This window comes from Punica granatum, chromosome 4 (assembly GCF_007655135.1).
Source record: "Punica granatum isolate Tunisia-2019 chromosome 4, ASM765513v2, whole genome shotgun sequence".
NCBI lineage: Eukaryota > Viridiplantae > Streptophyta > Magnoliopsida > Myrtales > Lythraceae > Punica > Punica granatum.
In genome coordinates this window covers 8,894,476-9,033,148 of record NC_045130.1, presented here as the reverse complement: position 1 = coordinate 9,033,148, position 138,673 = coordinate 8,894,476, and the positions used below count along the sequence as shown (strand labels likewise).

General features: G+C 39.3%; 16 protein-coding genes, 1 non-coding gene and 1 pseudogene across 22 annotated transcripts; 12 read left to right on the top strand and 6 right to left on the bottom strand.

The window, feature by feature from the left end:
- The first annotated feature begins 5,920 nt into the window (after window positions 1-5,920).
- Window positions 5,921-7,270, top strand: LOC116203286 (protein P21-like). The gene is made up of 2 exons (XM_031534961.1): window positions 5,921-6,377; window positions 6,614-7,270. The coding sequence occupies exons 1-2, from the start codon at window positions 5,966-5,968 to the stop codon at window positions 6,982-6,984; spliced, it is 783 nt and encodes a 260-aa protein (XP_031390821.1). The 5' UTR covers window positions 5,921-5,965; the 3' UTR covers window positions 6,985-7,270.
- Window positions 7,271-12,545: 5,275 nt separating this feature from the next.
- LOC116202288 (elicitor-responsive protein 3) lies at window positions 12,546-14,938 on the top strand. The gene is made up of 5 exons (XM_031533792.1): window positions 12,546-12,954; window positions 13,698-13,763; window positions 14,057-14,183; window positions 14,316-14,430; window positions 14,530-14,938. Exons 1-5 carry the CDS (start codon window positions 12,888-12,890, stop codon window positions 14,593-14,595), a joined length of 441 nt encoding a protein of 146 aa, XP_031389652.1. The 5' UTR covers window positions 12,546-12,887; the 3' UTR covers window positions 14,596-14,938.
- A 5,446-nt stretch (window positions 14,939-20,384) lies between these two features.
- LOC116205329 (probable DEAD-box ATP-dependent RNA helicase 48) lies at window positions 20,385-24,897 on the top strand. Its single transcript, XM_031537901.1, has 10 exons — window positions 20,385-21,584; window positions 21,861-21,967; window positions 22,050-22,105; window positions 22,197-22,418; window positions 22,559-22,765; window positions 22,846-22,932; window positions 23,067-23,162; window positions 23,245-23,460; window positions 23,652-23,834; window positions 24,244-24,897. The coding sequence occupies exons 1-10, from the start codon at window positions 20,497-20,499 to the stop codon at window positions 24,472-24,474; spliced, it is 2,493 nt and encodes an 830-aa protein (XP_031393761.1). The 5' UTR covers window positions 20,385-20,496; the 3' UTR covers window positions 24,475-24,897.
- Window positions 24,898-25,614: 717 nt separating this feature from the next.
- LOC116203390 lies at window positions 25,615-28,354 on the top strand. The gene is made up of 7 exons (XM_031535086.1): window positions 25,615-25,624; window positions 25,685-25,770; window positions 25,895-26,029; window positions 26,474-26,608; window positions 26,708-26,761; window positions 27,783-27,917; window positions 28,250-28,354. Exons 1-7 carry the CDS (start codon window positions 25,615-25,617, stop codon window positions 28,352-28,354), a joined length of 660 nt encoding a protein of 219 aa, XP_031390946.1.
- A 3,416-nt stretch (window positions 28,355-31,770) lies between these two features.
- On the top strand, window positions 31,771-33,803 carry LOC116202560 (remorin-like). The gene is made up of 5 exons (XM_031534151.1): window positions 31,771-32,297; window positions 32,693-32,746; window positions 32,844-32,931; window positions 33,121-33,202; window positions 33,379-33,803. The coding sequence occupies exons 1-5, from the start codon at window positions 32,081-32,083 to the stop codon at window positions 33,577-33,579; spliced, it is 642 nt and encodes a 213-aa protein (XP_031390011.1). The 5' UTR covers window positions 31,771-32,080; the 3' UTR covers window positions 33,580-33,803.
- A 7,312-nt stretch (window positions 33,804-41,115) lies between these two features.
- Window positions 41,116-45,831, top strand: LOC116205638 (putative leucine-rich repeat-containing protein DDB_G0290503). Its single transcript, XM_031538270.1, has 8 exons — window positions 41,116-41,516; window positions 41,984-42,184; window positions 42,286-42,408; window positions 42,518-42,555; window positions 42,635-42,743; window positions 43,022-45,049; window positions 45,150-45,328; window positions 45,411-45,831. The coding sequence occupies exons 1-8, from the start codon at window positions 41,439-41,441 to the stop codon at window positions 45,613-45,615; spliced, it is 2,961 nt and encodes a 986-aa protein (XP_031394130.1). The 5' UTR covers window positions 41,116-41,438; the 3' UTR covers window positions 45,616-45,831.
- Window positions 45,832-46,107: 276 nt separating this feature from the next.
- LOC116205352 (20S-pre-rRNA D-site endonuclease nob1) lies at window positions 46,108-49,197 on the bottom strand. The gene is made up of 5 exons (XM_031537933.1): window positions 48,760-49,197; window positions 47,544-48,627; window positions 47,113-47,281; window positions 46,624-46,743; window positions 46,108-46,477 (listed from the first exon to the last, which is right to left on the bottom strand). The coding sequence occupies exons 1-5, from the start codon at window positions 49,097-49,099 to the stop codon at window positions 46,325-46,327; spliced, it is 1,866 nt and encodes a 621-aa protein (XP_031393793.1). The 5' UTR covers window positions 49,100-49,197; the 3' UTR covers window positions 46,108-46,324.
- A 2,176-nt stretch (window positions 49,198-51,373) lies between these two features.
- LOC116204463 (actin-depolymerizing factor 1-like) lies at window positions 51,374-52,623 on the bottom strand. Of its 2 annotated transcripts, XM_031536557.1 has the most exons (3): window positions 52,472-52,623; window positions 52,044-52,309; window positions 51,374-51,927 (listed from the first exon to the last, which is right to left on the bottom strand). In XM_031536557.1, exons 1-3 carry the CDS (start codon window positions 52,472-52,474, stop codon window positions 51,777-51,779), a joined length of 420 nt encoding a protein of 139 aa, XP_031392417.1. In that variant the 5' UTR covers window positions 52,475-52,623; the 3' UTR covers window positions 51,374-51,776. The 2 variants fall into 2 exon arrangements, with proteins under 2 accessions (XP_031392417.1, XP_031392415.1); XM_031536555.1 differs by lacking the exon at window positions 52,472-52,623 and having other exon boundaries at window positions 52,044-52,318.
- Window positions 52,624-54,116: 1,493 nt separating this feature from the next.
- On the bottom strand, window positions 54,117-56,664 carry LOC116204462 (oxalate--CoA ligase). Its single transcript, XM_031536554.1, has 4 exons — window positions 56,236-56,664; window positions 54,920-55,964; window positions 54,682-54,785; window positions 54,117-54,583 (listed from the first exon to the last, which is right to left on the bottom strand). The coding sequence occupies exons 1-4, from the start codon at window positions 56,434-56,436 to the stop codon at window positions 54,365-54,367; spliced, it is 1,569 nt and encodes a 522-aa protein (XP_031392414.1). The 5' UTR covers window positions 56,437-56,664; the 3' UTR covers window positions 54,117-54,364.
- Window positions 56,665-75,350: 18,686 nt separating this feature from the next.
- On the top strand, window positions 75,351-79,588 carry LOC116205203 (probable copper-transporting ATPase HMA5). The gene is made up of 6 exons (XM_031537715.1): window positions 75,351-75,795; window positions 76,194-77,591; window positions 77,706-77,960; window positions 78,070-78,192; window positions 78,290-78,769; window positions 79,001-79,588. The coding sequence occupies exons 1-6, from the start codon at window positions 75,496-75,498 to the stop codon at window positions 79,415-79,417; spliced, it is 2,973 nt and encodes a 990-aa protein (XP_031393575.1). The 5' UTR covers window positions 75,351-75,495; the 3' UTR covers window positions 79,418-79,588.
- Window positions 79,589-91,265: 11,677 nt separating this feature from the next.
- On the top strand, window positions 91,266-94,543 carry LOC116203361 (annotated as a pseudogene).
- Window positions 94,544-97,004: 2,461 nt separating this feature from the next.
- LOC116205294 (probable phospholipid hydroperoxide glutathione peroxidase) lies at window positions 97,005-98,770 on the top strand. The gene is made up of 6 exons (XM_031537851.1): window positions 97,005-97,317; window positions 97,453-97,529; window positions 97,711-97,772; window positions 97,925-98,043; window positions 98,263-98,430; window positions 98,523-98,770. The coding sequence occupies exons 1-6, from the start codon at window positions 97,060-97,062 to the stop codon at window positions 98,553-98,555; spliced, it is 717 nt and encodes a 238-aa protein (XP_031393711.1). The 5' UTR covers window positions 97,005-97,059; the 3' UTR covers window positions 98,556-98,770.
- A 50-nt stretch (window positions 98,771-98,820) lies between these two features.
- Window positions 98,821-101,697, bottom strand: LOC116205295 (putative pre-16S rRNA nuclease). The gene is made up of 7 exons (XM_031537852.1): window positions 101,238-101,697; window positions 100,431-100,579; window positions 100,168-100,225; window positions 99,887-99,958; window positions 99,713-99,808; window positions 99,467-99,556; window positions 98,821-99,390 (listed from the first exon to the last, which is right to left on the bottom strand). The coding sequence occupies exons 2-7, from the start codon at window positions 100,577-100,579 to the stop codon at window positions 99,340-99,342; spliced, it is 516 nt and encodes a 171-aa protein (XP_031393712.1). The 5' UTR covers window positions 101,238-101,697; the 3' UTR covers window positions 98,821-99,339.
- Window positions 101,698-109,546: 7,849 nt separating this feature from the next.
- Window positions 109,547-114,090, top strand: LOC116206105 (serine/threonine-protein kinase BSK7-like). Of its 3 annotated transcripts, none has more exons than XR_004156637.1 (12): window positions 109,547-109,874; window positions 109,985-110,049; window positions 110,387-110,592; window positions 110,674-110,894; window positions 111,233-111,368; window positions 111,530-111,663; window positions 111,764-111,869; window positions 112,297-112,382; window positions 112,479-112,667; window positions 112,751-112,903; window positions 112,995-113,116; window positions 113,399-113,612. XR_004156637.1 is itself a non-coding variant. In XM_031538877.1 (12 exons), exons 3-12 carry the CDS (start codon window positions 110,490-110,492, stop codon window positions 113,642-113,644), a joined length of 1,488 nt encoding a protein of 495 aa, XP_031394737.1. In that variant the 5' UTR covers window positions 109,570-109,874; window positions 109,985-110,049; window positions 110,387-110,489; the 3' UTR covers window positions 113,645-113,682. The 3 variants fall into 3 exon arrangements, 2 of the variants coding, with proteins under 2 accessions (XP_031394736.1, XP_031394737.1); XM_031538877.1 differs by having other exon boundaries at window positions 109,570-109,874; window positions 113,003-113,116; window positions 113,399-113,682; XM_031538876.1 differs by having other exon boundaries at window positions 109,559-109,874; window positions 112,297-112,667; window positions 113,003-113,116; window positions 113,399-114,090.
- A 4,225-nt stretch (window positions 114,091-118,315) lies between these two features.
- On the top strand, window positions 118,316-122,513 carry LOC116204906. Its single transcript, XM_031537272.1, has 8 exons — window positions 118,316-119,015; window positions 119,450-119,512; window positions 119,846-120,550; window positions 120,678-120,812; window positions 120,932-121,015; window positions 121,159-121,218; window positions 121,329-121,415; window positions 121,742-122,513. Exons 1-8 carry the CDS (start codon window positions 118,635-118,637, stop codon window positions 122,048-122,050), a joined length of 1,824 nt encoding a protein of 607 aa, XP_031393132.1. The 5' UTR covers window positions 118,316-118,634; the 3' UTR covers window positions 122,051-122,513.
- A 5,957-nt stretch (window positions 122,514-128,470) lies between these two features.
- LOC116203909 lies at window positions 128,471-132,726 on the top strand. 3 transcript variants are annotated; one of them, XM_031535884.1, is made up of 4 exons: window positions 128,471-128,699; window positions 128,779-128,963; window positions 129,671-131,429; window positions 131,942-132,726. In XM_031535884.1, the coding sequence occupies exons 3-4, from the start codon at window positions 129,687-129,689 to the stop codon at window positions 132,260-132,262; spliced, it is 2,064 nt and encodes a 687-aa protein (XP_031391744.1). In that variant the 5' UTR covers window positions 128,471-128,699; window positions 128,779-128,963; window positions 129,671-129,686; the 3' UTR covers window positions 132,263-132,726. The 3 variants fall into 3 exon arrangements, with proteins under 3 accessions (XP_031391744.1, XP_031391743.1, XP_031391745.1); XM_031535883.1 differs by having other exon boundaries at window positions 128,471-128,963; XM_031535885.1 differs by lacking the exons at window positions 128,471-128,699; window positions 128,779-128,963 and adding an exon at window positions 129,014-129,193.
- Window positions 132,727-132,957: 231 nt separating this feature from the next.
- TRNAD-GUC lies at window positions 132,958-133,029 on the bottom strand. Its single transcript has one exon. It is a non-coding gene; the product is annotated as a tRNA-Asp (tRNA).
- Window positions 133,030-133,362: 333 nt separating this feature from the next.
- Window positions 133,363-138,191, bottom strand: LOC116203908. Its single transcript, XM_031535882.1, has 10 exons — window positions 137,861-138,191; window positions 137,075-137,180; window positions 135,415-136,734; window positions 135,054-135,172; window positions 134,755-134,879; window positions 134,500-134,599; window positions 134,283-134,360; window positions 134,104-134,187; window positions 133,922-134,007; window positions 133,363-133,824 (listed from the first exon to the last, which is right to left on the bottom strand). Exons 3-10 carry the CDS (start codon window positions 136,670-136,672, stop codon window positions 133,611-133,613), a joined length of 2,064 nt encoding a protein of 687 aa, XP_031391742.1. The 5' UTR covers window positions 136,673-136,734; window positions 137,075-137,180; window positions 137,861-138,191; the 3' UTR covers window positions 133,363-133,610.
- Window positions 138,192-138,673: the final 482 nt, after the last annotated feature.

Genomic DNA, 138,673 nt, shown 5'->3' with positions numbered 1-138,673 from the left:
ATCTATGTTTTGTATTTATAGTCTTATGGTATATAAACTTGTTTATTATATAATGAAATCACATTCTTTTGCAGTATAATTTCGGGGCTCTATCAGCTCAAGCGTCGGAATCTGGTACGGCTATTAGTGATGATGAGCTGTATCGTCAGGTTGTTGGACCTGAGAGGCATGGTCGTACTAGGGGTTATGGGTTAGGTCCAACTCCGAGTAGTGTCTTTGGGACTACCCCTGGGCGCATTTAGCTTGCATCCCAACTTCGTGCGGCTAACACTCAAAACGTTGAGCTAAGATCAAAGATAGATAACCTGGAGAAGAAAATAGAAGATGATAGGAGGAAGATAGAGGAGAGGATGGAGGAGAAGATGATGGAGGAAAGAAGGATGATGGAGGAGAGGAAGAAAATGGAGGAAAAGATGGAGGAGGATCGAAGGAAGATGGATATGCTACTTGCTTTCGTTTGAGAAGATGAACCGGAAAGGAAATGCTTCAGTTGGAAAATGAATCGGCAAAGTTTTCCTTACCCTGTTCGCTTTGTTAGATGTCCATCTTAATCATCTAAATAAGCTGAGTGTTGGTTTTCTGTTAGTTTGAGGACTGGTTTCGCTGCATTGGTAAATAGCTCAGTGTTGATTTTTGCTGAAATCTTCATAGTAAAAACTGTTCTCTAGTTTTCTAAGTTCTTAAATCTTAGTAGTTTTTCTTAATGCTTAAAGTATGGCTTTTGATGAGTTCTGTTGGAAGTCCGTTTGCTTTTGCTTATTTGGAAAACGTTATTGCTTTTCTTTTAGTCTGAATTGCATTTATGTTCACATATTGTTATCTGTTAATTGAGTTTATACTTGTTTTTATTGCAACTGCGTTGATAGTCGACAGTGATTATTCTACGGTGATAATCGTGAAGTTATGCATTATTATGATGGGAATTTGATGTCAGGATGAAGACTTATCGAATCTACTTTTTTTTTTTTGGTGAATTATGAATCTACTTTAAGGATAATGTAAACCTCTATATTTTTTAAGCTGGTGAACTGTAGTTTGCAGTATTATTATTGTTTCAAGTATAATGAGATTCATATCACATTGTAAGACTTTTTTGTCGTAATGTATGGATATGGTTAAGGTTTGAAGTAATTTCTGTCTAATTAGATGCAACTACAGGTGTAATTTGGAACAATTACAGGCCATTGTGGTGTATTAAAAAATAATTCCGCTTTTGGTGGAGGCCATGGCTGCCAGTAAAACGGATGGTAACGGTTCATGTATCACGGATTTACTGAGGCTAAGCTGGCCCTCAGTAATAAATCAATAATTAGTGGGGATTGTGACCCCCCATAAAAAGCTATTTTTCTTGGGGGTCGGTACCGTGAGCAAAAACTTATAGTTACCGGGGATCGAATAACCGCCAGCTTTGCACGTGCTTTACTGGGGTCGAAACCGCTCGCTGACGCCCAGCTATACCTTTGCCGATGCGTTCTTTCCTGTCGACGTCTGGGGGTCGGACGGCCCTCGGTAAACGGCTGTCCCGGCGGTTTTTTATAGTTTTTCTGAGGGCCTTGATCCCCCGGAAAATATCAGTTTTCTTGTAGTGTTGTAACCAGAAATAAAAACAAGTTACCCTAACCAAATACATGTACTAATTAATGAGCTTGTTAGAGGTGATACGCTCATCCTATTTCGGCATTCGACTTTTGTATCAGGATTTGTTGTTTGTATGGAGGAATAGTTGTGTTATTGGAAGGAATCCTCGATTGAGGAAGTGTAAAGTGCACTTTATGTTCACAGTTCACTTTGCAATATCTCTGCCCCTTTTCATATATTTTGACTTTCTTCGAGTTTTATGCTTGAGAAAAACGTGACATGACAAACACTTAGTTAACCGGTAGATGTAAGCATTTACCTGTGGAATGAATATTTCAACTAAAAATATTCTCTTGCAGGAATGAAGAGGAGAAGCAACATGATTGAGAAGTAGATTTTGTTTTCTGCTTGCAGCGTTGCCGGTATTCTCATTTCATAATTTTTCAGTTAATAAAAGAATCATTCTCTAATATAGATGATAGCTATATCGAACTGTGACAACATATCTCATTGACTTTAATATAGATGTAGCCCCTTGTTTTTTTATTGATATATGTCTTATCAGCTCCAAATGCTGGTACAATTGAGTTTCATAGTGATAGTTGTAATTGGAATGAGATTCATCTCCCAATTTCTCTATGTGGATGAAGTTTGGTACACTATGAACGATTTTCACACCTAGGGACACCAATTGTTCATTTCTTTTATTTCCACTTCTAGGGTACATTGCACTCTTTGAAAGTACCCCTAGACTCTGTTTGCGAAATTATACTATCTACTTTTTCAATCAAAGGACGGCCCTCCTGACGTTGCTTGGCTCATTTCGTCTATTATTGACCTTCTATTGACTGTTAACATCTTATCCGACGGTCCTCTTTCTGCACCTATGTTAATGGTCTTCCATCTGTAGCCCTTACCAAGCCTTTCAAAAGTGATTAGTCGTGTTATTACACTCATATTTTCTTGCTATTCATTTAGTGAGTGATATAAACTTGGTCTAAATGTTGCGCTTCCTTAGTATGATGTACCTTCCCATTTAACTACCCCTCTGGGCACCTCTATGGCTTCCTCCTTGAACATGACTTCTTCATGCTCAGAGTCTACCCTGCTCTTCCATCACTCCTTGCACTCTCTAATTGTCCTTTTCCTAGACTTCATCTCTGTTGCTTCTCTTCTTTATGATCATCGTATCAATAGTTAATTCTCTTCTAACCTTCATCAGCATTTAAGTAAAACCTTAATATTCCTTCCCTCCCACTTCACACCTTGAGAAATTGTCCCCGATTACAAGCCTATATCTTGAGTGAAATATGCAGTTATTTTATGCCGTGTGTTATTAAAATAACACTTTGTAATCACCAATCATACTCAGTATTATTATATTTATGTGACATTTTTTTGATCAAACACTTTTGGGTTGCTCGAAGTAATGCCCTTGCATCATTTTCTGTTGTATCTGCATTTTATTTTGGAATTCAACTGCTAATTATAATCGTAGCATTTTCCCTTCTAATTGCATAGTTTGATCACAATCAATGGGGATAATAGATTTTTCTTTTTCCATTTCCAGTTAACGTACCTTATACCACGATAGTCCAATCATATGAAATTTAAGAAAACATTTTTCCTTGTTCCTTTAAATAGTGCATCCATATTATATACATTGGATACTAACCAACTCTTGCAACCTCGGAGACAACACAAATTGTTTTTCCTTTAAAATAATATTATTGCTCATATTACTTCTTGGACGATTAGTGGTAATATCCTTGTTTATGTCGTTCACACAATGATGTATTATAGGGAGATGTAAAGCTTATGTCGGCTCTACTTATTGGATCATAACTCCGCACTGTGCCTAAGGGAAAAATCATACCTTTTAATGTGACAAGGCACAGGAGGAGGTAATACTACGGGCATATGCAAAGATTTGTTAGAACCTATGGTCAGATAGATAGTAACAAGTTTCAAAAGGATTACCTACGAGATGATGGGTATCATTAATATTATTATCAAAGAGAATTTTTCTTTTCTTCATTGATGTTATTCTTCTGTTTTTGTAAGTTACAGTAGGTCCAAAAAGGTGTCTCAAAAAGGACAGATTTGTTGTTCGCTCATAGCACAATTATCATGTAACTAATAGGTCAGATCATTTTACATGTCTTGGAAGGTAATGATATATAACTAAAATGATATCATACTCCGGAAATGCAATACTTGCACATGCAATGCACGTGCTTTATCAACTGATACATATATAAAAGCAAACGATTTACTTATCTCTCATGCAATCACCTTCCAAAGATGAAATATCATGAAGTCACGTCATCTTTTACAAGCTCTCTTGTACAACCACATCGTCGTTTTAATTATATAAATATTATATAGTGAAATATTTGATATATATGAAATATATATATTAGAATCTAAAGATAACACAGTCTTGCATTACAAGAATATATATATATATATATATATATATATATATGCTTTGATATAATGAAATATATATTGTCATTTTTATATTGGCTTACATGTATAGTTGTTTGATATATTAACGTATATATAGTTGAAAACATATATTGGACGTTCACATAACAAGTTATATTCATTATATATTGGCAGCTATCGTTTACATCAAAACCTTTACTGTTATATTTCTGTTTGCAAAGATGCTTGATGTCTATGTGGACTATATATATATATATATATATATATATTGTATTGCATGCCCATCCAGCATCAATATTGTTCTTATATCAATTTGTTCGTTTCAAAATTTCTTCATCGGATTTTCTCTAACTTTATTATGATGTTTTACTTGGAGATTATCAATTTCTTTGGTTGATATATTTGTTCACATATTTTCATTCAATTTTTTTTTCACATATTTGCATGAAATTCTTTTGATTGATGTATTTGCTCACATATTTTAATTTTTTTTTTTTACATATTTCTAATATCTTAATTTCTTCCGATGAGTTTTAAATTTATGTATATATAAATAATATTTTTTGCACCAAAACAATTAAGATTTTTATTTTTATGGTCTCATACAATGCACGTGTATTCAACTAGTTTTATAATATTAGTGTACTTTCAATTTTTTTTATATTTGAATATGCTACTTTTATTTTTTAAAAGTTTTCTGAATAATCTTTAGTTTTTTTGTTTACTCTTCTGTGAATTTTTATAGAGTAGTTATATTTTTTAAGGATTTTTCATACTTTAATTTGTTAGTTTTTATGAATTTTTTGAAAATTTTTTTAAATAAGTTTTCTTTTTCAGTGGAGTGAAATAAGTTTTTAATTTGTTGTATTTGTGGAAAAGAAAAGGAAAGGATAGAAAGAGGAATTACATGTGTGTGCGCATATACATACAGGAAAAAACATAAGCCATTACTTTTTTATTAGGACCCTTGTCAGCTCTTTAATCAAAGATACATGAGATGGGAACAAGAAATGGAAACTGAGGACTTTCATCTTTACAAGATAGCGTACATTGAATCAGGTATGTCATAGTGTCACCTAATATTTTCGCATGTTTCTGGCTTAGCAAGGTGGGACACATTAATCAAGTCGGGGTCAATACCAAGAGAAATTACGTGAGAATTACGGAGAGAAATTAAGAACGGGACTTTTCTTTTCATACAATTATTATACCAGTCTTTGACCTAAAGTCATTGCGGCATGTCTGTTTTATTTTTATTTATTTATTTTTTAATCAGTATGAACAGACGCGAAATTATTCTCATATATGTAATACATGCGCGTATATGAAACATGATACAGTCGATATAACCGACATAGAATGTCCTCTATTACTCCACAGTCACGAAAGCACGACGTAATTGCACAGCCATTAAGCATTACAAATATTATCATGTGATGCCGACGAATCTTTCAGAGACCAAAATGACCGTAAACTCTATATATGACTCTCCTTCAACTAAATGAATGAAGTTTACTTTTGCCCGCAACTATATGAATGAAGTAAGTTCATCCATTTTTTTTTATTTTTTTTGGTTCATTGATTAATTTTCAGAAATATTTCAATACATCATGTTTTCATCATCTCCCACATCCCGTACTATTTGTCTCGGTCGGCCGGCCTTCGTGAAAGTCCCGTATGTAAATCCTAACAGAAGCATGTTAAATACTATCAGGTTTTAAAAATTCTGACGACTTCAATAACAGGAGTCGAGCAGTAAAATCACAGTAATTCCAAATTGGAAAATTCCTCGGGAAAGCAATTAGACTGATGGGGCCTCCTATATGGAAATTTCCAAATAAGTCAAGTCAATGCCGCCCCCCCTTCTATATAAATTTCCTGGCAATGGTTCACAAAACCACACAACAGAAAAAAAAATCTTCCAAACGGAACAAAAATGAGTCTATTCACAAATCTGTACATATCCTTCTTTCCTGTTTCTATAATTTTCCTGAACTCGGCCAATGCGGCCCGGTTTGGTGTCAGGAACAACTGCCCCTACACGGTTTGGGCCGCTGCAGTCCCGGGTGGCGGCAGGCGTCTCAACCAAGGTGAGATGTGGGCCCTGGATGTCCCTGCTGGCACAACCGGGGGTCGAATCTGGGCCCGAACCGGCTGCCAGTTCAACGCTTCCGGCATGGGCAGGTGTACGACCGGTGACTGTTGGGGACTCTTGCAGTGCCAGGATTACGGTACTCCGCCGAACACACTGGCCGAGTTTGCTCTCAGCCAGTTCAATAACATGGACTTCATCGACCTGTCACTTCTTGATGGATTCAACGTACCCATGGAGTTCAGCTCCACCTCCGGTGAGTAGAGACGATATATACATATATATATATATACACACACACATGTATATGTATTTATACAATGTCAACTGTTTGACATGATTATTAAACCACCTCTTGACATGGATATGCCGACTGAAGATTAAATCTCATGAAATACACCAGCTGCTTGCATTGTCTACCTTTCTTTACGATTACAAAAGAGTTACTCATGGCCAGATATAACGAAATAGAAATCTAAATAAATGGCACAGGTAATTCCTTTGGTGAGAATCAAACTTGGAATCTCTTAATTCCGGGACGAGAAAGTGTGTCAGTGGACCACGTCCCCTTTTTCAACTGCTTATCTACCTTAGATAGGTGCAACCAAGTGATCCGGTGCACTGCAGACATCGTCGGTCAGTGCCCGGACGAACTGAAGATCGATGGGGGTTGCAATGGCGCGTGCCGCGTGTTCAAGACAGACGAGTACTGCTGCAATTCCTCGGGCAGTTGCGGGCCCACCAACTACTCGAGATTTTTCAAGGACCGATGCCCCGATGCTTATAGCTATCCCAGAGATGACGCGAGCAGTACGTTCACTTGCCCCGGAGGCACTAATTACAAAGTTGTGTTCTGCCCTTGAAGACAACTCCGACCAAGTTAATCCGTAAAACTGAGGAATATGCATGGCCGTGTAGGTCACGGGGTACTTATCCGAGAAAACAACCGGTCAGTGGTATCTTTGGCCGAGTCCATGGGATGTAAGGAAAGGGTCAGAATTATCCAGGGAAAAAAAAAAGGAAAGGGACAGAATATATTTTCACCAAAAAAAGGTTGAGAATATATTCGGTAAACTCTATAATGGAACCTTAACTTGTGTTTCATAAAGAAATATTGATTTTAGCCATTAGATCCTATAAACTTTTAATCACATCCGTCCATTATTTACATATATTGCCCATAGGATTTTTGGTCCTTCAAATTTTCATTTTACAATTTTCGCCTATAGGACTATGTCATTATTCTCTAATATTTTGCCACATGTACCAATCATATTCCGCCACGTCATCCATCATCGCCACATCACCAAATCGGATCATAAAAATCGGTTTTTAAAGAAAACCAATCTAATATAAGCATGTTACTTCAACGACACGTCATCAATATTTAAGGTGAGTTTCAATTTATGAACGCGTCAGCGCCACGTAAATGACACGCCATCGACACGTAAGCGGCCATCCAATTTTATTGTATTTTACATATGTATTTGTGACGCCATTGAAACACCTATGGGCCAAAACATGGTGACCGCATCCCCCTTTTCAACTGCTTATCTACCTTAGATGGGTGCAACCGAGTGATCGGGTTCATCGGCCGGTGCCCGGACGAACTGAAGATCGATGGGGGTTGCAATGGCGCGTGCCGCGTGTTCAAGACGAACGAGTACTGCTGCAATTCCTCGGGCAGTTGCGGGCCCACCAACTACTCGAGATTTTTCAAGGACCGATGCCCCGATGCTTATAGCTATCCCAGAGATGACGCAACTAGTATGTTCACTTGCCCCGGAGGCACTAATTACAAAGTTGTGTTCTGCCCCTGAAGACCACTTCGACCTAGTTAATCCATAAAACTGAGGAATAAACATGGCCGTGTAGTCAAGGTCACGGGGTACTTATCCGAGAAAAACAACGGTCAGTGGTATCTTTGGCCAAGTCCATAAGATGTAAGGAAAGGGTCAGAATTATCCGGGGAAAAAAAAAAGAAAATCAAAGGGTCAGAATATATTTTCACCCAGAAAAGGTTGAGAATATACTCCATAAATTCTACAATGAAACCTTAACTTGTATTTCATGATGAAATATTAATTTTAGCCATTAGATCCTATAAACTTTTAATCACATCAGTCCATTGTTTACATATATTACCCATAGTATTTCTAATCTTTCAAATTTTCATTTTACAATTTTCGCCTACAACTATATCATTATTCTCAAATCTTTCCGCCACATGTACTAATCACATTCCACCACGTCACCCATTATTGCCGCATCACCAAATCGAAAAAAAGACAACAAGATGTCAACTTGTTATCAATGGAAAACAATTTATCGTTGCCAACCAGTTGACAAAAAGACGAAGATGAAGACGAAGACGAAGACGAAGATGAAGACAACAAACCTGCTACTCTTCCGTCCTCCACCTCATCCTCCTCAGAGAGACGAAGACACATATACCAAGTTAAAGAGAAAGAGGGAAGGAGCACTTAGTTGCCCTGATTTGTGAGCTGCTGAGCAACGTCGGAGAAGAGGAGCATTAGGTGGAATAGCCACTAAAGCGAGCTCAAGGCTGTAAAGAGATGGGGAGGAGCTACCAGGGTGAGCTTAGGGTTGTAAAAAGGAGCTACCAGGGCGAGCTCAGGGTTATAGGGAGGAGCCACTAGGGCGAGCTTTAGGGAGAGAAGCCACCAGCCGCTAGGAACCCCCATTACACCATATCATTGCACGCTGTCGATTTCTCCTCCCCTCCTGCGAACTAGCAGTCCCAAGCTCCCTCGATGACCATCCCGCTAGAGTCGCAGCTAGCCATGACGGGCGAGGCGTCTGAGAAGGATGAGACACAACTCTCCTCTTCTCGGTATTGATGGTATGTAGGAAGGTTGTAGCTCCGATAAACGGGGGTTGTCGGCGAAGCTTCCCTTTTTCGATCAAAAGTAGAGCAAATAAAAAGAGAGAGAAGAAGTATTAAGAGAGGATAGAAAGGAAGGGGAAAGTGAGAGAGATAAAGGGAAAAAAAGATTTGATTTGGTTTTTGGAAATTTGGTTAGGCGATGGGTGGGAACTTTTTGCCTAGGGTTTTATTTTTTTTAAAAAAAAATCAAGACTTTGGGTGATGCTTTTATGGGTCACCAAAAGTATCATTTGGACCGAAGCTTCCAAAAGCGTGGCCCAAGACACTCGGTGAAAGAACGCATTTTCATTACAATAGTTGCCTTCTAACAAGCTGCTAACAAGCTGTCAGATTGGTGATTTTTGAAAATTTTGATCAATTCACACGCTATTAGCTAGCTGGCAACAAGCTTATAGACTTGTGATTTGGTGAAATGAATCCCTTTCGCCCAATGGCAACTCCTTCCTCACCCATTGCCAGAGTACCATATGTGTTTGCTATATGATTTCATCCGACCAATATCTACTAGTAAAAGTACAACCAACAAATTCGAGTTTAATTTATAACATATATCAACAAAGTTATAAAGGGAAAGTATAGTCAAGTATGGGCACTCCAACTGAAAACAAAAAAAACACTTAAGTTAGCACATTGCACATATGTCATCATCCTCATCTTCTAAACGAACTTTTAATCCGTTTATATACAGACCTTGCAAGAAATTAATGTCCACCCAATCACATCTAAACATGGTCACTTAAAAATCACCGTAATAGTCCAAATCGAACATACTTGGACAACGTCGCATAATATGATTTGCCAGCAGCGAAAACCATAACACCACTTTTTTGAGCTTTATGAGACCTCTCCCGACTCATGGTATGGGAGCGGAAATCATTTATAATCAACGCACCAAAAGTAGATGTCGCATTATTAGGGTCTCGTACAAGAGTAATTACTTCACAACTTACTTGGAAACCTTTTTAGAACACGACGCTCATGTTAGAGGGATATGTATTATAGAATCTATCAGTCGGGTCATTTTGGTATATGAAGTATGTTGAGATTAATGTCTAATTAGTGAATGTTTGTTCTGCTTCTTTTTAAAGAAATATTGGTGAAAGAATGCATTTTCATTGCCAGCTACTTTCTGACAACAAGTTGATAGCTTATTGTCAATAACTGTCGACCCCTAAAAGGTGTCGGCATATGATTGCCTTGGACGATGCCTTCAAAAAGGTCTGCTCAAGAGTACATTGGGTGAAGCCCATAAGTGTCGCTCAAGGAACCACTTAGTCGACGCTAAAAAATGCGTCGGCAAAGATGGACCTTTGTCGACGCTTCAAAAAGAGTCGACCAAGGGTACCTTAATCGATGCTTCTAAGCGTTGCCCTAGGCACCCCTTAGCGGATGCTAAAAAAAGGAGTCGGCCAAAGGGGACCTTTGTCGACGGTTCTTAAAAGCGTCAGTGTAGAGCGACCTAGGCTGACACTTTGAAGCATTGCCTTTAGGTACTCTTATAAAAAAATATTGCAATGTTAAAATTTTTCCTAAGTTTCTCGGCGATGCTTTGCCAAGCGTGGCCTAAAGTTCATTCTGCAGAACTTTTGGCGACGTTTTGCTAAGCTTTGGCAAAAAAAAGTTCGCCAAAAGACCTTTTTCTCGTAGAATATAAAACTTCTCTTCGCATCCCTCTTTTTTTCCTCAATGCGTTCATGACATCCCTCCCTCCCATTCTAAACAAATTTAAAATAAGTTAATGAAAATTCACCAAAAAAATGAATATTCACCGAAAAATAGGTTAATGAAAAACCTTACAAGTCATTTGTAATAACACAAATAAATAGATTATCGAAAAAAATAACACAAATAATTAAAGGAAATAAAATACTGTTCATTTAATATATTCACACTACGCTCGAGTAGAATATTATTGGGATTCAGCAAATGGGTTTTGACCCTGTTTGTACCTTAATTGGTAATAAAAGGGTTTTACCAACGGTCATGGAAAGAGTTTAGAGATTTTTTGTTTAAATCCTATGAGGTTTGGGAGGATTTGGGAAAGGTTTGGTATTTGGCATCAAAACCCGTTCCAAACTCATTAAAATATCCACATTCATATGTTAATTTTACAAAATACCATTCAATAAGGATTCACGCATTAGTGATCACCCTCATCGTTGCTTCTTATGTTCTCTCCACCTTTCTCTCTATTCCCTCTACCTCCTTTGTCTTCTCTGCACTCACACGTCACTTTCATCATTTTCATTCTATTCCGGCCTCTTCCCGCCAATTAAGCACCGATCTTCTCAAGCTATCACACTATCACATAGTTACCCTTATGCTCTTGTTCTTCTATAATTGATATGAGTGCATTAATGTAAAGATGGATTTCCACCTAATTTAGGAGGAATGGTTTGAGATTTTTCCTATAAATTCTTGATGGGTTTGGAGGCGGATCCTTTTCAAAGAGTTTGGATTTGGGAATGATTCAGCCGTCCCAAACTCTGTCTATGAATATCCCTACGAGCGAGTGCACGTCATAATATTACTAATGAGATTGAGTTCTAATTATCAAATTACTTGATGATTTAAAAGACTTTCACTTTGCTAGTCAAGAATGAGACTCTTACCACGCTCAGTCTTCGACGAGACCTCTGATGATCGATGATCATAAGTGGTCTTTTGCTTCCATAGATTTGCTAATCATCCGGCGCCCATTATGGTCGTCTTATGGAAGAAAGCCGGAAATTTCCGTGAATGAGAAGTCGTCCTGGAAAAGTCTCCCCAATATCTCCCCAAATTGTCCTTAACAAAATAAAATTATAAATAAAAACTACAAGATAAAGAGCTAATCAATAATTCTATTTACATTTTCTAACCACCACCTCTACTTTTTCTCTCCACCTTCCTTCTCTCTCTCCATGGTTCTCCATACAAAAAGTACCCTGCTTAATCAACGATTTCAAGGGGTTCTGCAGTTATTTTCCCTGAATGAACGGGGTCTCCGTCGAGTTCTATAAATAGATAAAATTATTGATTGTGAGAATTTTATCTCTCAATAGGTAACCCGACTCGAATTGAATTAGTCAATCCATTAAACTTCCGAATAAAATAACATATATATATTAAACTTCCGAATAACATGATATATATATATATATATAATGTATTCAGCTTAGCTTCTTATTGATTCTTTTTTTCCCAACTTCCATTGAACTTATATCTCATTTTCCTCCATTAATGATCAATCAATATTATAATATTTTTTCAAATAGATTCGTAAACAAAACTATTTTGTATTAAAATAACTATAATTTCAAATTAAAAGTATATTTATTTTGCGCGTAACGCAGGTCACGTGCTAGTAATCCATATGGGCGTTTCATCTGCTTGTTATCCCTATCCTATTAATTTATGGGGCAACACCAATTGGCAATTGTATGGACTGACATGATAGCAGAAGAGGCAAAAGCCAAGACATGGGCCTGCCCCGTTGGGCCCACACCGCCCACGTGGTTCCTCCGTCCCGAGCTCCGCAAGAAAATCACAAAGGCCTCGTGCGAGCGAAGACGGCGGCCCGGAATCCTTGTCCGCGACTCCGCGTGATCCTGTCCGAAACCGGACCGGTTGCCCCGCGCTGGTCGTAACGGATTCCTCCATACATAAATAGCGTACAGCATTTCGCTTTTTGACATTCCGTCTCCCTCAGATCCTCCTCCTCCTCGTACAGCCGGGACAATCTTTCAGGGAGGATCCCCTCGCCCCCAAAAGATCATCCTTTTCTTCTGGGGTCGGTACCTTTCCCTTTTGATTCTCTGACTCTGCTGCACAAATCCACCCCAACCCCCCCCCCCCCCCAACAAAAAGAAACACATCATGGTTCAGGGAAAGCTCGAAGTTCTTCTCATCAGCGCTAAGGGTCTCGAGAACACAGATTTCCTCTGTAAGTTCGCCTCTCATTCCTATGACGCGTTGTCTATTTCTTTGCCGGTTCAGATGTCCTCAGGGACCAGGGTAATGGGGTTGACCTTCATTGAAATGATAGGTCCTGGAGTGTCCGTAGATATCGACTAGATTTTGCCATGAACAACTGTGGTGCTTTGTAGCTCAGAAATAATTCAGGGTAGTTTAGCCCGAATTGTTGTTCTCAGATCTAAAGCGAATGAATCTCAACTGTGGACCCAGTTCGTAATTGAATGGTTATTCGCTGATATCCTTTTGAGTCTCCGTTGAGGGGTGATCTGAGCAATGCAATAGATCACGTTTAACTTAGGCTCTGTTTTTTCGCCGTAGTCGTTTTTCAACAATGCGTGTTATGCTTTTGTTGACGGATCCCATCTTGGTCAGCTACCAAGGTCGGTCTCGGTTTTAATTTCTGGAAAATTGGTTTGTGCGTCCAAATTTGATCAAACGTTACTCATGCTGCCACCCTTAATATGGAAAATTCTTGTAATGAACTTGGAGTGGCTGATCTTGGCTGGTTTCGACCTTGCTAGCAGCGGTGGCCTTGCGTGAGCCACACAGAGGTCCATCCAAACATGAAAGGAAACACTTATGGAGGAGAATGGTTGCAATGTGACAGTTTTCCCTTGAGGAAACTACTATATGAAACAAATGGGGACTCATTTGTCAGGATTGATCATTAATGTGGTGCTCAATGCGGGTTTTATAACTTGATTGATACAGGTAACATGGACCCTTACGTCATTCTTACTTGCCGTACTCAGGAGAAGAAGAGCAGCATTGCATCAGGTGAGCTACACATTTAGCCTTTTTCATTAATGATCTTTATTCCCTTTTCATTTTGATCACGGGTGAGGAGGCATGAATTTTCATATCTAGCAATGCATTTTTCCATTAATGAAGCCTAACTTTAAGATTACACCTGTTGTTCATTGAGATCTAAAGAAAATCAAAGATGTAGTTTTCTTTCTGCAAATGAGCTCTAATTTGTAATCCTAACGATAAGTTGCTGAGAACTGAGGTCATTCACCATAATTGTTAAAAAATGTTCTTACAAAGTTTGCTGAAAATGTTTCATTCAGGGAAAGGGGCTGAACCCGAGTGGAACGAGACTTTCGTATTCACAGTATCTGGTAGTGTATCAGAACTGAACATGAAAATTATGGACAGCGACAGTGGCACATCCGATGATCTTGTTGGGGAAGCAACGTAAGTATTCTGTTCTTTTTCAAAGCCCTGTAGTTATATTAACATTTCAAGGTTTTATTAGCGAATTGAGACAGAATAAAAAGAGAGTTAAAACAACTTACTTCTTAGTGATTTAACATTTGCTCCTTCCAGCATACCTTTGGAGCCACTATTTGAGGAAGGAAGCCTCCCGGCTACATCCTACAATGTGGTCAAGAACGACGAGTTTTGCGGGGAGATCAGAGTCAGCCTCACCTTCACCCCGGAGGTAAGAGCTGTATAACTTGAGCTTTATATACTTTTATCTTTTATCTCAGGTGAAAATGAAGGTTATTCACGAACATATGCCCATGAAAATTTGAAATAGGAACGATATGACCGAGGTCTCCCGGAGGAGAGCTTTGGGGGATGGAAGCAGTCCTCATTCGAATAAGTCAGGGTCTACATCTGGAACATGATGAATAAGTATTTACTCCCTGGTGTTATCGGTTAATGTTGATTGATTTCAAATATCGAAGAGCAGGAAACTCGCAGAGGCTTGAGAATTTGATTTTTGTTTTTGGTGTGTATTTCGGGGGGGCCTTACTTGTGGTATTTTGTGATAATGCTACATCATAATCGAGTGTTCCATGTTTGTGGTCTCTGGTTTGTCATATGTTTTGGAGTTTGAGAATTTGATGATGTCTGCTTCCTGTCTTGCTACGAGTCACCTGTTACTTGTTTTTGTGGTTCCGATGGAAATATAGTTCTGGTCTGCGGCTCGTGGCTTTAATTTCTGACATGAAACTGAATAGTTTCTTGTACATCTCCGTATAGCTTTTGAAATGGAGAAACGAGAAAATTAACAATTCTCGCCATAGGTGATCCCCAAGATATGTTCACCTAGTAAAAAATAGATTGAATATTTCTAAGTAAATTGTCTTCTTCAATTCTCTATTATATACATCACTTAGAGAAACATTTTATTTTGTCTTTTGGTTTTTACTTCTCCACTGTATAAGGGCAGATCAACAAAATCAGATTCTTCTTTTTAAATTATTGATTTTGCATCAATTGTTTTCTAAAAAGGAAAAGTCATTGTTAATCTTGAAAAAGGCAAATGAAAATCATCGCAAATAAAATAAGAATAGTAGATTATATTAATATAATTACAGAAAGATATGTCGAGCATATTTCGTTATAGTCTTTGATCTGAAGAGATTCCCTGTATTTGATTATGTATCAGTTTTTCCTAATCTTATATGTTTATTACCAAGCATTAATTTATCTATTTATTAATCTATAATGTCTATTGTTAATTAACTCTTTTATTAATATTATTTTCTCATAATGATACCCAACAATAATTTTTTTAAAAAATTTTTGGCCAGACACAATAAATACTTTGTTGAATAATTGTTTCTTGATGTAATTTTACTTTGAAGAAATAGCATTTATATTGCAATTAGGAAATTTATTTTTCTTGCTTTCTAGACTCTCATGAAGAATTTTCCGTTTGAATATTGTAAAAAATTATTAGTAATTTTGAGAAGTAAATTAAGACAAGGAAAAGAAAAATGAAAATGAAATAAAAATAAATTTTAAAAAAAGTAAACGACCATTTATTTTTCTGGAAATTTTTTTAGTAGGATTTATTTTCTTTCTTTTGTTGAATGTCAGTTGATTGATCAATTGTCAGCTCTTGGACTGCAGACGTGGTACATTGCATCCTGACAGACTATGGCCTCTTCTATCTCTATCTCCTTCTCAAACTTTTCTCCGTAATATATAAAATGAAGATGCCAGTTAGCATTTATGCCATAATATTTTCATTATGCTAATTATATATTTAAAAAATTTCATTATGGGCCAGGGTTTCTATCTATTTTTTAATTAAATTATGATCTAATCCTTCCAAACTGCCTTTTGACCTCCTGCTTAGACAAATAGCACAAGGACAAATTAATGAGTTCATATAAGACATGATTAACATCAAGTAATAATCGACTTCTTAGTTCTTACATCATATTAGTATAATTTCATCTCAGTCATCGCTCTTCAAAGAAATGAAAATTTTTGTTGAGCAAGTACAACTGAAATTTACTAGGATTTCGATGGAATCAATAGTCTGATCGGCAAAAAAAAAAAAACTAATGAAATCTTTGATATACTCATCATTTATCCAAAAATAAGTTTTCTAAGTCTGAACTCTCAAAAGAGCCAAAATTATTGTTGAAGGGGCTCTTGCCTTTCGCATGTAGCAATGAAACAGTGGTTTTTGCTATTCATTTACGTGCTTTGACTTCTCTTCTTAAGCCTCTGCGGTCCCTTCCATTATTTATTACAGAATAATGCATTCCGTCGGTGCCTAAACCTTAAATAAATCAACCTATTTATATTTGCGATATATATATATATATATAATGTGTGTGTATATATATATATAATCTCTTAATTTATTGGACACAGTATTGTGAGCTTCCTATTCTCTCCCGTTCTCGTACGCCCCCCTATTCAAAAACTTTGGCAGGAGATGCACTTATTGGGAGAAGGTAATCTTTAATGCTTAATTTCGGAATTATGAGAGTAATGTTTTTTGCAGTTTTTTTTATTAAAAGATAGTGTAGCACAGTAGCGTACGTTTTCGCCTGACAACCAATAAGTTGTAGGTTCGACATCCAGTGGGATTATCAATGCATTTTTATAAGTTATTAGTATTTTTCTTGTATTAGACCCATGAATCTCATTTGTAACAAAAAAAAATTTCCTCACAAGTATTGTTTATCTCTTACACTATGTTTGGATGTTCTTTATTAAGGGGTCCAGGAGGTTATGCAAGGCTAAAGACGGGAATTTTATGGGGTTACAAATGAATTTTAAAACCCTTATTTGAATAGAGCTCATTAAGAAGTTTGGAGGGATGTGATTGGATTTTTTTTGATATTTTGAAATCGAATTGTCAAATTATTGTTATTTAATAAAAAGATGCACAAAAATCTCATAAACCTTCTGATTTAAAGCGTTTGAAATTATAATAATTGAAGAGGTTTAAAGGTGTTTGGAACCTTTCCAAAAAAGGTTATTGGAGGGGTCTAGACTCTACAATGCCTCCAAATTCCTCCCTCTTCAAAAACCACCGAAAACTCCTGTGTATCCCTCAATCCAAACAAAGCGTTGATGGTAATTAATTGACACGACAAAAAATAATAAAAAATGGATCCTTCGACCAAACTAATTGTCCGGCCCCTCGTCAAAATCTGTTCATTAAGATTTATTGGCCCGGAACGTTTCTGACGTAATCTCTACTTACATGTTTTCCAATAGTATCTACTGTACAAATACTGAAGAAAAGAGTACAGAGAAAATAATAATATTTCTGAAGCCAAAACTTCTGCATGGAATAATTGGAATAATGGAGCTTTGCTGATGGAGATGGTGATGACAGAATTCGGGATGGAGGGATGATTAGTTATGGAGAGGGTTCGGTCCCACAGGAACCACCTGTTGAGAAGCTCCGTAAACGGGGCCAAAGTCAGTCTTCCTGATCTCTTTCCGGGCACCAAAGCCAGGGTATTGGGAAAAGGACTTGCTGGCTGATGATGAACCATGAGAGAACACCCTGGAGGAGGATTCATGATCGGCTTGTTTGCTCGACTCTGTTCCGTGGATGACCCGACAACTAGAGAGCTGGATCATCAAGGCTAGCATGGTGAGCGCGAGCAGAACTGGTAACATGAGATTGTGTTTGTGTCTTCTCATATTTACACGAGCAGATGGCCAAGTGAGCGAAGAGAAGGAAGAAAGAGTTGAACTTTGAAGATTCGAATCAAAGTCACGCAAGAGAGTTCTTTATATACTTCCGGGTTGGGATGAAGAAGACAAAAGCTCATAATTTTTCTTTTTGAGAAAAAAAAATTATATATAGTTTTTGTGATTAGTACCAAACTATGTCCGAATAATATTATTTTCAGCCAATAAACTGTGAATCCACGTGGTCTCACCTAAAAAATCCATGATTGGTTACGCAAAAATGATCTGAAAAATTTATGTGTCTTGAAAAAGGTTTAATCACATCCAAAAGATCGAAAAACCGACCAGATCAGTTAAGTGAAAACAGATTAATTAATGCGTCTAATATATCAGCAGTTTATGTTGATCTGAAGATCTAATAATCTCAACTGTAGCAAATTGGCCATACAGAGTCGGGGCCTAATACAAAATCTCAAATGATCGGTTAGTAGCCATTCACCATTTCACCTGCCAGGTCCACCGAAAAAATCGAAAGTACGAGAATGAATTTCTTTTGGAGATTTGGATATAGGCCCAGCAAGTTCATCGACAGGATGGTCTGAGCAGACGGGAACGAATCCCGGGCACAAAACATTAAAGCAAGCTTGATTGGATGTCTGGATAGAGTCATACAAACAAGGACCGTGTTATCTCAAAGTTTATAGTTAAACCAATGGTGGACCGTAGCCAGCTAGGTTGTTACACTCTGCAAATTAATGACTTGCCTTGTGGTAGACGAAGAATCGAGCTCTATTGTCGCCGTAGAGAGTTGGATTCACCTGCCCAGAACCGAAAAAAGAAGATGTTAACAATGAAATGGATTCCATCATGGAACTGAATGTGAGTTCCTGGTAGACATGAGATGAATTGCTTGCTACTTTATCACGAATGACCAAATGTGTTACATAACTGCATCTATAGTACAATTTTCATAAGCGTGCATATCGTAATTTGACTAGTTGATGGACTTACTATCCACCCGACTTGTATGTAGTCAGGTCCATTCAGAACCTTCATTTGACCCGTGCTGTACTTGGAGAACTTGGCTTTTGGCCCTTCTATAGTGATATTCATTCCGCCTCCGTCGTACTTCTTGTTACCACTGAACTTCGTTCGAACAACAGCAACCTTCAAAACGTGGAGAAATCACTGCCTTTAAGTCTTCGGCTAAATGAAACTTTCCTGCATATAGTACATTCTATTTAACAAATAAGAAGAGCTTATATTATATATATATATATATATACACACACACTTACATGCACCCCGGGCCGATCCACGGTGTTTGGATCATAGTTGGAGGAAAAATAGGTTTGGCCATGGCTTCTGGCTCTGATTAGGTCGGCTTTGGTTGTTCTTCTAATGGGAACGGTTCAGTTAGGACAGTTTATGCCTTTTCAAGCCACATCCTTTCTTTCCAAAATTGATATATTGATGATAACTTACTTTTTCCTCTCTGTCCCTTGGGATAGGAAGAAGGCCTCATCTACGTTCATGCACGAAGAAAAGCATTAATCAAGGATGTTAGTTGCATTATATGAAGTTAACAGAAAAGATACAATCGGCACAAGAAGCAATGTTGTTGCTGTCGTTGCAATAGGAAATCGGAAACAGATGAACCTCGTAACGGAAAGCATGGTTCTGCAGCAGAGGATAGTCGAATGCAGGCTGCTCGTAGAAGTCCACGCAATCATACAGATCTCCATGCTCCGTCTGCATTCTATATATTAGATAGCATGTGCATGTCAGATATTGTTATCGTCGAGAATTCTAGGGAAGAATTTTGAGCTTCATTATGGTCAAATTAGAGACAAGCCAATGTGTACATAATAAAAGGATGAGCATGAACTATAGTATGAACGAAGCTTCTACTAGAACATACACTGGGAAACAATTGCCGACTCTAGACTGATGTGAGAGCCGTACTCATCAGCAGTACGTTTCGACTAATTCTTAAGAACAGAAGCATTATTTACCCAAATAGACTTCACCGCGGGTATATTGAGATGCCTCAATTCCTTCTGAAGACTATTGGCTTGTTTGGTTTCAAAGTGTGATTTTAAAATCACACTTTAACTTAATTCTATCCATAACAAAACAAAATAACTCATACAAAATCAAAAGGTGAATCCCATTTATACCACTATTTTTTCCACAACAAAACAAAATAATCCATACAAAGTCAAAGGGTGAGCTATATACATAACCATTTATACTACTCTTTTTCAAAATCAAAATCTAATTTTAAAATTATATTTTAAAACCAAACGCAACATATATTTCTTGATCACTCGTAATAATAGCAAAAAAAAAAAATCGATGGTGTTTTTCTCCTACATTAAGGTTTCATACCAAATTCTCAAATTAAGCATCAGCTTGGCCCAAATTAATGTTCTTTCCAGAGGTTTTCGGCCCAAATTATTAAAAAGACATGAAAATGAGGAAATTCCTTTTGAGTCCCCACCTTCCCTGCCAAAAGTTCTAATGCTGCTTCTTCTTCCCGCTTCCCTTAAACCCTAACTAAACCCTCTCGCCCACTTCACTCTGTCCACTCATTCAGCAGCAAATGTTCTCCTTTCTCCTCCGTGAACGTTCCAGAAGGCTCTACGACCTCCTAGAATGCTCCGGAACCGTCATCTTTGCCCGTTCCATGGGCGGCGGCCCGCGGACCTTTCCTGGTGGCCTCAACAAGTGGCAGTGGAAGCGCATGCACGAGAAGAGGGCCAAAGAGAAGGAGAAGAGGCTCCTCGCGCAGGAGAAGCAGCTCTATGAGGCGCGCATCCGGTCCGAGATCCGCGCGAGGCTCGCCGGAGGACCTGATCAAGTGGTCGACGACCCATCCTCCACCCACGGCCCGATGACCCCGAAGGACCACATCAAAGCCTTAGCCGATCGATTCATGAAGGAAGGGGCGGAGGATTTGTGGAACGAAGAAGATGGCCCGCTCAGACCTCCTCCTCCACCATCCACCTCGAGGTCCAATCGTCGGCCAGGATCGATTCAGTCGCCTATCGATCTGAGGAGATTGGTTTCTGATGCTGAGAGTAAATTCTCAAGCCATTCGAGTGGTATGAATTCTGTAGGAGGTAGTAGTAATTGCAATCACGTGAAGAGCAGGAATTACTCAGTGCAGACTAGGGTGAGATTTCGCAGAAATGAGAGCTCAGAGAGCGAATTGGATTCTAGTTTGAGTAATGATTCGCATGTTCGCAAGGGAAATTTCAAGTCTTTCAGTAATTCGAGGAACGTGAATGATAAGATGAATGGGAACTTTTTGAGGCCGAGAAAGAAGATGTACTTTAGGAATGATGACAGTTCTTCCAGTGATGATGATTCGGATTTCGACGCCGAGGATGATGTGGCTGGGCCGAGTGCAGGTGATTCGAGGTGGCCGAGGCTGAGTTTGGGCGGGGCAGAATCGGAGGAGGATGAGAAGGGAACAAGGGGAGGGATTGGTATGAGGAAATTAGGGAGCAGTGCTTCACTGGGGAAGTATGATATGAAGATCAAGAAAAGAGTGCCACTGCAGCACCTCGAGAAAGAGACTGATTTTCTGCAGGAGGTGGAGATGCTTAGGCACGAGCTGAATAGGAAGAAAATGGCTGAAAATCAAGGGGGAAACATCGAGGAGGATTCCCTTCTTACTCAGAAAAGGTGGAAAAGTATCCTTTCTTCTGTTGGTACAGTAATTCTTATTGCCTATGCTTTGGGGCGAATTTGTGTTCCGACTAGTATGGAAAATTAGCATATTGCTGAATCTTGAAAGATAAAAAAACCTATAAAGAACGAAGACGTTCTTCTCCGAAGCAGTTGTTATATATTGTGATTACATAAGCCCCAAGATTTCAAAATGTCTTCTTGTCCATGAGAATTACTGTCAGTGGCTAGAGCATGAAATTCTACCTAATTTGTGTGGTTCTGCTTCTTCAGATTTGACGAGTGCAATATCTCTCCGCTGACAAATAAGGCACTCGCTTTAGCTGGTTATAGACAAATGACCAGAGTGCAGGAGGCTGCACTCCCGGTTTGCCTTGAAGGTCTGTTTGCTGCTCTTACCTGACATTGTAACAGTTATGAATGTCAGTTGGATATTTCTCACTATTTAATGTTCTGTGGCAGGCAAGGATGCTTTGTTCAAAGCTAAAACCGGGACAGGCAAAAGTATAGCCTTTTTGGTAGGTTTTTTGTTCCGCAACCCTTTTGTTCTACCAAAAGTATTTGTTTTGCTGTTGAAATATAAAAGAGCTTTTGTTTAGACACCCACAGCTTCCTGCTATTGAAACAGTTTTAAAGGCAAGTGCCAACAGCAATCAACGGGTGCCCCCAATAGATGTGCTCATTCTTTGCCCTACAAGAGAGCTTGCTAGCCAATTAGCTGCAGAAGCCAAAGCTTTGCTGAAGTATCATGAAGGTATAGGCGTGCAAACTTTAGTTGGGGGTACACGCTTCAAAGTCGATCAAAAGCGCTTAGAATCTGATCCATGCCAGGTCTGACCTCATCATTCTCTGACTTGACAACTTTCTTGTTATGGAAATCACTTTGGTGTATATAAATGCATCGAGTAAAGTTATGAAGATCTGCTCACTGAACTCTGGAGCATAATGTTCTTCTTTTGGACTTTATGCAGATAATTGTTGCAACTCCTGGTCGGTTGTTGGATCATATTGAGAGTAAATCGGGTTTGTCTGTTCGTTTAATGGGTCTCAAGATTCTTATACTTGATGAAGCTGATCATTTATTGGACCTTGGGTTCCGTAAAGACATCGAGAAGATTGTTGATTCTCTGCCTCGTAAGAGGCAATCCTTGCTATTTTCTGCAACCATCCCAAAGGAGGTGAAACTTAGTGTTTGTTTCACAATGATAATCTCAAAGATCCATGAATCCTTTCTTACTATGTTCCATTCAAGTTGCAGGTACGAAGAATATCTCAGCTTGTTTTAAAAAGAGAACATGACTTCATTGATACAGTGGGTATAGGTTCTATAGAGACTCCTCTTAAGGTATCTTATTCATCTTAATCCAGCAAAGGTGTCTTTCATTGCATGTCTATAAACTGGTACATGAAAGACCACAATTTCAACTCTTTTATAATACGTAAAGCAGATGAGTGAATACCCAAGCTCTCTTCATGCAGGTCAAGCAGTCATGCCTAGTAGTTCCTCATGAACAGCATTTTCAAGTAATATTCCGCCTTCTTAAGGAGCACGTTCTACAAACACCTGATTACAAGGTAAATTGCTGGAAGTTTTTCTTATCTACTTGAATTAGGGGATACTTTTAATAAGTCGCTAAACATTTGGAATTATCTCCAGGTTATGGTCTTCTGCACAACTGGGATGGTGACATCCCTCTTATATATGCTTTTCCGAGAAATGAAAATGAATGTCAGGGAGATTCATTCGAGAAAGCCTCAAATCTTCCGGACCCGTATATCTGATGAATTTAGGGAATCAAAGAGACTGATTCTCGTCACTTCTGATGTTTCTTCACGTGGAATGAATTACCCTGATGTTACATTGGTCATTCAGGTATTGTAAAAACTCATAGTAATCAACTCTGTTGAGTTTGAAATTTAATCAGTTCACCTTATCCTTCATCACTATATCTATTCTGGCTGTTAAATATTGGAGTTGAAATTCGCATCTCCTTGTATTGCTAGAGTTGGTTGTCTTCGCTTCTGATCATTTCTCTGAATCAACCTGAATCCAATTCTTACCAGGTAGGCATTCCTTATGATCGCGAGCAATACATACATCGTCTTGGAAGAACTGGTCGGGAAGGGAAAGAGGGCGAAGGCATTCTGTTGCTTGCTCCATGGGAAGAGTATTTCCTTAATGAAATAAAAGACTTACCAATGGAGAAACTTCCATTACCTTCTTTGGATCCAGAGTCCAAACTCAAGGTACTCATTTGATCTCATACTTCTAATTGGCATGCAAACTTATTTGGTCTTCTGTATCTTTTCAGAAATTTTTGACAAATTTATATAGCTGGCCTTTGGTTCATGAAATCTGAGATCCCCAGGAGCCTGGAAACTCTCATCTCTGATGATATATGTAGTTTGAAAAGAAATTTCATTACGCGTGTTTAGTAACTTCTGGGATGGAATCTGATTCCCCAATTCAGAGGCAATTTGACCAAGGGTGTACTACTCTGAGAGTAATGTGAATAGTCCAGACAAAGTAAAGATGGACCTTCGTTTAATAGGAATCAGGCAAACAAATATCTCTTTAAACCTGTACATTCTGTACATCATATAGAATAGACTATGCCATTATATATAGAAACTTCTCTAATTTGCTCTCTTGCAGGTGGAAGATTCATTGTCGAAAGTAGACACTAGTGTCAAGGAAGCGGCATATCATGCTTGGCTTGGGTATTATAATTCGATCAGCGAAATTGGCCGAGACAAGACGACGCTAGTGGAGCTAGCCAAACGATTCAGCGACTCTATTGGATTACAGAATCCCCCTGCGCTCTTCAGGAAGACTGCCCTGAAAATGGGTCTCAAGGATATCCCTGGAATCAGAATCCGCAAGTAGACCTTAAAATTGGGTTTGGGTTTGCTTTGAATTCGTTTCCATCGGTAGATATTCAGTTTGCAACAGCTTGACGATGTTATCCGATTGAGTGATCAGACAAGTCAGCATCAGAGTACCGAGAGTCCTCTTCAGCCTGATGGGTCATCGCACTGTTGCCAAGTGATGAAGATATCCGCTCGGCTTTGGAAGAACTAATAAGAACCATTTTTCAGGAGGCTGCCACATGTAAAAAACGTAACTATTTTCCAACTTTTAGAGAAATTGGGAGGACTTATCTTTTGACCTTCTAAAGACTGGTTATTTGGTGGATGTAAAAGCTCATTCCGATATATGGAACTGAAACCAGTTAATCATGTGAAATAAGTTGTCACCGAGTAGTTAAGCCTGCGAACCTCATTTCGATGGGTAGATTGAAATTTTCTGCGAACGTCCTTTTCAGTTCTTATTTTCATGTTTTGTGCTTGCTCATCGGGCTGCATCTCAAATGCTGCGAGAAAAGTTACTCGTACACTGTTACGGTGTTCTGGAAAGGATTTATTATGGATTAAGTGCTTCTGCAGAAGCATAAAACTTAAAAGAGCGCACGCCGCACGCCGGAAAGGAACAAGAAGCTGGATAACTACCGGGGCAAGAACGAAGATAAAATGGAAATTTTCTGGTGGGAAATAACCACGGCATCTGATGAGTAATTTCTCTATTCTTCTTGATCGTGCCAGAGGGAATGACGATCAGATGACATGTTAAGGTTTCATTATACAATTGCCAATATCCACTAGGTTGGGACAAAGTGAAGCCCCGTCTCCTATTATTTATTACCTTTGTTTGAAGATCAGCTGTCATTAATGTTTCTCTTGATGATGTCCATATTTTCTGCCAAGTTTCTGCTCAGGAAACGAACTCCGAGAAAGTCCGATTGAATGAACCCGACTCCGAATTAATAGCTGTTAGAACTCTTCTAGTGCGACTGTTTATCATTGTGTTCAGGTAATTTTGTCACCCATTAATCTCTTGACACGTACTATTGGTGGCTCATAGAATGTGATCATCAGTTGAGCCTTGTACTTTCACTGTTTCACAGCAAGTCATTAAGCTTCATTAGGTGTGTTCTTTTTTACCTAGGTAGGTCGAGAACCCGATCTCATGGAGCTTGGTGCTGGACATTTCATCTTGCTACTGTTGATTTCTCTGATCATACTCCACAGATGAGCAGAAGGAAAGGTTTTAACAGAAGAGGAAGATCGAGAACTGGAGCAGCAACTTAAACGTCTAAACGAGCCGGCTGTTAAGACCATCCAGGTGAAAGACATGCTCGTTGAGTCCTTTGACTCCATTTTGTGTCTGATGCGGATCGGTTTTTTGGTCTAGAATTCAATCAGACAATCAAATATTAGTTTGTAGCATTGTTTCCGTTGGAGTGCAGACAGAACATGGGGACATATATGACTGCGTGGACTTCTACAAGCAACCCGCCTTTGACCATCCCCTTCTGAAGAACCACAGCTTTCATCTCGGGATCGGGCTGCAATTTGCTCTCACTACTATGTTGCAGAAATTGGCAAGGATCAATTAATTTACCATTTTTTATCTGATCAAGCTTAATTGATTCTCGTGCAGATGAAGCCCCGCTCATACCCAAAAAGGGCTAGAAATGAGGAGAATCAGATGACGGGAAATTGATTAGCTTGGGCCTAACTAGCTTGGACTGTCCATTTGGAACAGTTCCTATCAGAAGAGTCGCGAAAGTGGATCTCATACAGGCGAAGTTTTCGGATTCTTGGCTATTTGCATCGAAATATTTACCCTTCACTGCCGAGAGGCATGCCTTGGTGTAAGTTGTTGATCGCCCATCATTATCTGTAGGAATGAGACGGTAAAACAAGAATCCTAACATTTGATCGGAACTGGAGAGGAGTAAGGACTGCTCTGCTTTAGCAGTAAGCAGCAGGAGAACTTTGGTTCGACTAATTAAGGAAAACTCATCGTGCTTACGTACAGGTAGCGGTTGTTCGAACCAAGTTCGTTGCTGGAAAGAAGTATAGTCAGTGTAGAAATGCCACATGCCAATACCTCCCAATACAGTTCGGCCCGCATGGAGACTCGGAATGGCCTAGATTCTATTCAGGTCTGGTGGATGGTAAGTTCCTGCATTTTCCTCTGCAGATCACTACAAACATTTCTCCGAAACAATTGACATTTTTCTTTCTAATCATTAAATTTTATTAGACTTTGTCAGGCGAATCCAACTCTCTATGGGGATAACAGAACTCGAGGTTTAATCGGTCTCAAGGCAAGTATATTGCCGTGCTCTTACATACGTAGAGACATCGATCGAGCTGAACAAATTTTCTAAAGTTTCACATTTGCTTGTTGAGAAAAACAGACCATCGCATCTTCTTGCTACAACACCCTATGCCCGCGATCGTTCTTGTCACTGAACAGTACCCGATTGACAACAGGCCCTGTTTGGTTTTGGGGTGTTATTTTAGAATCACAATTCTAACTTAACTCTACCAATTACAAAATAAAATAACTCATACAAATTCAAAGAGTGGACCCCATTTATACTATTTTTTTCCACAACAAAACAACATAACTCATACAAAGTCAAAGGGTGGACCTCATTTATACCACTCTTTTTCAAAATCAAAATCTGATTTTAAAATCCTTCTATGAAACCAAACGCAACCTTAATTTTTTTCCCGATCTCCGAAGTTGGGGGAATTGCCTATGTATTTGATGTCCTCATTTACGGGATAAAGCACTCCATGCTGAAGAAGACTCACTTCTGTAAGGGCATGTTTGGTTGACCAGCAATGCTGATCCCTTCTGGATCTATTTTGCGAGGAATAACATTTTCCACGTTTGTTTGCGTTCGGCATGGGAATAGCAATTCCGAATGGGGCCTCTTATCCTCCATAGAGAGAGAATAGTAATGCCCCGCTCCCCCCTTCTCCATAGCAATTCCCATTGGAAATAGATAGCACAATAACTATCTTGCCCTTCTTAGCCGCTCCGCCACCGCCACCACTGCCGCTCTGCCCCTCCATCTCCACCGTCGCTACTGCCTCCCTAGCTCCATCTCCAACGACGGCTTCTATCATTACCAGCCAGTGTCAAGGTCACAAAACCAAACTCGACCTAGGAGAATGAGATCGGGATGGGATGCTTCGGCCATGAACCCAAAGCTCCCGATCTCCTTCAGATTTTGGCATTTTTTTTTATCTTCAGTGTGCTCATAATTAATCAATAATGGAGAGGCAAGACAACAGCTTCTTATTGATTAATTATGGTCTCAAGGTCATGGACAGATCTCGACCCAAGCTCGACAACCCAGCTCGGGGTTCACGAGCCCCCGCCTCGACGAACCCAAGGCTTGCGAAACCCAGGCTGGGTTCGCGAGCCCAACGCGAACCCAGCGTGGTGCTCGCGAGACCTGGGTGAAGGTGGCTTAGGAGCTCATGCTCGGGAGGTCGGAGCCATGTTCAAGTTGAAGAAGATGAACAGTACAATTTTCTTTTTTAAAAAAACATCTAATATATAATTTAAATATTGTAAAAATGGGTATTTATATCTTTTTATCGTGTATTCCTAGTTTTAGTCATTTTTCTATTCCGTCTAACAAAAAAAATGAATATTATCATAATTTCAATTATATTTCCTCTCAATTCTAATTCTTATCCATTTTATTCTACATTAATTCCATTTCAGCAAATCAATCGTACCATAAGTATAAAAATTAAACTTTATTGACTAATGGAAACTTTTCCTTGCTTAGGACAAGTTCAGCGAGAACTGGTGGCTCGAGCTCGGCCTAACTCACACGCAAGCCGAGTTCTGGCCGCAACAGACATTCACGGGGCTGAAGGACTTGGCTAACTAAATCGACTGGGGAGGGGAAGTCTTCAGCCTGTCGGACGTGCCATGTCCACCTAAGGTCCGCAGGGAGTACCTGATCGATGAGAGGGGCCATGACGCCTTCCTCAAGGACATCACAACAATCAATGAGGCCCAAGAGATCATCGAGTTACAGGTATTGTTTGAGGGTTTTATAACCCCGCAAGTGCACAGGTAATAACAGATAATATAAAGTAAGTATAGTATCGTTCCCATGATGGCTTGATCTAGAATTTTGTTAGCCTTCGAACTTATCACAGCCTAATTGAAGTCAAGTAAATTAAAATCGATTTTCAAAATATAAAACAAATTAAAGATAACCAAAAATTCAATTGGGAAGACAACCTAAAATTACAATTTTCTCCACACTTCGCCTCGATCTACTCTCTCTTTCCCTAATTCGATTAAGACCGAATCTACTAACCTCAATTTCTCAAGTATTTCCTAAGTATCTTCCGAATTGTTTAGGAAAAAATGTATAACTCAATCAATTCTCTATCTTCCTACTGGGGAATTGCAATTAAGCTAAACTCATTAAATTCCAACTTGAATTGGTTACCTAAGGTGTGTAAATATATTCTTATGTTACCCCTAATCAACTCGATTCCTCGAGATTGAACTTAGGCTACTCTATCCAAGTTCTAAAACCGAGATTCATTTTCTAAGTTCATTTAGATTAACAAATTATAACAACTGTTGATCAGACAATTGCAAGCCTTAGGTGAGAGAGAATAAATAGAATAAGATCAAAAATTCATTAGATCAAGAGAAAATAAACAAACTAACTACGTTTGGGTTCAATCGTAATTCTAGCATATGATATGAGTCCCATGGAATTAAAGAGCACATGAAAGAATTCAAAATAGACATCAAATTCAAGAAGAAATCAACAAAGGTTTGAAAGAAATAGATGTTGTCGTCAATTTTCAAGCCTTCGACTTCTTCCTCAAGTTTATCTTTACCTCCTAATGTCATCCACACACAACTCGTGTCCTAGCCTTGCCTTTTATAAAGGACAAAGACATCAAATTACCAAAAACTCACCTAAATCTGATTTCCTAATTCTTGAAATTCAGTTTCCTACCTTAAGCATCAAGGAATATATTTCCTAAAACCCAACAATATTAACCCAAATAAATCAAAATATCTTATTCTTTATTTTCTTCTAATATGCCCTGGACCCATGCAAAATATCAAGAAAGAGAAATTTTGGTCGGGTGAACAGATCAGGCACGGCCTAGGCCTCCAAATTCGTGGCCCGGACCCTATCGGATCAGTAAAACAGCTCACGCAATAAACTTCAACTTATCGTATCTTCCTTGTCCAAGCTCCAAATCACAAACCGTCTGAGCCACTGCGCTCCTAACTCGATAAGCTTTCTATCTATATGCAATTTGCATGAAAAGCTTGAGTTTAGACTAGCCAAAAATACCGAAAACTTAATTGCTACAAAAGATCAATTAATGAACTAACTCCGAAAATCACCTAAAAACAAATCAAAAACCAATAAAAACCCCTAAACCCTTTAAGAATGTAATGAAAAATGAACTAAAAACCTACTAAAACTAACCAAATTTTGATAAATTAACTCCAGTAATATTCATTAAAAGTGCCGAATAACTCTATTTTCATAGAGTTATCAGGTACTGAAGAGTTCGGGGTGAAGCAGTTCTCCTACGGGGCCCAGGATGCAGGATACCAAAGGGTTATGGACATGTGTTTTACGGGGGACCCAGAGGGGCCACCTGCTATTAATATTTCTCATTCCTGAGGTTTCACCCTAATGGAATATATTTATGTATCCAGCCCCATTTTGACCTTTGGTTCATGGGCTTCCGCCATAGAATATCTTATATAATTTTATATATATTCTCTCTCGTGTCATGATATATTAATTATAGTTTTTGTCCAATATGGAGGCTAATACTACTTGGTTTTGCACATAAAATTAATTAAAAGCTTACGAGTAAAGCTTAAGGTAATATCATGCTTAGCGAAATAATTAATTATCACTCTATAGCTCATCTAGATTGTAAATCACCAGCAAGGTGGGGCCCATGTAAAATCAAATAGATTAAGGTTTCGTATTTCATGTTATGTAATCAGAAGTTTCTCACATCATTTTTAGATAAGCAGAGAGCCACAACCTTTTCAATATTTATTCAAAATTATATTGTATACTAGTTTGCGATACCATGTATTGTGTAAATTTCTTTATAATGGTTATGTAGCTCTTAACCTCGACATTTCAAAAATATATATCTGAAGAAATTTATAGCATGATAAAATTTTCATTGACATTTGTATGCTCATTTACTTTTTCTTGTTGAAATTCTTAGCATCACTAACGTCACTATGCAAGATTTTCATTGAACTTCTCTGCACTTAGAATTTTAATATAATTTTTTCATCAACTGAGAGATAAAAATGGATTAAAAAGAAACTCCTCATGGGCTTAGTGAGTAATTATTACTTCACTTTTCTTCTGTTCTTGCTTTGCTGATAATTGCTCTACTTTCTTTGGGGGTTATCATCATTCTATAGTGTTTTTTCTTATCTGCACCACTTGATTTATTTGGAGGGGTAATTGAGCCCGACAAATCCAAATTCGAGCAGGATTGGTCTATTAAGGAATGAAATCTTTCTAATAATGATTTTTCTCAGTTTATAAGACTCAAACTCGGAAAAGATCCTGAACCACATACTTGCTATACTTAAGTGACCCTTAAAACATACTCAACATCCAAACAATATAGACATAAATATATACACAAAAAAAAGAAATAAGAACTTGGCTCTGATGTAGTAATTCTAAAAAAATTCCATTTCAGCAATTGACCTTATTTATTAGTTAATCGTCCGCAAAAATGCTACAAATGGATCAAGTTCATTAGCCCATTTTAGAGACTTACCATCCACAATATGATGCTCCCACACCACCCATACACTATCTAATTCAGCATCTTCTTGAAATAGAAAACCTTTACTAATCAATATAATTACCCCTCAGAATCTTCTTAAAATAATCAACAAATTGATCTCTTTCTCTTTTTTCTTCTCATCCATTTAAGAACTTGTAATGGTCAGAGTGACAAATGTTAAACTGCGGGCTGAAGACATCCTCTTTCCTCCTTTCTTGTTCCCCCCCCCCCCCCCGGTTCGATTACAAAAAACAGATACATCAGCTTAGTAAAGCGAAAGAAGAATAAAGAGGCACGCATCACTAATAAAAGTCGAATCTAGAATCTCAGGTAAGGGTATATAATATTGTAGTATGCCTCGTTTCTCGATGGTTCTTTCTCAAGAAAATCCAATTAAAATAAAATAAAATAAAATAAAAAGAGAAAAACTGGGAATAGAAAGAGCCCATCAGTTTCCACAATTTTCTTGTAACGTCGAACATTATTAGAGAGGCGAAAAATAAAAAGAAAAAGAGGAGTGTGAGGAAACGTATTGAACCTGTAAAGATTCTTTTTTTTTTTTGTATTATTTGGGTGAGGACCCCAAAGGATCTATTTCTACCTAACTCTGGCTGCCCACCAACAACATTTTAGGAGTTTCCGGCAAGATTCTGATCAAATATAATCATAGTTTAAGACAAGAAGTGGGATATGAAGGAGACAAAGCTTTTTGATTTGATTTTCTTTCTTTGGTGATACAAGCTGTGGGATTTGATTCCTTGTGATAGGTGGCTAAGTTGAAGGAGTTTGTGATGGAACAAGAGGTGGCAAAGAAGGCTGAATCTGAATCTTCTCAGACCCCACAAGAAGAAAAGTCTAAGGATGTCAACAATGGTAGTAGTAATAATAATGTTAATGGAAGTGATGACGATGATGCTGCTGCTGCTGCCAAGGAAGAAGATGTTGCAGCGGATGAGAAAGGTGCCATCCCTGTTGCTGAAGACAAGAAGAAGGCACCATCTGCTCCAAGTAATCTCTCATCCTCTCATTAACTATAGATCGACAAAATTTGCAGGTCGATCGGTGCCTTCGTAGCAAGTAAATTCAGTAGGAAGAACAAATTTGATATTCATGGTCTAGTTTTTGATAAGATCTTAAATTGTGCTCCGGGTTCCCATTTGGCCTGATGCAAAACGAGGTCATCAGAGAGTTTACTTGAATTCCCAGTGAAGATCAAAGCACAACGGGGTAGAAGACGTTAAATACGCATGTGATATCCTCTTGTACTTCCTGGAAGGAGTTATTTTTCATGAAATCTTCGATCATCAAATTTTTCATTCTGGACCAATACTTTCGTTTAAACGAATAAGAGACGTCTCAGCTGAAACTTCATACCCTGTTGTATGTTTTGTTTGCAATGACAGAGGTTGCATTTGCGGATCCTATAGAGAATTCTTCTGGACCTATGTTCGATAGAGGTAACAACTCGGGAAAGAATAATTCATGTACCTATCATTATTGTGCTTAGGTTCGATACATGAATCAATATCTTCTGATTCAATGTCAGTTTCTCAGATGCTGTTCTTGCTAGAGTTGTAACGGAGAAGAGATTGGCTCTGATCAAGGCATGGGAAGAAAGCGAGAAAAGCAAAGCAGAGAACAAGTAAAACAATCCCTCTCACGGCCTTATATAACCTGTGATCAGATCAATGCAAGGGTTTGCAAAACTTGCGGCATGAATTTTAGAGCTTTTGGTGTTTTTTTCGGCTTCTTTCTCTCTGCATTTCTTGGCTCTGTCTTTCGATGTCATGCTGGGTTTGCCCTTCCTTAATCGTCCTAAAATGTGATGAAGGGCGTACAAGAAACTCTCGGCAGTCGAAGCTTGGGAGAACAGCAAGAAAGCCACTGTCGAGGCAAAACTAAAGAAAATCGAGGTAGTTTTACAGTCGCTTTTCTTTAGCTCAATGATTCATGGTTACCTCTTTGGCAATGTTGTCGGTCGTAACATGACTAATGGTCATTATCATAAAGAACCGAGTCTGGAGATATTTCTCACTGCAACAGACTGCAACATATAATTTTATCACCGTTCAATGTGATCATCTTGTAGGAGAATCTGGAGAAGAAGAAGGCGGAGTATGCAGAGAGGATGAAGAACAAGATAGCAGACCTTCATAAGGCTGCGCAAGAGAAGCGTGCGACAGTCGAAGCCAAAAAGGGAGAGGACTTCATCAAGATAGAAGAGGAGGCCGCGAAATTCCGAGCAAAAGGTCATGTCCCAAAGAAGTTTTTCGGATGCTTTAGCAGTTGACATAGGAAAACAGAGTCTTCTCCCCCAAATTATCATCAAAACCTATTGCTATCTGGTGGTTGTGTACAAATTATGTGGGGCTTCTTGGCAGTGTGTCTAATTATATGGATACAGCACCGTCTATTGTTTCTTCGACGACTTCGGTCTTAGGGATCAAAGTGTTGTACAGAGGCCAATGGAAAGAATAAGTCGATACGATATTTATTTCCTTTTCATTTCCTTCATATATTCGACCAGAAAAAGGATCCGTCAGTGACAAGGATCTACCCATTCAGAATTAGAAGTGGGTCGTAATTCCTAACTTCACGTCTGGATAGAACTGTTCTTTCAAGGATTTTAATTATGCCTGCTTCCTTTCTGCTACCTTTCATTCCATTTCTGCTGTTATCGCAATGGTATGATTGGGTATGGCAGTGGGGATATGCCAAGTGATGGACTTCAGACCATCGCTGATGATAATAATGATTAAACATCAAATCATCGATAGTTACCATTTGTACGTTCAAAAGATAGTTTAAAAAAGATAGGATGTGTCACTGCCGGGGGTGCTGTCCCACGAGCCGGTCGACCTATCCGACCACATAATCTGAAAACTTTTGCCACAACATGGTTCCGAAGTCGGACATAATACTGAAGCACTTGTAAACAGACCCTATGTAGATGGACCCTGCACCACAACATCCAATATGGGCCTGCTAGATAATACTACAGGCCCGAATCGCCGACTTTTTCACGCGTCACACGGAGCAAAAAGAATAGTGGAAAAGTTAATCGGGAACCATCTTTCGCAGCCATTGCTCATCTAGGCATATGATAAATACATGCGTACCATCGATAATTCCTCAATCTTAGTGAATGAACTAGACGGGGTGGATCCGAGGTCAGGTTAGTTATTACAGTTGGCCCAGTAGCCATTACTTTTTCTCCTTTTCCTTTTCTTTTATTTCAGACAACATTTATTTCTTTCGCAGCTTTTGCAAAAGTTACACAATTCACGTACATATATTATTATAATTGGGCACCAACGAAGAAGAAGATCATGTCTCTTTTGCATCTAATTCTACTTGTCTCTGCTTTTCTGACCTTTTTTTCTTTTCCCCACAGATTAGGGAGAACCAAAAAAAAAAATCATATTTCTCACCTCGAAAATTCATGCGAAAATATATTAAGTTTGTCGTACTCAATCCTATGTGGAAATGAAAAGACAATAGATACATCGATTATTTTCTCGACTTAGCTTCTGTTTATTATAATTGTTATAGATTATATATTGTCGCAAAGATTGACAAAGTTCTCTTCGGGTTCAATCTAGTGAGTATCAATTTATTGTCCAGGAAGGGATTAGGACAATATTTAGCCCGGCTTATGCTAATACGTACCGTTACACCGAAACAAGTACACACGTACACCGGTACATATAGAAACAAAAAGTCACGGGTTTGGAATGGACCCTTTTTTAGCAGAACGGAACATTAAATGGGTCGACCCACCACCTTCACGGGCACTTTCCATTGTTTCTTCCTTCTCTTTGTCTAGGTGATTCTTTATGTTCTGCTCCTAGCTTGAGATTGGTGGGGATGGGAATTAGCTACAGCTCAGGTGGTCCATCATCGCACTCTACGCCAAGTTTAGCCTGCAGTCTCTTTGGCATGTCGAATAATAAACAGCCCAGCTCGATTCGCGACACGATACGAAATGGAGTGTGTCATGGCAGCAGTACACAAAGCTATAACAAGATCTTGTGCGTTTCTTGTAAACTGATTTATCACGCAATGAAATTGATGTATTTTAGTTGCTAACCTTTGCTTCTTGGAGTTTTAAGCGGAGAACATCCTATTGTGCATGCCCTGGCTATACAACTCGACTACGGATGACACTGTCGAATTATATGATTCTTGAAATATTATCCTCTGTTCCCTGCTATGCAATTGGGATTGGGATTTAGATTGGGATTGAGATCGAGTCATATGGCCGGCCGGCTTGGCTGGCTGGCTGGCTGGCTGGCTAGCAATTGCAAGACTTGTGATTGAAAATCACTCGATGCCCCCTAACGCACCTGGCATTTGCTGAAAGCAAAAGGCTTTTACTGTCCTTCCCACGTTTCTACCCAAATCAGGGAAGAAAGAGCGCTCATCATTGCTTGATGAAATTCCTCCAATCATCTTATTGTCGCGATTCCGATACTAAACGTGCTTACTAGGTAACTCCAGCTAGCTAGCGTTCCTTTTCGATGGGATCTCAGATAAAAATAGTAACGCTTTTGGAAACAGGGAATTTGATGTAGTGGCACGCGTTTTTTTTTATCTAAAATCTACAACTTCTGAGTTCAATTCTCATAAGTGGAATTTTTTAGTGCCATTTTGTTCCCTTTCTCATATCTTTTACCTCATGGACTTCCTTCGTAGCCGGACAGACAATGGAGAATTATTTGTGGATGTTAATGTTTGTGTATGTGTATGTGTGTGTAGATTTCTTGTCTCTTTCGTGAGCAAGTTTGGTGAGCTTTTTCACTTGAGACGGGACCATCCAAACTTCCGTTAGGATGGCATAATAGAAACAACATTAATTCATCATCCCATCCCAGTCCAGACCTATCTTATCTATCCATCCAAACATCAACATCTTCTGTGGTTCACATCTCACACTTTCTCTACTTTTGAAGAGATTGAGGCTTTCTTCCGATCGCTCGATGACTTGATAAATTATATGCAATGTTGTTTATCTATATGAGCCTCAAGTACCTAATTGTATACAAGATGCACGCGGACACAGAAAACGAACGATGATGTCAATTATTATCCGTGCATGCCGATATGAAACTTTTAGTACGGACATAATTCCCGTAATTCTCGACTGCGAATCGGAATACATAAAAATGAGGTAAAGGGCTTAACTGAACTGGTACGCTTTGACTCAATGGTCTATGAGGAAACGGGACGACTCACAGTTGCCGTCGCTAACCAATTAGCAGCTTTGAAGCCAAGTAAACCCTTGGATTCAAGCAAGCTCACCTGTCCCATTTCATGTCGGTTACCTTCGAATTTATTTATACGTATGATTCTTTTAATTTTTATTTATTTTCATTTAAAATTAAGAAATTATAGATTTTAATTAGTCAAGTATGAGAAAATCGAATCCCTTGATAAGAAGAGAGGATATATAAATACAATAGAACATAGAACAATGTAAATACCATAAGATGGACCGTTGCAATAACGAGATAAAATCACGGGTGTATAATTAGAGCATGATGAATATATATGGAGAAGTACATGCATGGACCAATACTCAATGCTAAGAGAAATAATGTCATGTCTTGAATTAACTCTGCAGTTCATATATATATATATATATATTTATTTATTTATTTATTTTTTCGTTGTGAATCCTTATATTCGAAAGCTCAATTGGACCCAGTATGAATTTTCTACATTCACAAATATTCGAACTCGATATTTTGTTTAAGCAGAACAAGTGCCGAATGCTTGAATCAATTCATATTGGTTGGAGTTGATATTTAATTCCTTTCTTGAAGAGGGGGGGAAAATTTGTCCCCACATTTTTCGTTTCCATTGAAACAAAAGTCAAATGTTTTGTTTTCCTTGTCTTTATTACTGTAAGTCATTGAATACTTTTTAAATTAGACAGGTGCCATAGAATTATATCAACTTAATCTATAATAAAAGACAAAGGATTATGCAATGTCTTTCAAGAAAAAGAAAAAGGACCATGTGAATTCTTGTGCTTAGATGATCATAAAATTATTTCTTTTTTCAATGATGCATGGTAGGAATTGGCCAAACTTCCCCTCTTTAATTCCTTGATAGTTCAAAACTTCGAATTTATCCAAAAAAAAAAAACCGATGGAGATCAGGAGCTTTTCATGGTTAAAATGTGATTATCACGATGCTAATCCTGATTATCAAGCAATCAATACAGATCATGTGGTTTCATTACCTGATTTCTGAATCACCTACATTAATTGATTTGCTCAGCATTGGTTGGGTTTGGCCTTGTCAATCAATTAATCATTAATTCACGATTGAAAATTGCATGCGCACTCTTGGTACTTTGCAGGAGCGGAAGATCTTCTTAGTATGACAATTAATCTTTCAACTGGATGCAAAATGACCTTAAAGTTAACAAAGATTCGATCCGATCCAATCCGATTTTGCATTGTAATTACCGATTAATTCGCATTTTTATATTAAAAGATCCAGGATCGAGTTTTTTTCCCCTCTTTTTTCCTCGTGATTTGGAGACAGCTATATAAGTTGTAATAATGAGTGGAAATTACTATTAATGGACCAAAAGGTGTCTGTTGGAAGAATTGAACGAACTTGCAGACTCGATGCGAATGAATGTGATTGTGGGGTCTTCCTTGCAGCTGCAAAGGACTCATTGACATCGAAAATGAAAGCGCAGGTAATTAAACGCACCACTTCAAAAGTATGCCTTCCCTTTTCATACCCATCCGATGAGGACCCAATTACGTACGGTTAATAATGAAGGTCGCTTGTGGAGGGGAGGAGACGCATTGAACGCGGGTTGATATGTAGAACAATTGCCTGCTATTCTCATAACAATATTTACATTCGGTGCTAATTGGTGTTTTAATTCCAAAAAAAATGTACATCTTTCTTTATGCATCCACATTCTCGATCCAACCCGATCCATTTCCTCTCCTCCAACATGTCCTAATTGTATAGCCAAACTAATTTCACTGTATTTTCACCTACGGATAAAATGTCTTCTACAGTCATATGGTGAAAAGACTGAACAAGAATTTCCCAAAAACATCTGAAAAGAAACAGCAAAAAGGTCACAGAACGAAATAAATTGAGTCTGAAAAATATCTCAAAAAGTCGATTTTATTTGGTGACTGATTCATGATTTTGTACATCGTAAATATCGATTTTATGGATATGCGAGCTACTCATTGTGGAAGGAATGGAACAAAAAAAAAACGAATAAAGTATCCGTCGTACAAAACATTCAATGTTAAGAATTGGAACGATAAGAAGAAAGAACTTCAGATAAGGTAGATCTTTTCATGTGTCCCTCAATTCAGATTACGAAAGATCGAAATGCTTCACAAGATCTCTTATTAACTTGGGAGAAATTTGAGAAAATCGCAAAAGTCTAAGCCCAAGTTTATGAACATGATTAAACAAACATGCAAGATCGAAATGCTTCATAAGATCTCTTATTAACTTGGGAGAAATTTGAGAAAATCGCAAAAGTCTAAGCCCAAGTTTATGAACATGATTAAACAAACATGCAAAAGTGGTCCTGTCGAATGAAACCGGCATTTATTTGTTTCCACCAAAAAGGAATTCGACTGTTCACCTCAAAAAATGGCCCCTCGGAAGCTTCCCCCAATCCGCCAATCTCTTCACCTTTTCATCAGGGAAAAAAAAAAGTATTCCTTGCAATTAAAGTGCAAACGAGACGAGACTATTCGTGAACCGTTTGGACTCGATTCAGTGAAAGTTTGAGTTCGGCTCGCTCTTATTAAGTTCGAGCTCACCAATTAAACCAGCCGAGTCGAGCTTAATGGTATTCGGTTCGTGAAACTCGCGAACTTAAACGAACTGTTATATTATTATTATTATTATTGATTTAAAATATTAATGTTAATCCTTTTATTGTCGAAACTCTAATAGTTTTTTCATATTATCAAGTGTAGTCTTTTAATTAAACTCTACGTGATTTGAATTTGAATATTATCAAGTTGTAATTTATATTTCTAAATTATATTTTGCATGAAATTATAGTTTTTATAATTTAGTTTATATTTTTTTCTCAAGCCTAAACGAGCCCGAACTCAAGTCTAAATTCGAGCCAAGCCCGAGCTCGAGCCCAACTTTTCTACTGAACTTGGTCCACTGGCCGAGCTTAAACGAGCCAAGTCAAGCCTTTGATTTGTCTGACGAGTCAAGCTCAAGTTCGTGCTTTCAGGCTCGATCAAGCTCAAGCCCAAGCCTGAGCCTAAGAAAAGTTTGACGAGCCCAAATTTGAACTTTTTTATATTTGGACTCGACTCTACTCGTTTACACCTCTACTCACAATCAAATCATCCTTCACTTTTAGCTTTAAGAAACCCCAAAAGAGAAAGGAAAAAGAAAAGAAAAAATTAAATAAATGAGATAGAGGAAATAATAATGTTTTAAGTGGTTCGTCGACTTTTTCCTCAAATAAAGTCCCAGTTGGAATCTTGGAAAAAGAGAAAATCTACGATTTTATTTGAGTAAATTGACAAATTGGTCATCCAGAGATATATATTACATCAAATCCAACTTCAAATTTTTTTTACATCAAATTGAACTTTGAGAGATTAAGTGTACATTAAATCCGACTTCAATAATTTTTTTTACATCAAAATGAACCTTGAGAGATTAAGTGTACATCAAATTGAACCTTGAGAGATTAAACATACATCAAATCCGACCTCAAGAAATTTTTTTACATTAAATTGAATCTTGAGAGATTATGTGTACATCAAATTCGACCTTCCATCAAAATGCCATCCAAAAATGGATGGAAAAATTCGATCTAGCATTCAACAGCTGTTGTGACATTGTTTGATTATTTTCTTTCTTTTTTTATTATTCATCATTTCTGTCTGGCTTAAAAAAAATATTTTCTATAGTTCCCTCACTTTTCAGTCGAAGGCGGGAAAAACTTTCTCCTCCCGGCGCGTCTTCCTCAATCGCTGATGCTCTCGACGTAGACTCACCAATTATTGTCACTGTAATCTCTCCAAGAGCACCGGCGATTAAGAAAGACGCACCGAGAGGAAGAATTTTTTTCCGCCTCTAACTGAAAAGTAAGGGGACTGTAAGGAAATACTTTTTTTAAACCAGACAGAAAATGGAGAATAATAAAAAAATGAAAGAAAACAATCAACAATGCCACGTCAGCTGTTGAATGCCAGATCAGATTTTTCCATTCATTTTTGGACGACATTCTGACGGAAGGTCGAATTTGAGGTACACTTAATCTCTAAAGGTTCAATTTGATGTAAAAAATTTCTTGAGGTCGGATTTGATATACATTTAATCTCTCAAGGTTCAATTTGATGTAAAAAATTTATTGAGGTCGGATTTGATGTACATTTAATCTCTCAAGGTTCAATTTAATGTACACTTAATCTCTCAATATTTAATTTGATGTAAAAAATTTCTCGAGGTCGGATTTGATGTATACTTAATCTCTGAAGATTCAATTTGATATATAAAATTTCTTGAAGTCAAACTTGATGTACACTTAATCTTTCAATATTCAATTTGATGTAAAAAAAATTTTGAGGTTAAATTTGATGTAACATGTATCTCTGGACGATCAATTCATCAATTTACTCAATTTTAGTTTTTAGTGGGCTATCCAATTTAGATTTAAAATAATCTTTCCGATGTCACTAGTAGGTGATGAGAGAGAAGGAAAAAGAAAAAGAAAAAGAAAAAGAGTGGGGACAGGAAATCAATCATCGTCAGCAGTCTGAAATGAAAGAGACTGTTACAGGGAACCACAACAGAGAGAGGAAAGCACCCGCAAATGAAAGCGAACCTCTTCCATTTCTGTTCTTCCATTTCACTCCTCCCTTCCTTCTCCTTCCCCGAGCTCAACCTCTCTCCTCTTCTTCTTCTTCTTCTTCTTCTTCCTCTTCATCTATATATTCTAAACACCTCGGCCTCGAACCGAGTTTAACTTCCCCGACATCGGCCAGCTCTGCATGTGCATTGCCTCTCCGGTTTGAGAAGATGGGTCGGAGAATGCTGGTATCCCGGTGGTTCTCGCCGGAGCTCCGGTGAAGTTCCGGCAACCGGAGGATATATTCCGGACGAAGGGAGGGAAGGATGTTCAAGCCCGGGAGATGGAGAGGGGAGAAGAACAGGGTGAAAGCTGTGTTCAAGCTGCGGTTTCATGCCACTCAGGTCAGGTCTTTTGAGCTCCCTCTTTTTATTTTTTAAGGGGAAAAAAAGTGAATTATGAAACTCCAAAATTGGAAATTTTCTTTTCTGGTGTAAGGGATTGATTCGCCTTGATGTACATTTGCCCCTAAGATCAACTTATGGAGGAAAGAAATGCTTTGCAATTGGAGGATCAGTCTTGTCTCTGTTTGCTTACGTAACCTTTATCTGGGTGTCATTTGCCCATTGAAGAAGACAATGTACCTAAGACTTTAGACCTTTATCATCCAAAAATGAAAATTTTCCTTTTTTTTTTTTATACTGTGAATGTCTGATGACTGACTACACAGAGCCTAGCCAGTGGCAGATGGATGTTTATCATTTTCTAAGATGTGAATTTTAGGGGAAACCGAATAAGCAAACAGACCAAAAAATCGATTGTTAATGCTGTTGTTTTGAGATGATGATCGGGTGGGTGAAATGGGGTTCAGGTGTCGGAGATCGGAGCAGAAGCGCTGGTGGTGTCAGTGGTCCCTGCTGATGCTGGAAAGCCACCTGTGAGATCAGACAAGGCGACCATTCTAGACGGCCGGTGTCAATGGGAAACTCCTATTTATGAGAGGGTGATATTCATTAGGGATCTTCGGACAGGAAAGATCAACCGGAGGATCTACCGTTTTGTTGTTTCCGCGGTAAGGGATGTTTGATCAACCTCGCGCGGTATATTTACAGTTGTGGATTTCGCATGTGAATAATGTTCGATCGAGATTGTGAGGGATTTGACGTGATGTAGGGCTCAGGAAGAGCTAATTCCGTTGGGGAAGGTTCGGTGGATTTTGCGGATTATGTGGAGGCAACAAAGGCTTCATCAGTTTCTTTCCCTTTGAAGAATTCCAACAGTAATGCTGTTTTACATGTTAGCCTTCTCTCTGTCTCTCAAAAATGCCTTTCCACTTGGTTGGTTTCTTCCTTTGTAAGACCTGTAGTTCATCATAATATTGGAATTCGGGACATTCACTTTTCAGGTATTAATCCAGAAGGTGGAAGAAAATGATGATCAGAGGTGAGGCAAGTCTCTTATTAGTTCTCTCTTTCAATTTCTCTCTTCTCATAGGATCTCTTTATGTGATTCTATTATGCAGTGCGGCAGAAGTATACGAAGATACGGACATTAAGTTCAAGGAAAGAAACTCCACGTCTCAATTGAGCAATGCAGAGAAAGACGAAAGCATAATGAGCAATTTCACTGAAGTACCTCTTCATTCCTTTGGCTTATTGAGCTCATAATTTCTGTTTGGTCTGGAAAACTGAGACAAATGATGCAGTATTCCAATTTTCTCTTTTAAGAGATATGAAAAACAAGCTAAAAGCTTTATAAGTCGCCTTTTCTGGAAAGGTTCGACAATAAAGCCCCTTTTAAAGTCCAAAGTGTTATTTTCCCTTATTTTCTTTGCTTCTTAGGATGAGGTAATTTAAGAAATAGAATCATGAGAACCATTTCCCATAATCATCTTATGGTTTCCTCCCAGAATGCAAAATCAAATGGCTATGGTATAGCATCAAGTGGGTCCGACCTTACGCTGTCTACAACCTCAGAGAGCAGCAGTTCGGGTCTAAACACTCCACGAGAAATGGGAACAAGACCTAGTAACATTGAACAACAAGATCCTGCTAGCTTTCTGTCCCTATTGAGTTATGCTTCTGTGCCTAAGTCACCGGTCGCAGAAGCAAATCCAAAGTCCTATGAAGACAATGGAAGATCGCAATGGGAATGGGCCTTTGACCAAAAGCACAAAACAGATGATATTGGTGAAAATCCCAACTCTGAGGTCAAAAGGCTGAGAGCAGAGCTATCCACTATGGCTCGAAAAATGGATGTTTCTGAAATGGAACTACAGACCATGCGGAGACAGATAATGAAGGAGAATAAAAGGGGACAGGAACTAATGAAAGAGGTTGAGGGGTTGAGGGAGGATAGAGATTTGCTCAAGGAGGAATGCCGAGTTCTCCGTGCTTTCAAGACCCGTTTCGAGGAGTCCAAGGCTAAGCATACTCTTTCTGAGGATGGCGGGGATTTGCGGGCTATTATTGAGGAAGTTAGGCAAGAAGTGAATTACGAGAAGGAGATGAATTTGAACCTTAAGCTTCAGCTTCAGAAGACGCAGGAATCAAATGAGGAGCTGATTCTTGCGGTGAGAGACCTGGATGAGATGTTGGAGCAGAAGAATCAGGAAATACTCGAACTCTCAAGCAGACTGGAGCTGCCCAAGAAGGATGAGGTTGACACAGATGAAGATCAGAAAGTGTTGGAAGAGCTCGTTTGGGAGCATAAAGTGGGCAAAGATTCAGACCCACAGGAGACAAATCTCGTAGAAGTTTACAAGGAATTGGAAGTATGCAGGAGAGAGAAGGAAGAGCTTGAGATGCAGATGGAGCAACTGGCTTTGGACTACGAGATTCTGAAGCAGGAGAATCACAAGATTATGCACAAATTAGAGCAGAGCGAACTTAAAGAACAGCTCAAAGCCCATTATGACTGCTCATCAGGTTTTGAACTCGAAACTCGAGTAGAGGTCTTGGAAAAGGATCTTGAGGAGAAGTCAAAGGAGTTTTCAGATTCTGTAGCTACGATTAATAAACTCAAGCTCCATGTGAGGAATCTTGAGGAGGAACTGGAGAGCAGGGAAAAGGAGTTCGAGGCCAACTTGGAGGAGATAGCTAGGGAGAGAATCGAACAAGAGAAAAGGGCTATTAGAGCGGAGACGGCCCTGAGGAAGATGCAATTGAGGAATGCCAATACTGCTGACAGGCTGCAGGAGGAATTCAGGAGGCTCTCCATGCAAATGACCTCAATGTTTGATGAGAATGAGAAGACAGCTATGAGAGCGATGAAAGAAGCGAGTGAACTAAGGAAGGAGAAGAGCGAGCTTGAAGAGTTGCTCGCAAAAACTGATGAGGAGATTCGATCAGTTAGGAAGAGTTGCGAGGAGAAAGTTGCGAGGCTTTCCAGTGAAATGGATGCAAAAGAGGATCAGGTTGAATCACTGAAAAATGAGATTTTGAAGCTAAGAGAAGAGAATGATCATCTTTCTGAGCAAGTGAAGCAGAACGAAGATCTGAGGGCAGATTTGGGAAGGTTGCAAGCTGAAATTACTGAAACAGAAGTTGTGATGAAGAGAGCAAGTGAGGAGAGGAACAAATTGTTCGAGAGGATTACTTTGTTGAAGGAAGAAAGTGAGGAGAAGGAAAAGATAATCCAGAGACTGGAATCAGAGTTGGAATCAGTTAAATCGGAGCTAAGCAACATGAAAGGATCGGTTTCAGAGCACGATTCAGAGAAAGAGAAATTAAGGAAACAAGTCTCGCAGTTAAAGAGTGACCTGCAGAAGAAAGAGGATGCAATCACGAGGAGTGAGAAAAAGAACACTGGCCGTTCGACTGTTTCAAATGGAATGAAAAGTCCTCTGAGGAATAACAGGTCTGCTGCTCCGGCTAGTCCTGGCCCTCCTGGGAATAAGGAGGTTTCGAGTCTGAAGGAGAAAATCAAATTGCTTGAGGTAAAGTTCAAAATATAAATATTTCCTTTAGTGGTTTCTGTCCCGTTGGCCGATACTGTTGTCAAGTAAATTATCAAGTTGACGTGGTTACACATTTCAGGGAAAGATAGCGTTGAAAGATGCTGAAGTAAAAGCCTCAACAAGCTCGGCCTCGGAAAAGGAAAAAGAAATGCAGAACAGGATTGAAGAATTTGAGAGAAGATTAGAAGAGCAGAATCAGATTCTTTCGAGCATAAAAGAACCTCAATTCCGAGAGGAATTTGATAATGTGATCCAGAGGTAAGTCTTCTACCAGTATTATGTTTTCTGTTCTTCTGACTAAGACCATTCACTGACTGGGCGTGCTCGTGGTGTTTCACAGAAACGGCGCAGGAGAAATCAGGAATGATCTTGAAGCCCTTTTTACTGAATCAGAGATGCTGAAAGGGAGGAACAAGTCGATGGAGACAGAACTCAAGGATCTCCAAGAAAGGTACTCCGAGATGAGCGTGAAGTTTGCAGAGGTCGAGGGTGAGAGACAGCAGCTCGTGATGGCTCTACGCAATATCAAGAACCCAAAGAGTTGATTATCATCATAATTTAGCTGTAAAAATTGTACTGTAACATACATTAACCACGTGTGTAAATACATTAAATCCCCAATTTCGACTCAGATTGCGTTTTTTCCGTTCTTTTATTAGACATTGTTGTGGTTCTTCGTGTAATCATAAGGGCTTGCTGTACATGTGCGAGGCACATTTTTCCCCATGGCATGATTGGTACTGTTCTTTTTGGTTCTTCAACTCTCTCTCTTGCAAAAAATCAGAACCAATTCCGTGTATTTGCCGATCTAAGGGCTTGTTTGGTTTGTGAATAAAATTTTAGAATCACAATTCTAACTTAATTATATTCACAACAAAACAAAATAACTCTTATAAATTCAAATGGTGGGATCCATTTATACTACTTTTTTCTACAACAAAACAAAATAATTAATACAAAATCAAATGGTGGATTTCATTTATACCACTCTTTCAAAATCAAAATCTGATTTTAAAATCCTACTATGAAACCAAACGCAGCATAAATAATCCGTATATTTCAAACCAAAACTGTGCTCAACATTGAGCAAACTGCCAATCCAACTGGAAGAAAAACAAGAAATACCTCGAAATATCAACATGTTCACATTGTAAAAATGCCTTTTAGGCTATGGCCTCACAGTAATATAGCCTTCAATAACAGGTAAATCATATCTTGGAATACTAACAAACAGAAAACTTCAGTAGCAAAGGCCTATTTTCGTTTTGAACGGGAGAAATGGTTGTCGTTGGGATTTCTCTTTCCGCTGAAAACAGCTAAGGCCCTCCTCACAGGAGGCTGAAAGGGAGCTCTCTTATCGGTATGGTGGAGGAATATGTCATCGGAAGAAAAGAAATCATCATCTCCCTGCGCATCATTAGGATATAAAGTATTGCCTGAGTTATAGTTGACAAAGAGAAATTACATGATTTTTGAATATTAGAGATGCAACGGTGCCAGGGAGTTTGTAAATGCAAAGGAATAACATAGAATTGGACTGAAAAGATCTTGACCTTCTTGTGTGCCTTCTTTTTGGTTTTAGGATAGAGATACTTCTGGGGCAGTTGGTCTTCACGCAGGATGAGATTCTTTGTAATTGCATCCCTTCCCCCTTGCGGTAATGGCAATGAAAACTGCGGGATTCATGGTCATAATGCACCCCATGGAATGGCAAGACAACAATTAAAATATAGTAGGAAAAACAAAAGTTTTATATGGTTCCAAATTTGAGCAAGCAGCAAGGCATGATAGCATGTTTGTCTATAAGAGACGAAGAAGCAGCTGATTGAAAGCATGAACAAATTGAGGTCTAGAGTAATTATAACAATTAAGAAAAGCATGAACAAATCAACCTATCCATCGTATTTAAAAAACAAATATATCCATCATATTAGCATTAATATAGATATGTGGAAGTGGAACAAAAGACATCATGGCACTGCAGGTTTATAGGTAGATGAGTGATCAAAGGGTCAAGGTTGCTGGCAATTGATGAAACTTACCTTTGTGCCCCGTAATCTAATGCGCGGCTGATGGGCAGCCATCACAATTCCGTTTTCATTAACAGTGACAGCTACCTTGCGCAAGGTCCCACCATTTCCACACTTGAGGCAGAATATTCTGCCAATCTCACCAGTCACGGTGTAGCAAGCATGGCATTTCAAAATCCATCTGAAAGTACAAAAAGCCAAATTATAAGGACATCAAATGAATTCAGTCATAAACTACACTATGATATAGTACTTATCCCATCGGCAAATTGAATAAGAATAAAGCTGCATCTCAGAGTCCCGCGAGATACAGAATAGGATAACTCCAAGATTCCACCAAGAGAAGATACGACAGCAACACAGAGTGTGTTTCTTCCCACCATGACTTAGGCAGGATACTAGAGAATAGAAAGTAACAAACATAGCAATTCAAAGATGCATACCTATGAAGCTGATGAATTTGCATACCACCAGGAGCTACCAAGCGTAAGCCCATCTGGAGGATGACATTTTGCATGGCAAAGTCACTGGTAACACAAGCCACACTAGACTCTGACAGCGATCTCAGCATCCAGCTCTGTTCACTACTCTCATCATCCAAGAGAGATACATCAACACTTCCGTTGGTCTGGCTCAAGTTTTCCAAATATTCGGATTGCTCGACGAGTGCATCAGCCTCATCCCCGTCAACACCAGAGGTTGCATTATCAGATAAAGAGGGAGCAGACGGGTCTTCCCCTTCTTGAAGAGCTGGCAATGATTCTTCCTCCAGCCTCATTTGTTTCAGGACTGAAGAGAGATCGTTATTGCAACTAGTATCCTTTGCGCTCTCCTCCGAAATCCCATCAGCACTATTCACTTCTTTGGGAGATTCTGAAACCTGCCCTTCGGGATACCCGGGAGCCTCAAACTGATGGTTTTCAGCGTCTTTCTCAGCATCCTGTTGACTTTCTTTCTCTGATAATGCATCGTAATATTCACGTCTACCCTTTCTTCTCAGATACCTTCTGTGAGTGCTTCGACTGACAGCAGGCATCCAATCACCAGCATTTGCTTCAAATTGCCCCTGCGATGCATCAATTCCATCAGCAACCATCTTCTTCCCTTCGATGTTCACCTCCTTCTTCTGTGGGGGATATCTCCTGGGCTTCCTCACATTGCCCTCAACATCCTCTTGATTCTCACCATCAACAGCCCCGGCTGAACCATCTAGAGAGTGCTCATCTTGAGGAATTACATTCAAATTCAAATCTTTCAAGGGGAGGATTCTCGAATTGAGATTCGATCCAACCCCAGCTTCATGCTCCAAGGCTTCCCACTCCTCCAAATTCGGCACATTTGAGCCCCACCCAGGCATTTCTTTCTCTGGAAGCCTCCTCACATTAACCGTCTGTACCGGAGGCGGGCAGTCCCTCAGATGCTTAGTGCCGTGAATTTGGGCCTCTAGTGTGTATGTCAGAGCAATGAGTTTTATATCAACTTCTGAAAGGGTCTGCAAATCACCGGTTGCCTTCGCAAACTTGATAACTATCAAGGCGCAAGAATATGGGTTAGATTCCTCCAGCTTGACATTTGGGATAGCAAAAATTTCAACTTTATCAATACTCCATGATCAAACAGCTAGCCCAAAGGCTGAAATGGCATTCCAATACGATTTACCTTTGCTCAGAGATTCGGGGGAGGGCTCCATGGTGTCGACGGTGAAAGGAACGAAGTCGAGGCGGCGGCGCGAGACAGGGTCCCGGACCTCTTCCATGACCTCCGGGATGGACACGAACCTGTCGGCAAGGCCGGAGAGCCGGTCCCCTCCCTCGATGATGGCGTTGGCGTCGATCACCGCGACCGCCACGCCCTTCGAGGACTTGCAGCTCTCCACGAAGATTTTCTCGGCCGAAGCGCCACCGTTCTGGTCCTTGGGCTTCGCCGGTGGCTGGCTCTTCACTACGTTGCTCCAGCATGATGCCGGGGGAACAGGAGGCTGAGCCGGTGCTTCGTCCATTGTTGAGCTCTCTATGGGAAAGATGCGGACACAGAGAGTAAAACCCTAGAGATTTTGGAAGGACTGTTGATTGGTCGAGATGCAGGGAGCACATCACCTGCGACGTCGTTTCCTCCCGGGAGAACCTCTTTTTTTTTTCCTCTCATTTTTTCGGGTTAATTTCAATGTGCACCCTATAGTTCGAGAGAATTCCCAAATTGCACCTTATAGTTTAATTTATCTCAAAATACTCCTAAACCGTCTTAATACGCTTCAAACTGCAAGCACCGTTCATATTTGGATGAGAAGTAAGTTCATGCGTGATTCACATGTACCTTAATCAAGGGCAATATTAGTATTGCCATCCATGGCTTACAGGTTTTCTTCGGCTTCACCTCAATTTTCTCGTTCTTTAGTTCTTCTTCATTATTGAACAGGAAAACAACAATGGAAAAGAAAATTTCAGAACCCTCAAGGCAACTTTTCCACTTGAACTGAAGCAGAGCCTCAAAAAGACTTCAAGTAAGGGACCCAGTGGGCATTGCTCATGGAGTTCCTCGAGGCCCAAGGAGTTTTTCCGTTTGTTTGAATCACAGGGCTCGATGACCCCTGGCCAGCTAGAGCCAAGAGGCAATGAGCCAGAGGCTTGCAGAGGTCACAGACAAGTGCAGTATCTCGTTCGAGTTTCAGAATGTCGAACTGTCAGGCTATGAGCTCTTAGATAATATTGCCCTGGTTTTAAAGTAATGAAGCTCGGATCATTTTCAGTCGTGCGAAATAAGTCGGGACCACAAGCCAATGAATATAGCACTGCTGAATGTATCGAGAAAAACCTGAGTAAGATAATAGGACATGCATTGAGGATGTATACAACGATATCCAGAAAGCATATTCAGGGACTAATCCATAGGTTGTAAGTGCATTTAGGTCAGAATGCCGTAGCCATGAAGGGCTATGGGACCTGCAACGAGCGGCTTCGACAATAAATCATCCTCCTGAACATTCATGTCCGTCAGTGTCTCAAAGTGAAGTGTCAAGAACTATGCACATTAGGAGAGACCATTCTGTACAGCCCGCTAATAGCCCACAGTTTTCTTCTATGGGTGGTTCTTCTTGGTGGAGATGGGCTGGGATATAGCCGTACTACAGCCTCTGGGACAAGTCCTATGCTGTTGTCATTATTCTATTTCTGGTAGTTAATTTAGTTGGGCAGCTGATATTTTTGCTTAGGTAAAAGTCTGAGGAAGAAAATTGATAATTAGGGGTTTAGATTGCTTGTCTATTAGGTAATGACAATTAGGAGCTCATGGAATTTGTGATATTCAATGATATTGATCGATATCGACATATATAGCACTTACATGCCATGATACTTAAGAGAAATCATATTGTGTATCATGGCAACTGATTTTTATATTAATAAATTATGAGCTGGCTCAGCTTAAAATACAGTTGAACTTTTCATATTTCTATCGCATCTCCTCTGTACTTCTAAAAAAGAAAACGATTTTTATACCGTCCGCCGCAATGTGGAAAACCAATTCTCCACAGGCGGATTCTCAAATTGCACCATGTGTCCCATCTAACTCCTAAACTAAATGTGTTAGTTCTTTAATTAATTTTATATTTTAACTAAAATGTATACTTTGCCATTATTTACAATACTAATTCAACCACAATTTGTTAAGGCAACTATCCCATACAATGTGTAAAGAATATATGAAAGTACTTTGTATATTGTCTTCTCTTGCACGTTCATCTTTTTTTCTTTTCACCATGGATTTGTGGTTCCCTATCAACTATAAATTCAAAGGATGAAAGCAGGGTGGTGTTCATTCTTTATTTTAGTTAAACTTTTCTTACGTTGATTTATATAGCCTTATAGTTACTGAAAAAAATATATCGTGTCTCTAATTAATCTTGTTGATCTCGCTTTTAACTTTTTAAATCCGTAATTTTTAGTGTAATTTAATTGATAATGCTAAATAAAAAGAAAAAAATTATAAAATGATACATGTAAATTTATTTTTTATTACTTATCCGAAAAAAATGAAAAACCATTTAGAACAGATAAATTCTCGAGCAATAATCTGCTTGTTTCTTCTTGATCTATGAAGATGATTTTTCCTTATAACAAAACCCATAATTTTTGCGAAGTCATTGTAGCACTTATGGGCCTCTTTTAGAGATTGAAACTCCATCCCGGTATTTGGCTCTACCCAAGTCTGGATCAATGATTACAATGTCATATTTATATACATGATCGAGAAATGTAATCATTATAAATCTCTAATGAAAAAACTGAAAGAAAATAAATACATTACTGACAACAGAAGATTTTTTTTTCTCCTTTTTAAGGTACAAAAGAAGTTACAAGTTGCCCAAGAAAATTTCCCCTAGTTGAAAAGGAGGGGTACTAAGTTACCAAACGTATGAATGAGACAACGATGCCACTACCACTACACCTCTTCAACTTCCATTTGATTACGCAACAATTTCTTGAGCTTGGAATAAGCTATGCATCAGCCCAATTCCAATCGAAGTCTTAAATTTAAAATGATGAATTTGAAATTTCTTTTTTCTTTTTAAAGGAAATTACATTTTGCAGTGGTCGAATTTGGACGAAACGATTAAATTAGGAAACATGACAAGGTGTGAAAGCCCCCCAGGATCGCGAGATCGATCAATGCTCCGCTTATTACATGGCACGCCCCTTTATTATGTCCATGCTCATTTCGCTGGGATCGGTTGCCTGCAGCTCGACTTGGATCCCATCCAATTCCCTCTTGAATCTGTCCTTGGAGCTGGCATACAACATTTTACTCCTTACTCTCGACGTATCTGGAGACCTGCAGACATAACCAAAAGGATTGCTTGATTTGTTACTCGGTTTTATCCGTTCCTTTGGCTGGTTTTATTTGAATCACGGGGGTGAATTGGAAGCGAATGCGATTCTCAGGACTACCATGCGATGAAGAAAATCTTGCTTTTCTGGCAGTTCTCTTCTGTTGTGAAATCATAATCGAAAACTGCGTAGCGGCACTCATTGGCGGGCAGGCTGGCGGCAAAATCTTCATAGCTCTCGTCGGTCTGGCCTAGCTTCTCGACGGCGACCTGTTGGATTTTCTCATCGATCTTGAACACTATGAACCTGAAGCTCCTCTTCGCTTTCAGCTCCAGAAACCTGAGCTTACAGTCATCATGTACGGCCATCCCCGATGCAGAGTTCGCCTGTTCCATAACAAAGAACCTGTACTCAACTCATGGAAATTGGGAAAGCATACGGAAGGAAAATCATATTCAACACTCCATGGTGTTAAACTCGAATAAAGTGCCACTGCGCTGAATCTAATGCACCAATAGGACCGTATACAGATAGTTCCAATGACGTACCATCTTGCCGCACCGAAAGGGAGAGGGAGGGGACCGTGGTGCAATGGAAGATGATAGGGGAGGTGGGGCAAGAGAGGCTCAATCCCAAGAGTAATCTTGGAGTAGAAAAAGGGGAGAGAGCTCCTTGAATTTTGGGCATACGAGAGGTTGGATTTTTGAGGGAGAAGCTAATTAAATGACGGGTTGGGAGGAATTTGAGGAGCAAATTGTCTCTGCCATTCATATTTTCTGTTGTCCAAAATTTTGAGTTATCTATTTTTGAATTGTTGAACATCGGGAGAAGTTGAAATGACCCAAAAAAAGGTTGTTTTGACCGTACCCCAACAGAAAGAGTGTTTCTGAGAAACATGTTCCTATGTATAATCTACGTATACTATATTATCAGCTCTAGTTATGTTTGGTTGAAAATCACAACCACATCATGGCTCTTCTTGTTTTCTCACTTTGGGGTTTAAGGATGATGATACTCTCTTGTTAAGTTTAACATGATGAATTGAAAAATCGAGATATGCTCGTAACCGTCCGCATTATCACTATTAGCACACAGTCATGCTGTGGCTTCTGTAAACCTTTTGTACTTAAAAGGACACCGACAATCTCCCAAATTATTGAATAGCCTGCCTAGTCCAGCAGGCCTAACCAATTGCAATTCCATGAACTCGTAAGCGTAATTTTACCAAGAAGACTTAAAAGCTCACAAGAATTCTCTTAGATATGCATACTATCAGAACCATATCAATTATCTTGGGATCAATAGACATTGTCCTCTGGCATCACAGGAAAATCAGGAGCTGATAAAAGTCGGAAAGATTGCCCAAGCTTGCTCTGGGTATTCAATAGGTCGCCCATCAGAATAACATCGACGTGCTTGTGCCTCCAATCTGTTTCATACGAACCGATCTTATGTTAATAGAAGCAAAAACCGCGTAACTGTCGTGACTCAGTTCACACCTGGGGGTGGCTCATGGTAGTTACAGTAGTATATGTAACAGCAAAGACAGTATGATCCGATCAGGAGCCTTTCAGTTGCTCTGTTCGGCAAAAATTATATTCCTGCACTCTGTTTAGTGTTTACCCTCTCTCGTGCAAGCAAGGATCTTAAGAAGACTAATTCACGAATTAATAAATTGACATAAGATCTGGACAGATGCAAGCTCGGGTGGAAAATAGTTTGTGTCTTGCGGGGGTGGCGAAAGGCCACCTGAAAACCACGCTCTCATGGCTTAAGAAATCCTACTCTACGTGCCTCTCCAAGTGGAAGCAGAAGCCGTCCTAACTGCCATCTCAACTGCTTGCCATCATGGGAGAGACGAGATTCCTATGGCGTCCGATGCCCTTGCTTGTCGTGAATTTGGGAGTTGGGATCCCATTATTTTCGATATTGTGAACTTGTTAGGACTCTCCTCTAACTGGGTTTGTACATGGATTAATCAAGATGACAATCCTGAAGCACATGTTAGGACGCTTAGTGCTTGATTTTGTCGGTCTCTGTATCTTCGAGAGTTAACCCCGAAACCATTTTAGGATGTGTCATGCATGTTGAACTAGTGTCTTGGATCTTGAATGAATTCCGGAGACATGGCCTTCGAATTTAAGCGTACTCCCGCAAGTTAAAGAAAGAACGAGCAAGAAACAGCAGATGAAATGGGGATAAAAGAGTTTAATACTAATGAATCCATTGATATTCCATTAATTGCGTATGTACACAAGAAATGAATGCGACCTTTTCGACATTACCCAGCTCTGTGAATGGAGCTGCTGGGCTCCCAACCCCTAGAGGAGGGACCAAATAACCCCCCTAACTAATACTTTCATAATTTCATTCAGCAGCAAGCACTTGGTGCTACATTCCTAGTCTTGGGGACCATGAGATGATTTGCCTTGATCTTGTGATTAAGCACCGAACTTCGGGACCTTGGCGGTGGAGATCTGAGTGAGGAAGTGCTCTGCCACGATCCTGCGCTGGATCTTCCCTGAAGCGGTCTTCGGGAGAGAGTCGGTGGTGAAGACCTTCTTCGGGACCTTGAAGGTCGCAAGGTTCTTCTTGCAGAACTCGATCACTTCTCCCTCTGATATCTTCACTTCTTCCCTTGGAATCACGGCACAGTTTATCTGCATTACAGGAGAACAGTAACAGGTCAGCAAGGCCAGCACACATAGAGTTAGCAGTGGACTGATGAACCAAAGGATTAGCTGTTCCATGGACGTACCTCTTCACCATATTTATCATCGGGAACTCCGAAGGCGACAGCTTGGGCAACATCAGGATGCGATATGAGCACAGCATCCACTTCAATTGGTGATATCTTCTCACCTGCAACCAAGTACCAAAACAATGATTAATTGTGCATACATCAACTATGTCTCAGATCACATAGAGCTCAAACACCAACTCAGCGTAATTAACTTGTAGAGTCCACAAAGAAGAAAAAGCAAAGGAGCTTATACCTCCACGGTTGATGAGCTCCTTAATACGACCAACCAAGTGCAAGTATCCATCAGAGTCCAAGTACCCAAGATCTCCGGTATGGAACCAACCGAATTGGAATGCCTGCTTGTTGGCCTCCGGGTTGTTCTTGTAACCCTTGGTCACGTTGGGTCCCCTGATACAAACCTCACCGCTGACACCCTCCTTCTGGATAACCCCATTCCCATCCAAGATCGCCATCTCCTGGCCCACAGGCTTTCCAACAGATCCGGGCTTGTGGGGGCCATCCTCCAGCAATGGGTTCGAAGCCATCAGATGGGATGCCTCTGTCATTGCATAGGCCTCAAGCACAGGAGCCCCAAAGCACTTCTCAAGCCGCTCGAGAATACTCGGGGCGAGGGATGCACTGCAGCTCCTTATAAACCTAAGCTCCGGGTATGAACGCTCGGGCTTGCTAAGGTGCCTGTCAAGGATGATCTGGTGGATCGTTGGGACCGCAGTGTACCATGTGGCACCATACTCTTTCATATCAGCCCAAAAAGTTGAGGCAGAAAACCGCCCTGCAGCGGGCAGGGCTACGGCAGCCCCAGCACCAAGGGAGCTGAGCAGCCCCGCCACCAGCCCATGGACATGGAACAGTGGGAGAACGACCACCGTCGAGTCCGTATGAGTGAGCTTATAAACCGACATAATGTTCTTCACTGATGAGGCCAGGTTCAGTTGAGTCAATGGCACACCCTTCGGGCGGCTTGTAGTGCCTGATGTGTGGAGGAACAGGGCAACATCATCGGGGTCATTGGTAATTTTCGAGACGGATTCGAGATTCGCCTCCGAGCTAGGCGAAAGGGAGATCTTAGAATTGGGAGAGGGGAGTGTGGCGGTCACATGGGGGATGTTGAGCTTGTAGGCGGCGGCTTGGGCGGAATCGTTGCCTCCCTGGGGCGTCAACAGGAGCTTCGACTCGGAGTCAGAGAGATAGAACTCGAACTCCTCCGCCGTATAGGCAGAGTTCAGTGGAGCGGCTGTGGCTCGACACCGGATTACTGCCAGGAACATGATCACAAACTGCACGAGGATTGAACATCGCTGATTAGATTATGTTCTACCAAACCAAATAATATATACTGATAATTAAATCGAACAGAACCATACTCAAATAAACTATGATTACTCTGACACGTGATGAGATGAACAGAAATTCCCCATCATGGAAAATTTGAAAAACCTCGGAGATATTATTAATGTTTCCCTCATCTGATCGCATGATCAGAACATGGGCAAACCAAAAACACAGTCTCAGCACATGGGATTAGGACGTAGAACCGCGCATACGTACCTCGACTGAGTTGGGGAAGGTGAGGGCGACAACGTCGCCGGGGCCGACGCCGGCGGCGACGAGGTGGGAGGCGGCGTGCTCGACGAGCTCATTCAGCCGGGCATGCGTAAAGTCGAACTTCCCGCACACAGAGATGGCTCTCCGCTCGGGAAACTCCGAGGCCGCCTTCTTCAACAAGCCTGTCAGTGTCACGCTCTCCATCTTCTTCCACAGAAGAATCAAACTTTTCCTCTTCTTCCGATTATTTCCCCCCCAGAAAACAGAAACCCAAAATCGAACCAAACGAATGAACGAATTTGATAGACTTGAAACCTCACTGGACTGGAGTGAATATATATAACCGATCGTAGCTCAGCTGATGGATGATAGCGATGATGACCGATATGAGAAATAGCAAGAAGCGGTGGAAATTTATAGGGCGAGAGCGGGATGGAGGCGGAGATTCCTGCAAGGAATGGGAAGAAGCAGCAGAGAAGGAGACGGAGGGAACGGGGAGTTTGTTCGGGGGAAGGTGGCAACTGGTGACGTCAGGAGAAGCCACGTGGCACCCTTGGCAGTGCTCTGAGTCCCTGCCCTCTTCTTTTCTGCTGTGTCGTCCTTTTTTTTTTAGGTAGATACTGTGTCGTCCTTTTTGTCTAAAACCTGATATCGATGAATCAAATTTGACGAAAGATAATTCAATCGAATCGAATTATTTTATTAAAAGATAAAATTTTTTTAATGTAAATTTTTTATATTCATAAAAATTTAAATTTAAAATTATATTTAATTAAAATAAATATCAAATCGTTTGAATTAATTCATTTTATTTTCTACTGTGTCGTCTTTGGTCTTGTGGACTCTACCCTCCGTCCCAAAGAATCTCTATCCCATTTCTGTCTCGAGCTAAGATTTAAAATTATATATTTTTTCATGGCATTTTCCTTTTTTTTTGCCCACTCAAAAAATTTAATAAATAAATATGTCTGTCATGCCCTTGTTATGGCTTCACATTTTTAATTTGTTTTTATTTTATCTATATTTATTTTATATTATATAATTAGTATTCATAGTCTTCTTACTTATCAGGAATTATGGATAGATAAAAAATTTAAAGATAAATCATGTGAAGCCATTTTTTTGAAACTTCTCCGAGGGTATCGAGCGAAAGTATAATATACTCAACCATATTCAGAAAAAATTATATATTATGTTCTTAAAAATATGTAGAAATCCTCTGTGCAAGAAATACAGGTAATTAAGTAACACCAATATATGGACAATGAATGTCATTTTAACATGTGCATATCTCCTAACATGGGATGTACAGATTATATAAGAAGCAAAAATGGAGAAGTTTTATCGTTATCTATCAGATGATATTATGTCTTTCATACTCCAAAAACTAATTTGTCTTCACACATCTATTTATTTTGGTAACGAAATCACAGTTTTAATGCATTTCGAATCTTTTATAAATAATGTTCGTCACAATTTACTAATTATGTGACGTCTCATGATTATCTATGATATGATTTAAAATTATAAGATCTTTCCTATATATATATTTATTTTTAAAATGTTATCTATTAGGTTAAGAAATCCTATATGATATGTTATCTTGATAATTGATAACGAGATTTTCGATAAATAAATAGATGAAAAAATCAACACATAAAAGGAGAATGCATTTCTAATTTGTCTTCTTGAAAGAACAAATTATCCGAATTCTCCAACAATGTGGCGTATAATTATTGTATTGATTTATTAAATCATTAAATCAACCACCAAAAATGAATTTCCAGTTAATTCCTTGCTCAATTATTAATGGGTTTGTGGCGGGTGAGATCTTTCCTGTCGGCAGCAGAAAATTATTTGTGTCCCACTTGCGGTCCACGTGGACATGGAACTGACGCCAGCTGGAGACGGCGGACGGATGGGCTTCCGGTCACTGGAAGGGATGTGGGGGCCCCACCGTCGAGCGGACGGACGATGTTGCTGAGCAGCAGGAGGACGGCTTGGTCGGTCACGACGTGTGTCAAAGGTACCTCCCCGCATGATTTCTTGCGTCATCATCTTTCAGAAAGTGGGGGAAAAAAGGATTTATTCCCAAAAATGAAATAAAAATAAAATAAAAGGACACAAATTCTATTAACAATACGGTGAAGATAATTGTGCTCCCCCGTTATAATCGAAGTTCATTTGCTTAGGAGGAAATATCATTGATGAAAGTTGAACTTAAACTAATATAGATAAGTTCAAGTGATTTGCCATTTATTTTTTTAAGCAAGTTTCAAGTACGAATTGAATGAAGATAGTTTTATCGTGATCCAATTCTACTCGAGTGTCTTTGATCTTCTGAGTATTAAGTTGTGCACGCTGAAAAAATAAAATAAAATTAAGAGATCTTTAAGGCATATTTACTTTTGGACAATTGTTCAACCTTTCACGAAATTTTTAAAAAAAGTAGAGAATTATAAAAAATATGTTTACGTATATAAAATTAAAATGATTTTTCTAATAAAAATTTCTTTTCCACTATCTAAATTTGTATATAGATTAGAAAAGGATCTTTCTTTAGTTCTTTAATTTTTCATTAGTCAATTCTTCTTTTTTTAATTTTTAATTTATAACTCTCCTTTCTAATTTTTTTTTCTTTTAATAAAAATATTATGAGAGACATTACTCTCGTAATTTCGAGATATCGAGCGTTAAATATTATTTCTCCTCTCAACAAGTGTGCTTTTTCGAAAACTTGCATTCTCCTTCTTATGAGAGTTGAAGCAACTTACCACTCAATCAACACTTTATTAATTTCTTTATTATCATCGTTTATTTCTACTAGATTTGAGAAAAGAATACTAACTTAATAAATGATTTACTACGAACTAAGATTTTTTAAATTTAACATTAGTAAATATATTTTTATTTTTTTACTGGAGAAATAAATTTAGAAAAGGGGAAGAAAAGTGAAAATTAATACTGAGCTGCTGATAAAAGCGATGAGAAGGCGACGACAAAGATAATCCACATTTGTGAATAGTAAACTAAATTTTTATTGACATCAGCATAAAGGTAATTAACATCACACATCACATATCACTTCAGATATGACATTCACACATCAATAACCCTACATATAAGGATGCACCCCTCGACACTCGCTTGAAGCCTACTCTTTCCCCTCTGGATTTGTTGACATAAATCAAGAGCGAAGATTAGAAGGAAGAGACTAGCCCAGAGCAGGACGCTCTCAACGTAGTTCATGAACTTGTGGGGTGGAGCTTGGCAAACATGGATGCAAATCAGCGCGCACATGGCGAGGGCTCCAGAAAAGTAGAGGCCGAATTTATACGGCTTATAGAGAAGGTTGCAAGTTGCGATAGCGGCCAGCTAGTCGGTGATCCTTGCGAAACCTCATAATGTATTCCAAAGGACCTTTTGGTTTTCTTATTGTCGCGGATTTTTCGTTGTTCGCCCAATATCTACCAGGGGTAAGAAGCAATGAATAGATCTTCTTCGTGCAAATCTTGAGGAGGTGCAACTGAGAAGACAATTGGTAGTACATCTGTGTAATGAATATGTATTTTCATTAGATGACTCAATCCATTCACAAAAAGAATGCAAATTAATACCGAGCCTTCAAGAATGAGCCGTATGATGACGTCGTAGAGGTGTTTTCCGTCATTATATCGGCACGCGCATTAAAAATGGCCTAACAAGAGCTTGATGATAAGTTAAAATACAACTTCAAGCCTAATGACATCAACAAGTTTTATGAGTTATAAAATACTACTTCAAGCTAACAACAACACGTACTATGCTGTACGCAGAAGAGCTATCCTAGATTTTAACCAGAAAGATAAAAAAAGGAATAAGAATACAAAATAGTTGTGTCATAAATATTAGGCTCTTCAGCGCGAATTTTTAAATATTTCATATCGTACAAAATCAATATGAGATATTCCCCTTTCATTTAATATGGACCGTTCGTTATATATAATATTTCTAAGTATTTTCATTATTTACTTTTCTATTTTCCACCCACAAACTTTCAACAATGTTGTTGAAATCCACTGACCCGTATGTGTTCGTATCAATATGTACCGAAACATCAAATGGTGTCATTCCATTTCAAAAGATTAAACTATAATGTCTCGAAAAGATTTTCCTCGATCATAACAAGAATGATTCATATAAAAAGAGAAGAGGAAACTTACCGCTTGGAGAATTTCTAAAACACAGGATTCTTTCAACTTCCAGGGAAGATCCTTAGCATGGCCTGCATGAAAACTATCAAAGTATGCCACCAAGAAGAAGCTTTAATGAGAAAGAATTGGCATTGCAAGTTTGGAGTAAAAATTCATCTGTTTCATTTCCTTGAAACGAATGTAACCATTTTTGTCCACATCAATAGTATCAAACTGATCCTTCAGATTGACCAGTTCATCTCCGTCAAGGATGCTTGCAAGTGCCTGAGAGGAGTAACAAAAGCTCATGTGCCTATGGGACATGTCTTTCCTTCGTTCTTCTACTAGTCATCCTTTTCTCAGTTCTCTTTTCTGATAATTCTCTCCGATATATAATTTATCTCATATATTTCATTATATATATTTGGTTCATCAATTTATCGTACATAGGTAGCTAAAAGGAAAACATATATATATATATATATATATATAAATGTTTATATGTATATATATGTTAATCAGGGGCAATAAGTGTTGTAATTACAAAGGGATGTCCCCATCTCAGGGCTCCTATTAATATGCTGGGCGAGTATAAGTTTGAGCCATGCAAGGACCGCTGCTTAGGCATGGGATAAGATTATGGCTATTGCAGCCTAGACGTCCAAACGTGCTGCTGCGGTGAGAATTAATAAATTAATTCTTGACATAGATAAATCATATATGTATGTTACAAAATCACCAATCACATCTTATATAATAAAGGGGTCAGATCGTGATATTTCGAGGATATTTATTAAATTAAAATTTATAAAAATGGATAGTCCAAATTAGATTGAAGGGGATTTGAGGGCCCAAATTAGTTCCATATGGTGTGAAAAAAATTCAAAATATGGACTGTAAAATTTGGTTAAATATTATGATATACGTGAGACAAGTTATTTAGAGCATCTGCAATGAGCGCCCAATTTCGGGGCCAGTTGTTTCCCACCCCCGAAATGGCCCTCTTGCTACGAGAGCCCTAGGCTCGCGGCACTGACCCACTGCATTAGGCCGGCGTCGAGCGCGACACGCTCCAATTGGAGCATGCTGCATGGCAGGCGTGGGAATCACGCTTGCCATCCCTTTTGCCCAGTTTAGTTTAGTTTTTTTTTTTTGAATGCTCTTTCAGCTGTTAATGATTAATTTTTTAAAATAATTACAATTTAAATTGCAAAATAAATATAAATATTAAATAATTGCAATTTTAAGTAAAATTGAAAAATTAAAATGCTTATTAATTAAGTAAATATACTAATAACGTAATAAATATGTAAGTATTTTTTGAAGAAAAAAATCAAATGAGTCGTACATGAGTGTCATAAAATGGGACTTGTATTGTAAAAGGAGTGTCAATTTTTTCCTTGGGTGTCACTTTGCTTACTTGGCCACTTGTGGGGCCCCAAAAAGGAGAATTGGCCCCCGAAATTGGCCATTGCACCGCAGATGGTCTTAAAGACAAAATATGCACGTACATGATATAATCCTTTTCTAATAATGTAGCTATTTAAATTTTCGGGCATATATAAGTTATAACTACAAGATAAAAGGCGTTATGGTGGTATCTACCTCAATAATCCCCAAGTCACCAAAAAAGATTGTGAATATTCTCTTAAATAAGCGCACGGGCTCAGATATATATATATATATATATATATATATGTATGTATATGTATATAAGCGATTGACTATTTACTGACTACTATATATTTTACACACCAAATTTTTTATAATTCATGCATGCTATTTGTGTAGATTTCACCACCATGATATATTAAAAGTAATATAGAAATCAAAGGTGAACACGATAAAATCATGGTACCTCTGGATATCATAACTTGCGATCAATGGATCACCAACATCCGTTTGTTGGGATAATATATCTACATAGTGAACAATTCTTATTGTATTTAACTTTAAGTTGCTTTACAGAAAACGAGAGGAGACACATGTACATGTACCCATATGCTTTCGCAATCAAAGTTTGTCATTAGTTCAAACTAGTGCAAGAGCCCAGCCCTGCCGGGACAATACCTACTGTTTTATCGTTATTTTACATGGTTGTAAAACTTGTGACTTTTTATTTTTACGATAAATTAATTTTGTCAAAGGATGTAAATATACATATATAATTATAAAATATTCTTTTCTGTGAAAGTTTAATTTTATTATTATATATTATATGGCAATCATTTCATTGGAAACATATATTGAATGTAAGTAGCTAATAATTGAAGAATTTTTCTATCAAATTGGTAAAAAAGAATAATATGTTACGAGTTTTTTTTCTTTTTTTAACAAACTGTTAAAGCAATTTTTAGAGTACAATATGAGAATAAAAGTATCAATAATAACTGTGATGATTAAAATGGTGTGGGTCAAACAATTAAGCCATTATTGAAAGGATAAAATTGTTCAAGTAGAAGAACAATTACGATGATATTTTCTAAAACATTTTGGAATATGAAAATAAAAAGGCCCTTTTAATATCACATGGTTCTCTCATAAAATAACTTGAATATCATAGGAACTTTACCATAAAAGATGATTAAGAAAATTATATATAGAGTCATTTATCGATTTAGACATACAAAATTCAATTACTCCTTATATAGGAAAAAGTGATATCAATAGTGAAAACTATACTAAAAAAAAGAATATGAAATATGTTGAATTTAAGAAGAGATTTAATATTTTCCTACTTTTATACAACTCTATATATACATAGTATGAAAGTTATCTAAGGTCCAGTAAATTATCTAATGATAACATTCAATTTGGTAGTTTTATTCATATTGAAAACATATGTGAAAATGAAAATAAAATAAAGAGACAAGGTATTTGATAATAAAAAGTAAGAAGATAAAAGAAAAGATTATTCTAACATGCAACAAATAAAAGAAAAAAAGAAAAAACTTCAAAAAAATCGTAAGGAAAAGGAAAAGTACAATAAAAATGAGAAAAATTGAACGGAGAGTTTCGAGCATAAGACAATAGACCCAATTAAACATGTTTCTCCCGCTACAGTATCAAAAAACTTATACTCAGCTCTCACTTAAAAAAAAAAAAATTAATTGCATTCAAGGTCTAAAAACTAAATGTAAGATTATGAAAAGTCTATTGTTGAGAAGCTTCTAAACCTATGAAACTGTTGGGAGCTCCTATTGCACAATATTAGGAAGTCAAAATTAAATACCTATAATATAAGAGTTGTTCTCGCTCTTCAGCTGCTATAATTAACAATGTGTCTCGTGCTTATTAGTCGGTAAGTCACCGATTTTAATTAGCTGAAGAATGTCTGTTTAATTGTATAGTCTGTTGGAGCATATGGAAACTACTCGCTATTAGGACAAGAAATTTTTTGAATTAAATATTCACTTTAGAAGGAGTGATTAATTAGTACAGTTTGATTTGGAAAGAGTTTAATGTAGTGGCATAAATGATCAATTGAGAATCATGAGATTTCGAATTCGATTCTCATTGGTAGAACTTTCGAAGTTCTCCATTTAGCTTTTGCTATTCTTATATTAGACTATAGACATTCTTTATAAACGAAAAATTAGCGCGTTTTGGTATCACTCTTGGCACGAAATTCAGAGATCCCATTCTCAATGGCAGAAATCCCTTGCTTATTTATTTTTCATTTCCGTGATTCATACTCCTATTCAGTCGTCCATGAGCTCATATCTATATCTATATCTATCTATATCTGTCTATATAATATATCTAAACCGAAAGCATTTCGGAATTTCTCACAAAGAGTACGTTCGTTTTTCATACTTTCGATTGTTTTTTTAAAAAAGAGAATAAATTAATGTAAATATAGATATTATTTAACCATGAAATAATAATAATAATAATAATAATAATAATAATAATAATAATAAATATCATAAAATAATAGTATAGTATAATATAATATAATTGTTATTGTTTCAATCTTATAGGTCGATTTATAAAATATTTATATAAGGTTATTACTTATAGAATTTGAATAAACTAATAATATTATGGATAAGATGCATTAATATAATGACATAATTATGATTTGTCAAAAAATACATAACGTATTTTTAACAGGGATATTTAATTATCAAAATTTTCATATGCTTTATAATGATTGTATTAAACTGAAGTAGAATTTAACTATGAAGCAAGTAATAAATGTTTTCCATCAAATATATATATTGTGTATGATTTTATTTATTAGTTTCCTGTGCATTGTACGGACAACCCTATTAGTGTGTGTATATATATATATATATATGGAGAAAATTAAAGATATTCACTTATGACTCACCACCCATAATACAATATTGTAAAGTGTGATCAATTAGCTAAGCAAGAATTAGGTTCCTCAAAGCATAAGTTAATTAGTTAATCACCATGGTGCTGTCTTTCCCCATTAGAGCGCTGGATGCTCTCGGCCAAAGAGAATTGGGAATTTGGTCTCTCTGTTTTGCCTTTTCTTTGTCGAAATTTTATAATAAAACTTTTTCGTTTCACTGTAATGGAAGATTCCCAAGCATACCATTGAATTGTTGCTTCCATGAAAATGTTTTCATTATTTGAAAAAAAAACTAAAAAAGTATAGTGCAGTAGCATATATTTTTATCAGGTAATCAAAATGTTTCAAGTTTGATACTCGTAATGGGACTATTTATATATCTTTATTAATTATTAAAATTTTTATTTCATTATATAAGACTCATAAGATCCTTTATAACTGAAAAGTCAACGGGATTATTTATATCCTTTTATTGACTACTTAAATTTTTATTTCATTATATAATACTCATAAGATCCTTTATAATCGAAAAGTACGCAATTTGTCTCTTCATTTTCAGTGCTTGACGCTCATTGCCCCCAACAGAAGTTCCGGCCCCAGGGCGACATGCTGCCGTGATTTTCTCTTCCATTCCGGAAAATAAAATATAAATGAATCATTAAGCAAATGAATAAGCAAAAACTTGGGGGGCAAAGTCTAACTTTTGTATGAAATGATGAGATATGATATAATTAGTAAATTGCAACTTAAGTGAATGGATCCTATGTGCGGTACGGGGAATCGAAACTCAATAAAATTGAAAGCACGTTACAGTCAAAGTCAAGTAAATGCCCAGGAGGAAGCTTGTCCCAAGTAGCCAATCGTTAAGGGCACTAGATCGTTTCATCAAAAAAAAAATTGTTGCACTTTCTCTCGTTTTCAATGGTCGGCCGCGGCGACGGTTAGAATTGATCCAGAGTTGCAAGAAATACTTTTGGTCAAAAGAAAATTAATTAAAAAATGGAGAATTGAAAAAAAAAATGGATTGAGTTCTACGTCCCTTCGACCATCCGCTTGTTTTAATTTAATTAATTAATCTCAATCTAATCGCTGTCTAACTGTCTAACCTAAGCCCTCCCCGTATTTGGTTTCTTTTCATTGCATGTATACTGGAGACAGTTTAGCTCCCAACGCCTGTCCTGTTCTCCATTGGGCCCCATCTCTAGTGCCTGTCTATCTTGGCTCATCATGTGTCATTAGCTTCCATTCATGTCCCAATCTAGTCTGTCCCAAGATGATCCTGAGCATTTGTCCGTCATGCCCCTAACACCATATAAATTCAAAGGGAAATGAAAAAACTACTGAGGATATTGTCAACATGCACCGATTTTTTTTTATCTTGATATTCGGTATCCGACTAATCAAGTTCGAGTCAGATCAGTCAATAATGGAGGTAAACCTCTCACGGCATGAATTTTCTCTATTTAAAAGACTAGAACGCTAAACAGTTTGAACCAACTCATGTTAGTGAATAAAATACATTTTTTGATGACATGGAATATGTACTTTGAAGGAGTACATCCTCAAATGGGATGACTAGTTAGGTAAAATAATAATCGCAAAAAAAAAAATATGTGCAAAGCGCGTGATAGATGACTAATTAGGATAAATTTTCGGTGATTTAATTTGGTTTCAATTGTATAGTCATACACGAACTTTATTTTGTTAATTCTAGCTATGTTCACTTTTTTAGTTTCGTTATTATGGTGGTCATATACTTAATACAATAAAATATAAACCATATAGCTAGTTCAAGGGATAATAGTTTTATCACGAGTATCGTATTCGAAACCTCTTTATATATATATATATATATATTTATGTATGTAAGTATATTAGAACAAATTGCTTGAGCTAACTTGAAACTTCATGAAGCTTAGCGAAAGTTCGTAGAATAGAAGCAATTGTGCGAGAAGTAAAATGATTGATTAATGCATGACATATTAAATAATGATTAAATAATAATAATAATTTATTTTTTGTGATATCTATGGATGAACCGTGGACGTCTGGGATGGCGTGTGAGGTCCACGCGTATTATATGGGACTTTGGGAGCTGATAAAAGGCTTCAACCCAACATGCAGGGAAAGGGCATATGATAGGACGAACCAACTCAAACCTGAACGCTGGACGCTGAACGTAAGCGCTTACGCACGGACACAAGTTTTTGTCCTTTCAGTGCTCAAAGGAAAAAAATGGATCCAAAACTCAACTTGGCCCTTTTAGTCTTTGCCAATTCCAATATATATCCTCATTCATTCACTCACTCACTCCCATCCCATTCATCATCCATCCATCAATCCATCCATACCCAATTAATCTGTCCTGATCTTCTTTCTAAGTATCCATTTAACCTGCCCCGGATCCTACCTTTTGCTCTTCCCGGCCTGGGTCGAAGTCCTCGCGCATCTTTTAGCGCTTGATGATTCTTAAGATGTACACGAAGATTGGTTCAGGATTTGGAGTTAAGGAAACCAAGTTTTTTGAGAGGGCAAATAAGGGGACAAATATAATAAATTTCATAAAAAATTAAATGGTAATACGTAAATATTCTTTTGAACGTTGAGAATCTAGGGAGGGCCAACTTCCCCCCTCAGCAACCTTAGATCCTCCATGTGTACGCTGACGGTTATTGTGTTCGGCACATGGGTGATCAGCTGGGACGAAAGAATCCTAGCGTAGTTTGCCATAAGAAATTGCCATAGGATAAAAGCACTGGAAGCAGTCGGATTTCGGATTCCTTTTGATCCCTTTCCTCCTCTGCCATGCCAAAGATGGACTAACCGTCGAACTAAAATCGAATGAGAATTTGATTTGCTTATTAACAATGGGATGACTCAAGTGCGTTTAGATTTAAAGTTAAGTTGAGTTGAGTTTTGGTTTTAATTGATTTGTAATTATTGTAGTGTTGAATTATGAGAAAAAATGTAAAAAAGTAATAAATAATTGAAAGAAAATAATGATTAAGTAATGATTGTGTTGTTGAATTGTGAAAAAGTAATAAATAGTTGAGAGAATTTAATATTAAAAATTAAATTGAATGGTTAAAAAAATTTTGAAAATGAAAAAAAAAGTAATGATTGTGATGTTAAATTGAATATAAGTGGAATTAAGTTGAGTTGAGTTAAAAAAATTTTAAAAAACAAGCACACGGAATTGAGTTGAGTCCTTCTAGGTGCCTCCTAATTATGGACAAAATCAATGCGAATTCTTCCTCTGGTCCGGTGGACTTGTTAGCCTTTTGAATTTGCACGTTTTTTCTGTTTGCTCCACCATTTCAACTTTTTGACTCAGAAGACAAAAAAAAAATAAAAAATAATACCTTTATAAATTAGAAAGCCGAAAAGAGGTGGAATGCTCAAAGTTTAACGATCAAGGGAAGTTCGACATACTTTGAGACAGACTTGGTCGTTGAGATTGTGACTAGATACTTGTGAGAATGTGGCCCCACTGATCAATACAAATGCCAGTTGATACACGAAATCGACTAGCTGTAGCTCTCGTACTACTGTTAGCCATATACCCTTCTCCGCCGAAAGCCGCTCGAAATTGCAACCATGAGACCGGATACATGAGTCCGATTAACTAGGTCAATTTCGGACACTAAGAAATATACGCACCATGTGATGATTGGAATAAATTTTTGAAAAGAATGGTCTTGAATGTCTAAACACATACTTTTGACCGAAAACTAATGTTCCATACAAAAAAGGGGCCGCTTTCATATTCACGATCGATTGACTGCTCGAGAATATTAATTTTAACCCTTCCAATCAATGTTTTCTCCCTTCTCAGAGGAAACACATTTTAAGCCGCTATGAGCAGACGATTCGACATGTCCCATCGAGCTGTTATGTTATTTGGCTTCTCCCTAAGCTAATTGTTGTTTGATTCCATTACAACTCTCGACAAATTTCAAATGGATCTGTCAAGGTCTAAACTTTTTTTGAAGTGTTCGGTTGGAGCCCATTGGGTTTTCACTGGACTTGTTCAATAAACAGGCCAATGCAATGGGGGTCCAAATCTTGGAGATCTTAAAGGCCGTCCCCATGCATATGATACATTTATTTTTATAGACGTCAGTTCAGGCAAACGAGCAACCGCAATGCTTGCTTGAAGCAAGGATTTAAGAAAAATTCTCTGCTTTGTAGCGTGAGATGGACCGGCTAGGAACCGTTAGTTCGCGCACTTCACATGAGCTCTGCCGATTGGTCGAAACAGGATCTGGCTCGTGCCCAAGAACAGGACCGACAAATTGACTATAGAAAAGCCCAGAATTGGGCCCATAAATATTTATATATATATATATATATATATATATATATATAATAACGATGAATTTTAGCTTGTTTGTACTAATGGCTACGGTAGTTATGGAGGGCTCCGAGATAACCCAACCTGTTCTCAATCCAAATGAACTTTTGCTGTCTTTTGGACATTGGGATAGGATGAGATCTATGACCGGGAATGGATGAAATTTCGAATATATCGTATTAGAGTTACTGCAATCATATGTTGGGATCATGTTAGGGCATATCAAAAAATAAGAACTAAGGTGGTGATTGGTCCGCCGATTTAAGATGATGGTAATGGACTTCTCCATTTTCTGTTAAATTTATTATTTTTTGAGTTTGTTATATTTTGAAGAATGTAAAGTCATTATTGATGTTCCTATTGATTCCAAGTAATTTTCTAATGTGCATATAAAGTAGTTATATGATGGAGGAAATATTGTGGAATACGTATAAGTTTGTTGATACTATTGACTTACTATTGTATTATTATGTACAAGTGATGCCACAATTTAAAATTTATATATGATGTTCAATTAGTTACTAAATGAACATATATATTTTAATGTTATAATGCATATTAGGCATATTTCTCATATCAATTATGATAATTATGTTATAGTGTATATCTTATGTTCCTAATAACAATAGTCGGTTTCATTATTTCAATGGCTCTAGTTCGTGCATATGCATTCGCCTTTTGTCTAGTTCAACTAAAACTTCATTATTAGGTAATTTTTTCTGTAGAGATTCTTAATCAAGCAATTGTGTTTTTTGTCTGCCAAAAATGTGGGAAAGGAATAGAAAATTCTACCTTTATATAGATAGTTCATATTGTACATACCTTGAATTATTTTGTGGCTTGTCTCCACTTTTTCACGGAGAGAATTCTTCTTGATAACGAAATTAAATCCCCATCTTCCTGCAAAAGAAATTGGTAATTTGGGGGGGGGGGGGGGGGGGGGGGGAGGTGGAGAGAGAGAGAGAGAGAGAGAGAGCGAGATGACCCTACTAATGCAAAGGGCAGAAACAACTAAATACATGCATAAAGTATTGACTGTGTAATTAATATTTTATTTTATGATAGAGTTCAAAAGCCCTTACTAATTTATGTATTATGTAATTCAATGTACTCTCATTCATGAGACGCACTCTGTTGAGGAATTTTAAGTGCATTTACTGACCCATTTTTTATGGGAATAATAATCTGGTCCTTTACATTTCTATGTGGAACTTAATCAATTTATAGTTTCTAATTACTTTTATTTCTTAGACAATTTTTTCTAAGAATTTAACAGAGTCATTGGTCGATTCCATAGGCAATTTTACTATATATACATATACATATACATATATATAGATAGATAGATAGATAGATCCAGCAGCGTTACAACTTATATTTGGTCAGACATTCAATTTCTCCTTCACACTATCAAGAATTCTTCTGATCAAATCCCAGAAGGGAATAATCAGTAGCTCGATTTTCTTGCATCTCTCTAGAACTAGATCCAATAAACATAGTGCGACCGTATGAGTTTCAATATAATCACATCCAGCCCTCCTTCCTTTAAATGTAAGGATCCATCAGCTTGACTGATTTCTAGTTTGCTCAATAAACTCCTCCGAATAGGAGTGATTGAACAAGTAGAGAAAAAACGGTCCCTTGATTCTATAGTTAAACTACGGAACTCGCAATTAAATTCTTGTATAATCTTCCTTTGCATCAAATCAAACATTTGTAGCTAATTGTCCTGCCAGATCAGCCAGTTGATAAAGGCGATCCTAGGCGCAAAGCCCTGGAACCATACAACCTTATTCCACCATGACCTCTTCTCGCCATGAGTAACTGACCGACAAAAGACATCAAAGCTTACGAAAAAAGAGCACTAATGCTGCCTTTTCGGAAAGAACCCTCAGGTCTCTCGTGTTGTAGTTACATGGAATGGCTAAGGCTCCTTAGAGCACATATATGCTTCCTTAGGCCGGAGCACCCCAGATCTATGAATAACTCCCGAGAACCTGGTTGGAACTTGGAAGGGCGATATAGAGATATTGGGAAAAGAACAAGAAACAATATAAATAGGGAAGGTTCCAAAGGAAAAACTAATCAACAACTTCATTCCACTCACTCCTCTCTCTCACTACTCTCTCTCTCTACATTCTCTCCATGAATTCTCTCTCTCGGAGAGATTCGAAACTCATCATACTAAGCGCATAATCAACTGAAAAACAAGGGATGGCGAATTCATTCGCTCGAAAAAGGTGACAAATGATATAGACGTATTGGGAAAAAAAAGGAAATTATCAGAAAATAACAAGTAAAACAATATAAATAGGGAAAGTTCCAAAAGAAAAACTAACAACTTCATTCCACTCATCCTCTCTCTCACTACTTTCTCCCTGAATTCTCTCTCTCGGTGAGATTCGAAACTCATCAAGTTCTCAAATTAGGTGCACCAAAACATGAACCTTTGGTTATAGGATCATAGTGTCAACTAAACATTCTGATTTTTTATTTTTTTTTGGTTATAAGGGAAGCTTATGGGTTTAATATATTTTGATAATAAGGGAAGTCTATGGGTTTAATATATTGAAATGGAAATCTTAAATATCTAACAAAGAGGCATGGTTAGTCCCACCTGAGTATTGAACCCGGGATCCCTTGGTCACCAGACGATGGTGTGCACCATTGCGCTACACTTTTTTTGATTAAATATCCTGATTATGATTTTATTTCATTGTTCTAGACTGGTAGGTTCCCTTATAACCGGAAAAAAATAAAAATAAAAAACCTGATTCACCATATTAACCCAATAAATAATTGCCTTTGCCCAAGAAAGTTAATTAGTCGATGGAGATCAATCCAGGGTATTGTATAAATTAATGCCCTGCACCAGATAATCGCGCAAACTAACCTTATCATACAGACGAGTCCCCGTGGTTATCGATTAACCGCTCTATCGAGTAATCTCTCTCTCTCTCTCTCTCTCAAGGTCTCTATGTTTCAGCCCTTTTAAGGTCGCTTCAAAGTTTCAAACAGCATCGTAGACGTAAACTCTTTTTCTGTCAAGTAATCCTCCTTAAAGATATAACGCCCAAGGCTTCTATCTTCGATGATTTTATTTTATCTGCTTCATGGGTGTTGCTTACTCTGCTTTGATCGATCTGCCTAAAATTCCAAATTCCTGACAGCTATGCTCAAAACTTCGATCCTCGCGTTAGGATTATAATGTGATCTTACTCAAGTCTTTGTGAATTATCAACGTCATAGTACATATCGGCTAGTTGGGTTTCGCAAATGCATTAATGCGTATACGTTTAAACTTTGTAGCATAATTATATCATTTTCTATTGACAAACTGTCCTAGCTGATCTAACGCATAAAAAAATTCATTGTTATTTATATATACATATCCGGACTTCGTACGTCAACGACTAAACTTCCAAGAAAATTTAAGAACAAAAAAAAACCAATTTACCACATAAATATTTATTTTCTAGAAAGAAATCTCGGTTCAACCATGCATAGTGACCCTCAATCTTCTGTTTACACTATGCAAACGTGTAAGAATATACAGATTGGAATGCTTCAGTTTTTCGTGAAACAAGCACAACTCTGTACGATAAAATATATCTATATGCACAAACAGTTGTTAAGTTTAGTGAGTGAAATCCTATATCAAGAATACAAGAAATTCATATACTGAATATCCCTTGGAAGATTGTCTTCCCTAATGTTGCATGCCTGGACAAATATTTGGAAGCAACGAAACAGATTTATCTTTGATCGGGAGTCCACACACACAACCTCATCAAGAGGAGACCCCAAACATGCCACTACTATTGATGTCCAGTGGCATCCCCCTCCGGAGGGGTGGTTAAAGCTGAACACAGATGGCTCTATTGTGAGGCTCCCCGGGCATGGCAGGAGCTGGTGGTGTGCTTAAAAAATCATCTCGGTGGCTAGGTTAGAGGTTTTGGCCTCTCACTTGGAGTCATTAGTTGTGGAGTGTTGGGCCCACAAGGAAGGACTCTGCATGGCTCGGGATATTGGCATCCAATCTCTTTGTGTTGAGATGAATGCCCAGGTAGTTATAGATCTTTTCATGGGGAACACCGAAGATAACCTTATGCAAATGCCCTTGTTGTCGGATTGCAGGACCCTTGCACAATCCTTCGCCGACTTCAGGATTCAGCATACCTTTTGGGAGGCCAATACTATTGCAGATCATCTTGGTTGCTTGGCCAGGGAAGACATGTACACTTATCTGGATGTTAAAATAAGTCCCCGCCTATTGGGACTGTAGATCTTATTTTAACAGATCAGATGGGTGTGTCTAATACCGGAATTGTGTATATCCACAGAGCTGCTTTGGTTGACTTCGACTAACTGTTATTAATATATATTCCTTTTTCTACCAAAAAAAGAAATTCATACATATTCGAATGCGATTGCCATCCAATTCACCGGGGCAACTTAGAGCAACTTCATTGGTCTTCTTTGTTAAATCTGTTCAATCTAATTTGTCATTGCCCGGGGGATTCACCGGCGGGACCCGTTCCGACCCTTTTCAATATGACGGAATGGAAGACGTACACAAGGACGATACGGGAGCCGTTAGGGTTCCGCCACTTAGGCAATTTTTTTTTATTTTTTTAACTGCCCGCCATTTCTATCGGATCAAAATCAAATCAACTACCGACCGCCATTTTAGGCCTTCGAAGTTCAAAATTTCGTTTTCTTTCCTGCTTATTTTAACGGTTTTTCTTGCCGATTACGTATGTCCAGCGTTGACTTTGAAATGAAAATTACAACCCCTCTTATAAAATTCAGATAATAACTTCTACACGAAATTCATTTTTTTTTGCCACAAATTCATTCATCTTTAATATATTATCTTCTGTCGTTTCAATAAAAATCTGCTTAATTCTCAAGTCAATATGAATATTTTACAAGTCCATGAGACAGATAAGTCCGCTTATAAGGTGGAGGGCTAGTGTTCTCATGCAAACCTTCATGATGAGTCGATCTTGAATCCTTATCAAGCAAATGAAGTTGTTAGACCATTGAACCAATTTTATTGGATTCACTGTTGGGTATATGTTACGGGCAAATAGGATCAGATCTATTTTGATTTATGAACCTGGACGGATGATATGTCGTTTTACATTATTAAATACTATATTTTTAATTTCCATCAAAATCCAACTCTAATGATCACATGTTCAGAAAAGGGACAACAAATAAAGATAGTCGATCGATCCACTCCACTCAGGCACCACTTTTCGGATGCTTTTGTCCGTGGCCATGTACAAGTCGACCTCCTTCGCCCAATATGGCCCCTTTTCCTTTCTACTTTTCCAATTGACGAATTGATTCCTTTGGGACGTACTGTCACATTCATAGGTCTATGGATCCAGTAAGTTCATATGCGACCGTAAGTATGTAAGTGGTTCATTACAGGCTGCCCGTGTTAGCAAGATTTCCACCCGGCAGCATCATATACCCCTACTATTTGCAATATATGTATGCGTCCACTAACCACATATATACATTAGCTCCTGATGGATTATATTGCCATGTTTGACCATGGAACCTTCAATTTTTTTTCTCAATTTTTCAATAAAATCCAATTCTGGAATTAAATTTTGCAGGAAATGAATCTGTTTTTAGTAAATTATTTCGGTCGAATATTGGGTGAGGTTCATGAAATAGAGTCTCCCAATCGTAAGTAAATTTATTTGCTTAATCAGACAAGAGAATCCTAGGAAACGAAAAGATAGCGATGTTAATCTAATTCCTCTTTGCAATTGAAATCGTGATCGTCTTGATTTCATCTGATTGGAAGTCCGGTGCGACCCTCGCAGTTTTTAAAGAGAAAATAAGTATTGTGGACCCTCGATCCCACCAAACAAAGACAAAAGTAGCCACGTAGTATATGTCCAACACCTCCGTATTTATCGGATGTGAGGAGTGTATGTTTGGTGAGCATAAATAAAAAAGTAATGGAATGGAATCTATCATACTTTGATTCATACTTACCAAACATGATCTAATCCTTTATTTTTCTTCGGTAAAGCACGGGATAAAACCCGGAAAGTATAGTATATAAATATATATGTATATATATATATAGTATGTATCTCGGTATTTAAAAGTTCAATGGTCTTATAATCAACTTCGAGTCGGACTGGATTTTTTTTTTCATCATTCAGGCAGTGCCAAGAAGGAAACTAATTTTTTTTCCCTTAAATTTTTGCTTTACGTATCGCCTAGTGTAAAACCAAAGCAATCATCCAGAATTTTCGCCCTCAAAAAAACAAATATTTTAGATGTCAGCAACAACAACAACCCACCCCGAGTAATTACAGCCTACGTTTCTCTCTTTTCAAATCCTTCAGAACTAGACAAAAATTTCAGTTCACCGCTCCCATATGGCGGCAAATTTCCTGGCACTGTCCTGCATCCGGAGGGACACTCGCGCCTATGGGAACCTCTCGCCGCGGCAGCACTACCCCTCGATGCCGACCAAGTACCCAGAGGGCGTCTCCCAGCAGGAAAAGAAGGTGGAAGGCTCCGAGTACAGAGCCCTGTTTTCGGTCGTGGGGATGACTTGCTCCGCCTGCGCAGGGTCAGTCGAGAAGGCAGTAAAGAGGCTTCCTGGTATTCGGGAAGCGGCGGTCGACGTCCTCAATGGCCGTGCTCAGGTCACGTTTTACCCGAGCTTCGTCAATGTAAGTTGGATTCTCAGATCACCTATAAGATACATGACCTTGATGTGCGTTTTGGATTAGCAGTTTGCGTGATTCCGATCATAACTGCTAGGCTGTGCTCGAGCTTTATCAGAAGACTAATCAGTTGTCTTGGATTAGCAGGAGATTAAATCTTTTATCCCCCGCAGGTCGATTATGAATGCACTTGTAATTATACGATTGCCTTACATGGTCAAGAGACATGATTTACTAATAGATCAATATCGGTGTCTCTGAAATGGACTAGTTTCTGCGGATATCTTTGCCTCGTAATCTTTGATGCAATCTGATAGGTCGTAACTTTGTTATGTAACTTATCACCATGATTCTGCTGGTAATTGAACTTCCTATATCTGCATAACATTATTTGATATGTTCAGGAAGAATCCATTCGTGAAGCAATCGAGGATGTAGGGTTCCAAGCCGCTCTGGTTGAAAATGAAAAAAGCGAGCGCACATCCCAGGTATGTCGAATCCAGATCAACGGGATGACCTGCACATCCTGCTCCTCCACGGTTGAGTCTGCTCTCCGCTCAGTCCCTGGAGTTCACAAGGCCCAGGTGGCCTTAGCAACAGAAGAAGCGGAGATCCAGTACGATCCAAGAATCATGAGAACTGACCAGTTGTTGAGTACCATAAAGGACACAGGGTTCAAGGCAGTCCTCATGAGCACGGGCGAGGACATGAGCAATATACAGCTTAAAGTCGATGGGTTGAGGATTGACCATTCAATAGAAATCCTAGAGAACTCCCTCCTAGCCCTGCCTGGCGTCAAAGCAATCGAGACGGATCCACTTCTCCAGAAATTATCCATTTCCTATAAATCCGACCTGACTGGCCCCAGAAGCTTCATTGAGGTAATCGAGTCGACGGGTTCAGGAAGATTCAAGGCAGAAATATTCCCGCAGGGTGAAGCAGGAGGAAGAGATTCTCATAGACAGGAGGAAATAAATCAGTACTACAAATCCTTCCTATGGAGCTTAGTTTTCACCATCCCGGTCTTTCTACTCTCCATGGTCTTCATGTACATTCCGGGAATCAAAGATGGGCTTGATTTGAAGATCCTCAATATGATGAGCATTGGGCAGCTCCTTAGGTGGATCCTCTCGACACCTGTGCAGTTCCTCATCGGGCGGAGGTTCTACATGGGAGCCTACAAGGCTCTCCGCCATGGATCTGCCAATATGGATGTTTTGATTGCATTGGGAACGAATGCAGCATACTTCTACTCAGTCTACTCAGTTTTGAGGGCTGCCACTTCTCCGAATTTCGAAGGCACGGACTTCTTTGAGACTAGTTCAATGCTCATCTCGTTCATTCTTCTCGGGAAATACCTGGAGGTTCTGGCTAAAGGAAAGACTTCCGAGGCCATTGCCAAGCTAATGAACTTGGCCCCAGAGACGGCAATACTGCTAACACTAGACAGCGAAGGGAACATCATGAGCGAGAAGGAAATTGACAGTCGGTTGATACAGAAGAGCGATGTGCTCAAGATTATCCCGGGGGCAAAAGTGGCATCAGATGGTTTTGTCATATGGGGCCAGAGCCACGTGAATGAGAGCATGATAACCGGAGAGGCCAGGCCCGTAGCAAAGAGGAAGGGCGATAAAGTCATCGGAGGGACAGTAAATGAGAACGGGGTCTTGCATATTAGGGCAACTAGGGTCGGATCAGAGTGTGCCCTCTCACAAATTGTACGTCTCGTCGAGTCAGCCCAGATGGCCAAAGCGCCCGTGCAGAAAGTCGCAGACCGAATTTCCAAGTACTTTGTTCCTCTGGTATGGTTAGCTCTAGCTATTTTGCTATTAGCGTAAGTTTTTTCAAATCTTCCAACTTGTATATCCTAATCATATCTTTTTACAAATCTTGAATGGGATTTCCAATTTGAACAGGTGATTGTCCTGTCCTTTGGAACTTGGCTCACATGGTTTCTGGCCGGAAAATTTGGGGCCTACCCAAAGTCATGGATCCCGTCTTCAATGGACAGCTTTCAGCTTGCTCTCCAGTTTGGCATCTCGGTGATGGTTATAGCCTGCCCCTGTGCTTTAGGGCTCGCAACTCCAACAGCAGTTATGGTTGGAACTGGCGTTGGTGCATCTCAAGGCGTGCTTATCAAAGGTGGCCAAGCATTAGAAAGTGCACATAAGGTTTGATCAATCTGAATTTATGCTCTCAAACTGCCAAAACCAGCAATTACTGTAAGTTAAAGGTCAAGAAATATTTATGGGTCCACTTTGATGATAAATTTAATGACAGGTAAACTGCATAGTGTTCGACAAGACGGGAACACTCACAGTTGGGAAGCCAGTGGTCGTCAGTACAAGGCTTTTGAAGAACATGGTCTTGCGGGACTTTTACGAACTTGTTGCTGCAACAGAGGTATGTTTATTTCGTGGAACAACTTGCTCACTCGCTGCCTGTTTCGACAAACATTGGAGACTTCAGTTAAATGTTGTGCACCATACATTTGTATCAGGTCAACAGTGAACACCCTTTAGCCAAGGCAACTGTCGAGTATGCAAAGAAGATCAGAGGCGATGAGGAGAACCCGACATGGCCTGAAGCTCGTGACTTTACCTCCATCACAGGCCACGGTGTGAAAGCTACTGTGCGTAACAGGGAAGTAATCATTGGGAACAAGAGCTTGATGTCAAAGTATCACATTGTAGTCCCACTTGAAGCGGAAGAGATGCTTGCGGAAATTGAGGAAATGGCGCAGACTGGGATACTAGTGTCCGTCGACCAAGAACTGATGGGAGCTATAGCAATCTCCGATCCACTAAAACCGGGTGCTCAGGAAGTGATTTCGATACTCCAGTCCATGAAAGTGAGGAGCGTAATGGTAACCGGCGACAACTGGGGCACTGCAAATTCGATAGCTAAGCAAGTTGGAATTGAGACAGTCGTAGCTGAAGCCAAACCCGAGCAGAAAGCAGAGAGAGTGAAAGAGTTTCAGGTTGTCAGCCGTTCCTTGTTCTGTATCAATATCTCCTTCTAATCCCATGCTACTTTGATAGTATCTAGTCCTGATCATAGGCCTGCTGAGGTTTGCCAGATTTCCTTAGCCAGAAGCATGGGCTCTTATTTTGTGACATTTGCTTATGATGACCAGCCTGTCCATCTTCGGGTGTCCATCCGATTTCCACCTTAAAATTTGCTAACTCAATTTTCCTCTGGGTTTGGACAGGCTTTGGGCTACACTGTTGCAATGGTAGGGGATGGGATCAATGACTCACCAGCGCTTGTGGCTGCAGATGTGGGGATGGCAATTGGCGCAGGGACAGACATTGCGATCGAGGCAGCGGACATAGTCCTCATGAAAAGTAACCTCGAGGATGTCATAACCGCCATCGATCTCTCCCGCAAAACGTTCTCCCGGATCCGACTGAACTATGTGTGGGCCCTGGGCTATAACCTCCTTGGCATCCCAATTGCTGCAGGGGCCCTCTTCCCCGGCGCAGGGTTCCGGTTGCCACCATGGATTGCTGGGGCTGCAATGGCCGCCTCCTCGGTGAGTGTCGTATGCTGCTCTTTGCTGCTAAGGTATTACAGGAGGCCGAAGAAGCTGGACACCTTTGAGATACGCGAGATAACGATAGGCTGAAATAATATGGTATGTTCGGGTAATTGGATGGTTGTATAGAAGTGAATTTCCTGTTCTCCTGTAAATAAGTTTGTAGTTTGATGATTTGCACTCAATAAGACGCAGAAAATGTAAATATCCAAACTGTCAGCATGTGGAAAATAAGTGATTTTGAGCAGTGTCGTGGTATTATGCAGATGAGCGGCATTGGTATGATCAATGTTTCCGATCTCAACAAGTGCTGCTCTTTTTTGATATTACCTCGTGAAGGGATCGATCTCGAGAAAGCATAGTCCTGATTTTGTTAAGGCCAAGAATTGGCAGGCTTTGTCTTGTTAAATGCTTAATAATTTTAATATGCAAACACATTCTTGATTTTTTTTTAAAAAAGAAGGAATTTCTCAAAAATTAATTTTAAAAATAAATCTCTAAAAGTTACATATCTATAGAAAAACATTTCTACATAATTATTAATTAAAGGAAAAATATACTGATATGCAATAAGTGCGTTTAAATATTGGCTACTTTTGAAATAGTAAAAGATAAATCTACTTAATTTTTTTTAAAAGTATGCATTTACAAAAAGAATTTATGATAACAAATTATTTACATCTTTTTGTTGCCAAAGACATGAAAATTATCTATTACAATTTTTTAGAGTTCAATATTCAAGAAAATCCAATATGTTATCTAAATAATATCACTTTGTTCGTCCATATCTATATATTACTAAAATTCACTTAGGTGTATAAAATGGGTGCATACAAATAGAATAAAAATGGGTGCACAATAAATACTATAAAACAAAGTAATTGCTATTAACATGAGTGTTTAAGAAATGTTAACTCTCTTACTTTAACTTGGGAGTATAAAATGGGTGCATGATAAATCCAGTAAAAGGTGCATAAGAAATGTACCTCTCATACTAACTACAATTTGAATAACTTTGAAAATAAAAGGAAACTAAATGACTGCATTATAAAATAGTAAGTTCGGTCGAAGAAAAGGAAATATTAAGTAATTAAAATAAAGGTCCTTATAAAACGAAATAAAAGTCCTTTCCAATTGAATAAATTTGAAAATAAAGGTACATAGAAAGTAATTAAGCTATTGACAAACCAATTCCAATCCGCCTTCTTTAAATGGAAATAAATAAATGACTGCCTTATAGAAAATAAAGAAACAAAAAAAATAAATGTTCGACTTCCAAATTAAACAAATTTGAAAATAAAAGGAAAATAATTTCAAATCTATTACAAATACTAAAAAGAAAGTATTTAATCATTAAATGTCAAAGTCTTAATAATTAAGAAAGAAAATCAACATATTCCAAATTATGCATTTCATGAAATATAACAAAGGAGTTTTATAAAAAATAAAAGAATGTTTTACTCTTTCAAGGGAAACAATAATTGACCGCCTTATAGAAAAACAAAAGAAACGAAGAAAATAAATGCTCGTCTTCCAAAATGAATAAATTTTAAAATAAAAGGAAAATAATCTCTGGTCAAATAGAAAACATAAATTGTAAGTAATTAATCATTAAATAAGAAAGTGCTATTATTTGAGAAATACAAACTTTGGATAGTTTTTTTTTGGACGAATAACAAAGAAACAAAGAATTGATTGCCGCCTTCCGATTTGAATAAATTTGGAAAATAGAAAAGGAAAAAAAGTTTTATGATCCATTAGAAAAAATGAACCATAAATGCACGAAGAATAAATGCCCACCTTACAATTGAAAATTCAATTAAAAAAATGAAAGGAAATTGTAAGTGATAAAGAAACAAAAAAAAAATAGGAAGTCCGGTCGAATAAAGTGAAATAGTAAATAATTAAAATAAGTCCTTATAAAAGGAAATAAAAGTCCTTCAAAATTGAATAAATTTGAAAATAAAAGGAAAATAATTTTGATCAAATACAAAGAGTAAATAGTAAGTAATTATTCATTAAATAATAAAGTGATATTAATTAAGAAAGAAAAACTATGGACGGAAATTTTTGGAGGAATAACAAAGAAGCAAAAAATAAATTTCCACCTTTCGATTTGAATAAATTGGAAAATAAAAAAGGGGAAAATGATCATTTAGAAAAACCGAACAATAAATGCATGAATAATAAATGCTCACCTTACAATTGAAAACGCAATTAAAAAATAAAAAATAGTAAGTTTGTTCGAATAAAAGGAAATAGTAGGTAATTAAAATAAATCCTTATAAAAGAAAATAAAATTCCTTCGCAATTGAATAAATTTGAAAATAAAATGAAAATAATTTATGGTCATATATTAAAAAAAAAGTAAATTGTAAGTATTTATCATTAAATGACAAAGTGCCATTAATTAAGAAAGAAAAACTATGAAATGAAATTTTTTGGAGGAATAACGAGAAATAAAAATAATAAATTGACTCGTTTCAATTTGAATAAATTGGAAAATAAAAAGGAAAATAATTATGATCAATTAGAAAAACGAACAATAAATGCCCAAATATTAATGCCCACCTCACAATTAGTAACTATATATATAAACAAACTAGCATTATATCTAAATTTCACACTCAGATTCGAATTACATCTAAAATCCAACTTCTATCTAATTTTTTTATCAATGACTTATGCTATGTAGTACCTAAATAAGCGAGTTCTCACTAATTTCAATAAATTTTCAAATTCAATCATTTAGTTTACGTAAGTGTAGTTTAATCATTGATTAAATTAAATTTATTTTGTTCTTTTTATGATTCTACAGAAGAAAGGCATCAAGAGATAACCAATATTCCTTTCTTGACGAGTTATCTCTAGATAGAGGATTATAAAATTAAAGTATGTGTTTCAGACTATAGGCTACCTTAAATATAAATACAAATAAGCAATTGATCAGTAATTAAAACAATATAATTATATATAATAAAAACTAAAATTCTAAAATAAATTAAATAAATTTGCAATACTTAATAAGAATGTAGATTATAAAATTATAATTGAACTATTCAAAAGTATTCATGCAACTCTATCGAAAAATATTTTTGAAAATTGATTTTATTTTCAATAGTAATAATATTAATAAGTAAATTATATCCTAAATTGTGATAATTATTATTCGTATAAGATATAAATATATGAATACAAATCCGTGCAACGCACAAAATTGAATATTGTTTGGTTTTATAATTCACTTGAATATCCTTAAAATGCTATTGTATGCACTAATATTTGAATTTAAAAATATATGATGTCAAATTTTTAAAAATCCCGTAAAAATAACCACTCTAGTCAAAAGCACGTGCATAGCACAAGGAAACAACTAGTTAACTATATATTCCACAAAAGCATCATAAATCTTTCATAATTTCAACTTGGTGACTTTATAAAATTAGAGTTTCAAAACAGTATACACACATCAATATATATAAATATAGAGTTAATAACCCAAAATATGATAACTTTACTCATTTTTCACTTTTTTCATGATTTATTTACAAATATAATCACGGACTCTGATTTGTCCCATTTATGTCCAACTTGCCAACGTGACAGACAAAAGATGCTTAAAAAGGTAAATTGTCAAATGCCGGGTCATCAAAATAATATAAAATAAATAAATATTATGCGATTTTTTATCCAAGAAGAGGTGGAAGCCTTCTCTTTACTAATTTTAGTGATTTCTTCCATAAACTTTGATGTTTTTTGTTAGTTCCCTTCTGTTATCAGAGCACATGAATTTAATAATAAAAAAAAACAAAAGTTAAAGGGTTAGTAACTAAAAAAATAGCAAACTTTTTACATTTTAACGATTTTAGCAAGAAATTTTTTCTTTACACCATTAAATCACAAACTATCGATTTGATAATAATGTAAGCACATCATCAATATCTCCATTAATTTAATCAAATTTACTGATGTGTACATGACGATGTCACGTAATACACAGTAATGGCTGAGTGATTTTCAATTTTTTTTAAAATAAAAAATATTCTAAAATTTAAAAAAAATAACTAAAAAAAGGCCCACAAGGCCGCTTAAGAGGAGGGGAGGTGGCCGGCGGTGAGAGCCTCAACACCGGCCACCACCCCTCAATTGGGATTACCAGCGACTTTTACTATCACCGACAAAGAAGGCACTTGGTGTGACATTACAAACATATTAATTATATAGTAAACATATAATTGAACATAATTTTATGGGCCCACTAGAGGGACGAGTTTTGGAGGATTGTTATAATTGGATGCAATTGCATGCAATTGCATGCAACTAATCAGTCTTTCTGGTTAAAATTTGTTCATTATACGGAGTATGACATGGCCCGTGGGATCCACCAGCGGGACCCGTCCGTTCCTTTTCAATATGACGGAAGGGAAGACACATCCAAAGGCAATACGATTAGCCGTTGCTATCAGATCAAATCAAAATCAACTACGTACTCCCCTGCCATTTTAGCCATTCAAAATTCCGTTACCTTCCCCGCTTCTTTTAACGCTTTCTTGCCGATTACGTAGATTCGGTCGTTGACTTTTAAGCTGATTCGGCGGGAACTCACCGACCAAGTTTAATTAGTTAATTTGGTCAAAACCATTCCTCAGCTCGAAAATGAATACTACCAAACCTCTTATAAAACTCACATAAAACGTTACTCTAATTACACTCATGATTCATCTATAATATTTTTCCCCCTTTTATAACAACCCGACAACCTTAATTGCTGAAATATTTTGCATGCAGGTCCGCGAGATAGATAAGTCCGATCAGGCGAGTTGTAGTATACAAATGGTTCATTATTCATAGTTACTCAATCTTGAATCTTCAATAGAAAAGTCACGTCGTTTGGCCACCATTTATTAGGTTTAATATTGTGTTGTATTAAGTGAAAATAAGATCACACGACACATCTATATGAACGGACGGATGATATGTCGTTTTGCTTTATTAAATACTATCAATATCAATAATTCCCACCAAAATCCAACTTTATTGATGATGCATGTCCAGAAAAAGGGACTACAAATAGAGCTGGACGATGCAGTCCTCAAGTCGGGCACCACTTATTCGGATACTGTTGGTCATGGCCTATATAAGTCCACCTCCACCAAATATGGCCCGTTTACTTTTCTATGTCAGCAATCAGCGAATTGATTCTTCTGAGACGTACTATCACAGGTCATGGAATTTCTATTAGGTTTATATGAATTTGAGTTCATTTTTACCTAAAAGTTCAAGCTGATAAGGGGTGATACTCAATCCGCCCTCATGTTCAATGTGTGGTCTATTCCTGCCTACATGTTACCACGTGTCCTTAAACGGCCGTCCTCATAGGATATGGAATTTCCATTAGATTTATATAGGTTTGGGCCCATTTCTACTTAAAAGCTGAAGCTGATAACTGATGGTACTCAATCCGCCCGCATGTGCAACATGTGATCTATTTTTGTCTATAAGTTATTGTGTGCCCTTAAACACTGACCATCAATGACTGACATCAAGCCAGACTCATCTTTAGTGCTTGGGTGAGTAAGGACTAACATGATGCGCTTTTTTGACTGCTCTCAGACATACTAGACTTGGCGTGCTGTTGGTGCGTATGCGCGCGTGGGCAAGCATACGCGTAACATGAGCTTTGATACCATATGGAATTTCCATTGAACTTATGCGAACTTAGGTCTATTTTCACTTAAAAGTTCAAATTGATAAGTGGTGATAGTTAATTCTCATATAAACCCATAGTTATTCCTTTATTTTTTCCATGTGAAATTAACATCCTCAACACAAACTACCCATATTAGCGAGAATTCCAACCGGTGGCATCATATACAACTTTTTTTCGGTGGTTAAAATTGTCAGAGACATTGCTCTCGCGATTCCAAGAGATTGAATGTTAAAGATTATTCTCTCTCCCAACAAGTGTCCCGGTGGCATCATATACTACATGCTAAGTATGTATGTGTGTACATGTGTGTACTAATTTATACATTATTTTCGGATGGATTATATTCCCACGTTTGGGCATGAAGCCTCCAATTTTATTTCTTCATATATTTCTTTTAAAAAGAATTAATAAAAAATTAATAGTATATGTTAAGATAAGAGTTTAAAATGAATCAAATAAAATTAGAGTGAATCAAATAAAAAATGAGAGTTTCCCTTTCAATAAAATAAAATTCTGAAATCAAATTTTGCAGGAAATGAATCTGTTTTTAGTAAATTATTTCGGTCGAGTATTTGGGGATGCACCAACGTGTTTGAAATATGGTCGTGAAATAGAGTGCTCTTCGAAGTAAATTTTATTTGCTTAATCAGAGAAGAGAATCAAAGGAAAATAAAATATACCAATGGTATTCCTTTCTACAATTGAAATGATCGTGCTCATTTTATCCCGACTCCAAGTCCGGTGGACTCTCGCATTTACAAGTAAAGTAAACATTGTAAAACAAGTTCGAGTTTCACACTTATTAAGAGAAAAAATAACTTTTAATACTCGATCTCTCAGAATTTCAAAGCAATGTCCTCCACATTTTAAAATGAACTTAGTAGAACTTTGATCCCAAACGAGGACATAAAAAGTAGTGACGTATTACGTTGAAGACCTTCGTATATGTCGGATGTGAGGACTGTATGTTTGGTAAGCATAATTAAAAAAAAATGGAATAGATTCAAACTTTATTCCATTCATACTTACCGAACATGGTCTAATACCTATAATTTTTCGAGCGAAGCATGCGATGAAAGCCGGAAAATCTAGTACCTTTATTACGTAGAATTGGAACACCATTCAGGCGGTTCCACGGAGGAAAATAAATGTTTTCTTTTATTTTTTCTAAATTAATTGCTTTACGTATTACCCCAGTGTAAAACCAAAGCAAATCCTTTAAAAAAAGAAAAACAATGCAAACCACAAAAAAAAAAACCAAGTGAACCTCCAATCAACATGAGTTAGTTTAAGTGGTTTTAACAATTTATTCCTTTCAAATAAAAATTCGGGTTCGAATATTATGAATTGAGAAAATTCACGCTATAAAAATTTTTATCTCTTATTATTCATTTTTGCATTCACGGCTTGCGAGATCTTGATCATAACTGCTAGACCATGCTCGAGCATTAGCGGAAGATTTAGGTCTTTTATCCCTCAATCGCTTTACATGACCAAGAGACATGATTTAGTGACCCATCAATATCGGTGTCTTTGAAATGGACTAGTTTCTCCGGATCTCCTCCCCATCAGTCACTTTGATGCAATCTGATAGCTCATAACATTGCTATGTGGCATTGTTTCCTACTAACATATCACCCTACGATTGTCCCGATGATTGAACTTCCTATATCTCCATAACATTGTAATTTCGATATGTTAGGAAGAATCCATTCGTGAAGCAATCGAGGACGTAGGGTTCCAAGCCTCTCTGGTTGAGAACAAAACAAACAAGCCCACATCCCAGGTATGCTGAATCCGGATCAATGGGATGTTGCGACTGATGTACGATAGTAGAAGATAATATGAACGAAAAAATAAAAGTGACACACGGAATTGATTACCCAGTTCGTCAGTAATTCTGACTACGTCTGGGGGCGCCGCCAAGCCAGGTATATCACTATTTTGAGTTAGGGTTACAAGAGATATAAACTGCTGTTTTAAAGGGAACAAACCCTAATTACATCCCCAATGGGCCGATCTCGACCCGGATTCACAGTACTTCAGGCTCCATAATTTAACAATCTCCCACTTGGAGACTGAACACGAATGCAATTATCTCTTCATCTTCATAGTCAGCAAATAACCCATAAAAATGACGGCGGCGCCAATCCTCGAATTCTTCAAGTTCCAAGGCCAGTTGAAGCCATGCATAACTTCAACTTCTCTAAGGTCACAACCTTAGTTAACATGTCAGCAGGATTCTCGCTTCCACGTATCTTCATCAGTTGCAAAGTCTTCTTTTCCAAGATATGTCGAATGTAATGATACTTCAACTCAATGTGCTTCGTTCTTGAATGAAAAGCTGGATTCTTCGCTAAGAAAATAGCGCTTTGACTGTCGCTGTAAAGAATACTGTTCTTCTGCTCTTTCCTCAGTTCACACAAGAAATTCTGCAGCCATATCATTTCTTTACTAGCCTCTGTCACTGCTATATACTCCGCTTCTGTAGTAGACAAAGCCACTGTCTTCTGCAACTTAGAAGCCCAAGAAACCGATGTACCACCGAAAGTAAACACGTATCCGGTTGTACTCTTCCTTTTATCAAGATCACCTGCCAAGTCAGCATCAACATAACCATTCAAAACCATGTTCTTGCCTTCGAAACATAGAGCCCTCTCTGTGGTACCTCGCAAGTATCTGAAGATCCACTTTACCGCTTCCCAATGCTGCTTACCCGGATTACTCATATATCTGCTCACAACTCCCACTGCATGCGCAATATCTGGTCTAGTACACACCATAGCATACATAATACTTCCAACTGCTGAAGCGTAGGGAACTTTTTCCATATGAGCACGCTCTGAATCACTTTTAGGTGAATCCTTCATTGATAGCTTAAAATGGCTACCCATAGGAGTACTCACTGGCTTTGCTGTATCCATACGGAATCTCTTCAAAACTTTTTCAATGTATTCAGCCTGTGAAAGGAACAGCTTTTCTGCCACTTTATCTCGATTAATCCTCATACCTAGGATCTGTTTAGCCTCTCCAAGATCCTTCATTTCAAACTGTTTAGACTATTGCTTCTTCAACTTATACACCTCTTGAGCACAAGAGCCTTCTATCAACATATCATCAACATATAATAGCAAAATAATAAAGCTATTGTCAAACCTCTTGAAGTAGCAACAATGATCAGCATTGCATCTGACAAACTCGATCTCATGCATGAACCCATCAAACTTCATATACCACTGTCTCGGGGCTTGTTTCAATCCATACAAACTTTTCTGTAGCTTGCACACAAGCTCACTGCTACCTTCGGACAAGTATCCTTCTGGTTGCTTCATATATATGTCTTCGTTAAGATCTCCATGAAGAAAGGCCGTTTTTACATCCATCTGCTCTAACAATAAATTCTCTGCAGCAACTATGCTCAAAACTAATCTGATAGTTGTTAGCTTCACAACAGGAGAGAATATGTCTGTATAATCAATACCTTGTTTCTGCTGAAAACCTTTCACAACCAACCTTGCCTTGTAACGCTTGCTTCCATCCGCCTCTTCTTTAATTCTGTAAACCCACTTGTTATGCAATGTTTTCTTACCCTTTGGAAGCTCAACTAGTTCCCAAGTGCTATTGGACATTAAAGAATTCATTTCATCTTCCATTGCAAGCTCCCACTTGCTTGAGTGCTCGCTCTGCATAGCTTCAGCATAACATTCTGGCTCACCACTATCAGTCAATAGAAGATAGTGTAAAGAGGGCGAGTACCTTTCTGGTGCGTGATGTTGTCTTTCTGATCTCCTCAACGGAACTACCGGGGTACTTGGTTCTGCCTCAACAACCTCCTGATCATTCTGAATTTTGCTAACACGTGAGTTTGGAATATCCAATTCAACAAACTGAGGGCTTTTAACCTGAGTACCTGCACTATCAATGTCTGGTGCACCCGACCTGTCTTTGTACAGAACATGCTCATTAAATATGACATCTCGACTTCGAATTATTTTCCGATTCTGATCATCCCAAAATCTATAACCAAATTCATCACCGCCATATCCAATAAAAGTACACTTCACAGATTTTGCATCCAGTTTGCTTCTAGTAGTAGCATCAACATGAACATACGAAACACAACCAAAAACTTTGAGAAATGATAGGTTTACCTCTTTACCACTCCATACCTCCTCTGGTATGTCGTTATCCAGAGGAACTGATGGTCCTCTATTAATTAAGAAAGCAGCAGTGTTAACTGCATCTGCCCAAAATGTCTTCGGTAACCCACACTTCAATCGCAAGCACCTAGCACGTTCATTCAAGGTTCTGTTCATTCGTTCTGCAACACCGTTCTGCTGAGGGGTTCCTCTAACAGTTTTCTCCATGCGAATGCCATTCACAGCACAATACTCTTTGAACTCATCGAGCTCATATTCTCCACCATTATCAGATCTCAAACATTTCACCTTCAGGCCTGTTTCATTTTCTACCAAAGCTTTCCACTTTCTGAAAGCATCAAAAGCGTCAGATTTACGTTTAAGAAAATAAACCCATACCTTCCTCGTGGAGTCGTCAATGAAGGTCATGTAATATGATGCGCCACCAAGAGATGTGACCGGTGCTGGTCCCCATAAGTCACTATGTACCAGCTCCAATTTCTGCTTCTTCAAAGTTCTACCAGCCTTCGAAAAATTGACTATTTTCTGCTTCCCGAATACACAATCCTCGCATAATCCAAGCTCAACTGTTTTTAGACCTGGTAGTTTGCCCTTTGAACATAACTGTTTCATCCCCTTCTCACTCATGTGGCCAAGCCTGCAATGCCACAAATCTGCATCGCTGTTTGCACTGGCGAGTGCAATGTTATCATGGTTGTTCACGGTCATGTATAGTGTACCCTCCTTCTTGCCTCGAGCCACCACCATGGCCCCTTTGATTATTTTCCAGGAACCAGAGCCAAAGGACAAGTCATAACCCTCGTCATCCAGCTGCCCTACAGAAATCAGATTCCTCTTCAAACCAGGAATGTGCCTTACACCACGCAACTGCCATATGAGTCCATTCGGTGTTTTGATCCGAACATCTCCCTTCCCTGCGATCTCCAAAGGCTCATCATCTGCAAGATAAACCTTACCAAAATTTCCAGAAGTATAATTCTCCATAATATCGGCATTAGGGCAAGAATGAAACGATGCTCCAGAATCCAAAACCCACGATTCCAACGGACTGCTGACACTCAAGATCAGTGCGTCACTAATCTCCTCTGTTGCCACGTTTGCAGAGTTGTCGTCTTTCCTTTCCTTTCTCGGTGCCTTACACTGATTCTTGTAATGACCACGTTTTTTACAATTCCAGCACTCAATTGAACTTTTGTCTTGTCCTGACTTAGATTTACTTCTCGATTTCGATCTGCCTCGATGCGAATTCCCTGATTCTGATCTGCCTCTATTTTCTGTACTCAAAGCTAATCCTGAAGTTTTCCCTGATTCTTTTCTGCGAATTTCTTCACTAATTATCAGATCTCGAACTTCATCAAACTTTAATTTTGCCTTCCCCGCTGAAGCACTGACAGCTGTGACCGTTCCGCTCCAACTTTCTGGTAGAGACGATAATAAAATTAGGGCTCTTACTTCGTCATCAAAATCGATAGCAACTGAGGTCAATTGAGCCGTTATCAAATTGAACTCATTCAGATGTTCGGCAACAGCAGTACTCTCCGACATCTTTAGGTTAAACAGCCGCCGCATCAGATGAACCTTGTTCGCTGCTGATGGCTTTTCGTACATATCGGCTAAAACCTTCAGTATGCCTTTGGTGGTTTTCTCCTTCGCTGTATGAAACGCCACGTTCCGTGACAGCGACAGACGAATCACACTCATCGCCTTCCTATCCAACACCTTCCATTCCGCTTCTGTCATCCCGATCGACTTATCCTCTAGAGGTTGCCACAAATCTTTACCGTAAAGATAATCTTCGATCTGCATCCTCCAAAACCCGTAATCCAATCCATCGAACTTTTCGATCATCAATTTTCCTCCGTCCATCGTAGATTGCTCCGATTCAAACCCGAGCTCTGATACCAATTGTTGCGACTGATGTACGATAGTAGAAGATAATATGAACGAAAAAATAAAAGTGACACACGGAATTAATTACCCAGTTCGTCAGTAATTCTGACTACGTCTGGGGGCGCCGCCAAGCCAGGTATATCACTATTTTGAGTCAGGCTCCATAACTTAACATGGGATGACCTGCACATCTTGCTCCTCCACACTGGAGTCTGCTCTCCGTTCAGTCCCTGGAGCCCACAAGGCCCAGGTGGCCTTAGCAACAGAAGAAGCGGAGATCCAGTATGACCGAAGAATCACAAGCATCGACCGGTTGCTGAGTACCATAGAGGACACAGGGTTCGAGGCAGTCCTCCTGAGCACGGGCGAGGACATGAGCAATATACAGGTCAGGGTTGATGGCTTGAGTACCGACCATTCAATGAGAATACTAGAGAACTCCCTCCTAGCCCTTCCTGGCGTTAACGCAGTCGAGACAGACCCACATCTCCATAAATTCTCGATCTCCTATAAATCCGACCTTACAGGCCCTAGACGCTTCATTGAGGTAATCAAGTTGACTGGTTTGGGACGATTCAAGGCAGAAATATTCCTGCAGGGCGAAGGAGGAGGAAGAGATTTTCATAGACGGGAGGAAATAAATCAATACTACAGATCCTTCCGATGGAGTTTAGTTTTAACCATTCTTGTCTTTCTACTCTCCATGGTCTCGATGTACATTCCTGGATTCAAAGAAGGGCTCGATTCAAAGATTCTCAATATGATGAGCATTGGCTCCTTAGGTGGATCCTCTCGACTCCTGTGCAGTTCATCATCGGGCAGAGATTCTACACAGGGGATTACAAGGCTCTCCGCCATGGATCCACCAATATGGATGTTTTGATTGCATTGGTAATGAATGAGGCATGCTTCTACTCAGTCTACTCAGTTCTGAGGGCTGCCATTTCTCCGAATTTTAAAGGCACGGACTTCTTCAAGACTAGTTCAATGCTCATCTCGTTCATTCTTCTCGGAAAGTGCCTTGAGGTTCTAGAAAGGAAAGACTTCCAAGGCCATTGAACAAGCTAATGAACTTGGCGTCAGAGACAGCAATACTGCTAACACTAGACAGTGAAGGTAATGTGACAAGCGAGAAGGAAATCGACAGTCAGTTGATACAGAAGAACGATGTCCTCAAGATTATCCTGGGGGCTTGGACGGGTTCGTCATTTGGGGACAGAGCCACATCAATGAGAAGATGATAACAGGAGAGGGCAGGCCAGTGGCAAAGAGGAAGGGCGACACAGTCATTGGAGGGACGGTAAATGAGAATGGGGTCAGAGAGTGCCCTCTTACAAATCGTTCGTCTTGTCGATTCGGCCCAGATGGCCAAAGCGCCAGTGGAGAAATTCGCAGACCAAATTTCCAAGTACTTTGTGCCTCCGGTATGAAAAATTCTAGCTTTTCTTTTTCCCCCCTCCCCCAGCTATTATGCTATCAGAAGATCAGTTTTTCTAAATTTCCGAACTTGTACATCCTAATCAGATCTTTTTACAAATCATAAATGGGATTTCCAATTTGAACAGTTGATTGTCCTCTCCTTCTCAACTTGGCTCACATGGTTTCCGGTCGGAAAATTTGGGGCCTACCCCAAGTCATGGATCCCATCTTCAATGACAGCTTTCAGCTCGCTCTCCAGTTCGGTATTTCGGTGATGGTTATAGCCTGCCCTTGTGCTTTAGGGCTGGCAACTCCAATGGCAGTTATGGTTGGAACCGGCGTTGGTGCATCTCAAGGAGTGCTTATCAAAGGAGGTCAAGCATTAGAAAGTGCACATAAGGTTAGATCGATCTGAATCCGTACTCTCATATTGCCATAATTGGCAATTATTATAACGTAAAAGTCAAGAAACATTTATGGGTCCGACTTTAATGATAAATTTAATGAGAGGTAAACTGCGGAGTGTTGTGCAAGACAGGAACGCTCACATTTGGGAAACCAGTGGTTGTCAATACAAGGCTTTTGAAGAACATGGTATCGCGGGACTTCTACGAACTTGTTGAAACAACATAGGTATGATTATTTCATGGAACAACTTGCTTAGTTGCTTTTTTTTTTTTTGTTACAAACATTTGAGATCTAAGTTTAATGTTGGACACCATATACTGTGTCAGGTCAACAGTGAGCACCCTTTAGCTAAGGCAACTGTCGAGTAAGCAAAGAAATTCAGAGGCAATGAGGAGAACCCAACTTGGCCCGTACCACGTGACTTTACCACTGTCACGGGCCACGGAGTGAAGGCTACCGTGCGTAACAAGGAAGTAATCGTTGGGAACAAGAGCTTGATGTCAAAATATGAAATCGTGGTCCCGCCTGAAGCAAATGAACTACTTGCAGAAATTGAGGAAATGGTGCAGATCGGGATTCTAGTGTCCATCGACCATGAACCTGCAGGAGTTATAGCAATCTCCGACCCACTGAAAGCCAGTGCTGAGGAAGTGATTTCAATCCTCAATTCCATGAATGTGAGGAGCGTAATGGTCACTGGCGACAACTGGGGCACCGCAAATTCAATAGTTATGCAAGTTGGAATTGAGGGGATCGTGGCGGAAGCCAAACCTGAGCAGAAAGCAGAAAAAGTGAAAGAGTTTCAGGTAGTAAACCGTTCTTTGTTCTCTCTCTCTCTCTCTCTCTCTTCTTTTTTTTTCTTTTTTCCTTCTCCATACTACTATGATACTCTCTAATCCCGATCATAGGCCTGCTGAGGTGCGTCAGATTTTGTAAGCCTTCCTAGCTGGTCAGTCGGCCTAGAAGCATGGTCCAACATCGCGCTTATTAACCCGTCCAATAGCGTGACAAGCCCATCCTATCTTTGACTGCCCACAAATTCCCACCATTAAATTTGATATATCTATTTTCCTCCGGTTTTATACAGGCTTTGGGCTATACTGTTGCAATTGTAAGGCTGCAGAAGTGGGGATGGCAATTGGCGCTGGGACAGACATTGCAATCGAGGCACCGGACATAGTCCTCGAGAAAAGCAACCTCAAGGATGTTATAACTGCCATTGATCTTTCCTGGAAAACATTCTCTCGGATCCGCCTGAACTATATGTGGGCCCTAACCTCCTCGGTATCCCAATTGCTGCTGGGGCCCTCTTCCCCGGCACAGGGTTCCGGGATATCTACTTTTTAGAGTAAATTAGCAAATTGTTCCTCAGTGAGTGTTTTATGCTGCTCTCTGCTGCTGAGGTATTACAGGAGGCTAAAGAAGCTGAACACCTTTGAGATACGCCAGATAATGATAAATTGAAACAATATGGAACGTTCGGGTAATGAGTATGCTTGTATAGAAGTAAATTTCCTGTTCCCCTGTAAGTAAGTTTGCCATTTGATCATTTGCAGTTAGCAGGACACAGATGAATACTGTTGGCAAGTGTGGAATATAGTGAATGTGGCAGTATCGTGGTGTTATGCAGATGAATGGCATTAATATGATCAATGTTCCTATCTCAGAAAGTGCTGCTCTTTTATCGATATTATCTCATCAAGTGCTTAATCTCGAGAAACCATAGCCCTGATTTGTTTAGGGCAACAATTGGCCGGCTTCGTTTCTGTTTTCCTTGAAGACTGCTGTTGGAAAAGGATTCGCAGATTCTTCATCAGAATTTCACTTATTTTCGACCAAGTTTTGTTCCTTCGAGAGCTTTCTGTTCCCTTCTGAACTTTCGTTTTTGAGTAGTAGAGCAATCATTTCTCAGCTGAAGCTTGATAGAGTGTGCAGGTCAAGTCCCTGGAGCCATGGCCCATCTCCTGTTTTTGTTTCCGGAACCGTGCCATATATTGTTTCCTATGGAAGTTAAGCCCTCCAAAAGAACTTTAGCAGCATTCTGGTTTGTACTTTTCCGGAATACCCAATGGCATTTCGTGCAGCAGAATAATTCCAAAGATTTCTTTGTGAGAAATCAATAGAAATTGAAGAAGCTTGGCCTGGCGACTTTTTCAGTTTTAACGAGATGAATCAGAAGGGAGACGATCAAAATCTGACATAATGCCCCTTCAAAGGCCCAATTCGTTGGACCAGCGAGACCATGAGAAGCAACAAAAGTACCGAATGATATTCAGGGACATGCCTACAGATTTGGAAACACCTTCCAATGAATCTTGACTGTTGAGCTCGATCTTAACAACCTCTGATACCTTAGCAGAAGCCGATCACACAAACTGTCACGTTGCCAGACAATGTTTCTGCTCTCGGGTGACATTAAAATTTGAAGCTTACATCCTCCAAAAATTTAAGAAAAAGGAAAAAGTTTTCCAATCTTCTTAGAAGAAATCTGGTTGAATATTTAGATTGTGATTAGTTCGATCAAGTCCCACAACCAATCTTGATTTGAGAAGCTATTGATTGAATCACGGCTTCACTCCATGTTGCCCGAGCTCAACAACCCTCCTAGAAGATCAGTAATCTTCGCCCTTTAATCGTCTCCACCAGAAACTTCTCACCTAACCATTCTCGAGTTCGGCAATTTCTGTGGTACAGTTCTCATAAAGCCCGGGCTAGTCTTTCTCATGATAAGTATCGACTAATGCAGTTTTCAAACACTCATCAGATGATTATAATGTACATCTTCATGAACTAGCTACTTGCACGGCTTGAAAGAGATTGACAACAATAGGAACGATAATGCCAAGAAAATGAAAAAAAAAAATTGCTGCTATATTTTCATTTTTAAGTAAACAATATTAGCATAATAATTGCTGAGTATAACAAAGAAATTGATTAATGAGTGAGACAGACGCTTGCAGTTTTGGCCTCAGGTTGCTGCCATGTTTTACTTCGTTCGATAGATAGATTCCTAATTGTTAATATGTTATGGTCCCCCAGCTTCATATCCGCTGCTATGTTTTTATTTTTAAGGAAACAATATTAGCTCAATAATTGCTGAGTACAACAAAGAAATTGATTAATTACAGAGCAAGACGCCTGCAGTTTTGGCCTCAATCATTGGCTTAATAAATCATAACAAAAACAGTTTAGATAAAAGCATACGGAATCTTTATAAGGAAAAACCAATCAAGAATTTCTTGGATATCTATTTTTTAGAGTAAATTAGCAAATTGTTCCTCGAAAGATGGATTTTGTCTCAAATGCACCTCGATCCATTTTTTTACATCAACCTGACCTCAGTCGATAACATTTACATCATTGTAACCCTTCTGTCACTCTCCCGTTAAAAAATGACGAAATCTTTCTCTTCCATTACTTATATTAATTTTTTTTTCTATTGCTCTCTCTCTTTTCATTTGAGTCATGAAGGTCCCCACCCATCCACATCGATGAAAGATCGCCGGTGACTCGTAGGAGTTTCGATGACCATTCCGAGGGGCTATTACCAACCCTCTTTCATCACCTCTCTAGGCCACCATCAAGCACGAAGCCTGATGATGATGAGCTCTCAGAAGATTTCTATTCATTGATGGACTGATAAATGCCCATCACTCCTTGCAAAACCGCAGCCGCAAATGTAAAGAATGGAAAGGAAAAGTTTCTTCCTTGATTTGAATCACATACCATTTTTTATACAAGAAACAATGCAGAAGACGATCAGAAAGAAGAGAGAATCGGTGTTTGTATTTACCCACAAAGAATCAAGAAAGCACATCATCTTAAGGATCCTCTCTTCCGTAAACAAATTCGTATGGAAAAAAATAAAACTAAAATAGAAAATAATATAATATATCATTAAAGAATTGAAAAAAATCAGAAAATGAATTTAAAAAAAAAAACTCTTTTTAATGTGTTTCGTAGATTTTTTAACCGAATGATTAGGATGACACAATCTCCACGTGTCGGATCAGCCCTTCACAAACCCTCGTGGGGTCGTGGATGATTCGACGGTAAAGGTAAAAGCCTTTGAAAATTCCCCAATATACAAGAAACCCAACTTTCCGTCCCCAGCTTCCCTTCCTTGTATAAAGGATCCCTGCTCGATGCTCTGTTCTTCCTCCAGGAGCCTTACCATCCGAGGAAGGAAAAGTCTCATCTTTGCGATCGCTTCTGCTTCATTGCTATCACCGACACGGTCATCGTCCGTATCTAAGCAGACCCATTTGCCGGCGGGTCCGAATTTCGCAACTCAAGGGCCTTCCTCGCACCAGCTTAAGGAGATCGGTGTGTTCTGTTGTTTGAGGTCGAATCGCACGATGGCAAGCCAGTCCCAGACTTCGGTTCACGATTTCGTCGTCAAGGTTTGTCCTATTGCAGTAGTTTCATTCTGATTTGAGGATCGGAGCCATGTCAGTTGTAGGATATTGGATTTGAGTAAACGATTTCTCCGGCAGTGGCTCTGATTTCTGATTAATATCGTGCCATTTTAATGTCAGGATGCCAGGGGTAATGATGTGGATCTGAGCACCTACAAGGGCAAGGTCTTGTTGATAGTCAATGTTGCCTCACAATGGTAACTTGCCATTACTTGCAAAGCATCATCATTCATCCCTCTTTCGATGTCAAAATTGTAGGCTTTTGTTGTTTTGCGGAATTTGATGTGGTGTTCAGAAGATAGGGAGAAGCTCTAATCTTTAATTTTTCATGGTACCTCGTCTCACTCTTCTTTGTTCTTGCTTTTCTGTCTGAGCCAGTGGGCTGACCAATTCGAATTACACGGAGCTCGCCAAGCTCTATGAGAAATATAAGGATCAAGGTATGTGTCCCATGCCTCTTTTGTGCGGCGACAGCCCGATGATGTGCCTTTAACTTCTTTCCGGTTCTGATGATATGTCTTACTGTCAAAGAAATGAAGCAGGCTCCAGTTGAAATGTTTGATAAGTGATATCCTGTTTGTTCTGAATATAGGTCTGGAGATTCTGGCATTTCCCTGCAACCAGTTCGGAGCTCAGGAACCTGGGACGAATGAGCAGATCCTCGAATTTGCTTGCACTCGGTTTAAGGCTGAATATCCCATCTTTGATAAGGTAAATGAGCTTTTCATCTTTTCGCTTTCAGGTTTTGTTAGTCCTCTTTAGTGTGCAACACTTTTGGACGTCTCTTACACAGCCATATTAATCCCGACTCGTGTTGAATACTTCACATAAATATGGAAAATTATGTGGTCAGATGAGATCTTCTATTCTGTTGGAAGCTGAAAATGTGATGTAGGATTATTCATTCTTTCCGTACTTTTTGTCGAGCAGGTCAATGTGAATGGTGAGAACACAGCCCCGCTGTACAAGTTCCTAAAGTCAAGCAAAGGAGGATTGCTTGGTGATAGCATCAAATGGAACTTCTCCAAGTTCCTTGTTGATAAGGAGGGGCATGTGGTCGACCGTTATGCGCCCACAACTTCACCACTGAGCATAGAGGTAGATTTTAAGTTCTAATGGAAATTCACACTGAAACAATGGTTTTCCAGGGTGATTGATTAACATGCTTTTTGTCATCGTTGACGTTGCAGAAAGACATAAAGAAGCTGCTGGAGAAAAACTGAGAGCTGAAAGCTACTGCTCGGCTCGGCTGAGAAATATATGACAGAAATAAGTGATGCAATAGCAAAGTACGGTCTTAAATAATTAGCCATCGCTCTCCACCCGATGTCTTTCAGTTATGTAGTCATATGTCATTTCAATATGAACAATTTGTAGACTGCTTGCTGTTTTGTTTTGTTATCATATGTCTTTCGAGAATATATATCCCTTAATTGCAGATCTTCGTCTTCATAGATGTAAGGATGGGGATTGGACGATTCAGAAAGATACCAAAAAAGGAAGCCTTTCCATTAGGACTGAACACTTACATGAAGAAATGAAAGCACTAAGACTGTCATGAAGTTAACCATTTACATAGCTGAAAGTTCAAGGCACGAAGACAAGACAAGAAAGATGAACAACAATCAATTGAACAAAATCTTTATACTGCTAGTAGCACAGCATGCAACTAAGCACCATTTCTGTGGTCTCCTACTTTCGAGTGGGGAGGGAAAAGTTCAATTTTTTACCTACTCCGATGAATCACAACGCACTCGAATACCAAAAAGAAAGGATCCTTCACCAAAATCATCCTCCTCAATCGTAAATGGTTTTGATCGAGCATTCCCAACTTCAGGTGAAAAATCGCTTCCCCACAGATCCACTGAAGTGGCATTGCAAGAGCAGGTGCATTGAATATGTATCTTGGTACACTGCTTATTGGAATACAAATTCTTGAAACAATTATTAGGGTAGGAAAAGGATAAGAGCAATGTGTACGAATCACCAAGAAGGCTTATCCATCTACTATTGAGCAGCTTCCAACTTCAGTTTTTTGTTCACGTAATCCAGGTAACCCTGCCAAAACAGAAAGTTGATCATGCTGTCTTAAACATTGCTTTCCTCGGAGAAATAAATGTGATGGAAATGTTACCTGAAGGATCCCAACTGCGGCAAATTTATCAATCACTGTCTTTGATTGCACCGGATGCAAGTTTGCAGGTTTCAACAGGAGTTCTGCATTCTGAAGACATATGATCTTCCATCAATGGCAAATAATTCTCGTGCACAACTTTCCTTGTGTCATGTAACTATTTGTCTTCAAACTGATATAGTAATGCATTAATTTGACCTTTAATTACAGTTACAATAACCATTCAAATAAGCTATAAGCATTCACCTTCGATGTGAAGCTCTCGTTCCAATATGTATAGCAGACACCTTCAAGTTTTCCCGTTTTTGAAAGGTCATTTATTAAAAGCTTCACTTGCCATCCCTGACAAATGCTACATTGATTAGAAAGAAAGTAACATGGTAATCAACTGAACCAGTTGATTGGGAGATGGAGACACACATCAGGGGTGGTAGAACGTAGCTTGTCGAAAGGGCAGCCAACAACAAATCCCGCAATTGAGAGTTCAGAGATCTGCGCACAAAAGAAGAAATAGTGAACTCTAGCATCATCTCTGACAGTACTATCACATGTTTTCTCTTATTTCCCATTTCCTGCAATAAAATGAACTCTTATTGAGTGGTGCGGGGAAGATTGCTCTAAATAGTTATCGGGGAGAATAAATTAAGCATAATCAGAATTATATTGACCTAAAGACGCTGTAGGAAGACAGAGAGACTCACCAGACTTTGGAAATCAGACGCCATCAGATCAATATTTGTTTTCTTCCTTAACAGAACACTGCAGTTTTGAGAACATAAAAATTACTTACAGACATTATACAAAACTTCCCATGACTAATAAAAGAGGACAGCAAAGAAAGGAACTCCAACAGTACAAAATGCTGTGAGTTAGAGCTGCAACTCGACTTCCCAGAAAATACATGCTAAAAATTCAGCGCGCACACACAATAGGTATTCTAAAAACTTGCAGGAAAGATTTACACCTTAAAGGTGACGCGATTTTGTTACTTGTATCAGATACGGCTAGACCCACATACTTTTCACCAACATCCAATCCAAGCAACCGCGCACGTCCCTTCTTATGAGTCTTCAGCAGATCGCTGTAGAGGCTGAAGGGCCTCATGTATCTCATCTGCAAATCAAGTGAACCGAGTGAAGAAAAGCTCTATTAATGCCTTAGAGAAATCACACGAAAAATTTTTCTATTGATTTCATTTACTCCCCAGAGCAAATATCTAATGCACTTGGGACTCGAGATGAAATTATTCCAATAAAAATAAATAAATAAAGAACAAGAAGGGAACGAGGGGCACCCGCTTCGGTACCTCAATTCTCCGAAATTCTCAGACAAACCTTTGCATACCCAGTTGCATGTTGAATCGTATACATATGAATGGGCTGGTTTAGATCGATCTTAATCGGCTACTTATGAATTACTTCTCTATTTAATAGATGAATAGAATACTATTAAACGCAGTAATAAGCCAAAAATCTCAAGTTACGGATTTGCGCAGGATTAGAGTTGCCAAAAGCAAATCACCCAAAATTCTAATCCTAGTCACCAAAAGCAATGCCAACTTCCCAGTTCTAATGGTGCAGGAAACTATAGCTAGAACGACAGATGGAAAAGTAGCTGCGTGACGAAAGAAGACAGCTTGTGAGCCCTTTATGTTCATTCCTCGTGTGCATAGGATTCATTCGGGCATTTCGCCAAACAGGTAGATGGCTTTCACCTACGCATAGAAATATGGACACAGAGAGAGAGAGAGAGAGAGATGAAAAGCGGGCACCTTTCTTTGCTGATGAGTTCAATCAACGGAGAAGAAGAATGAAGAATGCGAGGCGAGCAAGGCCACGGAAGGAAACCGAGCGCCGACGTCGGGAGGACCGGAGATGCTGTTTATAGTTTATACCCCTGATGTCCTAATACTTCCTCCAATTGTCCAACGTTAACATATTTCTTCTTAAATACAGTTCACATTAATTTAATCCACCGAAATAGGCAGTTCTCGTTAGAGAGAGAATACGAGAATTGGCAGAAAAACAAACTAACATGCCAAGAATATTTTTTTCTTTTTTTTTGGGGGTGAACATGCCAAGACAAATTTGCTTTGCATAAAAATATTTTCCTGGAAAAAGAAAAATAAAAGAATTATTTCTAAAATAACTTATTTGATATGTATTTGATAATAATATAAACATACTTGAGCTTCTCTTTCGGTTACTAGTTTTTTTTTTTTGGTTACACCCAAGGGCTTTTAGTCTAGTGGAGGGAAAAAAAACATAGGGGGTTTGGAATAGTACACGGCACACTGTCTCGGACTTGTTTTATCAGCATGATTACACTCTCAAGATGCAACTCTCTACTAAGGCGCTAGAAGCGAGCGAGGGAAGCTTACTTGAACTCCTCAATGTTTGTGTGGATGAACTTTTCTAGCGATATATAAAATTTGTATCTTAAAAAATCTTGAACATTAAGACAACCGTTTCAAACTTTCACCAATAGGCCACCTTGCTTGACCTTGGTCATTTCCTAAGGACCTTGTTGGGGCTCAGATCGGTTTGGTTTGTAACTTTGTCAGGCAATGGGGATCCAAGGCCTTGTATGGTCCACTACAATGGGCTCGGGTCAGCTGCCATCGAAATGGTGTATGTATGTATGTATTATCCAGACAATTTGTAAGGCCTTAATTAAATTTATAATATTGATGATTGAATGAGATGTCACAAAGGCTAATCTTGAAAGATGAGAAAGGCACCAGATAAATCTCCTCCTCATGGTTCAGATACAAATCAAAGGCGTGGCAAATGCAGCTATAGTGACTACGTATGCTTTGTCGATCTTGACGATACCTTGAACACATTCGATCCATTTACTAGCGATATGGCAAGATGGCACAAGTGGCTATCTGTGCATATTGTGTATTCGCCTAAACGATCATTCCATGGAGCTTGGGCAATCTTCGGATCGGCGACAGATATGATCTTCAAGTTCTACCGGAGAACTCCTGCACGGAGCTTGGGCAATCGGACCATGGAGCCATCAAATCATCAATCTACGACGACCTCGCAGAGCACTGCCACTGGGTCCAGGCCAACTACGACAGTGAGATCAGCTGAAGCCTCGGTGTGCCCAGCCCGTTTAAGAAGCCAACCTTCACCTTACTTCAATCGGAAAATGTGGCCGGGCCTATTGAAGTCCTCGGGGCCTTCCCTATCATGGGCTGATAACCCCAGTAGTGGTCCCATTTTTGGCATCCTATTGTAATTGGATTTAAACGCAGAAATTGAAACAAATTAATTGCTGTAAATAACAAATGAAACAACATAAACAGATGGAAAGTTCTCCGTATTCTGCATAATGAAACAATTCTGCAAGTGTCTCCCTTAGGACAAATCATCTGTAATGCATAGCCATCTTCCAGGAAATAAGGAGTGTTTGAGAGGTATAACTGAGACGAGTTACTCATGAGTTACTCAAGATCAACTTGATGATACTTGAACTCGACTCGGTCTTGTCGAGCTCGAGTTGAGCTTTTTATTTGAACGAGCAGAGGTCGAGTTCAGTAGTAATCGACTCGTCGGGCTCCCAAGCTTAATCGAGTTTAATTTTCTTTGTAAAAATACATGAATAAATTCTCTTATAATTAGTGGCCTAACTCATACTTTATCTATACTATTATAAAAGGTGAAATACCCCTTGGTGTAACATTTGTTTTCCAAATTGCCCATATTACCCATATTTCAATTAATAAGAACCGTACACTTCATAATCATAACTATTCACTAACACGTAACCCCTTCTCTCTCGTCCTATTTTTTCTCTTCTTCACTCTCTCTGCCCTTCTCACTTCCACTTTTGAACCTCTACTTGAAAGTTGAAACTGATTTTAATGGAAATTCTTTTTATTTTTCCTTCACTATGTAAATGTATAATGAGCAAATTACCGAAAAAAGTATTGTGCAATATTAATATTTTTCACTAATAATTATTTTCTTCTTTCACTAAAATTATTCAGTTTAACTAAAATAATTCCATAAAAATAGAGAATCCTTTGATATTAATTTTCAACTATTTTTATTATATACTATTTATGGGCGTAGTGCAGATTGCATCTAATATCTCTTATGTAAAGATTAAGCTGGTATTTTCTTGCGAGATTAAATCTCTGGATTGCATTCACTATAATCATGGCATGTCCCTATCAATCATAATAATCTGTCATGCGTCCTACGTCGGATATTATTCGAGCACCAGCTTCTTAAGGTAATACTAGTTGGCCCTAGCTCAAACAAAAAGGAAATGACAATCAAAGAGGGTGTAATACAGCGGTTCACGCATTTATCTCATAATTAAAAAGTTTCAAGTTCGATACTCGATGTGAGACTATTTGTACTCATTTATTAACTATTAGAGTACGTTTGGATTGAGAGTTGAGTTGAATTGAGTTTTGATTTTAATTTGTTTGTAATGATTGTATGGTTGAATTATGAGAAAAAATGTAAAAAAGTAATAAATAATTAAGAGAAAATAATGATTAAGTAATGATTGTGTTGTTGAATTGTGAAAAAGTAATGAATAGTTGAGAGAATTTAATATTAAAAATTGAATTGAATGGTTAAAAAAATTTTAAAAATAAAAAAAGTAATGATTGTGATGTTGAATTGAAGATAAGTGGAGCTGAGTTGAGTTGAGTTGAATGTTTTTCCGAAAACAAACACATAGGATTTCTATTTCTTGAACTAGCTATACCCACATGTCTCTCTTATAAACCGAACAAAAAAAAATGATATCTTGTAACTCTCAAAAGGGAAATATTGGGCTAATACATATAGACACATGCATGCATGCAGCTCTTGTTAACCAAATTCCCTGTCAACCAAATCAGTCTGTGCTTCAATCTTAACCAATCTCAATGGAGGCTTCAAGCTCAAGCTCGGCCGGAAGAAAGAAGCTCATCCTTAGCTCCGACCAGGCGGCGCTATTGGAGAACTGCTTCAAAATATAGCAATGGCCCGACCAAGAGATGAAGCACCAGCTGGGATCGAAGCTAGGTCTCAACCCGTACCAGGTGGGGGTCTGGTTTCAAAACCGGAGGGCTCGGGCAAGAACAAGAAGCTCAAGGAGGAGTACCAAGGGCTGGAATCCTATAAATAAGAATAAATCTTATTTAAAATAGCTAATTGTTTTACTAGTCTTGTTGGAATAAATAAATGTAAGTAAGGATAAAAAAGTTCATGATATATTATGTATGTGAATTTAGGTGTTTGTATTTTGAGTTAGATATGTAGATTCATATATATATATGTTCCTCCTTAAAATATTATCGATGTTAAATATGTTATAATAAGAGTAAATCCTATTTATAATAGCTAATTACTTCAGAAGTTTTGTCCAAATAAAAGTAATTCACATGACGTTGTAAGATTAATGAGTAGGTAAATATCTATAAATATGTATATATGTCTAAAGGTATTTTCCTTGAATTTTGCCTCCCTTAGACTAAATTCCCAAATCAGTCCCCGAGCGATTGCCACCCCCAACCCTCCTAGATCCATCCATGAGCGAACCCATCCTCAAGCAGTGCCATCTCAAAGATGGAATAGCAAGATTCAAGCAGCAGCTCACGGATGCGAGGAAAGAAACCGAGAGGTTGTCAACATCCACGTCCAACGGAGGGATTCCAAGCCACACATTCCTAGGGGATGAGGAGTGGCTGCGTGCAACTACGAGTGCATGCAACGAAAGTAGGAAATGGCAAATGCATGTAATCGGGGATTGAGTCTTGAACGATGCCTGCTTTGAATTTCTTTTTTTGGTGAAAATTTAAGCCCGTTGAAGCTCCCGGAATAATAATAATAATAATAATAATAATAAGAAGCCCGTTGATGCCTGGTTTGATTAGATTGACTTGTCCGTCTTGTTATATGCTTTGGGCTTTGGGCTGGTTGCTAGTTGAGGGCCTACGAAGCCATTTTTCTTTTATTTGGGCCTGCGAGCCCGGTTGTGGAAAAGTTGTCCAAGCTGTTTTTTTTTTTGATAATTGGTACTTTATTAATAATAAAAACTGTGTTTGCAGATTGTACAGCAAATTCAAATAACAAAACAACTGCAAAAACATCAGGTGCCTAGCCCAGCAGAGTATGAACTAATGAAGAATTTACAGCTCTAAAAGAAAATCTAGGCAGCAAAGCAACCTTCATTTTTAACTAAGTTAATCACGGACATCCGTTTCTTATTGAAAAGTCTCTGATTACTTTTAATCCACACCTTGTATTTAAAGGCCGACCATAAAAGCTTCAAAATTATAACACGGAGCTTTTTTTCCCTTCAACGAGTAGACTAGGTTGAATTCCACGATGCCCGGATTGTTGAAGATCTGCTGACTCCAATTCTCCCAAGCAACACTCGACCAAACAGAGCCAGTGACTTAACAAGAAAAGAAGAGATGATCTCTACTTTCTTCTTCCTGCCCACAAAATTCACCCTCCTTCACAGCCAATTGAATTCCCCACGAAGCAACTCTACTCTTTGTGCTCAACCTGTCTAGTGTACAAAAAGGCCAAGCAGTAAAGAATGCACGGGGAATATTTACCGGAAAACGAAATGGCTTTGTGCCATGGGACCCAAGCTCCAACGGGTATGAGCATAGCCCATGCACTCAATATGATAAATTTTCCGGACTTGTCGGCAAGCCAAATTATACGAGGTCTTGCTGCTCTAATTGCATGCAACTTTCAGTTAAAAAGACTGAATCTGCAGTGCTAGGGAATCGTTGCTCCTTGGCCAACACCATCTTTCTTGCACCATCAACACGATGGTCTAGTGGTTAAACATCAAGCGCTCCACTTGAACATCACGAGTTCGAACCTCACTGAGGACATAGAGCTCGCCACTATATGGGTGTATTATGGGATGACAGTGGTCGGTTCATAATGTTTGATCCAGTAGACCTTGGACTTAATTCACTAGTGTGTTGGTGGGGCCGCGGTGACCAAGTTGAGCGAAAGTCTCAGCTAGTTATGGCGAAAGAAATATTCCGTGACGATTAAGTTCCCTTAGTTGGGGCTACCACAGTGGACTAATAATCCGATCTAGCCTTTCATTCATCAAAAAAAAAATCACCATCATCCTTGCTTCAATATGGAGCAGTACGTTATCCTTCTCTTTTTAATGGTAGGGAAAATTGAATATCCTCTGCTGCAATACAAAGCCAAAGGGCCGACGGACAACCATCTATCATGCCAAAACAAATATATATATATATATATATATATATATATATAGATTTTCCATCTCCCAATCTATTAAGCTATTAATGGTCTAGTCAAGATGTGGATTAGGTCCCATTTAGTTTCAGAATATATTAATCCGCACAGAGATTCTTTTTTTAAATTATTATTATTATTATAAGGATATTTTACAGATTTAAGACAACTGAAGTCTTATTGATATGAATCATACTATGAAGAATGTGTTGAGAGTTAATCCGGAGTAAAAAATGGAATAGAAAAACATGAATTTATAAAATATTGGATTTTACAACCTATTAGTTTGAGTTTTAAAATTGAAAATTGAACAAATCACTTATAGTTCCAATGAAATTTAACATAATATTAGAGTAAGTTATGCTTCTAAGCATCAAGGTTGGCACACGTCATGCCAAGTGGTTATGTCTTTTTGTCGATGGGTAGCTGAAAGTGCGTCCATATTTAGCTCGAGTGTGAAACTCGTGGTCTCTTTAATCCGAATGCAGAGGAAACATTTATCATCTTAGTTAGGGTCCAAATGTGGTCTCTCATTGTCAATTATCATCCCTCTCATCTTGCCAGAGGTGCTGAGAGGAAGCCCACCTCGTGGTTGTAAGTTCTGAGCACGGAAGTCCAATTCCGACTCGTAGTCAGTTCTTGAGGGCGAGTGTTTAAATCCTTGTTGCATGTGTAAGTAAAGTATCAAAATCACACGTCGTCACGTAAATATGAATATTGAGAGTTAATTCCACACGAAAAAATGGAATAGAAAAACTTGAGTTTAAAAGAGAATAAATTTTATAATTTATTAGCTCGAGCTCTTATGTTAGAAATAAATCCAATCACCTATAGAGCCGGTTGAATGTAACAAAATGAATTATTATTTATCCTTAGAAAATGAATTATACTTTTTTCCCTCAAAAGGACGGCAAATAATCGATGCCTTGCTGACGCGACGTGGACCAAACACCATCAAGAGATCATGCCTAAACTATGAGGGGAGCCCGTGCGCGTGCTTTATGTGCCCAGGCCCATCAGTGGGGCAGTTGGCCCACTGCCAGTTTGCCTCGACCCGGACCCATTCCACGCTACCGCAAAAGGGACGGTGCACACGTGCGTCTAGGCTCTTCAGTCTTTGTCCCAAATAACAATGTTTTGGAAATTAATTTTTAATTATTGAGCTAATCTGCAAATTTGTGCGCTTTTCTTTATGAAATAAAGCCATACGACATCCCATGCTTGGAATTTCCATTTTGAGGAAGAAGATACGAACACGGTTCCTCAATGACTATGGATCCATGATATCATAGTCTAAGTAATCAATCTGATTCAGAAAAATCCAAAATTTGAATCATTTGCTGAGTGTACATATTTACTTTGTCTTTGTCTAATATCACTTGTACGTAAATATATTATGTTCATGAGCTTCTCTTATAACAAAAAAAAAAACTTTCGGCGACAGTACAATAATTGTATGTATCCTTTTCGTGAATTTCATTCACTAAACAATCAAATGATTATTGTTAACCATGGATCACATGGCAACAACCATCGAACCTAAAGTCATAGTTTCACCCAGAAAATGATTCTCCTTTTAAGGAAACATATCAAAGTATGAATCATGAGTCGTAGCGTCAATTGAAAAGCCTTCGAGGTTTTGGATCTATGTCAAGAGATCATGCCTACATTACAAAGAGAATTTGGCAAATCAGGACGGTGTTGAATAATCATCGCCAATTATGCTTAATCATGTTTTGTTTCGACTTTGTTTTCCTTTCACACCAGCTACTAGGATGCCCCCTGCAGCCATTATCAGCAGTTCAATAACAAGACTGCCCAATCATGTAGCTCAAACATCTTTTGTTATCTCTCGGTTCCACTAAAAGATCTCAGCCATCCACCTTGCGTGAGCTCTGTGGGTGAATGCCTATGATCGTCCCGTGCCATATGACACAGGATCATGGCAGAATTTCCCTATTTACCTAAGAACCCAGCTCACTTAGAGATTTCCTTTTCTAGAAATATATATCTCATGATAAAATATTTTTCCTTCAAACCATTTCGAATGAAAATATCCCGGCCCTCATTCGATCTATGAAAATGTCACTTAATTTACGTGCTTATAGAAGCGTCGCGTGGGAGAGATTCTGCACTGCCGAATTGGAGAAAATAGCATTTCTGAACTTTTACTTTGCCAAATTTACATCATAAAGTATTTTCGAAACCATCAGACGTGACACGTTGCAGCAAATGACAAGAAGTTACTGTGCTAATGCTCGGTTTCTGTGGAGATCGGCGAGAGTAAAGCGCTCCCAACTCTTCCATTGAATACATGCATAAATGGCACCGAATATGGATGTGGAGGATGGACCAAAAAGTGGGATGTGGTGAGTGCAGAATTCATGAAAAAAGCCATCCATCAATATCATCATCGTATATTATCATATTTATGTATAAATGTGTTGAGGCCAGAGGTGGATTTTGTGGAGATTCTTGTCACATCAATTTATGGCCATCTGATGGTGCCCACACGCCTTCTCATTATTATCATCATCTCCCCTTTTGTGTGTCTCTCTGTTTGTGTCCCCTCGGCTCCGCCATATTTTCTTGCTCTTATATATAAGATTAAATTCACCCAAGAAAAAAACAAAATAAAAATAAAACAAGAAAAAAAAAGATATTAAATTATATTTTTTTGCGCAAGAATGAAGAAAATAATATTGGGTTTTGTTGATACAGTAGCAAGCAGCAGGAAAAATTGAATCTTGACTAGTTACGAGGAATCCCCATTATGAGAGTCCCTGTCGTACGAGATTAACTTTTTTCTCGGTCGGACAATAGCATCCATGGGAGGTGGTTTTGGAGACTGTTTCACTGTGGTTTTTGCTTTTTCTCTGCAAGAAAATCTTCTGGGGAGGGGAGTTAATGGTTTTTACGAGCAAATTGTTAAAAATGGGGCCCCCTTGTGCAGGAAATTGAAATAAATAAAGAGGGAGGGGTCATGTCGGTGGGAATTGGAGAAAGGATTGCTGAGAGTTAATAGCAGTGAGCCAGAGAGCCACCAAGAAAATCTGGAAACCAATGACTCTGTTCCTGTTGCTTGTTCCAGTGTTCGTATATATATTTATGCCTGTCTCAGTGTTTCCAACAGGAAGCACGAAGGACTCCCTGTTCAGGTTTCCTCAGAAAAGAAAGCCCTTTTACTGCTTTCGTGTGTCTTTCATCTTCATCTTCTCTCTCCTCCTCTTCATCTTCTTGTCCTCTGATCGCGTATTCTGATTAACAGCTGAAATAAGAGATTCTGGGTATTGCTTAGCAGCGGTGGCTTGGCATGAAAATGATCTGCCAGAGGTATTTCCATTTAACTTCATTTGTTACTGACCGATACGGTTTAGAAGATACCGGACAAGAGCAGATATTTTACGGGATGTTGGAAGTTCGCTGTTTTAGTAGTGTTTTATTCAGTTGTAACTCAAAGTGGGCCAGAGAGTGAACTGAATCAGAATTCAGATGCTTTTGCATGTTGGTTAGGGGCTCATAGTTCTGAACTATGTATGCTTGTGATTCTTGGGGTAGCTCTGGCTCTTGGAAGATTTTAGTGTTCGATAGAGAATCCAATTGAGGATTGCTTGTTTTCTCGGTGGTATTTCTAATTTTCGAGCTGAAGGGATTTTGATTCTTGGCACAGAACCGTGGAAAGAGGCACTCCTTGAAGTTACTCTTTGAGATATGCTTAGCTTGGGAACTGCGAGGGTTGTTTGAGTTCACAGTTAAATAATCTTCACTCTGAGATGGGGTGTAAATGTTCCAAGTTCTCAGTGTGTAAATGTTCCAAGTTCTCAGTGTGTTGGGGTTCGGAACCGAACCGAGCGGGTCCCTTGACCCACGAAGTTGGTAAGTAAAGCGTGGCCTGCAGTAGTGTATATTATCTGTAGATCAATAGCAATTGATAATCGAGATTGTATTATGTTGTAGAAACTGAGGGGGGAGCTGAAGGCTACAATCTGCTGCCTTTTCGAGAGTACACCTATGATCAGCTAAGGGTTGCCACCTCGGGATTTGCTGTGGAGAACATAGTCTCTGAACATGGCGAAAAAGCCCCGAATGTGGTCTACAGAGGGAAACTCGAGGATCAGAGGCAAATCGCTGTGAAGAGATTTAATAGATCTGCTTGGCCTGGTTCTAGCCAGTTCCTGGTTAATTCACTATCTCGGGTTTCGTCTGTTTCATAGATAAAACTTGTCAAATGAAAATCAATATCTTGATAAATATTATGTCTTTGTATCAAAATAATGCTATGTCTGGATAGCAACTGTTTTCCAAAAAGTTCTTTTCACTGAAAAATTTTATCAACTGGAGAATATTTGCCATCATGATTTCAAATTTAACCCCACTTTTCTGAATCTTTGACTGTAGCATGTTGTATGATAATAATTGTTGATTGATTGCATTTTCAGTTACACACTTTACCCTCTGAAATTTGGTCTTATGCTTCTGTTTGACTCGTTTCATTATCCAATTTTCATGTTTTCAGGAAGAAGCGAAAGCTGTCGGTCAGCTACGTAACCAAAGGTTAGCCAACTTACTAGGTTTTTGCTGCGAAGGAGACGAGAGGTTACTTGTTGCAGAATATATGCCCAATGAGACCTTAGCAAAGCACCTTTTCCATTGTAAGCTCATATCAAACATTTTTTGCTGAAATGGACATTCTGAGCTCATATAAGACCTGAACAAACTTTGTTATGATGAGAAGAATTATTTATTTTGTTCTTTTGGTTATCGACATGGTAAAGAAAGAGTCCCTTATATTGGACTATGTTGTGGTTCTAAGGGGATGCTCAGCCCATGAAATGGGCAATGAGATTGCGGGTCGCATTACATCTGGCGCAAGCTTTGGAATATTGCATGAGCAAAGGGCGCGACCTCTATCACGACCTTAACGCTTATAGAGTTCTCTTTGATGATGTGAGTATTCGAACTACTTCTCAGAATTGCAAATTGGAAATGTTCTGTATTGTTCGAGTTGCCTTAGGCTGTAATTTGATGTATATGCTTGGGGTCTCAGGAGGGCAACCCAAGACTCTCATGCTTTGGGCTCATGAAGAACAGCAGGGATGGGAAGAGCTATAGCACGAACCTTGCTTTTACTCCTCCGGAGTACTTGAGAACAGGTATCTATTATTTGTGCTGTCTCAAATAAGATATAAAAATGTAGATCAGCTCTGTGCCCGTTTTGTCTGTTTCCCTTTATCCAAAACCAGAAAACAAGGTGATTAGTTTCCGTTGCTTGTTATTGTGTCCCACATCCAAAAATTAGAAAGAAAATCCTGAGTGTATAAGATGATTAGGTCTACCATCCCATCATTCCAGCATTTGGGTTAAAGATGAGTTCCATTGCCTATAGGCCTGATGGAAATTAAACAATTTCAGTGACGATTCGACTTTTGATATGTGTATCTGTTTTCCCTTTTCTTACCTAACCCTTAATGACTCCGTCATTTTGTGATCAAATGGCGGTATCTATGATGCATTTTGAACTACTATCAATGTTATGGTTTGTGTCTACAAAAGTAGCTTTTATTACGTGTTTTTCTGCAGGTAGAGTCATCCCTGAGAGTGTAATCTACAGCTTCGGGACCCTTTTGCTGGATCTACTCAGTGGAAAACACATCCCTCCAAGCCATGCAAGTTTTCACCTCCTTAATACTGTGCATCTTATGAAATCATTCTCTATCTATCGTCCTTTGAACTTAATAATTCTGAAAGACATGAAATTTCAGGCACTCGACTTAATACGGGACAGAAATCTTCAGATGCTCACAGATTCCTGCTTGGAAGGCCAGTTACTGAACAACGAAGGAACAGATTTAGTTCGTTTAGCTACTCGTTGCTTGCAAGCTGAGCCTCGAGAGCGGCCAAATGCAAGATCACTTGTTGCTGCTCTAATCCCTCTTCAGAAGGACACCGAGGCTAGTACAGTTCTGATGTCTCACTTGATTTTGAAATGAACATTTTTTTGCTTGGTCAAGTTTTTTAAGAACTTTTTCTTCAGGTCCCATCTCACGTGCTGATGGGTTTAGCGCAAGGAGTCGAGGCATTACCTCTGACACCGCTTGGAGAGGCTTGCAAGAGATTGGACTTAACTGCCATACATGAAATCTTGGAAAAGCTTGGCTACAAGGACGATGAAGGAGCAGCTGCTGAGGTTTGTTTCTCGACACATCACGCTTGGTCTTAGCCCTTTGATCTAATCATCATTACATTTCATTATCGTTTCTTAGTAGTTTATTTTCTAGCTTTGCAGCTCTCATTCCAGATGTGGACCAACCAGATGCAGGAAACTCTGAACTCAAAGAAAAGGGGCGATTCCGCTTTTCGGCACAAAGATTTCCGAGGGGCAATTGAATACTATACTCAGGTCAGTATTCATATCTTCCTCTTCCTGAGGTTTGAGTCTCAACATAAAATTCAGTAGTTTGTATACAAGGAATGTCTTTTACGCCTGTTCCAATGTAATGTGAAACTCTTAATGGTGATTTTTGACTAATCGAAAAACTTATACAAGGAATGTCTTTTACGCCTGTTCCAATGTAATGTGAAACTCTTAATGGTGATTTTTGACTAATCGAAAAACTTACTAATAATGAATACCTATCCATTACATGGGCATTGACCTGAAATTTTTTTGCAAAATTTACAGTTCATTGAAGTCGGGACGATGGTGTCCCCGACAGTCTATGCAAGAAGGAGTCTGGCACACCTCATGTGTGACATGCCACAGGACGCACTCGAGGATGTGCTGCAAGCCCAAGTAATATCACCCAGGTGGCCTACCGCCTCGTACTTACAGGCGGCAGCCTTGTTCACTATGGGGAAGGAGAACGAGGCACTTGCGGCACTGAAAGACGGCTCCGCTCTCGAAACAAAAAGGACCGGGACAACTTGACCTTGAGAGTTAGGAAACCCAGCACTTGGTGGTACACCACTGAACTATTATCACCTCGAGGGCGACCACGAAGTGAAACCGTTGATATTGCTGCACTCTTCCATGATGATGCGGTGGATCGGGGTTTGGTCTGCTCTCGAAACTAGCCTGTCTGGCACTTTTGGAAATAGCTGTGATCGCAAAAAAAAAAAAAAAAAGAAATTGTACAGGTAAAGCATATGATATGCGTTTCATTTATTGCGCCATTAAGTTTAATGCCAATTTGGCTTGTCTTACCGTATGCCACTGTGTAACTCAAACCTCCATTTAGGACTAGGAGGCTCAATCGATCCCCTAATCATTCTTGGACGATTAGTCCCCTCAACTTTAGGCAAAGAGATGATGCAATCAGACCTTCATGTTCAAATTTTCATGGAATCGATCAGGCGAAGAGAAGCTTAAACTGATCCAATATTCTCTTGTATTTTCAATCACGCCCTTACCTTCAACCATTATACCTCCCATAATGTCGATTCAAACCTCAAGATTGGGCTCAACCTTGACAAGCGGCATCTCGTCTCATCAACGTTGTCCCGACTCTGTTGAGCTGATCTTGATGAGGTGCTTGAGCCTTTTCATTGGCACGAGGTTTGGTCTTTATCTGAGGTGGCATGAGTGAAAATGGATTAGGATCATGCACCAAAGAGCAAAAAAAATATATTGAACTATTAATCATATATTTCCTGACAATATACAGAATTCTTGTGTTTACAAAACTGTAATTGTATGGGTGGCGAGTCGAATTCAGGACGTCAAGACAACTGTTTTATATGCCTTAACCCCCACCCAGACCTCGGTGGTATCATAATTGAAGTTGATGGATGCAAATTGTCCTGATTGAGGACACAAATTGCTACGGTAATATTCTTGTTTTTTGTCAACGTTGGCAAGCAATTTGGTTCACATCTTAAGAGAATATTTTGTCAGACAATCCGATCATTGCGGTCATTGTTGATTTTTTCCCCCCTAATTCAAAGATAAGCCCTTCTTTCTATTACTGCACATTTAAGTTTAAGAGTAAATACACAGTCCATTCCTTTTCTTTTTTTCCCCCTATTATGAAAAAGACTCACGAATTGAATAAGAGAATTGTTGGGGGAGAAAAGTCCACGATCTTCTCATGTGTCGGAGTGTATCATGAGTGACTCTGGCTTTGGGTGCCTGCAAGGAAGGGAAACCAGGAGGTGTTCCCGAATTCCCCCTCCGATGATTAAATCAGCCCCCGGTTATGTGGTGAGGTGAAGAGAATATGTCCAGGATTGTGTGTCTTACCTTTTCATGGGGAATGACATGGAATGGGTATAAAGGAGGGATTAGACCTCTCTCTTTTGCCTCGTGGGCTTATAGCTCTTACAAATGGGCCTGTTGGAATATGACCATTGATGGTTACTAGTTCGACTTTTCAAAAGTGGGCTTTATGCCGCAACAAATGCCCCTTAACTTTCCGTTTGAATGGTGATGAATGCGGGAAGTTGCTTTACACGTCTCACATGAGCAGAGGGTCTGAATCCGAACGATCTGACAAAAGCCAGTTGGCGATCCAATGGCTGAGCTTTTGACATCGCTTCGACTGCGTGGATGACCACTTGTGTGCGTGGTCTTACAACACGCGTGGGCACGTGTGAGTTATTAGAGAAGTCCCTGACAACAAGCCATGATGGCCACGGTAATTGCTGACGCTTCTTCTTCTCTCCCACGTCCCTTCAACCGTCACCTCCATTTTCTTTAAATTCTCATGCAAACATATCTGCATATGCTCTCAATAAGCCAACTATTTGCTCCTTCCTTTGATCGCTAAGAGAACTTCCTACCTTCAACACCTGGGGAGGCCAACATGACCTCAACAGGGTCCTCCATGAGGGTTGGTATTTTGGCTTCATCTCTGAGGTATGGTTCAATGGATGACGTTTGCTTGCGTTTCTCTTCCCTCAGCAAGGCCATATAGCATTCTCGCACAGTCGACTAGTCTCCCTTTTATCTTTCCTACTCCCCTTTCAGTTGGGAACTTCATCTTTTGGTGGTAAGTGGAGGGGATTACTCTAATGGTGTTTGAGCGTGGTGCCCCATGATCGCGTTGTATGCTGAAGGGAAGTCTACCATGAGAAATTGCACTTCGTGAATCACCTTTCTCCATTCGCTTTCGAAGGTCGCCTTGAGGGTGATAGTCCCCATTGGCTCCGTGACGTCCTCTGTGAAACCCATAAGGGGGAGTGTGTTGGCGAGAGATCCTCTAGTTTGAAAAGCATATGCCTAAAGGCGTTGAAGAACAGGATGTCGTCCGAACTCTTGTTATCTACCAGAATCCTCTTCATGTTGTATCCCACGACCCGCATGGCGATTACTAGAGCATCATCGTGGGGTCTGCTCACGTGTTCCGCGTCTACTTCTGAGAAACTGATTACTTGCTCGTCCATAGGGAACTTACGTTTTCGCGTGTTTGTGAGGAGCATGACTCCACGGTGCGTAGGACTTCCTTTTTCTCGCCGAGTCTTCCCCCGTAGCAGGACCTCTCGCGATGACATTTATAGTCTTCCGCGGGGTTTAGCTTCTTTTCCCTCCGCGAGGAGCCCTTCCTCTCTCATGATTGCGCCGAGTTGAGCGATGTGATATGCTCGCGGGCTTCTCGATTGCAACCTCTCGCGGCGGCCTCCCCCTTTGTGGCTCATTTCCTCGTACAAACCTTTTCAGGTGATTGACCAACTCTTTAATGTCTACTTTCAAGTTGATGCAGTTCTCCATCATGCCCCATTGTGCGGTGGTAACGCGGATTTTCTCAGACTCACTACCCATAGGTCCTTTCTTCCTGGGGGTCGAGAGTTTGACTAGGGTCAACCTCTCAATTTTTGTGAGGATAGCTGTCCGCAGGGCATTAAGGGGAATGGACTTATCGGGGTAGCTCTTTTTCTCATCTTTTCTCCTTTCTTTGCGACATTCTTTCTTTCTTCTTTCTTCTCGTTGGCCCTGACCTTTCCCTTTTCTCCTACCAATGGGGACTCTTCCACCACCATAAATTGCGAAGCCTTGTACGTGAGGTCTTGGAAAGAGCTCGCGGGTGTTATGATTAGGCTCTTTACAAGTTCTTCGTTCTTAAGGCTTCGCTGGAAGGCAGACATACATTCCAATGGGGTGATCCCCTCTATCTCTGACGACACCTTCAAGAACTGGTCGTAATACAGCCTCAGCGAGTCCCCTCTTTCTTGCTCTATCGCAAATAGCTCTCTTAGATCTCGTTTGACGCGGCATATGCTAGCGAACCTCTCCTTGAGTTCCTTAAATCCCGTGATGCCACTAGGCCTTAGCGAGTGGGCCGATTCAGCCGTAATGCCTATGACAGTTATGGGAAACAGTAAGCAGTGGAGCTCTTTGCTTGCGCTCTTCCAAGTAATGAGTAGGTATACCTACGCAGGTGATCCCGTGGGTTAGCCTTCCCATTGTATTCGGGGATCTGGGGGACTACAAACTTGGGTGGCAGGGTAGCGGCTAAGATCTCTTCGCGGAGAAGACCTTCCGTCCTCCTCAAGCAATAGGGGCCCAAACTGAGTGTGTACCTTGGCTTGTATGGCCTTTGAGACTTCTGTGGCTACCATTTTGGCCACGTCCTCTGCCGTGAACTTCGGGGCTGAATCTTGGTGAAAGGTGCGCATTTTACATGGTACGACTCCGTTTCCCTGGGTTCAGGAGAGGGGCTGGATGAAGGAGCGTAAATTGGGGCTAGGCTCAAGGGCTCGTGCTCCATATGATGTTCCGACATTGAGGCATCCTCTTGATGGTTCGGACCTGTCTCCCCCGCAAGTGGGTTTGCCAGGGGCACCTAACCACTCAAAAGGAGCACCTTTCTGATGATGATGGCATTTATGACCTCCCAGAGCCTCGGAGGAAGTACTTGTAACAGGGCCTCGTTCGAGTCTTCTTCAGTGGTGGCTTGACGTTGTTGATTGGCGGCTGAGGAATACTGATACTGCAATGGATCTACGGGTGCAAAGGGCTCTTCCCCAGCTGCAATGGGGTAGGAAGATGGTTGTTATTGCTGGTCGGTCGGTGGTTATGGTAGGCTCACTACTGATGGTTATGTGTGTTGGGTGGCTCTCCTTGTATCAACCATGGCCTTTACTTTCGAATTCTCATAGACAATGCCAAATATTGGGGAGAAAAGTCCACGATCTTCTCAGGTATTGGGTTGTGTCCATGAGTGACTCCGGCTCCGGGTGCCTATAAGGAAGGGAGGCTAGGAGGTGTTCCCAGATTCTCCTTCCGATGATTAAGTTAGCCCCGGGCATATGGTGAGGTAAAGAGAATCTGTCCAGAGTGGCGCGTCTTACCTTTTCCTGGGGAGTGACGTTACCTTACATAGGCTTATGGAATTGGGATAAAGGAGGGGTTAAACCTCTCTTCTTTGCCTCGTGGGTTTATATCCTTTATAAATGGGCGTGTTGAATTATGGACCCTGATGGTTACTAGTTGGGCTTCTTGAAAGCGAGCTTTATGCCCCCGACAAGAATTTTAAAAAAAAAATCATAAAATGAAGGAGAACGCGAGTCCCATTTGGTGGAATTGTACTGAAAGAATAAAAACCAAGCGTTACCATCGTACTACACATCCTTTCTCGTGATTGATTCTTTTATTTCTCTTTGAGTCACTTGCCAACTGCTAGGGGCATGTACCGACATATCAGCAAGTTAGCATTTTTACTCATACCCAGTGAATAGACATGATAACTACAGGGTGCAGATCATGAAGGACAAGAAATGTGATAGCCAAATAGAAAATTTTGATTACTGGAAAGGTCCGCGGCCTCTCAGCCGCCAAATTCGCTGAAATAGAAGCGGCGCCGCTCATTTCCGCCACGTGATCGCCGTTAATTACAGGCGGAGTAAGAGCGGGCCACCATCTGTTGTCTCCGAAAACCGCTCTGTGATTCTGTAGATATCTGATCCGCTCGCATACTCGAAAAATGAGGAAGCGCAGGTTCGCACAGGTGCCGATGAGCGACGACGAGGACGATGCCCCTTGCGTCTTTGTACGGCCGAAAAGCTCCACCAAGGAGGCCGGCGGCGGCGGCGATGCCGAGCTGAGCAGCAAGCGGAGGAGGATCGTGAAGCCTCCGAGTGCCGAGGATGAGGTGGAGGGATCCAAGCGGGAGGTGGAGCACGAGAAGAAGGACGTGGAGGGTGCAGCAGGGTTGGAGGAGGAAGACGAGCAAGAGGACGAGGAAGAAGAGGAGGAGGTAGAGGATGCGAAGCCGATCGGCGAGCCGGTTAGGGTTTCTGGCAAGGGCAGAGGTCGCAGGGAGCACTACGAGGCTTTCGAGTACGACGGCAACCGCTACGAGCTTGTGAGTTCTCAAGCCCCTTTTCAGTTTAACCTGTGGTCTCACTGTTTCGAGTTACGGAGAACGGTTCTGTTCATACTCCCCATTACTGTTGCCTTCCACTGATTTGCTTAACGATCACTGAAGCAAAGGCAGATTGTTCAATGTTGTTCTAGGGTTTGATAAGATGGTCTAGGGTTTTATCTCCAAATTGCCATGCTTGCGGAATTTCTCTGATCCTGAGATCATTTGCTTAGAGCAGTTTCCAAAATTTTATCACTTTTTGAACAATTTAGATATTCTAGTGATCTGATGCAATGAGAGATAGCTAGTACTAGCGCAGAGCTCCAAATGTAGTTATGGCTGAGCTCGTAATCTTCATGCTGAGTGAAATAAACTCGGGAAAGCTCTTCCTTTTTAGCATTTCGTTTTGATATTTAATTGCGACTCTGGTTCAGGAGGATCCAGTACTTTTGGTTCCAGAAGAGAGAGATCAGAAACCATATGTGGCTATCATCAAGGTAATTAATTTCGGTGCTGTCTTTTATGTTATTGTTCCTGATCAAGTCTTTCGGTTTTCTGCTCAAAAAGCCTCCTTCCAGTTGACAATACATTAGAAAGAAGAAGGAAAGGAAAGAAAAGAATGGTCTTTTACTCATCTTAGGTTAAAGAATACTGGCATTTCATTACTTGAGGAGATATCTAGATTGCCATTGGAATTTTGTGAATCTGTTATTGTGGCAGAATGTTATTAACTTATATATTGAATCTAATGTCGATAGATTGCGCATTGTTTATTGCCATGCGTGTCGGCCTATTATTTTCTCCTATTCATTATTTCTCTCACTGTGTAGGATATAACTCAAACCAAAAGTGGAAACATGATGGTGACGGGACAGTGGTTCTATCGCCCTGAAGAGGCAGAGAAGAAAGGTGGTGGAAGCTGGCAGTCTCGTGACACAAGAGAACTATTCTACAGCTTCCACCGTGATGAAGTTCCAGCAGAATCCGTGATGCACAAGTGCGTGGTGCATTTTGTCCCCATACACAAGCAGCTCCCAACTCGCAAGCAGCATCCTGGTTTCATTGTCCAGAAGGTGTATGACACAGTGGAGAGGAAGCTGTGGAAGCTGACTGATAAGGATTATGAAGACAACAAGCAGCATGAGATTGACCTTCTCGTTCAGAAGACTTTATCACGTTTGGGAGATCTTCCTGACATTGAGCCAGAGGAGGTTAATCCTGAACAAGAAGAACCACAGTTGAAGAGCAAGAGAAGTTTCCGGAGAAGAAACATGTCACCAATTGACGTGTCGAGGGAGGAAGATGCAACAACACAGCAACTCAGAGCAGAAACACCAGGAAGCTGCCTCAACAGTGCATCAGAACATGTCGCTATTTTAGCAAAGTTCAATGCGCTAACTGGAGATACACATCGGGACAAGTGTTTGGAGAAGCTTCTTCAAGGAGTACAGTACGTCTGCAATCCTGAAGGAAGTAAAAATGAAGGTGATAAACGCCTGGTAGGTTCTACTGGATCTGTGGAAAAGGAGACCAAGGTATGTTTCTTATGCTTGTTATATTAGTCGAAGTGTTTCTCATTATAAGTTGGGAGTTATTGTTCTGTGGAAGTGGATAACTAAAGATGTTTTGTGATTAAGACGTCTTTTTTCTCCCTTTCTGCAGGATAATAAACGTTTGGTTTGGCCTGATGATGCGGTTTCTGCTGTAACTGCCCTTGAGAAGGCTTCACACGATGCTCTTTCTTCAGATTCTCAAAAATATAATCAGAAGTTGAGGCAGCTGGTGTTCAATCTGAAGGTGAGAAATTTTGTTCGTTTACACAATGCCTCCTTTCCGTTGAAGTCCTGTTTATGGAGTCTGGTGTATGCTATCTACCTTTCTCCCTTCTTGCTTACCCTCTAGTGTACTTGTGGCAGAACAATGCCGTTCTCGCTCGCCGCCTCCTGAATGGAGAATTGGAACCTGCAAAGATACTCAACATGTCACCGACTGAATTGAAGGTGCGAACTTTGTCACTTCCTTGTGATATAATGATTTCACATGTTCAGGATGTAAAATTTTAAGAACAGAGTATTGTCCACTAATTCTTAAAACTAAGCTTCTGGTGCAAGCATATACCTCTAATTACATTTTATTGCTGCAGGAGGGCTTGACTGCGGAGGAGACTGCAACAAAGGAGCCTGAAGAATCAAACCAAATGCAGGTGAATGTGAATAACATTGTGCGAGATTTTTATTTGGTCAGTGAAAGTCCCTTGTATACTCCTCTTATCTTGCAAACATTCCACTTATTTCTAGTCTGTCTGTGAAACAGATGACGGATTGCATCTGTTCAAGATGCAGAGAGTTCAAAGTTGGCGTGAGGGACATTATCCATGCTGGGCATGGAGACCGTTACCAGGTAGTAATTTCTTACCGGTTCATTGAAACTCTGGCGGTGTGTTTGGTCCTGTTTTGAATGATTTTTCTCGTGATGGGTGTGGATATGGATTATATTATACTTGAGTCTCGGGACATCATTTTCTTTTGGCTTATATAATTGGGTTTATGATTCCTTTTCCAAGAATAACTTGAAGACGGATTCCTTAAATCTCCAGCTACTAATGTCATTACTTTGAACCAAAACATTGGAAGTTCGTGAAATGACTATCAATACAATATGCATACTTTTCTTTTTTTGGAATCTTATAATTTTCTTTTGGACGACTTCTATATGCAATGTTTCAGCTCGAGTGCACTTCCTGTGGGCACTCCTGGTATGCATCGAGGGATGCCGTCTCAATGCTGACCATTGATGGGCCAGGTGCGGCCACGAGTGTGGGTGCTGCCCCATGGGCAACAGCCAAGTTTGAGAATGTTGAAAAGCAGCTCGCCAGCCCCCGTGGTGAGTCGGGGAAACCGTCTGCAGCAAATGATGCTTTCAAGAAAGGCAGCGAACCCTTCATGCCGGTCTTGGAGAGGCAGAAGTCCATGGGAAATAGACCCACTAGTAAAGCAACAGACGAAGGGTCCGAGACCTCAAAAAAGGGCGAGTAGACAGTATATCCTCTAGTAAACCTGCCTGAACCGGTGTATAATATCCAATTATGTGGTTTCGTGATTTGCTGGACGACCTGAGTGAGTGGCTTTGCTGGTGGAGTCAATGCCACTTTCTTTATAGTGCTGGCGGTGTAGAGAGGGATTGTAGTAGAGAGTACATGATGTACAGTGACTAGTCAGGGCTTTTATCGAGATTTAGGAATAAACGTAATAGTTACTTTCACATATGTGCATTATACTTAATTAGTTTGTAGGATGCTAGATCTCCATGGGGTGAAGAGGCTTAGTCGATTTTGCCCGTGTTCTGAGTTGCATGTTCTCTGAGATCCTGGTCGCCGGGTTGCCCGTAGTAAATACTATGTACGATGACCTTCATGATGGTTCTAATGGTAGAAGTATTCGAGACTAGCACGTTTGTGAGTTCATCTCAAGAATAAAAAAGGCTTATTATTACATCCAATCTAAGGTAATCCGAATTGTTTCTTACCCAGTGGGATCATTGTGTTTTCTTTCCATGTTGGGAGGCATCAATTCTCTTTATGCTTTTTGACTTTGTTCTTGTCTTTTGCTTTATTATCTCCATTGTTCTTTGTCTTTTTCTCTCTCCCTAGGATGTATGTTGAGCATGTCTTTCACTTCGTCCTTGTCAATGGTCATTTCTTTCCCTTACATGCGACATTGACATCCTTTTTTCGGTACCTTCCGTGCCATTCGACTCCGGGCACGGGGCACATGGCTTATGCATGCATTTGCCAATTCCGTTCGACTCGACTGTCTATTAACCACTAGATAACCGCAACAAAGCGGTCACAATCCATGACTGAACCTCTGTGGCAATTACTGGATCGGATAATTCTGATTGCGCCTTTGAGACCCTTTGTTGACTGGGATTTGGACTGTTGATTAAGATAATGCATCAGATAGGAACACAAAGAGGAGGGAACAATAAATTTAATCAGAGCAGCAGGGAGGAGTTTATTAATGAGAAGATTCCGTGGGTTTGATGTGGACCGACCCGACCCACCACTTCAGATTTGGTCCCTCCCGCCAACGCCAATGCCAATCACACTCACATGCCATGCCCACTTCTCCCTTTTAGCCCCTCGTCGCCTCCGCTGAAAAGGACACGCGCCCTAATGGTCAAACGGTCAAAGCCGACAATATCCCTATCCCAATTTTACCAAATTACCCTCCCTCCTTTCATTGTATATTTTCTTTTTCTTGACGAGTTCAGAAAATTGAATAGGCTGCTGGAATTATGATCTTTAAACGAGTATCCAGTTATCGCATGTCCTATGTTTGATTCAATGTTTTATGAATTTAATTTGCATGCTTTGAGAATGGTGACATCTGGTGTTAAGTTATCATTCTTATAGAGTATCAGATCATTGAGACGGGGGCCATGCATTTGGATGGCTTGTTCAGTTTGATTTCTTCTCCTGTATGAATATACATAATTGTTTATGCGTTCGTGTCTACACGGTTGTGTTTTAATCGGCATCGATTGAAGCGATTCCTTGCAAAATTGATGTTGATTTATAAAAAGGCTTTAATTACGAGCAAAACCATTTTTTGAGTCATTGAAATCTGAGTCTCGATATCAGTAATTTTGTGCTAGATCTCTTTCCGTTTTTAATACCCCCATTGAGAAAAGGTCGATCTGAACTTGTACTGTAGAGTGAAAATGATTATCCTCTAATGGTGAGGCCAAGACGTGGCAGATTGAACCTGTGGTCTTTGCGCATGAAGAGATTGGCCGATGTAAACATGTAATTTTTGTTTAATCGAGCGTCAGAATTTGAGTCAAGGTAACCGTCTAGGAGATAATGATTTGATGACACGGAAATTATACATATGAGATCAAACCCTTAAAGGAGATTAGTTTATTCACTCATTTAGAGCAGTACGTTCAATTATAGTTGATCGGGGTCAAGATGCCCTCGCAAAATTTTGATTTATTTGATTAATAATGATGGAATAACGTATTATATTCTTTGACTTGCCCACAGGGATAAAGGTTTATAATTTTGTTAGTTTCATCTAAATAAGGCCAAATATGGATCCTGAAATAAAACTTAACTCACGTGCAGTTTTGTTGTCTGATGTCATATTTGTGATTTATTGCATGTTTTGTTGGTAAAATATGCATAAAGTTATGCCTTTAATCGAATTTTGAGCATGCAATTTTTTTATTTGCAGATGTATTTCCTGTGACATACTCTGATCTTAAGACAGAAATTTCCGAACTAATTGATGATAACTATAAAATGTGGAGGGAGAGGATTCTCCTTCATTTGGGGTGCATGGATATGAATTACGCTATAAGGAAAGAGGAACCACCTGCTCCTATAGAAGCTAGCACTCCAACTGAGGTAGCTCTTTATGAAAATATGGGAGCGATCTAATCGCATTTGCATGATGTTTATAAGAACACGTTCACCTACTAGCATAATCGATTCCATTGGAAAGCGTAATAATGTTAAGGATTTACTGAAGGCCATAGATGAGTAGTTTGAGTCTTCAGATAAGGCCTTTGCTAGCACTCTTATGACTCAGTTATCATCCATGAGACTCACTGGAGTCAAGGGAGTAGTGAGCACATCATGAGGATGAGAGATATTGCGGCCCAATTATAGAAACTTGAGGTTGATATGTCTAAATCCTTCCTAATGCACTTCTTTTTGAACTCCCTGCCACAATAACACAGGACCTTTAAGATATGTTATAACACTCATAAGGAGAAATGGTCAATTAATGAGCTTTTGGCCATGTGTGTGCAAAAGGAGGGGAGGCTACCTGTTGAGATAGGTGAGGGTGCGCATTTGGCTACACAAGGGAAGAGGAAGAAGACATAAGCCAAGCATAAGGATAAGGGCAAAGCGCTCATTCAGGGTGACATAAAGAAAGAGTTTAAGTGTTAATTCTATAAAAAAGAAAGGGCATATTAAGAAGGATTGTGTCATATATAGAAAGTGGCTTGAAAAGAAAGGTTTATCAATCTCTCTAGTTTGTTATGAATCAAATATGGCTGACATTTGTCATAACACATGGTGAATTGATTTTGGTTCTACAATCCATATTTCCAATACCTTGCAAGGCTTTCTAAGCCTTTGGAAGCCAGCGGTCAATGAGCATTGTATCTATACGGGGAATAGAGTGCGCTCAAATGTCGAGGCCGTTGGAACGTGCAAGCTTGTTTTAAGTTCCGGTTTTATCTTATATTTAGAAAAGACCTTTTATGTTCCAAATTTTTCTCAAAATTTAATTTCAGTATCCAGACTTGTACCTTTGGGATATTCGTTCAAATTTTCAGTTCGTTATGTAATTTATATTACAAATCTGATTTTGTTGCGATTGGTACTATGTTAGATGATTTTTTCCAAATCTATTTACAAGATGATTCCATTTACAATGCTATGAATGTTCGAGCGAGTATTAAAAGATATGTTATGGATGAAAGTTCTTCCATTTTGTTGCACCAATAATAAGGGCGTGCTACATGAGGTGAAACAATTTCATTCTAAAATTTTTGATTTGAAGGATATGGGTGAGGTATCTTATGTCATTGAGATTAAGATCCATAGGGACAGACCTCACGGTATCTTAGGTTTGTTGCAGGAAACTTATATCAATAAGGTCTTTGAGAGATTTTAGATGAAGGATTATTCGCCGAGTGCAGCACGCATTGTGAAGGGTGATGGGTTCAATTAAACCACTGCCCTAAAAATGATCTAGAACGAGAACAAATGGCAAACATCCCATATGCTTCGTTTGGTAGTAGCTTTATGTATGCTCAAGTTTGTAAAAGGCATGATATTGCATTTGTTGTGGGAATGTTAGGCAGATATTAGAGTAATCCAGGATTGGACCATTGGAAGGCAGCAAAGAAAGTCATGAGGTATCTGAAAGGGACCAAGAATTATATGCTCATGTATGGACGGATCGATGTTCTTGAGGTGGTAAGCTACTCTGACTCAGACTTCGCTGGTTGTGTTGACTCATAGAAATCGACATTAGGAAACATCTTTATGATGGTCGGCAGAGCTATTTCATGGGGAAGCTCAAGCGGACTTTGACCGCTACATCTACTACTGAGGCTTAGTTCGTCGCTTGCTCTGAGGCTACCTCACATGGTGTGTAGTTGAAGAGTTCCATTTCATGGCTTAGAATTGTATTCTATTGCTAGGCCATTAAAAATATACTATGATAATTCAACTGCTGTACAATTGGCTAAGAACCATGGAAGTGGAAGTGGAAGTAAACACATCGACATAAAGTACTTAGCCATTAGGGAACGTGTGAAAGAGAATAAAGTGGTCATTGAGCACGTTGGCACTGAATTGATGATGACTGATCCTTTGACGAAAGGCATGCCAACTAAGGGGTTCAAGGATCATGTGGATCGCATGGGACTTGGTTCCACTATGTAGTAATAGTTGTACGAACCTTGTATTTGTATTGACACTCTTATTCGGTTTATTTCTCATATGGATGTGCATATATGGTTTGCGAGGAATAACAATTAAAGTTGGACCTAGAATAAACATAGGGTTTATTCATAAAGTTTTGGTTTGAGGTTGAAGGAATGAGACGCATCGTGATTCATGCAAGGTAATTCTTGCTCTAAGAGGACTTGTCGCCACAATTCGTGTATCTTATTTCTTCTAAAGTTGGAAATGGGGATTTGAGCGTCTAGATATTAAAATTTTTGGATCAAGTGGGAGAATGTTGGAATTGTGATCTTTAAATGTGTGGTCCTCATTTTAGTATAGATCCCAATGATTATCCCATTTATTATCCCTCATTCCATGATTACGTTGCCATTATGATGGGAGACGGCTGAGTTATGTATATACATTGATCAGTGATTGGTGAGGTCACACACACTATCTATGTGAGATCACCGAGAGTTTAGAAGATTTCCGATTATTGTAAGAGTTCCAGGAGTCTCAAGTGAATTCGAAATACTATTCATGATTGTTCGCTAGGCTCGTGGATCATTTGGTGACTACGTACGAGTTACAATCAAATCTCTCAGATACCACAGTTAAAATCAATGGCCGGAGGTAATCATAAATTTTTACTTCCGCTGTTAATTGTGTGCTCTAAATTCAGTGAGAATTCCAGTATTTATCTCACGCGCACATCTTCTTGGCACATATCAGTACTAGTACGAAGGCAATCAGAGGCCGAAGAGGAGCAATTGCAAAGTCAAGAGAGCATGTTCTGTCTTGACAAATGGAGGCGAATGTACTGCGATGCGAACTAGACCGACCAATTCGAAGGTTCTGAGCCGGTTGCCAAGTCCCCATGCATAACAAGCTCGGGAAGAAGATTACCCGAAAGAGGCACGTGAAGCAACTTTTACCTCTGGGGCCAATTTGCATTACCAAAAGGAGGCAGTTGGGGAGGTTCAAGATCGGACCGGACTCGGTTTCTTCCCATCCGTGTACATGTGGATCCATTAACTAGGGGCTTCTGAAGTTCTTTGTGGGACTTGAAGGTCATTTTACTCCCTCCTGGTGGCGATCCGTAAATTTCTGTCCAAATCTTCAATTTGGAATATTTAATTCCTAATTATTGGAATTGGGAACAGTTATAATTAATAAATAAATTTTGAATTAATGCATGGATCTTACCATAAACAAAATTCAATGGTTTTGGAATCATGTCTCGATCTCCTCAACCCCTCTCTGGGCTTTTTTCATAAAAATAAATGCAAACTTTGGTGCAGAGCGGAGTTGGATCCTTCCGGGCATCAAAAACCTTTTTGTGATCGATTTTGCTCAATCAACCTCTGCCCTTTTAATGCCGAAATACCCAAAATGCCCATGACTATTTGATTGCCCTAGGTTTTATACAGGGGCATGGTTGTCATTGGAAAAATTAACTGCCACCCAAATCAAAAGGGCCTGGATAATTATTATAGCCATGAAAAAGAAAAGAAATGATATAGAACCATTTTCACCATACCATCAAGAAAAATATTCTTTTGGGTCATATTTGAATTTCTAATACGGACTCGCTTAAGTTCGTAAGGGGGGAAGAGAGAGATTGAAAGCATTCCGATTTTCTCAGTCACATAAATGAGGAACAGAAATCAAGAATCACTATCATGAATAGTTATTTAAATTGTTATTAATATCTCGAGGAGTTAAAAGATCTTAATTTCAAAATTGAAAGCATTGCCACAGCACTGGTTTGCCGATGCACTTGCAAGCATTCATTTTGATGCTGATGATCTACTTCGTTTTCTAATAAAACGATGAAAAGAAAGCTAAAAATATATATATATATATATATATATATTTTTGCCCTTTTTCCTTCTTGTGACCGTGACATAGGCACATAATTGTAACAGACAATGGACGGAGGCTTGGCAGCTCCCTGTCTCTCTTTTGCAGCACTCTCCCTCTCATGAGAGAGTGTGAAAGATCTTCACTTTAAGGACATAGCAAGGCATGCATTCCCATCTATCATTGGCTTACCTCACTCTCACTCACTCTCTCTCTCTCTCTCTCTAACACACCTTTTCTCTCTCTATGTTTGTTTTTTGAGCGCGTGTGTTTATGTCTGCTTGCTTTACTGCTCTTGCCCTCTTCCATGGCTTGGGTCAAGCTTCTGTATCTTTCTGTCTTTCTCCATGGTCACTTTCTTTCTCTCTCTATTTTCTCTCTCCTCTGGCTGATTACTTGGGAACTCTAAAACAGTGTCCCCTATCACAGGGCTCCCAGTAGAAGCTGACTTTGAAGGGTTTCTTCTGTTCCCCTTTGGATTGCTTGTCTCACTGTAGATTTGATTCACCAAAAGGCATTGAGCTCGAGAGTTTCAAGTGCTTTAATGGGCATTATTGCTTCCAGCTGCAACTTGTGGGGTCTTGCTTCAACCTCACTCCTCTGAGATCTAGTGGGTATGGCCCAAGCTTGAATCTTTTCTCTAATCCTCTCTCTTGAGATTATTCCTAGTCTTGGAATGCAAGTGAAGTTAAAGACACTGCTTTTCTGCTAATCTTTACATGTAGCATTTTCAATGCTTTCTGGGAGATCAAGAGTCGGTTTTCTTTTCGCTTGTATTCTTCGATCTCTAAGTCCTGGTTCGAATATGGAGCTCGAACCTCTGCTGCAGAATGCTCTCATTTTAGTAAGATCATAAGCCTGGGGCCGACTTCGCTTTATTTAGTTGTTTGGTTGGACTATTTCAGTTGTTTTATGAATTCTACTAATTATATGTCTTATTTTAAGCCTCTATGTTTGCTTTTACTGATGTTCTTATGTGCATTTTGTCGTTGAATGATGAGTAGTATTACAATATTGGTCCCTGCAGTGTAGAGTGATTGCCTTTTCTGTACTTGAGAAGGGAAACAGTTCTTTCTAATTGCAGATCGAGTGCATTGAGCCCTTATAAATTTCAAAAGGGACATTTTTTGTGCAATGTATAAATGTTTTTGTTTGAAATATTTCAGTACCTTTCACATCCTCTAAATTAGCAGCACCTTAGTTATGCACCATTCTTATAAGACTATGAATCCATGACCAGAGTCCCTCAGCCATCGGGTAGCCAAATGGCTCGAAAAATTTCCCTGGTTGGAAGTTAACTGGTTTCCTTTGATTTTCACAGAACTGTAGATTTGTAGATGGGGATGGAGATGGAGTTGGATTTCGGGAAGACCTGCACTGTGGGTCACAGCCCTAAGACTGTTCTTCTTCCGTCTCATCGGCATCACCGCTCGAGCATCAAGAAGAGGAATTCCAATTCATCAATAAAACCTGTCCTTAGAGATGATCTGCTGAACCTCAATGAAGACTTTCTTGAGATCGATTTCAGCCGCTTCCGTAGTGTTTCGTGCAAGAGTGTACCTTCTAGGCCCTCAGGGATCGAGGGCAAAGTAGAGCTGAAGCGAGCCTCAGTATATCGGACCTCAAGAGAGATTCGGAGGACAAAGAATATGGGGACCACTGAGCGCAGAAAGATTGAGATGAGGAGTTCGGGGATGGTTGAGGAGAGAAAGAAGATTGAAATCTCGAGGGGCAGTGACACTACTTCTTGCTTGAGTATTGTAGATTCTTTGTGCAGCTCAGATGAGGGAAGCCCAAGGAAGCGATCTTCGTCAGTGATTTCTCTGATGAGCTCCGAGGTTAGTAGAAACTCTCCTTCTGTTGAAGTTGCCGAAAGTTCGCAAAGAGATTTGAAAGAGAATGTTAAATTTAGGTGTGATGAGATCGTCAGTCGCGTTAATGATGGTAATGGAATCCGAGAAATGGAAGCAGTTCGCCCTTTCCCAAAATCATTAACAGCAAAGTTGCAATTGCCCCATTCACCTTCTAGCCTAGAGAGTGGAAGGGCGAGTTCAAAAGTTCGGTTCAGTCCCATCAGAAAGATGTTTGATCCTCTAGTGAAGTCTAAGTCTCTTCGGAACCCCCCGGTTCATGCCCGAGAATATAGGGAGCTTAGGACAATCGAAAAGGTCAACAAGATAACAGACATAACATCCCCTCCCAATGATGTTTCAATTGCGGAAAAGAATTGCGAAACTGAGACTCAAGCTCCAAAGACTAATAGTGCAAATTCAGCGGTAACAAATTCTCCGATTCACCTACACGGGATCCTTAAACTGGGGGGAAAGGACAATCATGAGGACCCGTACTTTGACTTCTCAGTGAAGGGTTCGGAAGATGTTTTTCTTGCCAAGACATGGAAAGGGAATGACAAGAGTAATTCCTTCAATTGTGTCTACACTTTTCATTCATTGAACAGTCGGAAAAGGAGTGTAGGACTGGGATGGGAGTCTGCTGAGAAGTACTCAACAATTGTGGGCCAGATGCAAGTTTCGTGTTATTTACATTCGGAGTTGAAGAACAATGGAGGATTTCACAATTCTTTGGTGATGGAATCTGTTCTCCACGATATTGCCCAAGCACGACGAAGCACAGCTCAAGAAAGATCCAACTCTTTGCCCGGCATTAGATCTCCTCAAAGTTCAAGCTCTGGATCAGTTGGGCATGGAGATTTTGGCTCAGTGGATTCAATTCCTTTGAAGTCGGGTGATCCACATTCAGACCTTGAGATTGCAGCTGTTGTTATCGAGGTTCCTTGCGAGAGAAGAGAGAGATTTCTGTACAATGGCCCTGATGAAAAAGTCACTGTGGTAATACAGAGTGGAAGTCACGGGCGGCCCGAGAGTGATAGTTCTGGTCCTGGGCCAGGTCCAGGCCCATCATCATTGTTGGAAAGGTGGAGATCGGGCGGAGGCTGCGATTGTGGTGGATGGGACATGGGCTGCCCGCTTACTGTTCTAGGCTGCCTAAGTGGCCGACCGCTCGAAGATCAGAAAATTATGGAGAGGATGAACCAGCGGCCATTGGAACTATATGTTCAGGTGAGATTAGATTTATCTTCACACTGTGAATTCAGTTCCCTCTAACTTCTACTCCATATTTCACTAAATGGACAGCTTGTCATATATCATTGGAGCAAACATAAGGTTTTTATAATACTCTTTCAATGTCCCCAGTGTTTTATCTCAATCTGCTTTATGTGTTCGTGCTTTTCAATTTTATGGGTCGATATGCTTAGCTACTAATGCTTGTCACCGGAGTTTGAGCTTCATTGATGTAGGAGAATTAGGTGAAAAGTAGCATTAATCTAGACCTACTGTGATACTTTGGCTCAATCAATTCATGCACTAACTTGTGGATTTATCGTTTTTCTTGTTCCTTTATGACATGCATGGAATTCAGTTCTTAATTCCTGAAATGAAGAGAACATTGAATTGATCTGCTTTTATCAGCATAGGATTCTCGAGGAAAAATTTGTCATTTTTGGCGACTCTTTAAGTGCATAATCTATCTTATCAAACTCCAATCCATTCTCATTCTTTCTATCTGACAGGGATCTAAAGATGTGACCCCAGCGTTGTCCATCACTTTCATGGAAGAAGGACATTACTCGGTCGATTTCCACGCACAACTGTCCTCATTACAGGCATTCTCGATCTGTGTTGCAATGTTTCATGGTGCTGAAGTCTCTGCCTCTTCAGGACAGAACAGTAGGGAGCTCTCACAGTGCAACTCCCTGAAGACGCTCATTGAAGAGGAAGTGAAGAACCTAATCGAAGCAGTTGCGGAGGACAAAGGTATCCTGAAGAAGGTACAAGATGTTCCGACCTCTTACCTGCTCAACCCGCCCTTCTCTCCGATAGCTCGAGTGTAAGGCAAAAAGAAGTCACTTTCCGGGTAAAAGGATGAGCAGCCTCTTCTTGGAACAGTCTTGGATGGACGATCAGAACAGATAAAAAGATACCAGAGATGTGTGACGAGAACAACCCAAAGGTTTGGCTTGGTAAGCCACTCTACAGCTCAACTGGATCAAAATTATGAGAGGCATTTCCACCCAAATCTGCCATGAACGGAAGCTTTGATGGTGGGGGCTGGGGGTGCGGGGGTCGGAGTTTCCAAGTGATATAGGATGATGCAATATGGGTCACCACAGAGGTGGTACCGGGATTCTTTCTGTAACATTTGAGTTTGTTTTTTACAGTTCCGGATACACATGTAGGGGATGGGAATGCTGCAATGCTGTCAATAGTAAGGGAGTAAAAACAGGGATTACAAAATGTTGTTGCTTAATTATTATTCTGCAGTATGTGCAAGAAAAATTTAAACTGTTTGCACTTCCTTTTTTCTTTTGGTGGGGACTGGTAGAGTTGTGGTGGGTAACGCGCATAGAGCCAGACTCTGAACCAAGTTCGGAAACCTTGGTCGGAACTCGGAATCGGAAGGACCATTTCCATAAGGTTAAGGATAATATGTTCAGTCTCGAAATATGACAGTGTAACGAGTAAATGGAAAGTCTTATTATACAGTGAAAGAACGTAATTGGAAAATACAAAATAAACAAGTGCAAAACGCCGTTGCCGGGGATCGAACCCGGGTCACCCGCGTGACAGGCGGGAATACTCACCACTATACTACAACGACCTTGTTGGCGGATGTTTCCGCTTTAATTAATATGTAATATGAAATTGGTGCAGATTTAATCCCATAATTCTTTCCCCTTCGGCAAAATGATAATCAATAATGTCTCCATATATTAGACATGCTATGAGTATGGTCATGTTAATGGTTTGTGTAGTAATAAGTTAAGCCTTTGCCACACCACCTCAAGCATTTGCTATTTAATAATGTGTTGCTCAAAGTTAATGCTTTGTCACTCAGTTAGCAAATAAAATAGTGAAACATTTGTTATTCGAAAAGCTTTGCTCCTTAGTGATTGATCTGATTGGAATATGGATTAATAGGGACCTATAAAAGTAGTGCAACAAAAAGGGAAAAAAAATTGACAAAATGAATATGTAACCATGTAACATAAGTTCGACAAGAATTATATCAATGAATGAAAAAATTTAAACAAAATTAAGTAAAATTACATTGATGAACGATAAATTACATCTCTAAGACGCTCTATTGTGCAGCGAGATTCCCGGTTCTGACAACACAAGTATGTCACAGAAACTGCTGAAAACCTTGGTTTGCCCGGTTTTATTGCAATGTCGGTGCCCTTATGACGAAGAAGCTGCCTCTGCTGAAGAGGATGGTGAACGGAATGGCAAATCTATCGGCCTCACCAGACCTTCCTTAGTTTCTGCACGTTGTACTCTATGGCCATTGTTAAGTCGTGGCTCATTCAAATTGAATAGACTCTTGAAGAACTCATATGATGCAAAGAACAGCGCTCCTTGAGTAATATACATGACCAACCTTGGAGTCAATCCCCTGGTTCATCGTAGAGGGAAAGGGGAGAAGGATCAAAGTTAATCTGACTCGTATAGTATTAAGCATCGTGTGATCTTCTGACGAAGAAAGGGAATACCTGTAAAGGCCTTTCAGACCTTCACGTGTGCTGATTTCTCGAAGGGCATGGAACACCCCATCATACTGACAAACTGAACCAGGTTTCTGCAACATCCACACATTAATGAGTAGGGGAACAGTCTGTCAGTAAGGCTTTATACTTTATTTTATCCATAACTACATAGATAGTGTAACACGAACCTGTGTCTGTAATCGGGTCTTCACCACATCAAAAGGAGTTGTGAACAAGGCAGCTGTAGATCCAGCAAGTCCTCCACAAACAAGCTGCAGAATTAGAGGAAATAAAACGAAGGCACAATTACTTAAAGGTGAATAGTGAACTCGCAGATGCGCACCGAAATCCAGGGCGAGGGACAAACCGTTTGTAAGGTGCTTGGTTGACCAGCAGGTTGCACTGACGAAAGCATCCATTCCTTTAAGGTTTCATATGTATAAAACTGCAAATGTGAAACACGCTTGTGAAAAATCTTTTCAACTGAAAGAAATATGAAATAATAAGGATCGAGATCAAGGTTTTAAACCAAAACCAGGCATCCCGAACAGTGCATACAATTGATGATCTTAGATCTTAGTCACCTTAATAACAGAGTGTGGTATATTTCTACAAAGCACAGCTCCCCATCCCGCATACAATGAGGGCAAACCACCTTTCCTGATAATGCCGACCAATGCATCCCTGCAAAATATAGAGAAATAAATAGCGAATGACATAGAAAAGCGTTCAGTCCCCAGAATGACATTAAAAGGACATGTGGATGCTTCTAATGCTAACTTTCAAAGGAGCAAGCATAAATTAAAACAGTACAAGGGTGGTATAACAGGGTTAAATACCAGCAGTTATGATAGTGTGAACCGACTTGCAGCTGTTGCTTAATGCGCTCACTTGGAGTAAAGACGAAGGAGGTGGCCACACTTGCACACCCGCCGGCGAGACAATGGGCCACAGAATAATACTCCTGCAAGCAAGAAACCGATTACACTATGATTCTCCATGAGAACCGGTATTTTTTTTTCCAAAAACATCCTTTGTCTCTACCATCCCAATTCCACAAAATTGTAATACATGTACAATGAGACAAGAGTGGAATGGCAAAGGAATGAGTTCCTCAAAAGAAACAAGCTAGAGATACCTTGGGAAAATGGGGAAGTAAAGCGCCTTTGACTGATTCATATGTGAAAATATAAATGGCAGATACTGGAGCTGACGATGCAATATTACTTGAAATTCCTCTATATAGTCCTGTTAAACCTGGATCCAGGAATGAAGCATACCATCAGTGAGCCTATAGATACTTTTGTTCAATGGCAGATTATATGTGCAGATGTCCAAAAAATTAACATTTTGAAAGAAAGGCTCCAAGTGCATTAAGGTCCATCCATGACTGGCCAAGAAAATGTATGACCAATTTCTTCAAGCTGATGCATGGATTTCCATTTGCTCGAACAAAGACAAGAAAGGTTCAACAGTTCATATTTCATCTTAAAGCTTACCTCTCTCAGAAACAATTGATCTGCCAATGTAGAAAAGAGACTTCTCCTCAGCACGGCAAGATTGCACAACAGTTTTGACAGTATCAACAGGATGTAAACATAGACTGACAAATATCCCTGCAAATGCCCCTGCAAAGGCATGTTCTTGCTTAGCCGAAGCAGTGTCCACTTTAGCACGTTTGGGTAAGCAAGTCTTCATCTTATAATCTTCATCAACAAAAAGATTATCACATTTCTCCTTTCTGCCCTCGATATCATAACTCTCAGTGTTCCAACTTCGTCGATCATATTCAGTGCTTCTAAATGCTAAAGCGTGCAAATGGTAATCTGAATAAAGATTAGAACTGGAAGTATTTGACGCACTGCTATCTGCCTCAAGACTTTTGGTAGTCTGGAGGTGATAATCTGAATGCAAAGATGCAGTATGCCTTGTATTTATTTCTGACTCCACATTCACAGCTGAGGCTAGATCTTTGGATTGCACTGAACTAATAGAAGAATCAGCATCTACATGGCCCAAAAATTTTTCAGAACTACCTTCACCCAATCTATAGTCCTTGCAGCCATTATTTGTTACTCCAGAAAAGTAATTAGCAGCCCTTTGGCCTTCATCCACAGCAGTGTTGGCAGTGGATTTTACTCTAGCCGGAACTAATTCAGACATCCATCCATAAATATCTCCTAGTCTGTATGATATCTCCAAGGTTGAAAGCCCCTTCCCTTCCCAAGGTTCGATGGGCATACTAGTGCCCCTAGCCAGAAACCTTCGAAGCAACGAATGACTATAACTTTCATTGCCAGACTTAAGTGCTGAGACACCATACAATACCCTAAGGAAGTCTAAGTTTGGCTGCACCATCGATAAAAGATGATTGGAACTTGACGAATGAAGGCTCTTATTTTTCACTAAACCAGCTGCGCTGCAGTCCCTTTCCCATTTTAAATGATCTAGTATATCCTCTTGCTGACAGCTATTGACTTTGTCATTTAAATTATCCTTATATTGGAGAAAAGAAAGAGAACGGCCCGTGTAATCTAATACATGGCCAACTACTGAGAGGAGTTCAGGAGTGGTCAATATTTTGGATGACCTGGGCTGAGAAATGCTGCTGTGTCTGTTCTTATGAGCCTCAGTAAGGTTGGGGACGCACTCTTCTTGAACCAACTCAGCAAGCTCAAAGGTCGCCCCCTCAGGTGGCTCCCACCTGTACTTGATTGAACGTCGGTCTCTTCTATGGTGACTAGCCGTTTGAGGCATTTTCCAAACGCGCCTTGCCAACCACAAGCAGGCAGTAGAATAGTAACTTCCAAAAGGAAAACCTGCAAAATGGAAAATAACAGCATCACTGATTTGATCTACCGGTTTTTGAATTTCTTAAGGCAGTACAACTGCAAAATGGCAAGATTGAGCTTTTGAAATTGCTCATATCTGACTCTGGTGGTACGAGATGCATTTGCAGATATTTTTATCCTTGCAGGGACTAATGACATCACTCAGATTAGATGAACCTCATTTCATGTTTAATGTAAACAATTGTATCCAATTTTCCCTCTCGAAACAATGATGATAACACCCAGTAATACATGAAGAGGCAAGCATGTGTTTAGAGGTAAAGATCGAATATAATTTGAAAATGAACTTCTAATTTAATAAATGTACCGCATGAACAAGAACTAGTCAGAGAGTCCCCCTCCCAGCGCCAGATGTTTTAAGGTCCTTCCGAACATGAAGAAGACACCACATGCACAACAAACGTAGTGTGATTCTGAACAGAGAAGTAACACAAAGAAAAATCATATAACATTAGTAATCAAATCCCACAATTACAGGTAACAGGCCCACCTTCGAGCTATAATGAAAAGCAATTATGCCTCTTTTTCTTTCCTCCCTCCCTTCCTTTATGCTTAGTGAACGTAACAACGTGTAAGGGGCATGGATTAATCCCACTAAACTCTATCACGCCGAACTTGTAGGAACCAAGCTACCCACAAATTATTTATCCAGTGCAGCAATTAGGGACATTCTAATAATCATACAAAACTCCTGGGTTTAAGGCCCTATAAGGATGAGAAAAGGAGTTTGCATCAAAACTGCTTCTAAAATTAACAATGACTACTGAACTGTCTTGAATACAATCATCTTGATAAAGTTGCGAGCAAAAGTCACGCTCGGGAAATATAAGAACTTCACAATGAAGAACACATTCCAGTTCGAATACACCCCACAAGCGACGTTCCGATACTTGTGAGCTCCAAATTTCATCAGAGCTAAAACTACGAGCTTGAAAAAGAACAATGGAGCTAAACCCGATACTCGCGCGCTCCGCATACCAATGGAACAATCTACCCCGACAAGGTACTTGCTCATCTCAAATTCAAATACGCAGGACAAATCAAGCATGAATTGACAACCATATATAGAACTCGAAGCAAAGCAGCTGAAAACCTGGGCAGAGTCGACTGGTGACGAACTGAGACCAGTGCTCTGGGAGTCATCTTCCCGGGGACCGCAGAGGAAATCGGGCGGGCGGCGTATATATAGGCAAGAGCGGTAGCGGAGGGAGAGATTTCTATGTTTTCAAATAGATTTCGTCACTTCACTTCCGCTACTGTTCTCCGATGACGGGAGACGACACGACAGGCAGGCCGTGCGGCGGAAATTTCCGGGAGCGTTCCGGTGTTGGCGCGTCTACCGTATTGATTTGACTTTACATGAGGAGGGCTGTTCATTGGCGTGATGTGGACTTTGCGAGTCTTGATGGTTCGAATCAGCGGCTACCAGCGAAGCAAGGCCTCCGACCGTGGATTTATAGGCGAGGCGGGGCAGCTTCCTTAATGTACTTGTGAGGAGTGAAAACAAACTGTTAAATTGGTGGCCCAAATAAGGTGTGCAAATTATCTACCGAAAAAAATTGTACAAATTACTAAGGTTGGTTCAAGCGGTTTAATTTTATTTCTTTTAATTAAGATTTCAAATTTGAGTCTTATCAATGAAGAAAATTCATGGTAGTAGAGTTTTATCCGATCCGTCGGGCTTTCAGATTCCAGGGTATCCAAAAAAAAGGTACAAATTACCCCCTATCCAAGAGCAACTTTAAGCAACATATTCATCAAAATATCGTCCGGGGAACGGCAGGGATTGTCGAGAACTGTCGGGGAACTGTCAGGAACATAATTCCATGAGTGTACTTGCATGAAACTGCCGAGGAATGGCATGAGACAATCGAGCTTTGCGACTCTTCCGGAATAAATATCGTCT

Bases quoted from the DNA above. Each gene is read 5' to 3' on its own strand.
- LOC116205203 (XM_031537715.1), top strand. From the start codon at position 75,496: ATGGCGGCAAATTTCCTGGCACTGTCCTGCATCCGGAGGGACACTCGC. The intron at 75,796-76,193 runs GTAAGTTGGATT...TGATATGTTCAG, and splicing joins TTTACCCGAGCTTCGTCAAT to GAAGAATCCATTCGTGAAGC. The intron at 77,961-78,069 runs GTTTGATCAATC...ATTTAATGACAG, and splicing joins CATTAGAAAGTGCACATAAG to GTAAACTGCATAGTGTTCGA.
- LOC116203908 (XM_031535882.1), bottom strand. From the start codon at position 136,672: ATGCCTCAAACGGCTAGTCACCATAGAAGAGACCGACGTTCAATCAAG. The intron at 134,880-135,053 runs GTATCTCTAGCT...TCTTGCTTGCAG, and splicing joins TACTTCCCCATTTTCCCAAG to GAGTATTATTCTGTGGCCCA. The intron at 134,600-134,754 runs GTATTTAACCCT...TATATTTTGCAG, and splicing joins TCACACTATCATAACTGCTG to GGATGCATTGGTCGGCATTA.
- LOC116202560 (XM_031534151.1), top strand. From the start codon at position 32,081: ATGGAACAAGAGGTGGCAAAGAAGGCTGAATCTGAATCTTCTCAGACC. The intron at 32,747-32,843 runs GTAACAACTCGG...TCAGTTTCTCAG, and splicing joins TGGACCTATGTTCGATAGAG to ATGCTGTTCTTGCTAGAGTT. The intron at 33,203-33,378 runs GTAGTTTTACAG...ATCATCTTGTAG, and splicing joins CAAAACTAAAGAAAATCGAG to GAGAATCTGGAGAAGAAGAA.
- LOC116203286 (XM_031534961.1), top strand. From the start codon at position 5,966: ATGAGTCTATTCACAAATCTGTACATATCCTTCTTTCCTGTTTCTATA. The intron at 6,378-6,613 runs GTGAGTAGAGAC...TAAATGGCACAG, and splicing joins GGAGTTCAGCTCCACCTCCG to GTAATTCCTTTGGTGAGAAT.
- LOC116204463 (XM_031536555.1), bottom strand. From the start codon at position 52,318: ATGGAACAGGCGAACTCTGCATCGGGGATGGCCGTACATGATGACTGT. The intron at 51,928-52,043 runs GTAGTCCTGAGA...TTATGTCTGCAG, and splicing joins AAGATTTTCTTCATCGCATG to GTCTCCAGATACGTCGAGAG.
- LOC116205294 (XM_031537851.1), top strand. From the start codon at position 97,060: ATGCTCTGTTCTTCCTCCAGGAGCCTTACCATCCGAGGAAGGAAAAGT. The intron at 97,530-97,710 runs GTAACTTGCCAT...TGTCTGAGCCAG, and splicing joins GTCAATGTTGCCTCACAATG to TGGGCTGACCAATTCGAATT. The intron at 97,773-97,924 runs GTATGTGTCCCA...TTCTGAATATAG, and splicing joins TGAGAAATATAAGGATCAAG to GTCTGGAGATTCTGGCATTT.
- LOC116204462 (XM_031536554.1), bottom strand. From the start codon at position 56,436: ATGGAGAGCGTGACACTGACAGGCTTGTTGAAGAAGGCGGCCTCGGAG. The intron at 55,965-56,235 runs GTACGTATGCGC...ATCCTCGTGCAG, and splicing joins CCTTCCCCAACTCAGTCGAG to TTTGTGATCATGTTCCTGGC. The intron at 54,786-54,919 runs GTATAAGCTCCT...ACTTGGTTGCAG, and splicing joins GGAGCTCATCAACCGTGGAG to GTGAGAAGATATCACCAATT.
- LOC116202288 (XM_031533792.1), top strand. From the start codon at position 12,888: ATGGTTCAGGGAAAGCTCGAAGTTCTTCTCATCAGCGCTAAGGGTCTC. The intron at 13,764-14,056 runs GTGAGCTACACA...TGTTTCATTCAG, and splicing joins GAAGAGCAGCATTGCATCAG to GGAAAGGGGCTGAACCCGAG. The intron at 14,184-14,315 runs GTAAGTATTCTG...TGCTCCTTCCAG, and splicing joins GATCTTGTTGGGGAAGCAAC to CATACCTTTGGAGCCACTAT.
- LOC116205329 (XM_031537901.1), top strand. From the start codon at position 20,497: ATGTTCTCCTTTCTCCTCCGTGAACGTTCCAGAAGGCTCTACGACCTC. The intron at 21,968-22,049 runs GTCTGTTTGCTG...GTTCTGTGGCAG, and splicing joins ACTCCCGGTTTGCCTTGAAG to GCAAGGATGCTTTGTTCAAA. The intron at 23,163-23,244 runs GTAAATTGCTGG...AATTATCTCCAG, and splicing joins TACAAACACCTGATTACAAG to GTTATGGTCTTCTGCACAAC.
- LOC116205638 (XM_031538270.1), top strand. From the start codon at position 41,439: ATGTTCAAGCCCGGGAGATGGAGAGGGGAGAAGAACAGGGTGAAAGCT. The intron at 42,185-42,285 runs GTAAGGGATGTT...GACGTGATGTAG, and splicing joins ACCGTTTTGTTGTTTCCGCG to GGCTCAGGAAGAGCTAATTC. The intron at 45,050-45,149 runs GTAAAGTTCAAA...TACACATTTCAG, and splicing joins AGAAAATCAAATTGCTTGAG to GGAAAGATAGCGTTGAAAGA.
- LOC116205352 (XM_031537933.1), bottom strand. From the start codon at position 49,099: ATGGACGAAGCACCGGCTCAGCCTCCTGTTCCCCCGGCATCATGCTGG. The intron at 48,628-48,759 runs GTAAATCGTATT...GCGCCTTGATAG, and splicing joins CCCCGAATCTCTGAGCAAAG to TTATCAAGTTTGCGAAGGCA. The intron at 47,282-47,543 runs GTATGCATCTTT...TTGTACTTTCAG, and splicing joins CAAATTCATCAGCTTCATAG to ATGGATTTTGAAATGCCATG.
- LOC116204906 (XM_031537272.1), top strand. From the start codon at position 118,635: ATGAGGAAGCGCAGGTTCGCACAGGTGCCGATGAGCGACGACGAGGAC. The intron at 119,016-119,449 runs GTGAGTTCTCAA...ACTCTGGTTCAG, and splicing joins ACGGCAACCGCTACGAGCTT to GAGGATCCAGTACTTTTGGT. The intron at 121,416-121,741 runs GTAGTAATTTCT...GCAATGTTTCAG, and splicing joins GGCATGGAGACCGTTACCAG to CTCGAGTGCACTTCCTGTGG.
- LOC116206105 (XM_031538876.1), top strand. From the start codon at position 110,490: ATGGGGTGTAAATGTTCCAAGTTCTCAGTGTGTAAATGTTCCAAGTTC. The intron at 111,369-111,529 runs GTAAGCTCATAT...TGTGGTTCTAAG, and splicing joins AGCAAAGCACCTTTTCCATT to GGGATGCTCAGCCCATGAAA. The intron at 111,664-111,763 runs GTGAGTATTCGA...TTGGGGTCTCAG, and splicing joins ATAGAGTTCTCTTTGATGAT to GAGGGCAACCCAAGACTCTC.
- LOC116203909 (XM_031535884.1), top strand. From the start codon at position 129,687: ATGGGGATGGAGATGGAGTTGGATTTCGGGAAGACCTGCACTGTGGGT. The intron at 131,430-131,941 runs GTGAGATTAGAT...TCTATCTGACAG, and splicing joins CATTGGAACTATATGTTCAG to GGATCTAAAGATGTGACCCC.
- LOC116203390 (XM_031535086.1), top strand. The intron at 25,771-25,894 runs GTGAAAGACATG...GTTGGAGTGCAG, and splicing joins CGGCTGTTAAGACCATCCAG to ACAGAACATGGGGACATATA. The intron at 26,030-26,473 runs GCAAGGATCAAT...ACGTACAGGTAG, and splicing joins CTACTATGTTGCAGAAATTG to CGGTTGTTCGAACCAAGTTC.
- LOC116205295 (XM_031537852.1), bottom strand. From the start codon at position 100,579: ATGAGATACATGAGGCCCTTCAGCCTCTACAGCGATCTGCTGAAGACT. The intron at 99,809-99,886 runs GTGTGTCTCCAT...AGCATTTGTCAG, and splicing joins TACGTTCTACCACCCCTGAT to GGATGGCAAGTGAAGCTTTT. The intron at 99,557-99,712 runs GTGAATGCTTAT...ATATGTCTTCAG, and splicing joins ACGAGAGCTTCACATCGAAG to AATGCAGAACTCCTGTTGAA.